This window comes from Trichomycterus rosablanca, chromosome 23 (genome assembly GCF_030014385.1).
Source record: "Trichomycterus rosablanca isolate fTriRos1 chromosome 23, fTriRos1.hap1, whole genome shotgun sequence".
Classification (NCBI taxonomy): domain Eukaryota; kingdom Metazoa; phylum Chordata; class Actinopteri; order Siluriformes; family Trichomycteridae; genus Trichomycterus; species Trichomycterus rosablanca.
Window position 1 is genome coordinate 4,645,678 of NC_086010.1, and position 124,358 is coordinate 4,770,035.

General features: G+C 37.8%; 7 protein-coding genes across 19 annotated transcripts in view; 3 read left to right on the forward strand and 4 right to left on the reverse strand.

The window, feature by feature from the left end:
• Window positions 1-15,264, reverse strand: part of syngap1b (synaptic Ras GTPase activating protein 1b) — an 86,930-nt gene extending 71,666 nt beyond the window's left edge. For all 7 annotated transcript variants that reach the window (XR_010007449.1, XM_062986105.1, XM_062986104.1 and 4 more), the window contains exon 1: window positions 14,859-15,264. Coding sequence is in view for 6 of the 7 variants with exons in the window: in XM_062986105.1 (XP_062842175.1) it covers window positions 14,859-14,880 (22 nt within the window). In the remaining variant the exon portion in view is untranslated. The remainder of the gene's footprint in view (window positions 1-14,858) is intronic.
• Window positions 15,265-20,029: 4,765 nt separating this feature from the next.
• phf1 (PHD finger protein 1) lies at window positions 20,030-34,613 on the reverse strand. The gene is made up of 15 exons (XM_062985591.1): window positions 34,284-34,613; window positions 32,589-32,667; window positions 32,424-32,505; window positions 31,952-32,038; window positions 30,425-30,519; window positions 29,399-29,547; window positions 28,744-28,839; window positions 28,593-28,661; window positions 28,357-28,480; window positions 27,487-27,554; window positions 26,632-26,763; window positions 24,518-24,596; window positions 21,911-22,026; window positions 21,560-21,643; window positions 20,030-21,119 (listed from the first exon to the last, which is right to left on the reverse strand). Exons 2-15 carry the CDS (start codon window positions 32,664-32,666, stop codon window positions 20,861-20,863), a joined length of 1,518 nt encoding a protein of 505 aa, XP_062841661.1. The 5' UTR covers window position 32,667; window positions 34,284-34,613; the 3' UTR covers window positions 20,030-20,860.
• A 4,620-nt stretch (window positions 34,614-39,233) lies between these two features.
• On the forward strand, window positions 39,234-74,949 carry rgl2 (ral guanine nucleotide dissociation stimulator-like 2). Its single transcript, XM_062985183.1, has 21 exons — window positions 39,234-39,330; window positions 41,175-41,323; window positions 43,329-43,418; window positions 57,352-57,399; window positions 57,519-57,599; window positions 58,140-58,306; window positions 58,500-58,553; window positions 60,642-60,832; window positions 62,236-62,351; window positions 63,426-63,641; window positions 63,780-63,883; window positions 64,483-64,567; window positions 66,028-66,084; window positions 66,172-66,258; window positions 66,353-66,385; window positions 66,488-66,609; window positions 66,699-66,788; window positions 70,494-70,587; window positions 71,580-71,807; window positions 71,925-72,039; window positions 73,235-74,949. Exons 2-21 carry the CDS (start codon window positions 41,186-41,188, stop codon window positions 73,414-73,416), a joined length of 2,298 nt encoding a protein of 765 aa, XP_062841253.1. The 5' UTR covers window positions 39,234-39,330; window positions 41,175-41,185; the 3' UTR covers window positions 73,417-74,949.
• A 67-nt stretch (window positions 74,950-75,016) lies between these two features.
• Window positions 75,017-84,122, reverse strand: dnase2 (deoxyribonuclease II, lysosomal). 3 transcript variants are annotated; one of them, XM_062985156.1, is made up of 7 exons: window positions 84,051-84,122; window positions 81,656-81,760; window positions 80,912-81,068; window positions 79,956-80,046; window positions 79,259-79,423; window positions 77,766-77,990; window positions 75,017-77,183 (listed from the first exon to the last, which is right to left on the reverse strand). In XM_062985156.1, the coding sequence occupies exons 2-7, from the start codon at window positions 81,757-81,759 to the stop codon at window positions 76,795-76,797; spliced, it is 1,131 nt and encodes a 376-aa protein (XP_062841226.1). In that variant the 5' UTR covers window position 81,760; window positions 84,051-84,122; the 3' UTR covers window positions 75,017-76,794. The 3 variants fall into 3 exon arrangements, with proteins under 3 accessions (XP_062841226.1, XP_062841227.1, XP_062841225.1); XM_062985157.1 differs by lacking the exon at window positions 84,051-84,122 and adding an exon at window positions 83,290-83,490; XM_062985155.1 differs by lacking the exon at window positions 84,051-84,122 and having other exon boundaries at window positions 81,656-81,870.
• An 8,099-nt stretch (window positions 84,123-92,221) lies between these two features.
• Window positions 92,222-93,583, forward strand: si:dkey-33i11.1 (uncharacterized). Its single transcript, XM_062986015.1, has 3 exons — window positions 92,222-92,298; window positions 92,852-92,985; window positions 93,153-93,583. Exons 1-3 carry the CDS (start codon window positions 92,257-92,259, stop codon window positions 93,250-93,252), a joined length of 276 nt encoding a protein of 91 aa, XP_062842085.1. The 5' UTR covers window positions 92,222-92,256; the 3' UTR covers window positions 93,253-93,583.
• Window positions 93,584-93,969: 386 nt separating this feature from the next.
• LOC134301047 (myelin-associated glycoprotein) lies at window positions 93,970-99,386 on the reverse strand. 2 transcript variants are annotated; one of them, XM_062985584.1, is made up of 5 exons: window positions 99,344-99,386; window positions 95,940-96,024; window positions 95,090-95,479; window positions 94,645-94,732; window positions 93,970-94,560 (listed from the first exon to the last, which is right to left on the reverse strand). In XM_062985584.1, the coding sequence occupies exons 2-5, from the start codon at window positions 95,992-95,994 to the stop codon at window positions 94,506-94,508; spliced, it is 588 nt and encodes a 195-aa protein (XP_062841654.1). In that variant the 5' UTR covers window positions 95,995-96,024; window positions 99,344-99,386; the 3' UTR covers window positions 93,970-94,505. The 2 variants fall into 2 exon arrangements, with proteins under 2 accessions (XP_062841654.1, XP_062841653.1); XM_062985583.1 differs by having other exon boundaries at window positions 94,645-94,735.
• Window positions 96,841-113,645, forward strand: hpn (hepsin). 4 transcript variants are annotated; one of them, XM_062985582.1, is made up of 13 exons: window positions 96,841-97,073; window positions 98,438-98,543; window positions 102,490-102,588; window positions 103,448-103,489; window positions 103,641-103,770; window positions 103,882-103,998; window positions 104,166-104,206; window positions 104,991-105,156; window positions 105,573-105,769; window positions 106,857-106,952; window positions 107,205-107,347; window positions 107,506-107,670; window positions 109,847-113,645. In XM_062985582.1, the coding sequence occupies exons 2-13, from the start codon at window positions 98,525-98,527 to the stop codon at window positions 109,898-109,900; spliced, it is 1,269 nt and encodes a 422-aa protein (XP_062841652.1). In that variant the 5' UTR covers window positions 96,841-97,073; window positions 98,438-98,524; the 3' UTR covers window positions 109,901-113,645. The 4 variants fall into 4 exon arrangements, with proteins under 4 accessions (XP_062841652.1, XP_062841651.1, XP_062841649.1 ...); XM_062985581.1 differs by lacking the exon at window positions 109,847-113,645 and adding an exon at window positions 100,763-100,816 and having other exon boundaries at window positions 107,506-107,945; XM_062985579.1 differs by lacking the exon at window positions 109,847-113,645 and having other exon boundaries at window positions 107,506-107,945.
• Window positions 113,646-124,358: the final 10,713 nt, after the last annotated feature.

The following is a 124,358-nucleotide window of genomic DNA, read 5'->3' on the forward strand; positions in this document are numbered from 1 at the left end:
TAAATGAACTGCAACGTGACATAAATATAACTATGAAACAAGCAACGAGATGCCAGTCCCAGTTTCCCATTTCAGATAACAACACTTGAGCAGCAGGCGAGCAGCAGGTGATCCCCAAAACTAATAAGATACCGCGATCCTCATAGCCAGCAGTCAAGCATGATGGTGCCATGCTTTAAAACTATGTTCCCCAAACTGGGGTATGCATTCCCCAAGGGTACACCAAATGTAACATTATCTCAGTAAATTCTGGGATATAAAATGCATTTAATTGCTCTGTTTTAAAAACATTCCTGCTTATTTACTGCTAAATCTGTGCAACTGTGTAAGAATTTAAATCTGATCAAGTCATTTAGTTTTTCTCCACTGAAAAGCAGGTGCATGGAGAAGTTAACGGCATGGTGTTTTAAAGATGCACCAACAGGACCTCAGATTCGAAAAATGGGGAGCGCAAAAGTTTAGATACACTTGTAATGACAAATATGTCATGGTAGTTTTGAGAATTGAATGACTTGTACAACTGTTCTTTTTCGGAACACTTTTTATACTTAGAAATACAAACTATTTGCTCTTAGAATAGCCTTAATTCTTTGTGCATTTTAGTTTTAAAAAATTGAGGTTTTTATGGTATGGCTGAAACAGCCTAACCACTGGGAGGCACACTTAAAAACCAAGTCTTGTATAGGGACCAGATCTGCTGTCGTAGCCCCTGAAATACATGAGCAGCCGAAGGAAAAAATAAATAAATCAATAAATAAGAATCATACAACATGTAAGTCGGCCTTCAATGTCTGCCAATATAAACCAGCACAGAAGCAAGTGTCCTGCTGTCACCTATCAAATGAACTTTATCTCAGTATCACTAACACTACATCGTGCTGTCTCAGAAAAACACTGAACACTTCAACTAACTGAAGACTTCACCAACCTCAATTCTACAGCATTAAATGTGTCTCATGTTGTCCTAGTTGAGGACAGCGCCATGAAAAGAATTACCGCAACTACTGACACTTTTACATCATCATCTCCAAACCCTTTTACGGTATAATGTTCTGTCAACACGTTTACTACAGCTCATCAAACAGAAACACAGATCAGAAGTTCCTATTTGGTAATAAAGGAGCAGCACAAATTTGTGCACTGTAGGTTTACTATAAGAACATTTTCTCCATACAGGTTTACACTGCGAATCAAATCATAATCTGACTGTGTTGCTGCACCCATTTGTAGTTTTTTTTAATATCTTGACGATTTGTAAAAAAAGATCCACCCCTGCCAGTAAATCCAATAAACACAATGACTTTTAATTTATGCATGATCTTTTAAATTGTATTCTAATTTTTTTTTAATACTATTATTTCATTCATTTATTCACTCTTTTTCTCTAACCACTGGTCAGGGTTGAAGTAGGTCTGGCACAACCACTGGGCACAAGGCAGGAATACACCCTGGACAGAAAGGAAGTTCATCTCAGAGCTAGGAGCAATGTAGAGCAGTCAATCCAACTTTTACATGCATTTAAAAAGATACTGGGACTATAAAGAAATCCAAGCAGACATGGGAAGAACATGCTCAATTTCTAACAGGAAGGGACCAGGTGTCTAGGTGTTCTGAGTCCATACATGAAGAACCCACACTACAGTTTTATGGTGCTAAATAAAATTAGGATTCAGGGTTCAGTATTTAATTGTTGCATTAATTCATGTGAGACCTTATCATGTTTTTAATATTATTTATGATTTGCTGTTTCTTAAAGTGATATACATTAATCTCTCTACAGTATTTTAATAAATCACAACAAAACTTTATTATATGATTTACAATGCAGCTCAGGTAGCTTAGCTGTTAAGGTAGTGGACTAGTAATTGGTTGGCATTTGCTTGGATTGTAAGTGACTTTGGATAAAAGCATCTGTTAAATGCTACAAATATAATCTGCTTTGAGAACTGGTCTATCATGAATGATGCAACAGAAAGTGTTCTTGTTTGCAGACTCATACATATAAAACGTATGCAAGAATAATATCTGTAGAGAAAGCACATTTCCTGAACAAGACCCACTATTGAGTGCCATGCTGTCCACTGAATACTTAGCCAGTATTATCACTTCTGCCTTGGCAACTTCCCATCAACACAAAAAATTAATAAATGACACTGCTGATTCGATCATTCTCAGTGGTTACTAATAAAGAAATACACAACAGATCAGTTCCAGCACTTAGTAAAAAATGGACTAACAGTGCTAAGTATTATTCATTTCTCACACTATAAACACAAGCTAATCACTGAACATTGTTACTATGGTACATCTACAGAAATGAATTTAACTTCCATAAAAAATCCAGTTCAGGGCCAATATTCTACTGTTTCTGATCATTCAAATAAGGTACAAATATATTGGAAAAAAATAATCTAACACAAACATAAACCCAGACACACTCTAAAAGTTTTAAAAAGCTCAGGAGCACAAGATAACAGGGACTGCTTACTGTAGTGCTTTTGTGGTGCTTAAAGAAAAATCCTATCATTTAGAAAGCTGATATGTACAGAAATTACTATCAATGCGTCCTCTGTGCATCTCTCATCAGTAGTTTTGTTGCAGTTTGTGTGGGTTGGAAGGAAAAGAGATGACTTCAAAGCAGGTCTCGCTTAACAATGTTATTAGTGTGCCTGTTGGGGGGAAGGTTGATTATCTACATCACTGCACTCCAAAACCTGGGCTAAAAATACGCATGCAATAGCTCTGCACACCCGGGGCTAATAACATACAACTACGAGAGAATCTGCGGCCACTGTGGAGGCAGAACGTGCAGAGCTTGTTTCCTCTTAACCCCTAAAATAACACATCTCATTACATTATTGATCCAACAGAGCAGAGAAAAAGACTGCAGGTTTTCTCAATGGGTCTAAAATGCGTCTCACAGAGGTTAGTAAACAACATGAGGGAAACAGTGATACAGCGTAAAGCTAACTGAAAGATCTGTGATATGTGACCTCACATCAGGTTTAAAATTGTCATATATGTGTGTGTTGCTTATTTTAAATATATATACATTCTATTACATATCTTACATTTAACAAGTTAGGTCTTGGTCACTGGACCTGTATGGCTGCACTCTGATGCTGCCTGATTAAACACCACTGTTAATGAAAAACAGTTTTTGATCCTGCAGGAAGTGTTGAAGAGTGTGAATGCACTGATGTAAGATTTATGCGGTTACTGATCCACTGTTGTTTATTAAAATGTTTCACTGAAGGCGATTGGCCACACGGCATCGCTGTTGCTGCAGTCTTCACTTCCTAAACTCTGCATACAGGAAATAAGGTGACTGCCCGAGAGATGTCACTTCCGAAACACCCACTCGCTCCCTCTCTCGCTTCCTCTCTTGCTCCTGAACGCCCCCAGCTTATTGCCATGACAACCGAGAAAAGAATAGAATAAAAGTGAGCCCTAAAGAGAGGTGTGATCAAAGCAAGAGAGGATCAACTCAGGAAGGAAAGGATAGAGAAGAGCTGGACAGAGAGAGAAGGAGCAGCTGAGAGAAAGAGAGAGATGGAGAGAGAGAGAGAGGGCGCGACAGAACAAGTAGGAGAGAAATAACGTGAGAGACTAAAAAAAATACTAGAGGACAATCAGGGGATCAAGATCAGAGGATCAAGTAGCAGGGGTTTAAGAGGAAAAGACTGTGACGTAAAGGGGACGATGTGAAGAAGTTTGAAATTCGGTGGAAGGAACTAGACAGGACAGAAGTAAAGAAAGATAGAATAAGTATATTTTATGGGGGAAAAGAGATACCATGACTTGTTCCCATAGCAACCTAGCCTTCCATGAAATACCAGCTTGCTCGCTCTCACCATCGGATTCTTGGCATTTTCTCCAGCATCTCCTTATTCCTATATAGCACTGTGTGTACACTGTGTCAAAGATTTACATACGAAACATGCGAGTGTAGAACAGGCAGGAGAAAAAAAGCCATCATGCTTGGCCCACTCATACCATAGAGCTCAAAAGTGAGGTTCCAAAAGTAAAACCACTTTAGAATTTTCACTGGAAATTATTATTGACTTGATTTAAATCTGACAAGATTTAAGAGCCACTCTAAGATTTGATACTCTCACAACAAGAGCAGCTCCTGTAGAAGCTCTAATTTAATCAGATTTTAACAGGTGATAATGAGAGGCAAACAACTTGAAAATGAAAGTAAATTAATGTCATATAAACAATAAAGGCTATTTATACAAACTCTCTAGTTCTTTGTGGATGTGAAAGCTGTAAGTGGGACAGAAAGAATATTGATGCCTTTGAACTTCGGTGCTGGTGAAAAACTTTTGAGAATTCCTTAAACGGCAAAGATGACAAACAAATGAATCCTTGACCAAATCAAATCTAACCTTTTACTTGAAGCTTAAGTAACCAGAGGCAGACTTTTCTAGATACACATGACTGGAATGGACTTGATGGCATAAATAAATATCATAAAATACAAGAGTCGGCTCAGGACTGATGAAAAAAGGTATGGTACTACCCAGTAATGAAAGATCTTGGCTAAAAACCTACTTTACTTTGCCAAAAAGTAACCAAGTAAGCAAGACAATGATTCAAACTCATCTCAATCAGTCAATCTGCATTGCATTGTAGTGGAATCTACACCAGCTGCTATACAGGAAACAAAGCTAGTTTAGCGACAGTGCTAATGTATGTCCAGTTGTTATGATATAACAAATCTGTCAAAACTGTATAGTTGCACAAACCATAAGTGAGAAATTAAAATGCTTCAATGTGATATAACATTACAGGAGTGGAAAAGAAAGCTAATACACTGTTTTGCAGAAAGTGTTGTAAACAACACACAATGTAACATCGATATAAAAACAAGAAAAATGAACCAACCAGCAAACTCATTGGCAGCCTCCGTTTATGTCTTTCCCATCACCTCTAACCCCTCCACCTTCTACCCATCTGTCTCTCTTCTGCTCCCCATAAAAACTCGCCACTTACTCCCTCCCTTCGTATCTCAATTTCTCTTAAACAAGCTCATTCCTACAGAAGGTAAAATATATGCAGAGTACCAGAAGCTGTTAACAGCATCACAGAATGGGGTTCATAAAGCGACCGTTAAACTCTGTAATGTTGGCTGCTTGCTAGGCTGCATGATGATATCGACCATGTCTGTATCAGCAGAAAACTGAATTAAATCACCGCATTGGTCTCATGAGGCAGATATCTGTTTCGACTTACTAAACCATGTACAGGTTTAGGGTGGATACAATAAACACCTATTTTAAAAAAATGGATACAACCTATAGAACACCTATTTAAAAAATCTGGATTCTGATCAACAGAGTTCCTGGGTCTGACTCATGGGAGAATCTAATATACAAGTTTATAATCTGATTAAAGACACGAACAACCTTCACTATAATTACCTCGGTTTATTACCACCCTTTATAACAGTGCTTTCCTATAACATCCATAAATAGGCATTAAGCAATATTTTGACCCATTACCCCAAAATGCTTATAAAGAATCTTTTCTCTGAGTTTACATGGGACAATATAAAACTCCAACCACACTGCCTAAGTCAGGCCAACCCTCTAAACATACTCAACAAACCAGAATGGCACTTATTAAAATGGTTACTGTTACAGAAGTCACTGATTAAGACTTGATGTGTTAACTGAAGTGGAATAGTAAAAAGTATAGTGATGTTTGCACAATTTTGCAAAATGCTTTTTAACAGCAGGAACCTGAAATTTGGGTTCATTAAAAAACCATAACAAATAAATCTTGAATCAATCCACCAGAAAATGAAATTGTATTTTTATGTAGATATATTGGCTAGTTTTATAAGGAAGTCTTTATTATATGTTGTGACAATCATGTGAAAACATGCTCAGGTCTAAAAAAAAAGTCCCTCACAGCCAGTAGAGATCACAGGTTCTGTAAGTGTTGCATGAAAAGGCTGAGACAAAATCAAGCTGCTTTCAGTGACACCTAAAAGTGTTTAGTTTTCCCCAAACTTCTGCATATAAATGCTGCCTTCTGTACTATGTGAACAACTAACAATGAATTTAGTGCATTATTACCCTTAATGCTATAACAGCTTGCAGTCTTTTAGGATGATTTACAAAAACTATAGTCTGACTGTGGGAATTTGTTACATCAGGAGAAATACTTTTTGTACAAATGTGGTAGAAAACATTGATAATGTTACATGTTTCTGCTCTATTTATATTTAGAAAATATATTTACATACCAGCTGGTGCTTTAGCAGGGCATGGCAGGGCACCATGGAAAGTAGATCACAAACTCAATATATGTCGGGGCAAGTCGTAGCCTAGTGGTTAAGGTACTGGACTAGTAATCAGAAGGTGGCTGGTTCAAGCCCCACCACTACCAGGTTGATGCTGTTGGACCCTTGAGCAAGGCCCTTAACCCTCAATTGCTCAGATTGTATACTGTAACTGTAATGTAAGTCGCTTTGGATAAACGCGTCTGCTAAATGTTGAAAATGTAAATGAAGCCAATAATTTTGGCATGTTTTAGTGAAAATATGACAAAACTCACAGACAGTAACTGAAGGAGAGATTTTAACCCCTGAGCCTGTTAAATTGCAGCACCCACATCACCTGCTGTGCCACCATGCCTCCCTGAAATATCTGGTGTGCCTTTTAATTAAAGTTAGAGTGCAGTCCTCTATGGATTACATTTCACTTTCTTTCACCACGCTTCATTATTTCTCTTACATAGAAATAATCAAAATCATTTGAGATCAGCAGCACCGATTTACAGCACAGCTCTAAAAATCAATCTACACAGTGGTATAAATGCTAGAGCCAAACCTCACTGGTAAACACATCTCTAATGTCTGCTGGAATATGCTGTCATATCACCCAACTGTACAATGCATCCCAACACTTTACTTTTCTACTCATAGACCCCCTTAATCATTACTTCTGCTCTCTTTCCTTCCATCAAAAGCTCTTCCTCTTCTCTCTCTTTCTCTCCACCTTTGCTAGTGTACAGTGCTTTCAGGAGAAAGTGTCAGCAAGCGAGAGACGAGTTCTGAATGAAGTTTGCATATTTGCACTGTGCAGCGTTTCTGTCCAGAATGGAATATTTAGAATACAGCACTGTCATTCCCACAGTATTATCACTCTGCAAACGCATGCATTTATTTACAGAAAATGCTTACTGTGTGTGTGTTTAGTTTTATTGTATTCAAGGTGTGTATGTGCCTGCTTGTGTGCATAGTACCATGTTCTGTGTGTGTGTGTGTGTGTGTGTGTGTGTGTCTTGGGGGGGGGGGGGGGGGGGGGGGGGGGTTTCATAACGCTTTAAAATGATTAAAATTTGCAGTTCTTGCAGACTTTCTGACTGAAAAAAGTAAACATTTTCAGACCAAGCACCTCTCTTGGACAAACACCTCCAAATTACACATCCTCTTAACCCTTTTAATGTTTCAGCTGACCAACTTGAGTTGCATTTTGTAAATATTAAGACATTTTAAACTTGGTGTCTATTACACAAGTCAGGGCTCTATACAGACCACCAGAGTTTATACACACTAAATTCATTAAACCACGTTTAAATGTATCTGTAAGTGTTTTCGTGTTTAAGTTTGTATCATTTTATTGTGTATTCTCTTCATGTCTTCATGTGTGTGCGCTGCATGCTCCGCTGAGAAAACTGGCCGGACGCCATGTCCTTAGAGATAAAGAACAATTATACTGATGATCTGTCCTCAATCCAGAGATAGACTTAGAACTGTGTCATTATATTATTACCTTCAGGCCAAACAGCAGACACACACACACACACACACACACAGACACACACACACATGATTTTTGTATTTAATACAGACGCATACACAGTCAAAATAATGTTTTGAGACTGAACAAACTTTCAGCTGAGAGAAACTATGTTGTCATACATCTGTTAGGACTTTTAAAAAATGCTATAAAAGCACCAATTAAAGCACCAGCTATATTCACTCAACATTAGCAGGTGGAAGTTTCTGCACGTCAGTTTACTTCATGTTGTCAAGAAAGCTAAAATTTGTGTTAAATTGTTTTTTTTTCCATTCATATTAATTTATATTTGAGCTGTTTGATGGAATTGCAACCCTCATATTTCTCTTTGCAATATAATATCTTTGAAAGCTCTGATTATTGGCCAATGCTAACATCGATAATGATACAAACTTCCTTAAAGTAATTAAGCCAATCCACTGCAAGTAAAGCACACAAAATTATTTTAAAACCTTGTGTCCACGGCTGATCAGTATTGTGTCTGTAAATCCCAACACCTTGTAAGATGGGTGGTTATATCCGATATAAGTATTTAATAAAGTGATGAGTAGTTATCTGTATAAATAATCCTGCAATAAACTCTGTGATACAACAATCATAAAAGTGATTACTCATTAAAAACCTTTCTTTAATATGAATAAATATGTTTCTTTTAAATGCTTGCCCACCCTGAAAGGTTACATGACCAGATAAGCAAGCTGTCACTATGATGCCACATTCAGAGACAGTGGCATGTGGAGGCCTGTGTAACGTTTCTATGTCACAGTATGGCTTCCACTACAGAACCAATGATAGAGGAGCAGGTGGCTTACAGCAGTAGCCAGGTCTGTGTTTGGACATCAGTCACCACTCTGCAGTTGGAGGACATCATGCCAAGTGTGTCCTACCATAGGTACACAGCGTGTAAAAGAGAATAAGAGCGAGAGAGAGGGGGAGAGAGAGAGAGAGAGAGAGCACTTGAGGGGGAAAATCTGAATGTGTGTGTGGGGGGGGGGGGGGGGGGGTGTAATGCATTAAATAGTTGCTCTGCTCAGCTCGACAGCAAATCCCATGTAAGGCTGAAAGGTCATGAATCAACATAGTATCAACACATGAACCCATTAAATCCTCACTAATAAAATCATAATAGGATTCACTAAAAATCCAAATGAGCACATAAAATATAATATAATCATAAAAAAAAAAAAAAAAAAAACATAAACTCTTAATAATGTTCATTAAACCCCAAATTAACACATTAACCTAAATTTAAATAAGGTTTGGGTAAAATGGGCCATGGTACTAAATGGTACTTACATTAATGTTCATCATGCACTACATATATTTACACTATACAGCCAAAAATATGAGGTCACCAGATAGTCCGCTTATTGGACATCCCATACCAAAACATAGACAATAATATGGAGTTAAATATTAATATTTCAGTCATTTCTAAATGCAGTAAGCATGTGAGACAATAGCTTTTCTAACAAGCACAAAAACACATCTATGTTATTGAGCCTTTTTAGTCTCCTGGCTGCTGACACAGCAAAAAAATCACATTTTTTTAGCAAAGCTTACTACACACTTGGGTATTTTTGTCAAAATAAAGGTGCCCCTTGGATCTTAACTAGCCACTAAGCGGGTGGTTCAAGATAAAAGAAAAAAGTATGGACAATTATGTCCATGTTGTATCTTGTGGAATTAGCCCACTGGGGCACACAGTAACGCTAAATAAAAGGGTTTCTGGTCGCTATTGGTAAGTCAAGCTTCTCTTTTTTAATCTCATACGATTAATATTAGCATTAAGCATGCAAATGAAGCACAGCCGCTAGCATGCTGATCAATAAGGCAAAGCTAAATAAGAAGTGTTAAATAGTGTTGAATAAAAGTGAATTTAGACCCTGACATTCTCAGAGCCTCTGCTGTAAAATGTTTCAGTCACAGAGAAGCAAAGAATTTGCTGCATCTCTTCACACCCCTGAGCTCAGAGCCTCCACTGTAGCACATTTTCCTCTCAAACCCGGGGCTTCTGCTGTGGCAGCACTCAGCGTTGCTGCAGGAGAATGAACGAGTAATAACCGCTGGTGCCAGATGTAGCAGCATCATGTCATTAGCTCAAATAGAACTCCAAGAGTGAACTTCATAGGACGCAGTATTTGTACACAACAGATCTAACACATTTTTAATACGCATTTTACTGCTGTATTGCTTATCAGCTTTATCAACTCAATTCCAATATTTTGCCTTAAGCCCAGTTATAATTGAATGCTAACCACTAACGCCATAATGACCATGGGTAAATAGAAATTTTACGGATTATGTCCTACGGTCTATAAATGCATTTCTTAAACAACTTTCACACATACAGACTCAGGTGGTGATGTAGTCTAATATGCTAGCCTATCACTGAGTCTCAAGTTTGAATCTCAGTAGTGCTACCAGCCTGTTTGAACGCTCAGCAGATACAACTGGCTGGATTAGGATTCTCCTCCTTTCTGCTGTGACAGCAACTCTGTCAAACAAACAGCAAGGTTGAGAGGTTTACAAGGTCCACAGAAACTCTAAACAATTCTAACCTGTACCAGCTGGCCTTTAAGCTATGCGCCACACATTACCACATATAAATTATTAATGTATTTAATGGCCTATCTTTTAATGTTTGTTTGTTTATTAGGATTTTAACGTCATGTTTTACACTTTGGTTACATTCATGACAGGAACGGTAGTTACTCATTACACAAGATTCATCAGTTCACAAGGTTATATCAAACACAGTCTTGGACAATTTAGTATCTCCAATTTACCTTACTTGCATGTCTTTGGACTGTGGGAGGAAACCGGAGCTCCCGGAGGAAACCCACGGGGTCACGGGGAGAACATGCAAACTCCACACAGAAAGGACCCGGACCGCCCCACCTGGGGATCGAACCCAGGACCTTCTTGCTGTGAGTGCTACCCACTTAGCCACCGTGCCGCCCATCTTTTAATGTTACCTGATCTACATCTACATTAATGCCTGACCTAACAAATGCTATTGTGACAAAAAATGTAAAGCCTTCTCACAGAAGTGGAGGCTGTTAAAGAAACAAAGAGCAGACCAGCTCCATATTATTGGGATGTCCAACAAGCTCATGGTCAGGTGTCTACAAACTCTTGGACATATTATGTAGATAATATTACAGTCTTATGATAATACCTTATATTAAAACTGTGCCAGTGCCAACATAAAAATTCTCTTTGTAATTTATTTAGAGCCAAGATGGTATCATCACCATGTGTTTAAGTTCTGAATGACCTTCTGGTCAAAAGACACTGAAAACTTAAATCAAATGGCTGAGTCAGTTTCTTCTGCCAAGCAATATTAAGTTATGCTTCAGGCTAAACGCTCTCATGTGCAAATCTGAATTGGTTTACTCCTCAGCAGATCATTTCATCTTTTCACATGGTTTTAGTGGTCAAGGTTCTAATAATTAGCATATTAGCTCGGAGGGGAGATTCAGTCCATTGTGTTTCCTTGTTTTCATTTGGTGTTTTCAGTTGTTCATTTTGCGTATTTTGTGTACTGGATTTAGTTTCTTGAAGCAAAGTTTTTTCTCTTATCCTCTCATAATTCTTATTCTTGCTTAGTCTCTTTCATTTTGTCATGAACACCGATCTTAGCAGAAACTTAAGATGTTTTTCTAAAATCAAGTAATTGCTAAGCCTTCTGAGCTGACAGCAGGGTGGCCTTTTCTGGGTAGATTCATCAGTGTTCACGAGTTTCTTCTATTTTGAGATTATTATTGGCTTTGACTGTGGTTTCTTAAAAAGCCTTAAAGTGGATTTGTAACCTTGTTTTCAGGTGTATGTATTTAGCTCTTTATCTAATATTAAGCAACAATAGAAGAGATTTAAAAAAAAGATATTTAAGTATTTACACCACTGTGTATTACACATGACAAGATATTCACCTATTGCTGGTCTTAGAGATACCATCCTCCAGATGACAATACAAAGCTGCATAATTAGCAATGTATTTACTACTGAATACAGAATGAAGAGTAATTCAACAGAATATAAAGTACAATTTTAGCTTTTCCGTCATTCATCCTCTGCTGTGATAGTAATATAGTTTTACAGAATGCACTACCAATAGTAAAATAACTGATGTTATACAACAGAACCACAACAGTACAAGGCCTGCACCAACATCTGTATTTAATATTTTAACAATATTGCTAGAAAACAGCCTTTTTATTAAAGAGACTAAAAGTGCTGATGTAAGTGCATCAATAGCTTTACAAATGGATTGGAGTGCATTCTTTGTCAGATGTACTCTCCTGAGTGGACACTACTTAGCTAATATAAACCACAGAGACAGAAAAGCAAAATTAAGTGTGCTTAAAGTAGAACCTTTACATTTGGCTATTTTCAATAGTGGAAAATGTTTAATAATGCTACAGCTTTATTTAAAAAAGTAATGATTTACCAACAAAATGCAAGCTAGTGACTTCATGGTGTCTGTTTCACTGCCACTCCAGCCCCACATTCACTTTCTCAAAATAGTGTAAAATTTTAATTTACCAACCCTAGCCAGTCTATTCCCTATTTTGTCCATTAAGGGTTGTAATACTGGAGATTTCCAACATGGACAGTCTAGCTTTAACGATTCTTTACTTTGCTACACATGGAATAAAAAGACACCTTAAAAAGCGGGACACTAGTGAATCACTCAACATCTGTAGTACTGTGTTCAGCCTGCATTCTAGATAAGCAGTAGTAAGGTAATGTTTAATCTTATGTACCACAACACATTACTTTGCCTAGACCCCATTTATACTTGCTATTTTCTTGCATCTTGTATCCTGATAATATTTGAACCACATGCCTTTAAACTTAATGGGCTAATGAACCTATATTATCAGGATTAAAATGTGAAAATCAGTGCATAACAATGAACCACCTACTATCTATGTTGTTCCTGGTTTACTACTTTAATTGCTAAAGATGATTGCTATGTTAATAGTAGTAACTTTATCTTGTCTTGTCAAGTTTGGACTCGGTGTTAATAAGATGATGGCTGTGGATGGATTCTGGTTGTACAAAAAACACGTTCATTACACATTCTTCATTATTGTTTGGCAGGCTTGCAGGGACCGGTTAGATCTTGTGTGAGATTTTGGCCAAATGTGTCTTCAAGAGACAGCTGCATCTACCTTAGTTTGATATGTGGCTGCAATGTGTCCAAAATCCCCTAAGGAAATGGCTTTATTTTTATGTTCAAAAACAATCCAGTTTGTGAGACTGCCATGAATTAAAGGTTGCTGGAACAATTGGGTGACACTGTACACAGTCAAGCGAGCTTTTTGTCACCATAGCCAAAACGTCTGTCACACAAGTAAGAAGCCTCTGTTCTTGCTTTTTCTTTGTTCATGTGATCTGCAACAAATTCTATTAAGCCCTAAAGTACTAACGTTTGGAAAAGGGCCTTTTGAATGGCGGCATCTAAACCTGTAGTGATTAAACTCTTGCTTGGCTGTGAAAAGTATTGCTATAGCTTCTAAGTTACAGTAGACCAGTTGTTGTTTTTCTTATTGTATAATGTGTATAATGTGACAATGTGGGTTTTTTTTACTTTGGCAAACTGACCACTGTTAATGTAATTTGTATATGTGCAATCAAACTAGCTCTATTTATATGGGTACAGAGAAGTCCCCTGCTGTAGTCAATCATAAGCACTAATGAGGAATTTAGAGGTCATGCTGTCGAGTTAAAACAACATAAGGTATTTTACACCAAATTAATGATATATGCTACTTTATACATGTAACCTAGCATATTTCCATATAACCCACAGTAAGTGTGTAAAAATGTTTATACAATATGGTATGTGCTCAGATGTTTTATTCACAGAAAAAAACAGTAACATAAATCACAGAACTTTTAAGACTGCTAAATCATGCATGCCTCCTACCTATTTTTCCCTCCAATTTGGCACTGAGAGCTAAACAGCAATCAGAAGGTTGCCTGTTCATGCACTATCACTACCAAGTTGACCCTAAACTTTTTTATTTGAAAGCGTTATTTGTTTATTAGGATTTTCACATCATGTTTTACACACTTTGGTTACATTCATGACAGGAACGGTAGTTACTCGTTACACAAGATTCATCAATTCACTGTCAAAGTTTAATGTCAAACACAGTCATAAACAATTTTGTATCTACAATTCACCTCACTTGCATATTTATTGGACTGTGGGAGGAAACCGGAGCTCCTGGAAGAAAACCCACACAGACACGGAGAGAACATGCAAACTCCACACATGCAAACACCCCACCTGGGGATCAAACCCAGGACCTTCTTGCTGTGAAGCGACAGTGCTACCCACCGAGCCACCGAGCCACCTGGACTAATAATCAGAAGGTTGCCTGTCCATGCACTATGACTGCCAAGTTGACTCTGTTGGGCCCTAAACTTTTTTTGTTTGAAAGCGTTATTTATTTATTAGGATATTAACATCATGTTTTACACACTTTGGTTACATTCATGACAGAAACGGTTATTACTCGTTACACAAGATTCATCAGTTCACTGTCAAAGTTTAATGTCAAACACAGTCATGGACAATTTTGTATCTCCAATTCACCTCACTTGCATATCTTTGGACTGTGGGACTGGACTGATAATCAGAAGGTTGCCTGTTCATGTACTATGCCTGCCAAGTTGAACTTTTTTGTTTAAAAGCGTCTCCTCCTAAATGCCACAAATGTGAATGTAAACGTGCAGAAGTATGTTAGCTCTGGACTTCAACTGTTCATCCTCAACTGCATGTAAAAAAAGTCAGATGTGGAGGTGAGGGGTGAATGTACATACTTTTGAAAAGACAGTATGAGTGTTACAAGGCTAACCCTGGAAAGACTGCGAGTAAAACATGAACCAACATTATTAGATGGTCTCACTGGTGCAGGAGCAAACAGGTAAAGAGGCAAAAAGAAACCAAGATAGACAGAGACAGAACAGAAAGAAAAACAGAGAAGGCGAGATGCAGTGTTATAATGTAGTATGCATACTGCTTACCTTGAAAGGGAACATAGGACATGTTCCATCGGCATGTCAGTTTCTTAGCATGCTAAAAATGATCCCTCAGCACCGAGGAGAAAAATGAACGAATAACCCGCCGCTCATGTTTCACACCGACGCACAGAAATAATTCCGGTGTTCAGAAAGAGAACGTATAAAAATACAGAAATTATATTCCAGTCTCGCAATAAAAAACGCAATCACAAAACTAGTCAGTTAAAATGAGAAGAGCTGAGAAAATAGTATCTCTCATCGATAGTGAAGGCAGAGATAGGGGGCGGAGGACTGACTGTAAACGAGTATCTCTCCGTATTCCACTGTAATTAAACATATATTCGCTACATCTTTCTCCCAGTACTCTCTACCCTCACCGTTACACCGTTATAATGCCGTTATTTTACCATTATTCCCAGTTAAAATGTTACATAGCGAGCTAATACGCTGCCCGAGTGACCGTTAGGATGCTGAAGCGCGAGCTCTCTCTCTCTCTCGCGCTCCCCCGCACGCGCGCACTCCCTCTGTCACACACACACACACACACGCACGCACCTTACGCACGCGCGCACAGAGACGCTCACGCGCCGCTTACGTGTTTCAGTGTTTCACTCATCTTATACATGACCATATATGAGCATACGTTCCCCTCCACAACTACTGGCACTGCTGGTACAGATTAGTAATGAAGGGTTATAAGGTTCTAAGTAACTCACATTTTGGTGAATCAGCTTAATTTTAGTCTGAAAAATTCAGCCTTTAATTCAAGACCCCCTACGCCCCCCCCGGTAACATTTTAACTGGGAATAATGGTAAAATAACGAGATTATAGCGGTGTAACGGCAACAAAAAAATCTGGCGTGCCCCTATTAGATGGGACGGGAATCTGGCATGTTGCAACAAAAATGTCCAGAACTTATAATGTCCATGTATTCTTCAAAGACTGGATTAAAAATAAAGAACTCCTCCAGGCCACCCAAGAAGGATGGGTTCCTGCTGAGTCTGGTTCCTCTCAGGGTTTCTAACTGTAATTTTTAAGGGAGTTTTTCCTGCCACTGACGCCCTCGGCTTGCTCAGCAGAGGTAAAGTTGATGTGAGACAATGTTCATAGTAAGAAGCGTTATATAAATGAGTCTGACTTAACTTGACTGATACACATATCTTGTGTATAATCTACCTCACCATTATTTACTCAGTACCATGTACTAACCAACACTTGTCTCTAGTCTCGTCTTCCTTTACTTATTTTAAGCATGCTCGTATTATTGTAAGTTGTCTACCTGCACTATACTTTACTGTCTTGCACTTTTTGTTCTATGTTGCACCTTGGACCTGGAGGAACGTTGTTTCGTTTCAATATGTACTTGTATATAGCTGAAATGACAATAAACCTCTCTTGACTCTTAACTTGAGTAGCATTTACTACTTTGTTCACCCGTTCTTTGCCGATAAAACAGCATAAGGACAGTTGGGCAGTTGTAGCCTAGTGGTTAAGGTACTGGACTAGTTATCAGAAGGTGGCTGGTTTAAGCCCCACCACTTCCAGGTTGCTGCTGTTGGACCCTTGAGCAAAGCCCTTAGCCCTCGATTACTTAGACTGTTGTGACAGAAAAATGTGAATTTACACAAGAAGTATTAACATATGATCAGATACTACTTAGAAAATGTAGATATGCTAAGGGCATTTTTGCCAGTAGTCATATTCCAAGAATACTGCTACAATGGAATGTTACTGGGTGCGTACATAAGAATGCATCAGTTGCATTGTATGACATCCAAAACCCAGTTCTACCTGATTTAGACCAGTTCCTACACGATCAGCCATAACATTAAAACCACCTCCTTGTTTCTACACTCACTGTCCATTTTATCAGCTTCACTTACCATATGGAAGCACTTTGTGGTTCTACAATTACTGACTGTAATCCATCTATTTCTCTACATGCTTTGTTAGCCCCCTTTCATGCTGTTCTTCAATGGTCAGGACCCCCACAGGACCACGGCTGAAGGTCTAGAAGACGACCAACTCAAACAGCAGCAATAGATGAGCGATCGTCTCTGACTTTACATCTACAAGGTGGACCAACTAGGTAGGAGTGTCTAATAGAGTGGACAGTGAGTGGACACGGTATTTAAAAACTCCAACAGCGCTGCTGTCTGATCTACTCATACCAGCACAACACACACTAACACACCACCACCATGTCAGTGTCACTGCAGTGCTGAGAATCATCCACCACCTAAATAATACCTGCTCTGTGGTGGTCCTGACCATTAAATAATAGGGTGAAAGCAGGCTAAAAAGCTATGTAGAGAAATAGATGGACTACAGTCAGTAATTGTAGAACTACAAAATGCTTCTATATGGTAAGTGGAGCTGATAAAATGGACAGTGAGTGTAGAAACAAGGAGTGGAATCTTCCACTGTCCTAAAGGTCACCAACAAGATATATAAGGATGTTTGTTATTATTATTGTTATCGCATCCACAGAGCCTCTGTGTGAGACTCGGTCAGTGTGATTCTTCTCTGCAGACAAGATTAAAACTTTTCTACTCACAATTCAGTCTGGATTGGTGGTATTTCCATCACACTGTATACTGTCACAGTGCTGTAAGTTGCTTAAGGCATCTGCTAAATGCTGAAAATGTAAAATGTTAATAAGGAAGAATACAGAAATTATGGAGCAGGGAATTCATAAAGTCTAGGCTTGATTACTGCATCCCTGTTTAATCTAAACACCATAATAGAACATTTCAAGCAATCTAAAATACGCTAATATGCCTCAACTGGCAGGACACAAATACATTTAGGAAAAAAATGTGGGAAAAAAATGATTAATATAGAGTCAGAGTCAAAAGTCTGAGAACACTAGTGAGCACTGTCGCCTCACAGGTCCTGGGTTTGATTCCCAGGTGGAGCGGTTCGGGTCCTTTCTGTGTGGAGTTTGCATGTTCTCTCCGTGTCTGTGTGGGTTTCCTCCAGGAGCTCCAGTTCCCTCCCACAGTCCAAAAACATGCAAGTGAGGTGAATTAAAGATACAACATTGTCCATGACTGTGTTTGACATAAAACTACACACAACACCTGGGGATCGAACCCAGGACCTTCTTGCTGTGAGGTGCCAGTGCTACCCACCGAGCCACCCTAGCTTTAACTTCATGTCCATGAAAATGCAAATAATGGCCATCATGGTTCTGACCAACAAGCTCAAGGTCAGGGGTTCACATACTTTAATCATGAAGTGTATGTGTGAGTTTGGTTTGGTTTGAATATTGTTTGGCATAATGTAATGAAATAATTTAACACACACACACACACACACAGTTTCCAGTATCTGAATCAGCAGAGCCAACTCCTGGTGCTTCCTCACACACTCGGAAGCTGAGGCTGTGTGCCATGGTAACCGGAGCCAAGATGGCGCTACAGCAGCCAAGTGTCCAGTTTCCAGCTTATAGGATTTATTAAAATCTGATCAACTCTTTCGCCTCTGCTAAATGTCTTAATTCCGCCCTAATACCGCATTATCGCTGCCTTAGAACTGGCTCAGTGCATCACCGGAAGGTTGAAAAAAGAAAATCCCTTTTGCATTCATTAATAAGTGAAATATGGTGCGGATTGGTTCAGATGCTCATGCATGGTGCCATCTGGTGGCTTTAATCCAGTTTAACAGTCGACGGGCAATGTTTAACAACCAAGTCCAGCAAAACATATGATACAAAACACGGACACTAAAATTGGACACTGTGTGGGTGCCACACGGCATCAGGGTTCGATCCTAAAAGTGTTTTTATTGCAAAATGTTGCCCAATTGTCCCTGAAAATTGGCACAAAAAGCTGAGAACACAGTTTTGGATGTGGTATCTGTGTGTGGATAAGGAGACCTTAGCAGAACAGTAGATATCACACTCTATGTGCTAACCCAGAAAAGGGACGCCACAAGAACACAGGCATATGCTGTCACCAGCAAACGAAAGAAAACTCAGCCAACCAAAAACTCACCCAACAGAGACATCAACAACATGCCCCCAGTGAAATGCACAAAGCATAAAATAAAAGAAAAAGGGGTGAAGAATGAGTTATCATAACACCAGCTACTTAGTCCCCCAGTATGTAATAATTCATGTTTTGAAAAACAGAAAGTAGAAATAAAATATAAAAGAGAAGATTAAAATAATTTCCATTAATTTCTGAACCTGACCGTATTTATTATTTCTGGTGAATAAACAGAATTAAATAGTGTTTATGCTTTTGATTCAGATGCAGCCAAGGTTTTTTATTTTATTTTTGAATTAATTTCTGATTAATTCACAAAGATTTGCAAATATTCCCTTAAGAAATGTAAGATATGGATATGAACAATCAAACGCTTCTTAATCAGATTCTTTTTACAATGTGATGAGAAACAGTTTATTACATTACACAGACCAATACTGTACACACTGTATAAATGTGACTGCTAACTAAAAGTCATAAAGTTCAAACAGTGTTGTCCCTTGACTTTAGATTTAACCCTGAATTGTTTGTTGAAGGTTTCTAATCTAAACACAGCACGGCTTTATACACAGTTCATCATGAGTAAAAGAAAATACAATCATTCGTTTCATTCACTGATAAATTATGTTCTTTCTCAGACTCAAAATATTCAGATTCCAGTTAAAAGGAAATAATTTGTCTCTTATCTGCAAAAATACTGTTTTGTTCCTAAAAGGACCATGCAAAGACATCCTTACATTTATGGACATGTGAATGTTGTAGTTGGACAATGAAGTTATAAAAATGTCATAACAAAATAGAATGATTTGTAAAAACCCAACAATTAAAACATGTCTTATTATTATGAAAATGTAAAATTACATAACACACCAGATCTTCAGATTATTAATTAATAATGAGAGCCCCAGAAACTCTGTTAGATGTGTGCCAACATGGTCTCCATTAATCCATAATGATCCATAATATATTTAATATGAATCTATAATTAAACAAATCATTAATTCATAAAATCAAATAATAAATTTTTTTGTGATCACAGATTTTATATTGAATGTTAAAGAACCCATGACCAATGCTCACAGCCTGCTAAGGTGGATAGTGGTAAAAAGCTGCATACTTCACAGTGTGTCAGAATACGTACACATGAAAGTGGCATTAGCTACATTCTGTAAAAACTTGCTTTATTTGTTTATGTATACACTCACTAGCCACTTTATTAGAAACACCATACCAATACTGATTAACACCCGCTTTCGATTTTAGAATGGGTTTCATTCTTTCTGGCATGGATTTTACAAGATCTTGGAAACATTCTGTTAAGAATACTAGAGAAACACAGAAGTGCCCTCAGAAGTGCTTTGACAGATCTAGTGACTAAAGAGGATATTTAAGTACACTCACATATTGTCATCACTCACATATTGTCATGATTATAAAACCAAATTGAATGAATAAATTGTGGCTGTAAGTAAAGTAAATAATAACAGTGCTATGACGATCTTGTTAGGTCATCGATCAAAAAAAAATGAACGAACAGTATTTTCTGCCTAATTAACAGTATTTCTCTAACATTCTCTTTGTCCCTCATAACATAATGAACCTTACAAACTGGCTGTAACGGCCTCCTAACGGTGAACATTGTTTCTCACTGGAATGATTGCATGAACAACATATAATACCATAAAGAGTTTATATTATATAGATTACAAATTACACCAGTAAGATTGAAGGCCTTCTAGAGGTGTTTCTAACAGTATTCAAAATATAGAAGACGCTGTCAAGGGGAAAAGATCTGAAAGTATAATCTATCATTTCAAAAAGGGAAGTCAAAGTTCAGATCAACCTGGCATCGTATAGTTCATCATTGTCTTCCTCGAGAATCTGCTCTAGCTGAATGTAATATAGGCAGTTTTGTTCTTCGTCCTTTTCTACTTTCAAATGATGTCTACTCACTCACTCAGTCATTCGCTCCTGCTCTCTTCCTACCATGTATATATACTGTCACCTCTCCGTCAGTAAACTTTAACATTTCCCCACTCCACCAAATATTGGACCTTTCCATCTGGAGTGATACGTTTGGCCAGTATCCTCACAGCCTCTCCTCCGCCCCAGCCTCGTGCTGTGTGCTCCTCTAAATCCATTCCGTTGGGGTAGGGTGCAACATCACGCAGGAACAGTGATGGGCACTGCTCAAACTTCTCGACAGGCGAATGATCTGACGACATGGAGCAGGGCAGGCAGGGGGCTGGAAGTCTACAAGGGTCCTCGGCACTATAAAAGGAGGGATGAATTGAAGAAAAGATAAGATTTAAGATTTGATTTTTCACTTAAATTATTGCTGACTATATGATTTGAGTGCAAACAGCTGGCTCCCCAATTTAACTTTCCCTCCCTCAGACACAGCAAATTATGCTTGAGCACCTGACCAAGCCGATGGCACGCCTAAGAACTGAACACAAATCTTCCCAGTGATGAGCTAGCATACTAGACTAATGTGTTTTAAAATTCTATTTTCATTTAAACTTCTATTTCATTTTAGATGACATGTAGATTGAGTAAAATTTGTTTATAATATATTTTACATAGTTTTACATGATAATGTTATGTGTCAAACATCTCAGCTACAGCCTCCACTAACATGTCATTATTATGGTGAGAAATACATCCAGTGAGCTGGTAATGTACTGTAAATCTTCCCACTGTTCACAAACCTGTAGTGATGCAGAGATCGAGGCAGACCCTGAGAACCATTGTATGATGAGTGATACAGGGGAAACATTCTCTTGGGTGGTGATCTGTTAAAATACAGATTATTACCAAACTAGTTAGTTGTTAGTCATTATTAAACCGGGCACATTTTTTAGTTTCTATAATCAAATGATATCATTTGTTGTTGACATGCCTGAAACCTGAAACCAGAGTATTTAACCAATTGTAGATGAGAACTACCAGAGATGAAACATACAGGCAAATAAATGACCATATTATGGACAGTAAGTAAAATAAAACCCAAAAGCAAACGTATATATTTTGATTATGTTGCAAACTGCTGTGATACTAACCCCACTGCTAATTCCTCTTCTGATTTCCGGGAGTTGTAGACGCTTGCCCCGTTTACACATTCATGGCAACATGGCACCAGGTTGATGTGGTTTGCAGGAACTTCTGGTGAACAGGACTGAAGAGAACAGTAAGGAAAAAGAAACACAGAGCCAGAAACATTAATGCTTACTGTAAATGAACTGATCCAGTTTTAATACTAACCTGATCAGGGCCAAGAGTCCAACACCTACCAGAAGCACTGGACTCTGGGAGGGAATACATGGAAACTTGAGCAGACCTCGGGAAAATGAGGTACTTACTCTACCTGCTGCACCGCAGTTACTGATCATATAGTTTTTTTTTATTTTATTTTATTTATTTTATTTTATTGTTTTTAATTTTTACCCCTTTTTCTCCCCTTTTAGCGCATCCAATTGTTCAATTAGCATCGTGCTTCCTCTCTGTCTATGCCGAACCCTGCCCTGACGGAGGTGATTGAAGCTAACCCGTATCCCCTCCGAAACACGAGCAGCAGCCAGATGCATCTTTGCCACCCACACATTGACGAGTTTGGCGCCACCTAGCGTTGCATGCGGAGAGACACACCCTAAGGGCACCCTCTCCCATCTCTGTGTAAGCGCCTCCAATCAGCCGGCAGAGAACGCAATCGCATTCTGACAGAGAGAGACCCACATCCGGTTCTTTGTCCCACCCCCCACATGAGCAACCGGCCAATCGTTGCTCATATAGCCACTCAGCTTCGAACCGGTAAAGCAAGGCTGGATTCGATACCACGCTTCTCAGAATCCAGCCCTGGTTGCAGCGCGTTTCTTTTTACCGCTGCGCCACCTGAGCGGCCTGATCATATAGTTTAAATGATAAGAACGTTCCTGCTTTACAGTTATAAATATATTGTACGTAAGTATGTGGACACCATTTTAAAACCTGCAGCAGGATAGCAAATGCAAGTAGATGCAACAAGACTTTCCACAAAATTTTGCAGTGTGTCTGTAGAAATCTCTTTCAATTCAGTCAAAAAAAAAAGCATTAAATGGTGGGGTCAGACACTGACTGCAATCAATGTTCCAATTCATCCTAAAGGGGTTCAGTGTAGGCTACTGGAGTTCTTCCACAACAAACTTGTCAAACCATGCATTTATTGACCTCACTTTGTGCTTAGGGACACAGATGTGCAGGAACAGGAAAGAGCTATCCCCAAACTATAGCCAAACAATTTGCAAATAGTACAGCTAAAGCACCAGAACTCAAAAATCAGAACGGTTGTCCACATACTTTTGGCCATAAAGTGTACATTGGTATGGCTGGAAGTGACCTAATTACTAGATTGAAATATTAATATCAGATTTGTTTAGGGAACCTATGAAAGTCATTAAAATGAGGTAAGCAAGGGCATATAGTGGGCAAATCTGCTGTTTACTTGGCAGCGGCGTTGGAGCACAGCTTCAGATTTTTAGCACTCATGCAGAATCTAAATGATTTCATTATTCTGTGCTGCATTTCTTTCTGCAAATTCATTTCACAATAGCAGCAGAACACAGCGTCTCTAGTCATCTGTAATCTCACTGAGACATGAATATAGATAAGAACACATCAAAGTCAGAAGCGCTGTAGATACTCTATCACACAGAAAAGATTTTTACTGTACTGAATTATAGCTCCTTCATTTTATTTTCCTTTTTTCTGCCAAGCAGATCTTTCTAGAGTCGCATGAAGACGATGCTACAGACATTACAGCACAAATACTGATCACATGATGCCACATTAAATGCCCAGGCTTTAGCAACACCTGCATTGTCAGTGTGCCAATTCCACACGACTATAATCAACTGCAAAGTGCAACTGATTGCAATCCCAGACTGTGCATCTCAACCAGATCTTCATCTCCCTGTAATGATACACTATATGGCCGAAAGTATTTGACCATGAGCTTGTTGGGCATCCAATTTTAAAAACAAATAGTATTAAGTGAGATTTGTGTCATGCTGATAATTATATAATTCAATAATTTCCCTTGGGATAAATATTCTATCTATCTGTCTGTCTGTCCATCTATATATCTATCTATCTGTCTGTCTGTCTAATTATCCATCCATCCATGTGTTTCAGATATACCATATCCAGGCTTGTGATCAAGGCTTCTCACAAGACTTTATAGTATGTCTGTGGGAATTTGAGCCTATACAGTCAAGAAAGCATTTGTATGGCTGAGCACCGTTGTAGATCAAGAAGGCTTCAACTGGTGTTCCAGTTCATTCCAAAGCTGTTGGTTTTTTAAACCGAGATTTTCTTCTTGCCTTTACAGACCTAAGTTAAAAAAATAGAAGGGGTGTCCCAATACTTTTGTTCACATAGTGTGACAATAAATCTGCCACATAACTATGGAGCACTACTGTATAGCCAATAAATATAAAACATTCCAGAAAGTAACATTTTATCACCAGGAGCAAGTCTATAAAAATAATCCATACACACAGTAACTGGTGAACCTTATGGCCTGACTGGGTCACTTTTAAGTTTAAGAGCAGCTCATTTTTAATGCAGGTGAATGTAGCATCTCCGCCCCTGATTTCAGACAGATCTGTGGTTATAAAGACAGCAGTGCTGACCTGTGTCTCGATGATGCGCCGCTTTGATTTACGAGAGTCCGGCCCCACCGTTCGTCTCTGGCATGGCAGTGACAGCGGGCTGTGAACCAGATGACAGAAGATCATTCAGTCACCTTGATGGGTTTCTTTTCATGGAGCCAGCATGGTAGAAATGAGGCAATAAATATCACTAGAGTTTCCAATGAGCTCATTTTACCTCGGAAACCTGATTTAAAAATGACAGAAACTTACATTTGAATGAAACGGAAATAAAACAAAGGATATAAAGCTGTTTCCTTTCCACACTGCATCAGTTATTACAGACACTACATGACTTAAAGTGTGTGGACACCTGACCATTTCAAAACCACCAGACGTAAATATGGAGTTGCTTTCCTACCCTTTTGCTGCTATAACATTTATTTTAAAGAACATTTAGGATCAATAAGCATCATAAAAAAGCAAGACCAGCCAGACACTAATTCATGTTATTTAATGTCAATTAACATTAATTAATTAATGTTCCAATTTATCCTGAAGGTATTCAGCAGGATTGAGGTCTGAGCTCTGTGCAGGCCACTGAAGTTCCTTTAAACTAGCATTTATGGATCTTGCTTTTGAGCGCAATGTCATGTTGGGTAAGGAAAAGGCCATCCCCAAACTGTTGCTACAAACGTATAAGCATACAACTGATTTTAGCAATGACCAAAACACCTAAATGTCATTGGATGCCAGGGTAAAATTATTAAACAGACCATTATTTAAGAAACAAGTTACCCAACACTCATATCACCCTTGTAAAGAGTAATTGCCCCTTTATTTAATAATTTGTTGTACCACATTTCCCAGCAAAGACTGCAGCTTTTTATACTTTGATACTGATTTATTCACTCTTATTTGCTCGACTGCTTTAAATTAGCTGCTTATTTCAGATCTCCCCACCATAAGCATCTCTGTTTGGTTCTCTTTTGCATACCAATTACATCATAATTGTATTATGCACATAAATAGGTAAATAGGTCTAAATAATAAGGTGAATAGAACTAGGAACCCACGATTCTGGTTTCTAATTTTCTTTTTAACCGAGGCTTCTGTTGTCCTTCAAGTGAAAATGCCATTTGAAATTGTGCATAATGTGTTTGATCATTTTCCAAGAAAGACTGCAGCTGCTCTGCAGACAAATCTCATTTCCTTATTGCTGATACAGTCGAATATTACCTGATGCTTCTGTTATTCTTTTATGACACGGCAGTTCGCGGTTTTAAAATTAACAAGAAATATTTAGCAGATTTAAAGGCCTACAGTGCAACATCTAAGCAGTGTGACATAATAAAGCACAGCAGAAACGCTTGTGAATTTAAAATACAGGTGGGTACCAGCATCTATTAAAAAAGCCAGATCTTTACTAATTTAAAAACAAGCGTTGATTTATTTTTGTTATTTATTCTTTCAGTGCATTTATCCACTTTAAATTAACACATTTAAAAAATACATACTTTATACAGGTTACATAATATTATGTAACATACTAATGCTACTAATAAAAGATGTTTTCAAGCTTATTGCACCTGGTTTCATTTTATAAGACCATCAGCAATCACATGTGTTTAGGGACTAAATTATTAAGCAATACTTAAGTGGAAAAACAAAAAGAGCCACGGCAAACACCGTCAACATTCCATACTGTCCCATCGGTTCAATAATTTGCAAGTCAAAGGTACTGGACTAGTAAGCAGAAGGTTGCTGGTTCAAAGCCCACCACTGCCAGGTTTCCACTGTTGGGCCCTTGAGCAAGGCCCTTAACCCGCTAAATGCAGACCCTTTTGTCCAAAGTGTTCATGGAACCATAAATCATTCCTGGACAGGTGTTCTCAGACTAATAATGAAAAAGTAATCCAGGAACTAGCACTTATAAACTGAAAAAATGATTTGCAGGATGATCTAAAAGCAGCAGGAACAAAAGTTACACAAAAAACTTAATAAGTAATTAACTGCACCACGATATATCTGTTCCTAACCCAGCCCAAAAACATTTTCACTAAGCTACATAAACAAATCAGAACTTTTAGAATAATGTGCTCTGGTAGGTTAGTTGGGTGAATGAGACAGAAGACCATCATGGATATTACACTGACCTTTTACGGTGCGTGATGTTGATGGGCTGTTCAGCAATGAGGGGTGAGGAGTCAGACAACAGTGGAGGAGGAGCCCGAACCTGAAGCCCAAAAAGACACTTTTTCTTCTTGATCTCCTTCCCAGAGACAAACCTTTATAATGAAAAATACTCAGTGAGTATGTAATTACATAGAAATATATATGTACACACAACACACATAAACAAACACACAAACGCACACATGGACACACAGAAACACAGGTACACATACACACAGTGAAAATACTTCTATTCTGCATTTTTCTCAAATTAAATACAGTGATTTTACAAAGATTCAACTTTAAATACACCAATGGTTATGCTGATTATGTTCTGTACCTTTTGTCACAGAGTATGTACAAACCCCTCCTAATTACTGAGTTCAATATTTCAGCCATTACACCCATTGTTATAAATGTATACAAAGCACAGAGCAAAATAAACAAAACAACATGGTTTTAAAACATATCCTGCACAGAGTTCTGACCTTAACTCCCACCTTCAGGATAAACTGGGATGTTGTTTGAAGGACAGGCATTTTGATGCAAGCTTTCATGCAATCAGAGCCTGATTTTATTCCAAAATCTTGGAAAACCTTCTCAGAAGAAGAAATCCTATTTCTTATTTATATATTTCAAATGTTTAGCGTTGCATATTTGATAAACTCTGATCAAATGTTCAGCTGTTCTTATATGTTAGGTTGGGGTTACATAAAGCAATGCATTAATTGCTCATGTGTACTTTAAATCAACACATTGCCGCTGAAGTAGAGCGGTTCATGTTCATGAATGATTATAAGCAGACTTAAAGCAGTGGAATATGAGAAGTATCTCACCTGTCCTTGTTGGAATTTAAAGCATTGAGCAAACTGTTGGAGCGATCTTGCTTCTGCGTATCTGACAGCTAAGAACACAGAGAAAATGTCACATGCATATTAATAACTGTAGGCCATTAAATTCATGCAGTCTGTTACATATTCCAGCAGAATTCGACTGCATTGTGAAAAACATGGATGATCAGGTGATTAAAATATGGCTGTTTCAGTGTACTGTATTTGTTTTTACTTTTACAATATGTTTTAATTGGGATGTCTGTACAGTACAGGAAATACTCCTGAGAATTAAACACATGCTTCTAAAACTACAATCTGATCAAAAAAACATGCATCGAATAAAAATATTATTTTCATACACAGACTAAAACATGTAACTGACTACTTTTGTTTTTGTAATTTATTATACTTTCAGTGCATATATCTCCTTCACATTTATACATTTTGCAGCACAGTGATTTAATTTTAAGCCATTTCTCTGGACAAATCCTGCAGTCACGATTTCAAATCCTCTATAAATTGTCATCGGGATTTAAATCAGTCTTGAGTTACTTAAGCTTAAGGTTCGGCAATGCTGTCCTGTTAAAACGTCCAAATTTAGTTTTTGGCTGATGAGATTAAACTCTCATCTAATATGTCACGGTACATCACTCCCTTTAGGTTTCCTTTAAGGGCATGTAATGCTGTAGTGCCATTTGCACTAAAGAAGAGGCTGCATTTTCTTTTATTATCTATTATAATGATCTCTAATAATTTAGTGTAATAAATATGAAATAGAGAAATCTGGAATAAGAGCAATTACATATTCACAGCATTACAGACATGCTTATACAACATGCTAATCATGGTTATGTAAATATTTGTTTACATTACCGTGCCCAAGAGCAAAGAATCCCAGTTCTCGTTGGCAAAGGCCATTATTTCGTGATCAAAATCAAAGTATTTTCTCTTGCAGCACAGTGACAGATGATAGAGCAACAAATGGGCCAGATCTACCCTGGAAAGATGGAATAAATCATAAAACATCATCACTTATAAAAGACAATTTAAGCCTGGTGCTTTATTAGTTTCACTTATTTGCTTATTAATGAGTAGAAAGTAGATTGTACCATGTCATCGGGAGTCTCTGGATGGTTTCAGGGCCGTTTGTACACACCGAACACTGGAAGTGATAAAACCTGGAGGGAAGATTGGAAAATGATAAGTGTGTAAAATCAGTGGTGCAGTATTTAAGTGTTTTAATGACCCCACTGCACTCACCTGTCTCCATATAACAGAGGTTTAGTCAGGCACTGCGTACAGGCTTCATGAAACCACTGACCACAACCATTACACTGCAACATCTTCAGGTTCCACCTAATGAACAAATCATTCGAAATGAGGATGGGTTAATCAGAAGGATAGAACTAATAATGCAATACTTTGCAATATCTTGCCTTATCTGATAGTGTTAACTTTTTCTATTAATTTTCCATTATTTTTTTTATTAAATATGAATGGATTTAAAAAGCCCTCAACAGTTTAAACATGACAGGTAATTTGTAGACAAATCGTATATAATTGTAAGTGAATGTATAGACGTCTGCTAGATTCTCTGGCAACCACTTAAAGAAAATGTCTGAGGTGTCTGTAGACCCCTAGTGCTTTTACCTGATCTAACAGTTTTAAAAATCAGCCTCACAATTTAGGCCCTCCATTCAGAGCTTCAGATAACGTCTCAGATCAAACACACACAAGCTGGAACTGCTATACAGGCCAGTAGGATGCTGATTGGTCTCATTTTGAGTGCCACCACTGTTTGTTTGTTGTTGTTTTTTTCCAAAAAATTTTATTATTTTACTATTATTATTATTTATTATTATATTAATCTCCAGAAATTTAAATTAACTTTAATTACAGTGAAGGTTTGACTTACTCTCCCGGTCCAGCGCAGTAGCAGTAACACTGTTGCTGGTTAGTCAGATGTTGTGGGTCCCAGTCTAAAGTTGAAAGCTGATAGGGCAGCCCCACCTTCATTAACTGCATGAGCCGAGCAAAGCGACCTCGTTTTAAGGCTCCCCCTCTCTAGGATCAAACCAAAATCATTAAATACATGAAATACCATGCACAGTTATATACGCTAAGCCTAGTGAGATGAGACTATTATAGTGAGGAGTGAGGAGTATCTATTATATTGCTAATTTTAATAGTTCATTTGTGCCAAATACTATAAACTAGTCCAGAATGTTCAATTCTCACCAGAACAGCAAAATGAATTAATATTACCCCAGATCACACTGACTTCCTGTTAAATCATGCACTGACTACAAAGTTTCATTAATAATCTGTAATGGGGCGGATCGCGCCCTGGCCTGAAGTACCAGGTGTAGCCCCGAACCTGCAAGAACCGAAAATGAAGCAGTCTGCAGGATGCTTAACAAGGTAGAACAATACTGTTGCTAAAAAGTCACAATTAACAGAGCAAAGGGAAAATAAAAGCTATAGCCAAAATAGCAGAAAGATTCAAATCCTAGTACTTATAAATTAAATATATTAAATGGATCCAATAAAAGTGTCAAATAAAAGCCACTTTGGAAAAAAGCAACTGCTGAAAGAGTATATGTAAATGTAAAATACCACGTGCATTTAAAGACTGAGGTTGAAGAACAGCCAAAAGAGAATTTGGGTGTTTTTAGAAACAGAGGTCAGATGAATAACATTCTGTAGCTGAATGCAGCAAAATGAAATGATAGACAGATTAAAGAACTGCCAGGCATCACACTCTACCTAAAAAGCAGTGCAGCATAAGTAATTCATGGACATTCACAAAGAGATGCTAAAAGTAGAAATTTGCATCGAAGAACATTCACTGAGAGATAAAATGTGCCATTTTTTACAGCTCGAAAAGAATTTTCTTTCCAGCTTTACCCAGTACCAACTACAATATCTGTCAAAATCCAACCTTGGTGGCGACAGCAAAGACACACTGCCGACAGATCCAGGAGTCGATCTCCACTTCTGGATCGATGGCTGGAGTGTGACACTGTGCATGATAACCTGCAAAGAGAAAATTTATTTAAATGCCTCACAAAATTGGTTTAAATGCTTTTTGTCTGATGAATAATCATCCCAACCCATCCCAAGGGTTTAAAACAGTTTGGCTAGTAAATGTATTAGATTTTCTTTGTAAAAACCTTAAGTCAAGTATTACCCCACGTGGGTACTAGGTTGAGCAATCTTTATAAGCAAACAATTAATAGCAGTAAATTTACGAAAACTGGCTCCTCATTAAATATTTTGCAGGTTAGGACAATTAGCAGATTGTTTTGTGCATATTAATTTTTTGCCTCCCAAAACCAGATTATCTGCTGCCAAGTTGCTGCAAGTGGTCATCAGGTCTCCATTCATCCTGTTGAACTGATTTACCATGTAAGCATAAATTAGGATTGAATTTTATGCTTTCTGATTATTTATGTAAATAAAAACATACAATTATACCTAAATATATATGTATTCAAATGCACTTGTAGCTATGTGATGTCATCTCCTCCTTTCTGCTCATTTTTCTTTTCATTAGCTTTGTCTGTTCCTGTATTAATATATTTCTAGAACTTACATAGATATTTTTATTTATAACAAACTGTCTAATAACTAAAGCACTGGTTTATTAAATGTTATTCTCAGTCATAGTCTTACTGTTATATCTCTGCTGAGATCTGGGTCAAGACCCCTAGTGAGCAAGAAATGTTATGAATCCATTCAATATTGGTACAGCAGGTGAAGTTGAAGTACAAAGTACAAGTAAAAATAGAAGTACAGAGGGCAAGTGAGATTTGCAGAGAGAATCTGATCAAACAGAGTAAATATCTTACAGATACGACAGGAATCAACACTAAAGTCTTTCATTATTAAAAACACTTCATATTTAAAGCTTCACTGTGTAGAAAGAAATATGTAAATCATCTTTTTGCAAAATCCATCAAAACATTTTTGCACATCCAGTATAATCCACTATAATAGTATAATGTTGTTCATGCCAGATTCAAAATGTCACTTTTAAATAATCAATACTAATAATCATGAGTAACTGACAAGCACTACTGTCATCATTGTTATAAACAGAAAAACACACAGACCAGCACATTTCTGCTTAATCAGCTCAATCTCTGTATTAATAGACAACATGTTGAGAATGACAGTTCAGACGTCTCCTTGTCATGACTGGTTGGATGTTGGTGGTCATTTTGTTTTTTAATGTTTACTGAGTCTGGAGCGTCACAAATACCAGATTCATTTGCCTGTTAAAACAAGTTTTAATGTCCATGCACAATTTCAGCACCATTCATAGCCAACTTCTTAAATGACATTTCCTAGAAGCTAAATCTTGTTAAGAAGCTGTGGCTAGATTAACTGTTCTTTATGAGACCAAAACACACAAAAGTTCTCAATGCTCATTTAATAAGAATACTGTATTTACTAGTTTGCTTACCATGGCGGCATTTGAGACAGTTTATGAGTGGCTCTTTAAGAGGTGGACCATCGCAGACACAACACACTTCCTCTCCACTTGGTGAGACTACGAGAGAGAAAGATGCTTAGAATCTGAACTGAATTTAGGATGCAAATCACATTTTCATGTTTTCTAAGTTACACAATGGTAGTATTAAACATTATGTAAATATTATTTCATATTATTCTTCAATTATGCTAATTTACACAAAAAAACAACATTATTCTGAACAGCACTATGTTAAAAATAAAAACTTTTGTAATAAAAATAAAAAATGATCAAGTTTTCATGTTTATTAGGAAATTAACATAAAAGATAAGGTTGTCAGTTATTGGTGCACTTGAAGGCAGGCTTTGTAACAAAGAAACAGGAGGATTAAAAAGCATATGAAAACAGCATTCAGTTGAGTTCAGTTGCCATGAAAAAAATGGGTTCTATTTTTATCACTTACATAAATGAATGTCTTTCTTGAGGACCCAGAACTCTGAATTATCCTCAAACCTGACCAAACAACACTGCTTGATTAGATCTACCTGAGAAACAAAGGGACGTTTTTGTACATTTGCATGTTAGTGTATCTCTAACTACACACAATGAACACGATTATGAAACTCACTCTTTTGATGTTGCCTAAGTATAACAGCCCGTCACTCCATCGTGCTAGAACGTCCTCTCCCTCACTGACCACCCCCATCCTGAGAGCACAGGACACACACAGTTTGAGTTAGAAAAGAACCTATTTTATACACATGTAAAATCTAATGAGAGTCTAAATAAGGCTCTTAGAGCAGGATAACCGAAGCCTACATCACTTCTACGTGTGAGTGGTTGTGTTAGAGTAGGGAAATCCTTAAACTGTTTGAAACAGATTGAAAATAAAAATGTTTCACTCCCTGAGAAGCACAACACACTGCAGATTAATTTTAAATGAATTACTTTCTGATGCCATGAGCTTTTTATATAAACTACATGGCTAAAATTATGGACACCTCTCTTAATTATTAAGTTCAGTATTTTTAGCCACATCTACTGCTTACGTGTGTATTAAATTAATCATATAAAACTTGTCATACGCTTTAAATTTGTGTCCAAAAGTTTTTGTTTCAGCATGACCGGACATAGTTTGACATGTTTGGTTTGGACAAACTTCACTGGCCTGTACAAATCCCTTTTAAGTGCAAAACTTAAAACTTGCATTTCTGTTGTTTTTGTTTGTTTTATTAGGTTAAGAGTTCTGTGTGGTGTATAGAATAAAATGATTGCTGTGCAGTTTATTGCTTATTGTTTTTGTGAGACTGTTGTTCCTGCTGCTTTCATAGTTGGTAGTAATCCACAATCATTATCATGACTAAAATGAATAAAATATAGCCTATGATTGGATACAAAATGCATTTTGGTGTCTTGCCTCTACCATTCAGAAGATTTATCTTTCAAACCTAAACTAGGGGGCTGTGGCCCACTAGAGGTATAAATACCCACTGGATGTATAATATATATATGTTTTTGTAATAAATATTACATAAAGTACTGTGTATTACAATATAATACATAAGTATAATTTCCACCCCAAAAAAAATACGGATACAGAGAGAATCTGATAATTGTTGCTGGCAATGTTTGAACCCAATTCCACAGTTAGTTCTCCAAATGGTGCACCACCCTGCTGCTCTGAATCACAACCCTGAAGCAAAAACATTGCTGTGTAGACAAGTTTTTGAGGATTAAGTGCCTCTGCTTTTGAGGTACCAGACCAGAAGTTCCCTAAACTTCAGTTTAGTACTTTTCTGCTTCAAGTTTACAGGACAAAAGTTGTGCTCCTGCCCCAAGGGCTTTGTGATGTGCAGCCTAAAGGGTTAAATTCAGACTGTGCATGGCGACAGGATACAGTAAGAGCTTTGAATGATCAGCATCATTCAGCAGTGAGCCAGTGTGCACCGAGCTAATCAGCTATGCAGTGCCACACATGATCAAATGCATTCATCCTTATGCAACATCCTATTACAGAGCGTGCACTCAGTTCAGGCCCGTCAGAACGCTTCATTAGTACCGTGCATGCAACGCGAACGCATACACACATGAGAAACTATGATGAAGGAATAAGGTCAGCACTATAACTGGCTCCATTAACACGCAGCGCGTGCGGACGTGCATTAGCGCGTGCATTTGCACTGATCTGATTTCATCTAACCTATGCCTGCAACTCTGGAGGCGCGCGACACGCGATGACGGCATGAACGAGCTCATCAATCAATTAAGCGTGGCAGAAATGCGCGCGCGCGAGAGTGAGAAGGCTAGACAGGGCTCGTGCTACCTGTAAAGTGGTGCTCCTCTGTGTCGGGGTCACTGAGATCTCCTCCGGTGCTGGACATGAACCTCTGTCCTGAGTCCGCGCTCTGCCTCCAGCCCCCCGCACTTGTTCCTCTAGGTGCAATCAATATGAATTTATTCTGATAAGCGGTGAGGTGAGGGCGCGCGACGCGGCGCGAGGCTTCAGTCAGTGAGCGAGCCGCTCTGTCTGTGTCGCCGCTGTTTGTCCTGCCGCGCGCGCTTTCATGTTCCGGTGTCTTTTGGTGTCCGTTTGCCCCCCGCCGGTGCGATCAAACGCGGCTGTCAGCAGAGAGTCGATCCCGCCAGAGACGCCATCACCTCCGCCTCTCTCTCTCTCTCTCTCTCTCTCTCTTTCTCTGGCGCGCGGACTTGTTGTGACGCAGACATAAAACAGGAGCGGGTACAACGGAGTGAGGGGGCGGGAGGAACATCAACACCTTCACATCTGTACTGATGCTCCAGGCTGCACGCGCCTTTAAAGCACAGCTCTGCTCCCTCCTCCACAGTGTGTGTGTGTGTGTGTGTGCGCCCGCACTAATTAGCCAAAGTTACGGACTGTCCTAATTGGTCCACTGGACTTGTGGAAAAGTTTGCAACCACTATATTTCTGAGAGTGCACTGTACAGAATCTGGCACTGTGCTTTTTAGTAGCATCTAACTTTGGGCTCCAGTGGTTGACCATTGCTGGTAACTCCTCTGTGCCCATATAAGATAAGATAAGACTTTATTGATCATAAATTTTCAGCATTTAGCAGACGCCTTTATCCAAAGCGACTTACATTACAGTCACAGTATACAGTCTGAGCAATTGAGGGTTAAGGGCCTTGTTCAAGGACCCAACAGCAGCAACCAGCAGCAGTGGTCAGAGCAGTGGTGGGGCTTGAACCAGCAACCTTCTGATTACTAGTCCAGTACCTTAACCACTAGGCTACGGCTTGCTCAAGGACCCAACAGCAGCAACCAGCAGCAGTGGTGGGGCTTGAACCAGCAACCTTCTGATCACTAGCCTAGTACCTTAACCACTAGGCTACGGCTTGCTCATGGACCCAACGGCAACCAGCAGCAGTGGTGGGGCTTGAACCAGCAGCCTTCTGATTACTAGTCCAGTACCTTACCCACTAGGCTACGGATTGCTCCTCGGGCTACGGCTTGCTCCTGGGGAAATTAACTAAAATTCTTTCTTTGCATATCCCAGCTGGTTTGGAAGCTGGGGTCAGAGCGCAGGGTCAGCCATTGTACACCGCCCCTGGAGCAGACAGGGTTAAGGGCCTTGCTCTAGAGCCCAACAGTGGCTGCATAACAGAGCCAGGATTTGAACTGTCAACCTTTCGATGGATAGCCCAAAGCTCTACCCACTAGGCTACCACTGTCCACTAATATAAATAGGACTAGTTGGACCGCACTCAAAGTGCAACCTCATGCAGAGAGCAAATTTGTTCAGATGGTCAGTTGTAATCTAGAAGCTGTGGTAACACTGGTGTCACTGTCAGTAGTCAAGTTTACTATTAAATGTTTTATCATCACTTTATCCTGGTCATGGTCACGGTGGGTTGACCATGAGTTAAACAGTATAAGCAGCTGTAGTTGTAGCAATAACAAAAGTAGCTATCACAGTAGTAATAGCAGTTTCTTATTTTCATTATTGTTAGTGGTAGTAATAGTAGTAGCAGTTGTAGCAGTTTGTTGTTTTTATTAGTATTATTTATTATTATTATTTGGGACAGTGGAAGACTAGTGTGTAGAGCTTTGGGCTATCAGCTGAAAGGTAAAGAGTTCGAATCCCAACTCTGCCATGCAGCCACTGTTGGGCCCTTGAGCAAGGCCCCTAACGCTCTCTGCTTCAGGGGCACCGTACGATGGCTTACCCTGCGCTCTGACCCCAGCTTCCAAACAAGCTGGTATATACGGAAAAATAATTTTGTTGTATGTACGTCTGTATATGTATATATGACAAATAAAGGCCTTCTATTATTATTATTACTAGTTGTAGTAGTCGTCATGGTAGCAGCAGCAGTAGTAAAAGTAGTTGTAATAGTAGTAGTTGTTGTTGTAAAAACAGTAGTAAAAAGGTGTAGTAGTTAGTAGGTAGTAGTTATATCTGCTGTAGTAATAGTAACAGTATTAGTTGCAGTAGAAGCAGTAGTATCAGCTGTATTAGTATGAGCAACAATATTAGTAATAGTAGCAGTAGTAGTAACAGTAGTAGTAACAGTAGTAAAAGTAGTACTAGTAGTAGCAGTAACGTTGAACGTAAATATATAATTTGCCCCTCAAGCATTTGCATCATATAATTCAGAGCTTTTCATGCTGTTTTCAAAATGGCCTCTGGACAGCAGCATTTCAGTTCCTTATTAGCACACCAGAGGGCAAACACAGAACACTTACTCCAGATTAAAACTGAGAAATCACATTAATGCCATATTGGCACATTTCAGTGTTTCTTTTAACATTCCCTGACTTTCCTTCACTGTTTCCTCTCAGAAAAAAGCAGTTGCAGCTCTGTAAGACAGTTCAGTACATTATCAGACCAGCTAAGTAATAAACAAGGAACAGAGTAAACATTCTGTTGAATTCAGTAACAGAACCTAGAGTGGAAATATCTGCAAATTAACCAGTCGGTCTTTAGTGACGGTCAAAGAGTTAAAAATACTTAATTAAATTTGCAAGACTGAATTTGTTCTGTTCAAATTGGATTTGATGAACGTAAGTAAGGGTGTTAATCTGAAAATAAAATATTGTAAAACAAATGTTACTAGGGTTCTAGTGTTACTATGGCTCATGTTTCAGCATGGCTTTACCCTGAAGTCCAAAATGACTTGGTTTGATGTGTCTGGTGTGTTTGCTGTGGAGTAACTACAGTGACCTGCTCAGACCCCTGGCCTAAAGACAATGATACTGGGTTGTCTGTTTTCATACCAAGAATTTTTCTTTTTGTTTTGTTCCACCCATTAATTATGCTGACGTTTTAATGTATAACCTGCTCAGAGGAATTCACTAATCATCAAGGAGTTGTTTTACAATTCAGGGCTTTGTGAGGACTAAGATGGGAGTATTTGTAGTATACTTAGAAACAACCCAATTAAGGCTGTAGTCAGAAATACATTAACGTCATGGTTTATAATGCATACAGGTTTTCATGATATGTTGTAAAACTGGTCTAGCATTCTGTCATCATTTTTTTTGTACATGTGCATGAACGATTGTACCCTGCACATCACCAGCTCTCACAATTTTCTACAGAACTGCAGTGATCGTAAGAAACCATTCACAAAGTTAAAGAGCTTGTCTTTCAAAGAATGCAGCAGCCTTAAATAGCTTTCCATGGGATTTTACTACACCAAGTGCAGATCTTGCTTACAGTAAAAACCGAGGATTACACTGAGATAATCACTTTACGAGGAATTGCTTACCAGGCAGAACTGTGAGGTAGGAAACTAAAAAATGGAACAAATGCAATCTTTAAAACTATATTTATAAATGAAACTTAAATTGTTTTTTAACTCAGAAAAGTCGGAATACACAGTTTTTGCTGGAACACAGGTGACACAGTATACAGTCAAATAAACTTTACATTGCCAGTGGATTATAAAAAGGACAATATGGGGAAGCAAATACAGGGTTTAATAAGATTGGTATTTAGTCACCTCAATGGCCTACACAGAGCCCTGACATTTGCTCTGGCAATGTTCTGACAATACAATTAAAAACAACAATCTGTGATTAGGTTACTCTCCTGAACCTTTATTTAACTGGAAAAAGTACAACAATGATTTTTAATGCCTTGTTGACCAACCTGATTGTATTTCATTAATAATCTTTTACATTTTTTTTTATTTGATGCCTGCAACACATTAAAAAAAGATTGGAACAGATGCATGATACCAGTTCAGTTTATAGAATATTAAAATTGCACCATTTTTGAACCAATCCACAACAAGCAGGAGAATTGGTAACAGGTGATGGTATCATGATTGGTATCATTGTAATGGGGAATGAGTCTCACTACAGAAAGCGCAGGGCAAATTTTACACACCTGTAAAAATGGAAATGGAGTCCATGTGCCAAAATGTAATCAAGGTAGAACAATACTGTGACTAAAAGCCACTAACAAAAAGGGGACAGTTGCAAATAAATAAGCAGCCTAATTAGTAGACAACCTGCAACAGAGAAAGTGGACATAACAGGGATAGTGCAAAAGAGAACTGGATGTCACAAAAGAATAGGCTGCTCTGGCCTTCTGTGACAAATTAGCCCATGGAAACAACATACAAGGAATCTTGAGAGTTCTCATCAGAACTTGCTGGCTTGGCTATGCATGAGCCGAACCTCTACCCTACCAACTGATGCCTCCTGTGCCAGTGGTTTTACGGGTGGATTCGCTCCCAAAAAAGGGACGTCATCTTTTGTCATATACTGCTTAAATGTGTCACAAGAGTTTTAAAAGTGATAGTTTACGCTTGTGGGTGGCACATTGGCACATTGTGTAGTGCTATTACCTCACAAAAAGAAGGGCCTGGGTTTGATCCTGGCCGGGCGACAAGGGTCCTTTCTGTGTGGAGTTTGCATTTTCTCAAGTGTGAGTGTGTGTGAAGGGGTGTGTGTGCACTGTGACCTTTCCAGGGTGTTTCCTGCCTTTCGCTCGAATGAATCAGACCCATCGCGACCCTGACCAGGATAAATTGGGTGGTAAAACAGAAAGTGAATAAATGAATGAGTGAATGAATGAACAGTTCCCTCTTGTGACCCCTTTGGCAGTTCATAACCGGCTGATTGCCAAGCGTGTTGCTTTAACACAGAGCAGATCGGAAGTGCGCCGTCACCATAGCAGCGTGTGTGCGCGTGCGTGCGCACTCTCGTGTGTGTGTGTGTGTGTGTGTGTGTGTGTGTGTGCAATAGAACGATAAGAGCTGACAGTAGATCAGTTGGAGAGAGATCAGTTGTGTGTGTGTGTGTGTGTGAGAGAGAGAGGTATGGAGCGAGAGATACACCGACTGTAGGATCGGATGGACGCGGAGCCTCAACACTAGCAGGTAGAATATGTATATATTAAATACTATATATTAAAAAACACATTAAGTGTGTATGATTGAGCTTATTGATGAAGTTGTAGGCGCGGTCATGTGCACTACACTCACATCAGGTGTGTTATTATGAGGAAATCATTATAATTCAGGACGCGTCCTGGTCTGCTTTTCTCTTCTTTATATGTCTGTCAGAGATCGATCTGCTATATAAAATACAACACTGAGTATTTATCACCTTCCACTGTGAACTAGACACCCAGTAGACACTTTGATCTTTCTCAGGGGTATTAAATAAATTTGGGGTGTGACCCAGAGTAATTTGGCTACTGCTGAGCACAAGCTGCCAACTCATGCAGAAATAGTTTCAGTTATTAGCAAACATACAGAAATAAACAGGAGGCATTCAGACTCAGCAAGCTCCTGAAAACTGCTCTCCTACAGGCAGTACATGATGTGTAGCAGAGTTGTTCTGGGATTCCAATGCTTTCTGTAACTGGTCTTGTTCTGTGACAAAAAAAAATGATAGCCCCAAGTTTTATTTGAGTTTTTAATGGGTTTTTTTAATATGACCAAATCTGCTGTTCCACAAATATACGAAAAGCAAACTAAATGGTTTATTTGACGATGTTAAAAGTTCTGTAATACCATATGCTTGTGGGCTGTGTATGTCTTTATAATGGCTATGAATGTTCTTTTTCTGTGACAAAATCTTTTACATTTTTTGTGGGCTATAAAGATGACTTTATAGATGTATATTTGTTACATGGATTTCTAATTTAACGTTAATGATTACGATTGACTACTGCTGATGACTTCTCCTTGCTTGTTTAACAGGGCTACATTCTATACACATACATTCTAAGCACAACATTAGGACAACAAATTGTCAGGGAGGTTATTTGAAGTCATTCTAAGCAAAACTTAAAGTCATACTATTGTCTGTACAAACAATTGTCCATATAATGGAACAGTGGTCTCATGTTAAGAGGTAATTTGTCCAGATGGACAGTAACAGGTCTTCCATGAATTAGGAGCTACTGGAACATGGGCTTTACTGTTCACAGAAATGCAAGCTTTACATCACCATGTACATAAGGCTTCTGTTTTTCATTGTTCATCTGATCAGCAACAAACTTCATTTGGCCTTTAAAGAAGTTTTTTAAAAGCTGCATGGCACATAGTGACACTCCTAACTTATGACTTATTTGGAATTAATCAGAAATGGCAATCGCAAGCCAGGCAAGTCAGGTACCCAATCTCACTAATGGTCCTGTAGCTAAATGAAAATGATCTCTGCAGTGACATTCCAATCAATCATGACTTGATTTTTTTGGAATGTGTTTGAGGCAACAGATTTGGTAAATAGCATTTTATTCACAATAAGTTCATTATGTAAAATATTGTTTTTGTACTTGTTTCGATGTATTACAAGGCAAAATGTACAAAGTGCTTTCTGTGTTTGAGTAAGCCAGTCAGTACTTGTGTGGTCTGATGTCATTTCGCTGTGCCATTAAATGCAGTTTAATCAGAATTGCAAATATGAACAGATAATTAAATATATAGTTGCAGTATACTTTGCACTTTTGCAGTGCTTCCATAATGTACTGCTGAGGCCTCTCTTTATTTTTAAATACTCAGAAGAGATTTCTATCAGCACTGTAATCAAAATACCACAGAAAGGAAAACAGGAAAACACAGGGAGGGGTCAGAATTCAAATGTGAGCTGGTGGTCCACTGTAAATCATGTAAACAAATGAGGTACCAGCACCCACAGTGTGACAGTCTCTTCATCAGTGTTATCACACACTATCCACACCACACTAAATAGCGTGTGTGTTTATGCACCACAGCCACTACAGCCATGCTCCACCGGAGTATGAGGACAGCTGGGGTGGAGCTGCCGGAAGTGGGGTCAAAGGATGTTCCTCTTATTGGATATCGGCCTCTACCGGCGGAGACGGAAAGGCAGTTTGTGAAGGAGGCCAGCGCTGGAGAACAGGTGAGACTGCTTTTATCAAGAAGTGTAAAAACATCTAGTCATGGAACTGTGACTGGATCAATAATCTTAAAAATCATCAAAACTGATAAACAGGGCTGTGCACAGACAACTTGGGTCAATTGTAATTCTGAATGCACAGGGGAATTACATAGATCCAAAATGGGACAATGCAAAAAAGAAAAGTGCAATAACACACAAGAGTGAAAGACAGTGGATCAATATGCAATAATTTGTCATTACATTACGGAAGAGTAATGCCCGTTAACTAAATATAAAATTATTATATATATATATATATACAGTGTATCACAAAAGTGAGTACACCCCTCACATTTATGCAGATATTTAAGTATATCTTTTCATGGGACAACACTGACAAAATGACACTTTGACACAATGAAAAGTAGTCTGTGTGCAGCTTATATAACAGTGTAAATTTATTCTTCCCTCAAAATAACTCAATATACAGCCATTAATGTCTAAACCACCGGCAACAAAAGTGAGTACACCCCTTAGTGAAAGTTCCTGAAGTGTCAATATTTTGTGTGGCCACCATTATTTCCCAGAACTGCCTTAACTCTCCTGGGCATGGAGTTTACCAGAGCTTCACAGGTTGCCACTGGAATGCTTTTCCACTCCTCCATGACGACATCACGGAGCTGGCGGATATTCGAGACTTTGCACTCCTCCACCTTCCACTTGAGGATGCCCCAAAGATGTTCGATTGGGTTTAGGTCTGGAGACATGCTTGGCCAGTCCATCACCTTTACCCTCAGCCTCTTCAATAAAGCAGTGGTCGTCTTAGAGGTGTGTTTGGGGTCATTATCATGCTGGAACACTGCCCTGCGACCCAGTTTCCGGAGGGAGGGGATCATGCTCTGCTCAGTATTTCACAGTACATATTGGAGTTCATGTGTCCCTCAATGAAATGTAACTCCCCAACACCTGCTGCACTCATGCAGCCCCAGACCATGGCATTCCCACCACCATGCTTGACTGTAGGCATGACACACTTATCTTTGTACTCCTCACCTGATTGCCGCCACACATGCTTGAGACCATCTGAACCAAACAAATTAATCTTGGTCTCATCAGACCATAGGACATGGTTCCAGTAATCCATGTCCTTTGTTAACATGTCTTCAGCAAACTGTTTGCGGGCTTTCTTGTGTAGAGACTTCAAAAGAGGCTTCCTTCTGGGGTGACAGCCATGCAGACCAATTTGATGTAGTGTGCGGCGTATGGTCTGAGCACTGACAGGCTGACCCCCCACCTTTTCAATCTCTGCAGCAATGCTGACAGCACTCCTGCGCCTATCTTTCAAAGACAGCAGTTGGATGTGACGCTGAGCACGTGCACTCAGCTTCTTTGGACGACCAACGCGAGGTCTGTTCTGAGTGGACCCTGCTCTTTTAAAACGCTGGATGATCTTGGCCACTGTGCTGCAGCTCAGTTTCAGGGTGTTGGCAATCTTCTTGTAGCCTTGGCCATCTTCATGTAGCGCAACAATTCGTCTTTTAAGATCCTCAGAGAGTTCTTTGCCATGAGGTGCCATGTTGGAACTTTCAGTGACCAGTATGAGAGAGTGTGAGAGCTGTACTACTAAATTGAACACACCTGCTCCCTATGCACACCTGAGACCTAGTAACACTAACAAATCACATGACATTTTGGAGGGAAAATGACAAGCAGTGCTCAATTTGGACATTTAGGGGTGTAGTCTCTTAGGGGTGTACTCACTTTTGTTGCCGGTGGTTTAGACATTAATGGCTGTATATTGAGTTATTTTGAGGGAAGAATAAATTTACACTGTTATATAAGCTGCACACAGACTACTTTTCATTGTGTCAAAGTGTCATTTTTTCAATGTTGTCCCATGAAAAGATATACTTAAATATCTGCAGAAATGTGAGGGGTGTACTCACTTTTGTGATACACTGTATATACATGATTTATACAGGCCACATAATGTAATACTAAAGCTGTTTTTTCATGGTGTCAGTAGGTGTCTAGGAGCAGCATTGAAAAAAGAACTGTTCAAGAAGTGGCACCTGATGAGCATTATGAACCCACTTTGTTAATGTGTCAACTTTGTTAATTACGACTTCACGTCAATAATGCACAATATTTTAAATATGATCCAAATTAAGTTCATGAATCAACTCAAGAATGCAAGCATATCTTGCACTGTATGATTTTAAAAAGGCAGTTGTAGCCTAGCCTTAAGGTACTGGACAAGTAAGCAGAAGGTTCCTGGGGTTCAAACCCCACCACTGCCAGGTTGCCACTGATGTACCCTTGAGAAAGGCTCCTAACCCTCAATTGCTTGGACTGTATACTGCAAGTCGCTTTGGATAAAAGCATCTGCTAAATGCTGTAAATGTAAACCATCAAAAGTGTTCTTATAAAAATAGGTCATTGAAATGGTACTTAATTAGCTTCATCATGTATCAGAAACAATTAAGAAAAATTACTTTGTGTTGTGGGTGAATGTACCATGTAATTAAAGTAAATTTAATAAATTAATGCCACCCACATAATGTGACTGAAGCATGTTACTAATTATAATTAAACAGTCGGGTTAGTCAATAGTCAGTATCGAGCATTCGAAGAAAAAATAATACAGGTACAGAATGAATTGAAAGCACAGTACTGTTACTACTGTCTCTTACGAGTGTATGTAAACATTTGAACTGTATCTGTCCTGCTGAAGCTGTGACGCTGGCTCGTGGATTATAAATACAATTCCACCTTTAGTGTGAGAATGGAGCAGCTGTGTTGAATGCAGAGGAAACACTGGATCGTTCCAGCTGAAAAGAAACTGTACTGAGTTACTGTCAGAGGGGTGAAGAGAAAAAAAAACACCCAGCATGAGCAGCCATGTGTGATCACAACAGTAACTTCCTCTCTCTTACTAAATACAGAACACGTTTCTCTATCTCTGTATGAGGTGTTACATTTGATTACAATATCGGAATATCTGCATTTCTCGTAAACTTTCCTGCCTTACTGTGTTCTTCATGAAACTACAGAGGATTGCTTAAGCTACAGTGGAGTCCACACGGCCACAACACTGATTTATTTATTGATTACTTTATTTTACAATTAAATTAAATTCCTTTTGCTACAATTCAATAAAGTGTAGAGTGAATTAGTACAGTTTATAAGTTCCTTTATGGCAAATTCAACAAACCATGCCAGAGGAGAGCCTTCCCCATACCACTGACACAAAGTAAGAAGTATATTATTGATTTTATACACCTGCTAGCAATGGCTGTGGCTAAAGCACTTGAACTCAATATTTAAAAAATGTGTTTAAATGCTTTTGGCCAAATAATTCTACCACACGTATTGTTGTTAAACAATAAAACAACAAATACAAAAACAATTTAACAATACTACAGTTACCATGGCAACAATATTCCTGGGTTTTAATATATTCACACCAATACGTTTAACCTAACAGACAGCATTCAAATTCCCTTCAAATTCTATTCAAATGCATTTGTTTAGTGCTTCTAACAATAGAAAATTCTAACAAAGCAATGAGCAAAAGAGCAAAGAGAGCCAAGCTAAACGCCCAATTCAGCGTGACAACAGGTGTTTTGGTTTAGTCCAACGTCATTGTGCTTTACACCACTGACATGTTGATTTAAAGCTTGTGTGCCTTGTGTTTCTCTGTTATAAAAACATAAACCTCGTCCAATATATTTCTTCTGAGCAGGTCCTGTGCTGACATTGCAGCTAGTAGCAGTTTAAAAAAAACTATTAACAGATGTTTTGTTGCTTTAGACATTTAATGACATGGTAGAGTCCTTTTGTGAGGTTGTGTAGCCTTCTTCCTTAAGGTTGAGCTGTTGTTGCTCCTAGATCAGTCAGTGTTTTTTAGGCATTTTAAAACATTGGGCTATTACAGCAGCCAAAAGCTGATCGACCTCTCAGGTCCCTTACAGTATTAGGATAGGTTTATAAAAAAAATCTATCTAGTGTAGTTACAAAAACTAATAAAAATAAATCAATTCTATTAAGCAGTGATCCATAATGTTACAGGCATTTAACTGGATTAAAATCTAATCATTGCAATAGACAGTGCACGTGTGGCATGTATCAAAAAACAGTACAGGACTAAATGCTTGACCCCTACAGTACAAACATTTGGCAGCTCTGTTATGCTGTGGACAAAGTTGCATGTTTTGGGTGAAATTTAGCTGGTATGTTTTGGGTCCACTTTTTTCTGATTAAAAAAAAGTGTCAGGATGTCAACAGGATGTCAATACCTTAATCCACAGTTCACAAGGGGTCACTGGATGATTTGATTAGAATAAAAATGATGTAAATCATATCAGACAGTGGTTCTTTTGTAAGCAGCATGCTCAGATGACTTAGTCAGGGGTTAAACAGTCACCACACTGAAACTGGATGCTACATCTCAGTAATGAAAGTGCCAGGCTGAATATAAACGCTGTAGCAATGCTTAGCTGCGCGTATGTATAAGTAAAGTCAAACATTTACATACACTAATTTATTAGACTTTTTTATTAATTTACTTAGTTTTTTTATGTTTTACTGTTGGATTTTTCCCAACATGACCAAATTCATGTAAAAACACATGCAGCACACATAATAGTCTAATCATTTTTTGGAAGCCACCAACAAGGTTCTGTCACATCTCTGGTCTCTTTAACCACTTTACATGGCAGAACTGGTAGAGCTGAACCAAAGTCTTGTTGGCTTTCTGGCACAGATTTCACTTTCTAGCACAGTCCACACATTCTTAATAGGCTTCAGGCCACAACTTCTGGACAGCCACTGCAAAAACTTAATTTCAGCCTAATTTAACCATATTAGAACCAGTTCTGGCATGTTTTTGCTGGAACACCCAATTTCATCCAGGTAAACATTTTAAGATTATCTTCTGTTGTCATTTATCTTTTGCAATAACCCAGATTTACTGGCTCATTATATGAACACAGAGAAGTCCCCAGCTGTGGTCAATCATAATCACTAACAAGACATTATGAAGCAAAACACAAACACAAAGCTGAATAACTTTATAGAGTTTTCAACACCACTAAATACATAAACTAAGTTGCTGTATGTATATGTTTGACAGATTAAGGTTCATCTTTAAAGAACTTAAATGTTTTAGGGGTAAAGTAGTTGATCCATCTTAGTCAAAACATCATTAAAATCCAAAGACTAGAAGTGTGTGTATGTAATCTCAGTTCATCGTATTTCTGCCATGCCAGAGCAGTTTTATTCAAAACTAAGTTTTATTCGAAGCTGTTTTTTTTTAAGTGGAAACATCTAGGATTAACAACAGCTCAGCCATGAAGCGTTAAGCTGCTCACACGCCCACAGAATTAACTGCTAAATACACTAACTGCTAAAAGAGTAACACATAAAGACCTGCCGGCAGGTAGAGTGTGTGGGCTACCTCAAGTTGGGCCTAGGTGTAAGTGAGTGTCAATGAAGACGAATGAAGGTGGCATTGTGGCACAGCGGGTAGTGAGGGAGCCACAGATCTCCATGGTGGCTGCCTCGGGAGCACTTTACTCTGATATACTTGATAAATGTTGGTCACCAGGAGGGAAAAAAACTAGGGGGAAAGCTTCAGTGTTACAAATAGCCATTTAGAAAGACAGGAAGAACGAGGGACAGGAAGGCGGAGAGGAAAGAGGGACAGAACAAACGTTAGTTTCATCTGCTTGTAGTGAGTTTATGACCAGAAATATAAAGTGTGTTAGTGACTTTATTCTGATCATATTAATGAAAAATGAAAAAGTAGTTCTAGCATGAGTCACAGTCATATTTAAAAAGTTCCAGGACCTTTTTCCTGTTGTTTTTGCCCCAAGGTTGCCCGAAGCTCTGAGAGAGAGGGGGTGGAGGGAATAGGCACCATGACACAACAGCATATCCTGTTTCCTGTGTTTGTCCACAATTTATTATGCACTTCCTGCAGGCTGAGACAAAAGATGAAAACACAAGCACAAGGCTGGTCTGTTTAGCACTGTGTTTACTTTTAAATGGAACCCAGAAAATGTAAATGTGCCCAGTAATTTGAGAGTCAAAAGTATTCATGTTGTGAACTAGAGGTCCAAATTATCATGGGAATCCAATGAGACGTGTAAATCCTGACCAACAGCTTGTAGCTTGGAACTGATTTGATGGGTAGGGGGCATAAGCTGGCAGGCAAACAGCAAGTGCAGGTGGGTGCAGGATAAAAACTTTTATTATTGCCAATGTTATTATTTGTAGACACTTATTTGCACGTTTACATTTTGCATGTAGACTTTTGGCAGACAGTTTTATTAGTTTTAAGTGACTCACAATTGGCACACGTGTAACTTAAGTAATTCAGGGTTAAGGTCCTTGTTTAATTGCCCAGTAGTGTACGCTTTGGTAATAATGGCTTGCACCCTTAACCAACAAATCTCTAATCTATGAATCACTACCCACATTCATAAACTGTGGCATTAATAACAATTGTTAATATGATGCATGGTGGCACAGCTGGTAGAGTAAATGAGAAGGAATATGTGAGGGATTTTGCAAGTTTCCATTTGTTACTTTATTGAATTTTGTTGGATTTCCTTCCACTTGCATGTGGATGAGTAAGTGTGTGTGTGTGTGTGTGTGTGTGTGTGTGTTGCCCTTTGATGGATTGGCACCCTGTTCAGGATGTATTCCTGCCCTCCATCCAGGGTTTTCCGGTTTCGCAGCACTGGAAACACTGTAACCCTCACCAGTATGAAGCGGCAAGTAAAAATGAATCATATTTTTTGAGGAGCTCAGTCGCTTACATAGTTCCAGTGTCGGTTTCTGAGCTGGTGCCTAATCCCAAAGCTTTTTATGCCCCTGTCAGGTTCTTAGACAGCAAAATTGTTCTTGTTTTCAGGCATAAAACAAGATGTTGTTAAAATTACAGCAGCGGAACGAGTTTTCCCCCACAGTAATATATCACAGTAACACAGTATCATAAAATTCAAGCTATTTCACAAGGGAGTCTGATGTGTTTTCTTTTCTGAGCGGCATAAATTGGGATGAGTTAAAAAACTCTTAAGGGGAAAGTCTGTTTGGCTCTGTGTGTATGTGTTTTTTTATTGCACCCCTGATTAGATAGCATTAATAAAAATGATAGAATTTTTAAACTGAGTTAACTTGAAAGATTATATTTGGCCATGAATTAACATTGCTAAATTGGTCAGTGTATGATTTGGTTGATTATCATTAGTTATGAAGTATTTTTTATATAAATGAAAACTAGCACATCTTTATTTTGTTTTATCAGCTGCAGCATTAATACCACATTAAAATAGCATTAAAATGATTAAACCTTAAATGAGATATGCCCATAATTAGAACAAGAACCTTCAGGAAGAAACAAACACCTGTAAGTGGTCTTTGGGGCTTTTTGACTTCGCTCAGCTTAATATAACTGTAGCAGCCTTTATTGCACATAAACAAATCAAATGCAAAGGCTTTCAGTTTGTGATCCAGTAATGAACTCACACAGCAAAGTCCTCACTGCTGAATGTACTTTTAGGCTGTGTTCATATGGACGTTCTTGGCTTTCTTAAAAATACACTGTTGTGTGTTGCTGGCATGTTTGTAAAAAAAATCTTTTTCTTCCCATCATTAGGAAGATTTTGTCTCAAGCCACTTACTATATAATGATTAGTATTAGATAGTTACACCACTGATGGTTTAAAGTAATTTGCCATGTATTTGTTCAGTACGAGGGTTCTTCAAAAAGTTTCCGCACTTTTTTAAACTCTATTTATTAAGAATTTCAAAAACAAATTACATCACTTTTCTAAATAGTCAATGCATTTTTCACGTCATCATACCAACTATTTAATGCCATCAGCATCATTATCAGCACTGCTTTCACATCATCATCACATAAAAATCTTCTTTCCCTTAAAGCTTCTTTGAGCGTCCAAAAAGGTGGAAATCAGATGACGCTAAATCTGGACTATAAGCGTCTCTCAGACACGACTGATTACTACTCCTCCTCCACCCTCACTGTCTTCAACCAAAATATAAAAATGTGGACACTTTTTGAAGATCCCTCGTATAATGCTTGGAAGCTAACATCTGTACATGAGAACTTAAGAAAACTGGTGGCTGTCCAGTCAGGAGATTTTTTTAGGGGGTCAATCATAATAATCTTGGAAAGTCACACAATATCCCAGTAACTGTAAGAAGTTAAGGTCCAGTATGTAACTTTTTGTGTGTAATACAGTGTAAAGAGCAGGTGTAAGGTAAGACAGGGATGTTAGACAAACCTGGTTTGCAAAAATCTTTCCAGTTTATCTCAAACATGTTCAGTGGGGCACAAAAGTATTCCATACCACGTCTTTATAGACCTCACTTTGTGCACAGGAGCACAGTCATGCTGGAACAGCAAAAGGCCTGTTCCCAAACTGTTCCCAAAAATAAGAAAACCTTTTATTTATTTGGAAAAAAAACAGAACTCAATAATTAGGAGAAATTGCCACAAAGTGTGTTTGTTTATGACAGTAATTACCCATCATTACTGAGGTTGCCAGTGTTTCTGGAGCTGGCTGTACTTTTATATCATTTAGCTTCAACACGCTAAATGAGTTTCACCAGCACTGACTGTACTTACAAAGGCTTTAATGCAAATGAATGTCACATGAGATGAGAGTCACCTCTCTGTGTCAATATGTACTGTGTAACCGGTTCAGTTCTCTGTAAACAGGAAGTTGTTTGTTTGCTTAATAATAATCACTGTTGACCTTGAAGAAAATAATGTGTATTGTGTGCAGACTTCATAAAACAAAAGGTGCTAGAGTGCAGCTGCTAGAGCGAGTGCTGCATCACCAGCTCCTTCATGGTCAGAAACAAGTTTAGCATGTTTTCTGCTTCTGCACAGGGCACCCGGGGTTCCTCCCACCTCCTAAACCCTGTAAATATTAAATTGGCTGGTCTTATCTGCACCATATTGTAAATAAATAACTGTGTGACTGCGTGTTGTCCTGCAGTTAACTGACGTGAACTGACACAGACATACAAAGAAAACTGGTGGGAAAAACACAAACAATCATTATTCTAAAGAACAAAGTTATCCAACACCCATACAACCCTTGTGAAAATGTAACTGGTTACCCATTTAGCCAGTTCAACAAATTTCACTGGTACGCAGCCAGACTTGATCTTTTTATTGTCTATTATTTTATTTATCCCTAATTTTCCTAAAATAATCACATTTGCATTACTGACAACTGAATGTAGATCAGAGGACCACTAGAAGGTGCTTTGTGGCCCATCAGCGTGCAGTCTGTGGCCAAGTGATTAGAAAATCCTGAAATATTTTTATCCATATACCTGTATATTTATTATTAGAAGCAACTTAGAGCAGCCAAATCCACCTAATGGCATAATTTTGGGAGGTGGGGGCAAACCTGAGGACCCAGAGAAACCAACAATAGAAGAGAAACGTCATGCAGACAGTGAACTGAGTCAAAGCACAAATTCAAGAGCCATGCTACTTTATATTTATTTATTTAAATAGCACTCACTAATTTAACCTGGTCAAGGTTCCAGTGGCTTATGAATTTGAAACACTGGACACAAGGCAAGAACTCATCCAGGACCGGGCAGTAATCTGGACAAAGACATTTCTTTATTTATAAATTCAATAACTCACTCACTCACAAAGTAGAAGAGTTAATCCACCTACTGACATATTTGTGGGAAGAAGGAATTTGAAGTACCCAAAGTGAACCCACGCCAAATTAGAAAAAAACAGACATTGACCAGAGGTGAGGACTGCACCCAGTTGATGAGGTCCCTTATTTCTTTATGGGCATGCATACACATACATACACTTACCAACTTACAGCTACAAGGCAACATAGCACAGTCAATCCACTTACTGGCATATTGTTTGGAAAGGGGAAGGACACTAACACCACACCAGGTTACCAGGACCCAATAGTTTCCCTCAGGATAAATAAAGTATCTACAGTGTATCACAAAAGTGAGTACACCCCTCACATTTCTGCAAATATTTAAGTATATCTTTTCATGGGACAACACTGACAAAATGACACTTTGACACAATGAAAAGTAGTCTGTGTGCAGCTTATATAACAGTGTAAATTTATTCTTCCCTCAAAATAACTCAATATACAGCCATTAATGTCTAAACCACCGGCAACAAAAGTGAGTACACCCCTTAGTGAAAGTTCCTGAAGTGTCAATATTTTGTGTGGCCACCATTATTTCCCAGAACTACCTTAACTCTCCTGGGCATGGAGTTTACCAGAGCTTCACAGGTTGCCACTGGAATGCTTTTCCACTCCTCCATGACGACATCACGGAGCTGGCAGATATTCGAGACTTTGCGCTCCTCCACCTTCCGCTTGAGGATGCCCCAAAGATGTTCTATTGGGTTTAGGTCTGGAGACATGCTTGGCCAGTCCATCACCTTTACCCTCAGCCTCTTCAATAAAGCAGTGGTCGTCTTAGAGGTGTGTTTGGGGTCATTATCATGCTGGAACACTGCCCTGCGACCCAGTTTCCGGAGGGAGGGGATCATGCTCTGCTTCAGTATTTCACAGTACATATTAGAGTTCATGTGTCCCTCAATGAAATGTAACTCCCCAACACCTGCTGCACTCATGCAGCCCCAGACCATGGCATTCCCACCACCATGCTTGACTGTAGGCATGACACACTTATCTTTGTACTCCTCACCTGATTGCCGCCACACATGCTTGAGACCATCTGAACCAAACAAATTAATCTTGGTCTCATCAGACCATAGGACATGGTTCCAGTAATCCATGTCCTTTGTTGACATGTCTTCAGCAAACTGTTTGCGGGCTTTCTTGTGTAGAGACTTCAGAAGAGGCTTCCTTCTGGGGTGACAGCCATGCAGACCAATTTGATGTAGTGTGCGGCGTATGGTCTAAGCACTGACAGGCTGACCCCCCACCTTTTCAATCTCTGCAGCAATGCTGACAGCACTCCTGCGCCTATCTTTCAAAGACAGCAGTTGGATGTGACGCTGAGCACGTGCATTCAGCTTCTTTGGACGACCAACGCGAGGTCTGTTCTGAGTGGACCCTGCTCTTTTAAAATGCTGGATGATCTTGGCCACTGTGCTGCAGCTCAGTTTCAGGGTGTTGGCAATCTTCATGTAGCGCAACAATTCGTCTTTTAAGATCCTCAGAGAGTTCTTTGCCATGAGGTGCCATGTTGGAACTTTCAGTGACCAGTATGAGAGAGTGTGAGAGCTGTACTACAAAATTGAACACACCTGCTCCATATGCACACCTGAGACCTAGTAACACTAACAAATCACATGACATTTTGGAGGGAAAATGACAAGCAGTGCTCAATTTGGACATTTAGGGGTGTAGTCTCTTAGGGGTGTACTCACTTTTGTTGCCGGTGGTTTAGACATTAATGGCTGTATATTGAGTTATTTTGAGGGAAGAATAAATTTACACTGTTATATAAGCTGCACACAGACTACTTTTCATTGTGTCAAAGTGTCATTTTGTCAGTGTTGTCCCATGAAAAGATATACTTAAATATCTGCAGAAATGTGAGGGGTGTACTCACTTTTGTGATACACTGTATCTGATCTATCTGTGTGTTGTACCCAGCCTTCTAGCTGAATTACCAAAGAATAGAAGATTAAAACTTCTGTCTATTTAAACACAATCTACCTTTTGTATTTTCCTTCCTGGTTAAGCAGGTTTATCCACTTTGGAGGAGTGAGGGGGGTAATAGAGGGAAGGTAGTGACTGACTGGGGGGTAATAGAGCAAAAGTGAATGAGGGGGTAAATGGATTGAGGGGGGAGACAGATTAAAGGGGTGACTGAGTGAGGGAAATGACAGTGTGTGTGCATAGTAGCTTCAGGCCTGGCATAGGTAAGTGTGTGTGTGTGTGTGTGTATGTATGTGTGTGTGTGTGTGTGTTACGGGTGTTTCTGTGTGACGTGGATCAGTGGGTTGTCCTAGAGACCAGCTCAGGTGTGTTTGTGCAGAGTGTGTATGTGTGTATAAGAGAGAAAGGAAAGACTAGACAAAGAAGTAACTCGAATTAGCAGCAGTCACAAAAGTGGAAGAATAATAATGGAGGCTGATTAAAGCAAAGCTTGGGTGGAGGCCGTCCTTTATTACTGACTGTGTGGATTTTCAGGAAGTTGGCAGACCTTGGCCAGTCTGGGCTTGTTGAGTAAGTTAGCGTTCCCCTTTCTGTTCACTCATTTATTGGTACTGCATTCAGGCAGAACTTTATGGTGCATGTCAGAAACTCGTGCATGTCTCAGTGTTTTTTGCTTTAATATGAATAGATGTTCATTCACAGAGAGTGATTTAAGCAGCACAGTTATTACTCTAGTAAAAACTTACACATGTACATGCACATAAATGATTTACAACCAGACTTACCAACATACCTGAAAAATACTCCTGGCTAACAACCAAGATAGTGGTGGAGTGTTGATGCAGGGGCAGTTTGTTTATGGTGGTTGTTTGGGGGATCTAAGGACAACATATTTACCTATTGGTGTCACAAAGATAAAATATGCCAGTGCACTACTGCTGGGATCCAAAGTTCAAATCCCCAGCAGTGCTATCAGCCAGTCTACATGCAGAAATGATTGGCTCTGTCTGGGAAGGATGGGCGGGTGCAGAGGGGCCATGTGATGGATTGGCGTCCTGTACGATGTGTTACTACATTGCGCCCTGTGATTCTGGGGAAACCAGGCCACCAGGATCCTGACCAGGATAAAGATGTGGCATGTATATCTTTATATACATCAGGCCCCACAGGCCTTAAATTTGGATTATGATTGCAGGAGGAACATATCTCTGTCTATCTCTGTTCAGTTGGTCAGATAAGGTCAGTTGGTCACTGGTCCACAGTGGACAGATAATACATCCTTCAATATTCTCAACAAGAATGGAACTGTATGTGTGAAGTACATGTCAGACCCTTTTAAGCTCCTTTAAATTTAAGGGCAAGCTTATGTGAGCTGTTATGTTCAGGTCTCCCCACAGAGTTTGATAGAGTTTGAGCCACTTGAGATATTTAGTGACTTGCCCTGAAGCCATGCCATGTTTTGTCTGTTGGACTGATGAACTGTCATTCCAGTCTGAGTTTGCATGTGCTTTGAAAGGATGAATAACAGACTTGTAAATGAGATATTTTAATCACATTATGGGTGATTAGGTGTATCTTAATGGGGAAATATTGCAGTTATATCCATTCAGATTCAAATCAGCAACAAAATCAAATATACTAATGTACATGGGGTCTGAATACTTTCTGGATCCACTTTATATGTCGAGGTAAAAAAGAAGAAATAGGAATATAGGATTTTACAATTGCGAATCCATTAGTGGGACATTTGTTAACTTTTACATTTGACTGTGTCACTGATTTGAATCTGAATGGATATAACTGCAATTTCTGCCCATCACGCTACACATAATCAGCTATAATGTGATTAAAATCTCTTATTTACAGGTTTGTTATTCATCCTTTCAGAGCACATGCAAACTCAGACTGGAATGACAGTGCATCAGTCCAACAGACAAAACATTACTGGTGTGGCTTCAGGGCAAATCTCTGAATATCTCAAGTGGCTCAAACTCTATCAAACTCTGTGGAGATCTGTTAATATTTGTTACTGCTTACAAATACACACTTTTTTGTTTATATATATATATAACATGGGGAGTTAAATACACTTTTTTAAAACTTTATTCACATTAATTCTCCTCTGTTTGGGAAATAGTTATTTTCTTTACATGCAAAGTTCTAGCAGCCTTTTTATGTTCAGAATACGAATGTTTCAGCCTTTCCTTTGTGTGTGTGTGTGTGCCAAGTGATGTCATGCTTTTGTGTCTCATGAATAGTTCATGATGGAAAATCAAGGCCGGTGCCCGGAGCATTTTGATAGTAGAGCAGCACATGAGTGCATTTTTGTAGTTCCAACAGGTTTTTTAAAGCCTTTTTGTGCTGCCACTTTTCTGAATTATGCCTCCGCCGGCACCCAACAGCCTTTTATTTGTTTATTTTGTGAATCTGGGAAAATAAAACATTCTGTAACTGTTATTCTATTTTCACAAAGCTCTCTAGGTGAGTGAAGGACATCACAGCACTCTCAAGACTTTTTTTTGTTATAATTTAGATGAAGTCTGTCTGGTTTGGTTTTACTTTGTATATTTATTGAATTGGGTGGCATGGTGACAGCAGGTGGATGCTGGACAGTGATGGGAACCTGGATCCTTACCACTGATAAGTGTCTGTGTTGAGTTTCAGATGTTCTTCCAGCGTCTGGATAGGTTACTTTTGGAAAACCTGATAAACTATTAAACACATGCAGTAGATGGATTGGCAGATGAATAAGCATAGGTGTGCAATAGATTAAAACCCTGTGCATAGCGTTTCTAGGTGGTGCTGAACATTATCAGATTTGCTTTTATTAATTGTATTTAAATATTAAAACACTTGCTTTTAGCACACGGCCTTTAACCACTAGAGCAGCTTGTTTGTTTACATCCCTTCACTTTTTTTGAATGTACAATTGCGCTTTATGTGATTGGTGTAAAAAAAAGTTGACTGATAAATAGTGGAATTATTTAAAAATGATTTTTGAACGGCCTTTAACTAACATCACTGTGGATCTATAATTCTGGTTTGGGAAAAGTAGGCTATTCATTTCTTATTTCTCTGACTTTTATTTATTGCTTTTTAATTTAGAAAATAAATTGTTTGCATATTTATAATCTAGAGAGTTAGCTGTTTTATAGCATCAGTTAGCAGCAGTTCTGTGAAAACAGAACAGTTTTGTTTTTCTTCTCTTTGGCATGTTTGTCATACTGACTAATTTCAAATCATTAAACAAAACACTAAATTATTACTTATTATGACAATATAACTTTAGTTCACATGTGCGTATTGACTTATATTAGCATTAGCATAAATGCTACAGTTTAGTTAGAGATGCACTAGAAGATTTTATTATACAGACAAAATGCAGTTTTGTTCATTGTGTTTTTTCCTCATGACTGTACTTACGATAATTGTAGAGCATTAAAGGTCTTCACGCCCAAACACTGAGCGATTTTCATTACGTGTGTTTGCAACAGAGTGAATAAAGCAATTGTGTAAATGAGAATGCAGCTCTGTGGCTGTGTGACTGTTGTATAATGAAGCTTTTATTGGAGCAATGTGGGAATTGTGAAATGGTGGGATTATGGAACCAGCACATGTTCACTAACATAATATTTAGCGTGTTAAGCAGTTTATTTACAGTGTAGTAAATGTCTAGTTAAATATATAGTAATAACAATAAACACCTTAGATATAGATATTAGATATTAAAGTGGTCAAATTATGTTTGTTTTGTTGATTTTTAAGTGATAATTATAGTTAACCTACAGAAAACTATTATTCCTGCAAATTTTAGTGCACAATTTCTATTTATTTAATACATTTAACATATAAAACATATAAATTACTAAATAAAAAAAAGTGATGTGTTACTAATCATACACACACATATTTATTTACAAGTTATTTGGTTTTCTTACACTTTTAAACAATATATTAGTTAATAGTATGTAATATGCATGGATACGTGTAAATAGACAGAGACAGTCCTCCTGGAGGAGAATTTAGTGGTCAGATAAAACAAAGAATATCTGTTATTTGACCAAAAGGACCAGAGGTGTGTTTGGAGGAGAAGCTGTGAGGCATTTCAACCTTCAGCTTTCTCTGTCAAGCATGGTTTTATGCTCTGAGGCAGTTGTGCTTCTAGGAAAACAGGTACATTGTAAAAGGCTGACAGAAGTAAGTTTAGCTTAACATTCAGTTAGGTGTTTTCAACTGGACAGTGAAAAAACACATCATACCTGGTTCATATCTCTTTGTGCTAATGTTTAAAACATAATTCATTTATGACCCTGTAGAGGCTCTGCATGGTTTATGATTTAGTGCTTATATTTAAACCATCTCTGTTGTGTTTCTTAGGTCGAGGCTTCTCCCATGAAAACCACCTGGTACTGTCCACTCAACCTGGTGAGCTCAGATATTTCCTATTTAAATACTTTTGATTAGTTGTTTTGATGCTTAAGAAAATAAATTGCAGTTGCCATGTTTAAAATAATCATTTGAAACTCTGTCTGTCATGTTCCTAGTCCACTGTGACTGAGAAGGAGGAAGATGGCATCATTTACACTGTGATAGTGAAGCCACAGCATGGTGACCCCTATGCACAGGTATTACCCATGTACCCCCTTCTAATGTCTAAGTTCAGGTTTCTAGTTAGTACAATGGACCATCAGAATTTCTTGTAATGAAGGATGCATTTTAGACATAAGGTCATAAAAATTTTATTTTAATGATAGGAATTTAAATATTATACAAGAGATCTTTAAAAAGTTTCTGCCCTTTTATATTTTGGTTGGAAAGGGTGAGGGTGTGAGGAGTAGTAATTGCTCATGTCTGAGAGACTGAGAGTGATCTGGATTTAGCTCCATCTGATTTCCACGCGCTCAACTATGCGCTCAACGAAAAACATTTTTTGCAGATGGCATTAAAAAGTTGGTACAACGCTGGAAAAATGCATCGGAAGGTGACTGTGTAGAAAAGTGATGTCATTTGTTTTTGAAATTCTTAATAAACAGAGTTTAAAAAAAAATGCAGAAACTACTCAACTACTATATGATGGGGTCAGTGGAAATTAGTTTAAAATGTATTGTTGCAAAAGCTTTTCTTTAAACTTACACACTATACACACTACACACGTTACCTCTCAGTCTCCAGGTCAGCGCTCACAGTGTGTGAAGGCCGGGACGGAGGAGAAGCTTGTCCTTCACCTACTCCAGTCTTTCTCTATGGGGGACTCATCTTTCATCTCCATTTTTCTTTCCACCTTCCGCTCCTTCACCACTACCCAGAGGGTGCTGGACATCCTGATGGACAGGTACACTGCAAATGTATGATGGAATGTGAAAAGTTAGTAATAATGTCATTAAACAGCCATTAGAGAAAAAAAAACAAACAGCCAAACATTAATTATGATTTCACCATGTTTTTTTCCTCCATTATTTTTTTTTAACTTATTATGTATAATATCAGTCATTTCATGTACTTTTGGTTCTTTGCTGTATTTTTAGACTGGCGAATCCACCAGGAGAGAACAACAGTCCCACCCGCCAGGCCTTCAACAAGTAAGTGCATTTACTTCAATAAGCACCAACAGCATCACTTATTCTCATGATATTACTCCGATATTAAAGAATGATATAAAATCTTTATTTAAAAAATAGCTCTTTGGTTAATTTCTTCAAAAATTGACACACAATATATTTAACCAGTCTTCATTTATTAATGAAGATGTAAGGGACATGTACCCTATATGTGTTAATGTGTTGTAGATACACCCATTGCTACTAGGTGTATAAAATATATTATACAGTGCCTTGCAAAAGTATTCAGCCCCCTTGAACTTTTCAACCTTTTGCCACATTTCAGGCTTTAAACATAAAGATATGAAATTGTAATTTTTTGTGAAGAATCAATAACAAGTGCGACACAATTGTGAAGTGGAACGAAATTTATTGGATATTTTAAACTTTTTTTAGAAATAAAAACCTGAAAAGTGGGGCGTGCAATATTATTCAGCCCCTTTACTTTCAGTGCAGCAAACTCACTCCAGAAGTTCAGTGAGGATCTCTGAATGATCCAATGTTGACCTAAATGACTGATGGTGATAAATAGAATCCACCTGTGTGTAATCAAGTCTCCGTATAAATGCACCTGCTCTGTGATAGTCTCAGAGTTCTGTTTAAAGCGCAGAGAGCATCATGAAGACCAAGGAACACACCAGGCAGGTCCAAGATACTGTTGTGGAGAAGTTTAAAGCCGAATTTGGATACAAAAAGATTTCCCAAGCTTTAAACATCTCAAGGAGCACTGTGCAAGCGATCATATTGAAATGAAGGGAGTATCAGACCACTGCAAATCTACCAAGACCCAGCCGTCCCTCTAAACTTTCAGCTCAAACAAGGAGAAGACTGATCAGAGATGCAGCCAAGAGGCCCATGATCACTCTAAATGAACTGCAGAGATCTACAGCTGAGGTGGGAGACTCTGTCCATAGGACAACAATCAGTCGTACACTGCACAAATCTGGCCTTTATGGAAGAGTGGCAAGAAGAAAGCCATTTCTCAAAGATATCTATAAAAAGTCACCTGGGAGACACACCAAGCATGTGGAAGAAGGTGCTCTGGTCAGATGAAACCAAAATCGAACTTTTTGGCCACAACGCAAAACGTTATGTTTGGCATAAAAGCAACACAGCTCATCACCCTGAACACACCATCCCCACTGTCAAACATGGTGGTGGCAGCATCATGGTTTGGGCCTGCTTTTCTTCAGCAGGGACAGGGAAGATGGTTAAAATTGATGGGAAGATGGATGGAGCCAAATACAGGACCATTCTGGAAGAAAACCTGTTGCAGTCTGCAAAAGACCTGAGACTGGGACGGTGATTTATCTTCCAACAAGACAATGATCCAAAACATAAAGCAAAATCTACAATGGAATGGTTCACAAATAAACTTATCCAGGTGTTAAAATGGCCAAGTCAAAGTCCAGACCTGAATCCCATCGAGAATCTGTGGAAAGAGCTGAAAACTGCTGTTCACAAACGCTCTCCATCCAACCTCACTGAGCTCGAACTGTTTTGCAAGCAAGAATGGGCAAAAATTTCAGTATCTCGATGTGCAAAACTAATAGAGACATACCCCAAGCGACTTGCAGCTGTAATCGCAGCAAAAGGTGGCGCTACAAAGTATTAACGCAAGGGGGCTGAATAATATTGCACGCCCCACTTTTCAGTTTTTTATTTCTAAAAAAAGTTTAAAATATCCAATAAATTTCGTTCCACTTCACGATTGTGTCCCGCTTGTTGTTGATTCTTCACAAAAAATTACAATTTCATATCTTTATGTTTAAAGCCTGAAATGTGGCAAAAGGTTGAAAAGTTCAAGGGGGCTGAATACTTTTGCAAGGCACTGTATCTTATAAATAAACTTTGTGGTAAGAGTTTGGTAAAGAAACTTTCCTATTTCAGCATGACTGTGTTCCTTTGTGCCCAAAGCAATCTTTTCATCAGGATGTGGTTTAACAAGTGTGAGAACTCCATTATGATCAAATGTCTACATATTATTGGCCATATATTTTCTAATGGCTCTTTATCTGTGGCTGAAGGATTGGAACACACACTTTTTTACACTATGTGTGTTGTGTTCAGGGCAGTGTGTACTGTGTTTAGTACATGGCTCAGTGAGTACCCAGAGGATTTCCAGTCGCTGGGTGAGCCCTCACGTCTGCTGCGCCTGGCACCCCTGATACCACACCCGGTGGGATCCGAGATCAAAAGTCGGCTGCTAAAGATTGCAGAAGGGCTCAGTGACAAGTGCCTGATTACTGACTCCACTACAGGTCTCTCTCTCACACACAAAAAAAACACACACACACGAACACACACTATGTGCAGGGCCAGGTCAAAAAATGCAAGTATAATTGTAAAGAGTCAGTATTTCAACCCCTGGCAAAAATTATGGAATCACCACTCTTGGAAGATGTTCTGTCAATTGTTTAATTTTGTAGAAAAAAAATAAATCACAGACATGCCACAAAACTATCATTTTTCAAAATGTCAACCTTCTGGCATTAAGAAACAATAAAAAAAAGAAACAAATATAATAGTTGTGGTCAGTCACAATTGCTTTTTTTAGATCAAGTAGAGGAAAAAAATATGGAATCACTCAAATCTGAGGAAAAAATTATGGAATCACTCTGTAATTTGCAGTTTAAAAACAAAACATCTGCAGCAGATTAGATTTGCTAATTATTCTTCAGTTTAAAAAGAGTGCTTACACCTCGGAGAGCTGTTGCACAAAGCAGATTGTCATGAATCATGGTTCCAACACAAGATATGTCAGTTGAAACAAATGAGAGGATTATAAAACTCCTTCAAGAAGATAAATCATTGTGGAATGTCACAAAAGATGTTGGTTGTTCCCAGTAAGCTGTGTTTAAAATCTGGACCAAGTACAAACAAAATGGGAAGGTTGTAAAAGGGAAGCATACTGGTAGACCAAGTAAGACATCAAAGCATCAAGATAGAAAACTTAAAGCAATATGTCTTGAAAACAGAAAATGCACAACAAAACAAATGAGAAACAAGTGGCCAGAAAGTGGAGTCAATGTCTGTGACTGAACTGTAAGAAATCATCTAAAAGAAATGGGATTTACATACAGAAAAGCCAAACAAAAGCCATCATTAACACCTAAAAAGAAAAGAACAAGGTTAAAGTAGGCTAAAGAAAAGCAATCGTGGACTGTGGGTGACTGGATAAAAGTGATCTTCAGTGATGAATCGCGAATCTGCATTGGGCAAGGTGATGATGCTGGAACTTTTGTTTGGTGTCTGTCCAATGAAATTTATGAAGATAACTGCCTAAAGAAAACATGTTAATTTCCACAGTTGTTGATGACATGGGCCTGCATGTCGGGTAAAGGCACAGGGGAGATGACCACAACTATTATATTTGTTTCTTTTTTTATTGTTTCTTAATGCCAGAAGGTTGACATTTTGAAAAATGATAGTTTTGTGGCATGTCTGTGATTTATTTTTTTTCTACAAAATTAAACAATTGAAAGAACATCTTCCAAGAGTGGTGATTCCATAATTTTTGCCAGGGGTTGTAGTACAGTGTTTCATATTAAACCACTATACAAAAACAATACACTCATATTTCTTATTTTTTAATCATTCAGTTAATCTGACTGGAAATTCATTAGATTAAAATTGTAGCTCATCACACTGTTATGTGTTTCAGATTCTTCTGCTACTCCTGTCCAGTCACCTTCTCCTGATCCATCAAAGTTTGACGCTACCAGTATCCTGGGTTTTCCCTCCAGCATCACAGCTGAGCAGCTGACCAAGATCGAGACTGTAAGTGGTCTTTAGTTCCACTGCTGACTCCTGTTCACATGCTGTGAGTCAGAAGATCAGAATCTACACATTACGTGGCTTAAAGTACACTATATGGATATTTCGCTCCAACAATTGCTAACATAAGGCCCATAAGATCCCCTTTGTGCACAAAGCAAGTCTTTAAACACATGAAGAAAAGCTCAGTTTAAAGAAACTCCAGTGGTCTGCACAGAGCCCTGAACTCAGCAACACTGAACAGCTTTGAAATGAATTGGAACATCAATTGAGGCTTTCTTGACCAACATCAGTGCCCAGTCGAACAGTCAAACAAATGCTTTTTTGACTGAATAGACATCAGTTCCTACTGATATACTTCAAAGTCTTGTGAAAAGCGTTCTCAGTAGAGTGACTGTTGTTATAGCTGAAAGATCACATAGAGGCCACTTCAATATAATACCACTGATTTTTGAAATCGGAAGTCCAACAAGCCATGTCGTGTACACATGACCTTGAGCCTCTTGGAGATCTCATTCTACTGTAGAGTTCCTTTACTGCAGTAATTTATATATTCTTTGCCATCAGTTTTTAGTCACTAAACATGAAGATCTGGAGCAGATTAGCCCATGAAAGTCCTGCACATCTGCACACAAATCAGTTTAGCTATCGTGGGCTTAAGTGTTTGCATTACTGGACTGTAGATAAGTCATGATTTGGTCTCTGCACTGCAGTGATGCAGATTATTTGGTTGATGTCATCTGTAGTGTCATTCCGGTGACCACACTGTGTTTCAGAACACTGTATTGCCACCCCCATGTGTGACCCATCCGATACTTACTCAACACACTTACCCCCCAGTATAGTCATGTCCAATTCTCTAATTTTTACTTCCTCTATTGCTAGAGACCCCCAATCTGACCAAGGATAACCGCAGACTAGATTTCAGTCATACTGAATTATTGCTTTGTTAAATCCAAAATGCTGTTGTTAATGTCATTGTTATCACTGCAATGTTAATGCTATAATTCTAATAATGTGTTTTTACAGCCAATCAAATACAAACATTTCAAGTATAACAAATCTCTCATATTTCAGGAGCTGTTTCTGAAGTTGGTTCCCTACCACTGTCTGGGCTCCATGTGGTCCCAGAGAGATAAAAAGGGCAAAGAGGGGGTGTGCTGGTCAGTCAGAGCTACGGTCCGCCAGTTCAATCGTCTCGCCAATGCCGTGACTGCTTCTTGTCTGTGGCAGAGAGAACTGAGGACACAACAGAGATCCAGACTGCTGGAGAAATGGATCAGTGTTGCTGAGGTCCGACGTAATCCTCATTTCTGTTTACAGTTTAGCAATGGATGTTCCAATAATCCAGGCCTTCTGTGTCTGTATTTTATAGCAACTGTTGAATTTGTGTCATTATCAAAACCTATCTGATATTTTGGTGGTGTGTAGGCATGCAGAGCCCGGAAAAACTTCTCGTCTTTATACGCCATTGTGTCAGCACTACAGAGCAACCCAATCCACAGACTGAGGAAGACGTGGCAGGAGACAGACAAGTGAGTATCATCTTCATGATGGTGTTTAATTACACAGTAGATTCTGCTGCAGATTAGGACAGGGGAACTCTTAAACACCTTTATTAAAATGGAGTGGAATTAAAGCTGCATATTTATTTTTAACCTGAATATCTAATATGTAAATATATAAAAAATTATAAATCTCATTTAATTTTGCTCTGTGTTTCAAATAAGGTCATACATTATATGTCTTAGTACATCAAGTGCCCTCATATCTCATGCTTAGGCAGGAAAGAAGTTTTACTACTTATACACGACCAGAAGTAAGTGGCCTTGAGCCTTTTTGACATTCTGTTCCAAAACCAGGCACACTAATATTAATTCCACCAAGGTTCAAAAGATTTATGATGAGAACATGCACTGATGTTGGACATGAAGGCCTTGCTCACTATCAGTGTTTCAAATCATCCCAATGACGTTCAGTGGGGTTGAGGTCAGAGCTCTGTGTGACCACTGACGTTCATCAACACCAAACTGTAGAAGTGTCAAACAAATCTGTGTGGCTAAAACCTCATTCATTGTGTACGTTTATTCTGATTTGATAATTTTGATAAATGTATATTTTAATTTGCCACTAGGGATGCAGTGAAGCGCTATGAGGATCTGGCTGCCATTTTTTCTGAGAAGGATAACTACTCCCAGAGCCGCGAACTGCTCAAAGAAGTGAGTCACATTTCACCATGAAGTTTCTCATTCAGATATTTTACAGCTTTTTGTCTTTGTTTGGTGTTGACGCCTCCACTTTAAGTAAATGCAGTTAAACACCAGTCAGTGCTACAAATGTGTGCTTTTGTCTGAAAGCCTTATAACACACCATTGCTCATTGGATTATAAAATTAACTATATAAAATAAAGCATATGCTTTCAACTTTGTGGTAACAGGTTGGGAAAAGCCTTTTCCTGTTCCAGCAAGGTCCTTAAAGACATGGTTTAATGAGTGTGGTGTGGAGGAACTGAATTGGCCTGGACAAAGCTCATTCAACAGGTTTTTGTCAACTGAATTGCCACAAATTCAACAGAAACAAACTCAACTTTTGTGGAAAGCCTTTACATTAGAGTGGAGGCGGTTATAATCATAAACGGGGTGGGGGACAACTCCAAAACAATGACTATTGCTTTGGAATACTTATACAAAAAGGCTCATGATCAGGCATCCACATAGTTTATAAAGAATATCCCTCACACTTCAACTGCTGATTTTAAGAGGCTAATACTAACCTACACCCTGGGTTTTAATGGGAATGTAATGGGACTTGTTTGGGAATGGGAATGTTTTAGCGTTTTAAGAAAATCAATAGTAAAACTGACCACTGCAGTATGCAAAACTGATGACATAGATCCATACAGTCAGCTATAACTTACAAACAGTTGTTCATGATCAAGAGCAAAACTCTTTAAACATTAAGATCGCTTTAGCCTTCACACCAGCAGTTGCGTTTTGATCGTGTTATTCTATACGTGTCATCGATTTTATTTCCCTTATTTATGATCAGGAAGTTCAGTACTCTAAACAGTTTTAACACAGATGCACCCTGCTGAACTCAGTGTAGGACTGATCACTGCTAACCATCCTGCTCAGACAATAGGGGCTTGTGTGTCGCCTCTATATGAATATTTGCTCTTCCCTAATAAAGGCCGCTTTGTGTGTCAGTCATGCTGACTGTACAGATTGACGTAGCCAACAGAAACTGACCGGTTTGCACATACTGGTCAGTTTCTTTACAGATTCACAGACATTTCAAAGCAGTAAACAACATTAATTAACTCCTGTGAGCACTTTGTGTGAGGACTAGCATTATATTGCTTCTCAAATTCGTTTGATTACTCTTGTGATTACAAGGTGAACTACAGTAGCAGATCATGTTTCCCCTTGTAGCTGTAGGATCATACAATGATTGGCATGCAAAGGCTATTTAGCAAGGGAGTCTGCCATGTTCTCGTTTGTTTCATCTGTCTTATGAGACACTTGCTTGGATCAAATTGTTTAAACTGTTCCCTTGATCTAGCCACTGTTTTCCAGATAGTTCACACCTGTCCGTGGTGTTTTCTGCAGACAGTGAATGAATGAATAAATATAGTATAAATGCCCTTAACATTATTTTATTATTTTTTATGTCCTACAGGAGGGAACTGCAAAATATGCTAATGTAGACACTAAAATCAACAACAGAAGACACACAGTAAGTAATACTGAAACAGAAAAAATGTCAGCTAATGTCAGGTAACGTTCATCAGAGCGTAGTTACAATCCTCTCTTTATCCTGCAGTCCAGTTCTCAGGGCACCGTACCGTACCTGGGCATCTTTCTGACTGACCTCACCATGCTGGACGCTGCAGTGAAAGACAGATTAGAGGTGAGGCACCATCAACATCATCAAACCTGCCAACATTAATATTCAAATCCTAAAAAAATAAAAATAATGAAATAAAACATGTTATTTCTCTCAGAATGGCTACATCAACTTTGACAAGCGGCGACGTGTAAGTTTAAACTCCTCCACCTGCATCGCACTTGTCAGAAATAATTTGTGACCTGTAGCTGTAATTATGTAGCTGAATTCACTTCCTTTCTTCTCCTGACAGGAGTTTGAGGTTCTGGCTAAAATCCGCATCCTCCAGTCCTCGTGCAGGAACAGCATCTTCAGAACGGATGAGTCGTTTGTGCACTGGTACCACAGTGTTCCCACGCTGACTGAGGAGGAGAGGTGAGGGATTACACACACCTTTATTAGATTGTGTATGATGTGTGTATCTGGATATGGAATCTGAACGTGGTGTGTGTTGTGTGTTACAGCTACAGGTTGTCCAATCAGATTGAACCTCAGGCAGAACAGAGTCCAGCGCGTCTGATGCAGCCGACAGTGGTCATCACCGAATGTTCTGAGTAAGATTCACTCACTCACCCCAAATTACTCACTCACTCACCCACCCCAAATCATTCACTCACTCACTTACCCACCCCAAATCATTCAGTCACTCACCCACCCACCCCAAATCATTCAGTCACTCACCCACCCACCCCAAGTTACTCAGTCACTCACTCACCCACCCCAAATCATTCACTCACTCACTCACCCACCCCAAATCATTCAGTCACTCACCCACCCACCCCAAATCATTCAGTCACACACCCACCCACCCCAAGTTACTCAGTCACTCACTCACCCACCACAAATCATTCACTCACTAACTCACCCACCCCAAGTTACTCAGTCACTCACTCACCCACCCCAAATCATTCACTCACTCACCCCAAATCATTCACTCACTCACCCACCCACCCCAAGTTACTCAGTCACTCACTCACCCACCACAAATCATTCACTCACTCACCCACCCCAAGTTACTCAGTCACTCACTCACCCACCCCAAATCATTCACTCACTCACCCACCCCAAATCATTCAGTCACTCACCCACCCACCCCAAGTTACTCAGTCACTCACTCACCCACCCCAAATCATTCAGTCACTCACCCACCCACCCCAAGTTACTCAGTCACTCACTCACCCACCCCAAATCATTCAGTCACTCACCCACCCACCCCAAGTTACTCAGTCACTCACTCACCCACCCCAAATCATTCAGTCACTCACCCACCCACCCCAAGTTACTCAGTCACTCACTCACCCACCCCAAATCATTCAGTCACTCACCCACCCACCCCAAGTTACTCAGTCACTCACTCACCCACCACAAATCATTCACTCACTCACTCACCCACCCCAAGTTACTCAGTCACTCACCCACCCCAAGTTACTCAGTCACTCACTCACCCACCCACCCCAAATCATTCAGTCACTCACCCACCCACCTATCACAACTTACTTACTCAGTCACTACCTCACTAATCACTCACTCACCTCAACTTACACAATTATCCACCCCACTCAGTCTTTCGTTAACCCCCCTCCAGTATTAATTTTGACAGCTAATTTTGATTTAGTTTTAGTCATAGTCTTTTGACTAAAATGTAATTTAGTTTGTCATAATTTAGTCATCTGAATTGTTTTAGTTTTAGTCTAGTTTTAGTCGACTAATTATCATAAGACTTTAGTCGACTAATCTACAGTCGATTCAGTCGACTAAAATACATATTTGTTTGTTTATTAGGATTTTAACGTCATGTTTTTACACATTGGTTACATTCATGACAGGAACGGTAGTTACTCATTACACAAGTTTATATCGAACACAGTCATGGACAAATTTAGTATCTTCAATTCACCTCACTTGCACGTTTTTGGACTGTGGGAGGAAACCGGAGCACCCGGAGGAAACTCACGCAGACACGGGGAGAACATGCAAACTCCACACAGAAAGGACCCGGACCTCCCCACCTGGGGTTCGAACCCAGGACCTTCTTGCTGTGAGGCGACAGCGCTACCCGCCCTAAAATAAATATAAAGGGTGTAAAATGTAAATGCTTTTTCATCAGTTCCCTTAAATTATTTGTCATTATATACACTTACACAAAATGAAACATTTTTAACCAGTTATGGAATATTATTAATGTTTGAATGTGCAATACACACAAAACCAGATTTAACTTATTTCAAACATCTTTATTTAACTGACCTGCTTATTGAGCATAACAATAACAAAATATTAATGACCAGTAAGCCTGCTCTGCCTGAAAAATATATGCATTGTTCATAACAAATTGTATATTACATTCTTTATAAAACTGGGTACCGTAAAAGCAGCTGTGACATTATGTTGCCATTATACTGCCAGCGGTGCCAGATGTTTCAGATCTGTTATGTTTTTACCCTAGATCGCCCCACATGGTTTACACATCGTCTTGTTTTTCACGACGTCAAATGAGAAATGTGTCCATATATCGACTCTCCTCTTTCTCACTGTTGACATAGTGGAGTTAACTTAGTTCCATGAGTAAAGACAGTTCACAGCCTAGTCTGGTCTTCCCGGGTTTAGATCAAACTTGTGCGAGTGTGCTCTTAACGCGGTACTGCAAAAGATTAGTACTGATTGGATGGCTAATCGGCTTGTCCCGCCCCTTCACATACGCTAAAGTAGTTCTGATTGGATCTCTTTCTAACTTGTCCCTACCTTCCACAAAACTAAATCAGTTCTGATTGGATGTCGTCCCTGCCAAACATTTTCGTCTCGTTTTTATTCGTTGACGAAAGTGTCGATTCATTTCGTCATAGTTTTTATCTTTTTTTGTAGTTTTTATTTAGTCATCAGCTGCGTCCGGAATCGCATACTTCCATACTCAATAGTACGCGAAATGAGGACGCGAGAGCGGTTAGTATGTCCGAATACATAGTATACACAAAGAGGTACGCGAGAAGTACCCGGATGACCTACTTATTGGGCAGCCATGTTTGAGTATGCAAGCGATGCACACTTGCGGTCCGTTAATGTATCCCATAATGCAACTGGAGCTGCGTAGGCGTTCGAAGCGTAATAAGAAACAAGAAAGATAGCGGAGTCCTCTGTTTACAAGTGTAAGTAAGATAAATAAAATAAAACATTTTAAAGACGAATTAATAACAAAAACATGATAAATATCCAAAAATTTGGCGAGTGGGGTTTGTAATGAGTCTGTAACCATGGTGATATTACGTCATCACGTCCCACGTCATCACTTGGCGTTGGAAAGATGGCGGATGTAGTGCGTAGCAGTGTCGTGTGCATACTGCATACTTCTGTACTGGAAGTATGTACTTTTTTACCGGCTTCCTCCAATCTAGTACATACTCTCTAAGTATGCGATTCCGGACGCAGCTCTTGTCTCGTTTTCGTCATGAAAAAAAGGTTCGTTGACGAAAACTATGACGAAAATCATTCGTCAACGAAATTAACACTGCCCCCCTCACTTCAACTAAGTACCTCACTGTATTGATGGGCTTAAGATCGCAGACAAGGGCAGAAACACACCCAGAGATGTTACAAAACGTTTATTCGTAATAACAATAGATAAAAGACATGCTAAGAATGCAAGAAAAGATACCCTGACCAAGATATATAAACTACGGTGTGGAACATACTGTACATGGGCACATAACAGGAGCACAGAGAGGCTGGAGTCACACATTCACTCTCTCACTTACTGTTTAGTTACTCATATAATCAATCCCTTAACCACTTACCCTTACACTTACTCAATTACTTAGTCAGTCACCTAATTCCTTCCTTACCTATAAACACGCTCATTTATTCATTGTTAGTCACTTATTTACAAACTCAATCATACATAATACTCACTTACTAATAAAATCACTGACTCCATTAATAAAATAGCCACATATTCACTTATTAGACCCAAAGTACTGAAGTATGGGTCACACCCCTGTGGGTTGCTGAGTGCAATTGTCTCATGTGTTTACTGAGACAGTACTTAATGTGTGCTGCCTAAAAATCATATTTTTGTTTAAATGTGTGTGTGTGTGTGTGTGTGTGGTCTCCAAATGTTTCCTATTATTAGAGCTGTTTGTAGAGGAAGTCCTTGATTTTGTGTTTGTTCAGGATAAATCTGTAAACAGAACATGCTGAAGAGTCGCCATGCTAAGTGCACTTACTGACAAACTGGATCGTGTTGTTTTCTCTCTTTCTGTTTTAAGTTCTTTTATGGATGTGACAAACACTGGCATGGATGCTGATGGAATATTTGATCTCCCTTCACCTGTCAATCATTTGCTGTCCAGGCTCACCAAGGTAAATAAAACCAGAAAGTGAGAACTGAATAATAATACAGGTTTGGTTACAACGGTTACAACCACAATCAATGAGTCTGTGTCTGAAATGAACAGCCAGTTTACCGGGACTGTAACCTATGTTGGTGCCAAAGGTTTGTGGACACCAACCCTAATGACTGAGTTCATCTGATGAATCTGATGAGTTTAGATGTTTTAGTCACACCCATTGCTAACAGGTGTATAAAAGTCAATTACATGCAGTATATTGTATTTTACTGTACCAACAGTTTGGAAAAGGACAGACCCCACAGCTAAGCATTTTTAAATCTACTTCCTTCCCCTAAATAAAAAGTAAATGTAATTTTTGGGGGATAAACAGGGAACTGGCAACCGCTTCAAACAACAACATGGCTGTACAAATGTACACTTGCTTTTAGGACACAGATGCATTAACAAGTGTGCACCATATTAAATCCTGACCTTTTTGTATTATCTTCCCTTTTTTGCATATGTATGAGGAAGTGAAGTACACTTTGCTGGTTGCCAAGCATAAGACATGTTCACTTTCAAGCTCATTCATCAGTTTTATTTTTGCACAAACTTTGACCTGTTTTTTCCTGTTACTTGGTATAAATAATTTAGTACAACTTGCTCTTAGTTGGGTTTTTTTCTAGTGACTTGTTTCTGCTTCACTCTCAGCAACACCCGGCATATGCAATCATGTCTGTGTACACGCCCGGCCGGTCAATAGCACTGCTGAGATTCGATCCGGATCTTGGCGGTGATTGGCTTGCATAATTGACCACTGTGTATTTTAACTCTATTATGTGTAAATAATCCATGCAAGTTATTCATGTGGTAGTTGTTAAAAATATACAGAAGAGCAATATTTTGTGACGTTGCTCTTCTGTCTTGTTATTTTCTCTTTGCCTCCATGGAGCACCTTTAAGTTCTTGTAAATGATGTCAGTAAGTATAATTATCGTTACCCCTTTGTTACCATGATTTTCAGCATATGAAATCCCCCTCCGTTTCCTGTCTGGATGTTGAGTCGTCCCCACCAACCACTGATCCCAACCCTTCTGCACTGAGCATACCCGTTAACGTCGTCAAATCTCATCGCCGCTCTGTCTCGTGTGGCAATGCTCCACCCAAACACAAACCAGGGGCGGGGCCAGACATGCGGATAGTCAAGATACGGATGGGCTTACAGGATGGGAACTTGTATCGAAGCATTCTGGTAATGTAATAACAAAGACATGCATTCACACAATGCATCTTTCTGAATTAAGACTTAAAGAAACACTGCAGCATTTGAATTATTTTTGTTTTTAATAATTTAAAAATCTCCTCTTAGGTTACCAGTAATGACAAAAGTCCAACTGTAATCAGCTCTGCACTAGAAAAACACAACCAAGATCCTCGAGAGGCTTCCAAATATGAGCTCATCCAACTGCTTCCTGAAGGAAAAGGTACAAACACACCTATTCCTCTTCCTTTCACATCATTCCTGCTTTATTTCCATTAGCTGAAAGTGCTAACATAATAAAATAGTGGTTACAAGCTTTCATGAACTTATTCATTACTTATCATAAGCTGACGTTTACTTGACACATTCACTATATGGCCAAAAGTATGTGGACATACCTGACAATGAGACATTGTTAGACGTACCATTTTATTAAAAAGTCCCCCACTTCACTTTTAGAAGGATTTTACAGTGTGTCTGTGAGAATTTGTGTCAGAAGAGCATTTTGTCAAAAGAACATTTGGATGTTGGATGAGAACACTTGGCTTAAAATCAGCATTCTTTAAATAACCCCAAATATGTTAAGTTAGGGTGAGGTCAGGTTCCCGCTCATGCCACTGGAGTTCCTCCACACCAAACTGATCAAAACAGGTCTTTATAAACCTCTCTTGGGCACAGGGATGCTGACACATACCTTTCCCAGATTGTTTTTTAAATAAGCAATGTATAGAATATGTGCACCTGTTAGCAGTTGGTGTGGCTGAAACAACTAACCTCAGCAATAAGGAGGCCAAATCATCACTGCCTAGTGTAAATAATGGGCTGCTGTTAGAGCAGAAATATTCACACAGGTCTGATCTGATTTTAGCGTTTGTGTACTTTAAGGATTTACAGCAATGTCCACTAGAGGGCGAAACATTGCCAAAACATTTCTCTTGCAGGTTCACACAGACTGGGTCAAAAACACATTACCATACTAAATAATATCTTCAAATACACCATAATGCTTTTACATGTGTTTATCTGTGTAGTATTTAGTTAACATTTATTTCAAGTCAACTATTCTAGCAGGCACATAGAACTTTATTTTCTCATGAGCTTCAGGTTCAATTGCACACTGTGACTTTCCTTGACCTAAAACAGTAGTACTTAAAGAGGCTTCTTGATGGCTTTGTACATGTCAGGTTTAATTTAAACACTGTAATGTTTTAGAAATTAACATAAAAATGAACTATTAAGAGTAACAAGTATCTAGCCAATAACAATAAAATGTATGATTATAATTTGCAGTGTTATTATCCTGAAGTTGATTTACTGTTATGTAAACCATTACACATTATATTTATTCACAAGCAATGAAGCCTCTCTTGTCTTAATAACCCTTATTAAAATTGATTTTCTATCTGTTTTACTGACAGAGTTGACAATACCTGCTACAGGAAATGTCTTTTACGCCATGAGCTCAGCGAGCGTCGACTTCCTGTTAAGGAGACGAGGGGGAAACACACCAGTTGGTTCACCATCACTAAACAATGAAAGCAGTGCCACTTTTCCACGAATCAAGGCCAAAGGCCGGAGACTGGTCCGAACTCTCTTTTAACACTCAGACAACACAAATCTGAAGAACCTGTCTATAAGTTCCACAGCCTAACAGAGGTTCCATTCTACTTTTCGCTTGAATATGAAAAATAAAAATGCTCATGCTGCCTTCAAGTCCTTCTTTGGAAGTACAAAGTCATCAGTACAATGTGATGTGTTGGTTAAAAACAAACTGAAACTGTAGACTCAGCATACAAAATTACTGTTTAAAAGTGTCGGCAACATCCATATGAGTGGTCACCACAATCTTTTATACCCAGTAAAAAGTCATTCTGAGCAGTATTTGTGCTTGTTTTCATGTGCTTTGATCCCAAAATCATGGTATTTCCAACAGGACTTGAAGGAAGCATGAATGAGAAGCTAAATATTCAGCATGTTTTGGAATCGTTGCATTAATTTTGTTAAGTTACTAAATTCAGCTGAGAACGATGCCTAATTTTTAATGTTATAACTTGTTCAGGACTTCTGTCTACCTCAGATACCTTTAGCTTCAGCTAATTTTAAAAAACACTGAATCATCAGTAATAAGCAACTATCAAACCACAACCAAATGACTTGTAGCACTTTAGGGTACTTACCCAAATTAAAATGCTCCTAAACATTTTCATTTTTAACCATCATATATAGGCTGTGTTTAAAATGGTATACTGGATACTACCATCCAGTACCATATAGTACACAAAATATGAGCACTAGAAGAACACACAGCAATTTTTATGTGCAAAATGCTTACTGCTGAATGCTGTTAAATGTGTTATTTCACTATTGGTGCCGTTGTTTACGTCATTTTAGCCAAACAAATTAAAAACAATTTGTAATAAAGACTACGAGTAACATAAAGACAGATGCAGCTTCTGGCTAATTTGCCTAGCATACATTAGTCCTTGATTGTCAAAAAATAAATTTTTAACTCTGGTTTTATGTTGAACTGTTTTAGATTAAAAAAAAATCATGATCAGATTGCAGTCATGATTTAATCTGACCTTGATTTAATTTATCCAATGTTAAAAAAATTTACAGTAGATCTCTGAGTTTGGGGGCACTTTAATCGTGGGACAGTTCCCACAATGCATCATTATGATAACCGACTTGTATGACAAAAACTCACTGCCAGTCTTTCTAACCAAGTATGCAAGCAGACAAATGCACATTTTTACTAGTTTGACAAAACTGTGATTCTGCTGGACATTTTATATAAAATGTTCAAATATAAATATCGACTAACACTGTCCAATCTTAATTGCAGAGAGTGATTACAGCCCTGTCCACATAAACGCAGATATTTTTTAAAAACATATGGGTTTTTCCTGAATTTGACCTCTCATGGACATAAAAACGGCATCTGAGGTTTCATAAAAACCTTGTCTTGCATGTGAAGCTGCTAATCTTGTAATGAGATTTGTGTCTGGAAAATGACATTAGAAAAGTCTATAAACACAAGCACAGTCACGTCCAGTTTTTCTAAAATCTGTAACAACACAGAAAGAGTTAAAACCACAACTCTTACTGTAGTGAGACAGTTTAATGCTGCTCTCTTTTGCAGAGATTTGAATTAATGTCACTGGATTACACTGTTCAACACAAAGTGACAAACACAAACATAAACACAGAGTCATTTAATCAGAACCACTCAATCCCAAATTACATTCCAAAAAAAAGAACCACACTTTAAAAAGTTGCAGACCACATTTGGGACACAACCGAAGTCTCTTTTGCTTGTTTACATTTTACCTCAGAGATCATCACAGCATTCTGAGGGGGGAAGTCTTCCAAATGCACCCGGAATTTAATCAGGTTCAATGTTTTACAAGTTTTATTATCGTAATCAGACTGAAGAGTAGAAGTTTGCTTTTGACCTAAAGCAAGGATCTTAAATTATTGTATTATTTTTGCGATAATATCAATTATATTATATTTATTTTATTCATGCTTTTATTTGTCAAAATGAGTTGGTTTTGCCCCCTGGAATGACTGACACCTCTGACCTAAAGGACGAAGCAGATCAATCAGAATGTTTTTATGTGGATAAACAGTTTTGAAAATGAAAGTGTGTTTGTGTGGACAGGGTCGGTTGGTAGCTGATGCTGTGTAGGTTGCACAGAGCAGAACACTCACTGAAAATGCAACACTAAGAACTGTATAATAATGTATGTAAAACTATTCACCCAGAATGCACTTGTACAGTACAGATATGGTTCCAGCTTTAAAATCTGGCTCTTCTGTTCTGATGAAGCTTGTATATTTTACATTTGCTCGTACTGCTCTTGAAGTCGAACACAAACTGAAGCGGTTCATCTGAGGAGCCACGCTCATGTTTGTAGGAACATTATCAGTGTTTGTGTTGAAGTGCCTTGTGTTACTGGGTGCTGTCGCTTCTCTGCGAGTGTAACCGCGTGTGTACTGCCGTGTCGCTGAGGATAAGCTAATGTTGTAAATTCACTTCTGTATAGAGAAAGCTAGATACTGTATATGCACTGTACACCGTTTATTCTTGTATGCAATAAATTTACGTTTTGATACATGTCGACTCTGTGTGATTTGGGTCTGATTTGTTAATTAAATTGAAAACATGATACACATGACACAACCTTCCTTCCATCAATCATACAGTCTTATGCAAATTTGGATTCTTCTGGTCAAATGAGAAAATTGTTGAGTTATTAAGTGAAAATAAGTGAACACATCCTCTACAGCAGTGGTTCTATGTGGGAATCATTTTTACAATAAGAAAAAACTTCACATTTTAATGCACAAAAAGGTTAATGCCACATCTAATCATTTGTTTAATTTTTCCCAGTATACAAGGGTTCTTCAAAAAGTTTCTGCACTTTTTTAAACTCTTCATTACAAATTTCAAAAACAAATGACATCACTTTTCTACAGTCACCTCTCGATGCATTTTTCCCAGCGTCGTACTAACTTTTTAATGCCATCAGCAAAAAATGTTGCCACTGATGCAACGTTGCTTTCACATCATCACATTAAAATCTTCTTCCCCTTAAAGCTTCTTTGAGCATCCAAAAAGGTGGAAATCAGATGCTGCTAAATCCAGACTATAAGCGTCTCTTAGTCTCTCAGACACGATAGATTACTACTCCTCCCACCCTTACCGTCTCCAACCAAAATATAAAAGTGCGAAAACTTTTTGAACATCCCTCATATTAATATAAGTTAAACAGATCTAGTTTACTATGTTTTTACAGAGCCATATACAAATGCCATATTTACTTTTGTCTAATGTAAACAATGTCATTTCTACTCAGGACCTGCAACACCAGTGTATCAGACTAAAACATCCTCAGTCACTATAAACGTACGTTCTAACCAGCTGTTGGAATGTAACTCTAGTTCCTTGTCTGCTTCCACTCAGTCAGAGCTCTCAGAGGTAAAACCTCGCTGCCTCACAATCCTCCTCCTTCTCTGTACAGGATTCACACAGCTGTGCTGCCGCCCGGTACGCCTTCCACACCACTGCATCACTCTGACACACGGTCCCACCTCCCCGCATCTCCTCCGCCTCGTTCCTGTTAATGTCCCCCACGCAGACCCAATCCCCACCCTTCAAACCACCTCCACCTGCGCTCACAGCCCACTTCGAGTGATCCTCAGTGGCTTTAAAGGTGATCTGCTTCCCCAGAGAGATCAGGTCCACGTTCAAAACTTTCCAGTCGGAGGAGCAGTCAGAGGGCAAGATGCCAGTCGATCGACGCCAGAACTGCACCAGCAGGTCGGATTGCAGAGCCGGTGCCACCCATGAGTGGTACAGGTCTGGGCAGGATGGCACAAAGAAGCAGGCATTACAACGGCAGAAGCAGGACTCTGCTTACAACAATAATTATTTAATTGAATCATTTGATTGTTTATGCAATCAAAGTCCATTTTTGGACATTTGGACAGAACTCTCAAATTAGAACTAGGTTTTATGGTCAAAAGTATGTGGACATCCCTTCAAATTTTTAAGTCTAATTGTTACAGTCAGACCTGTAGCTAGCAGACCTGCATGCATACACTATTTTCCCCTATTCGGCTTCAGTGTTTTGGAAAGGCGTTATTGCAAGTGTGCTTATGAGAGTTTGTGCCAATTTATTAAAAATGTGGGGAGGAAAGTTTAGCTTTCAATGTTCAACAACATTCTAAATCATCTCAAACATGTTTAATGGGAATGAGGTCCGGGCTCTGTGCAGTCCAATAAAGTTCTGATGTTTTAAAGTGTAAAGATGTGGAGAAGTTGATTTATTTTAGAACTTACAACTGATTCCTTCTCAGACATAAATAAACTGATTTAAAAAAAACAATTTAAAAAAAATTTCTGGCAAACATGGTGGTAATATTTTCCTCTCAATATCTTACCATTCTGAAAAGTGGCTCCTTTAGCAAAGCTGATGAACTCTTTCCCAGCCAGTGAGAGGAGAGAGATGCTGCGGTTAGGTGTGGAGTAAGAATCATGTGTAATGCTGGAGTTTTTTCCTCCACGATGGAGTTTACAGAGATTAACCATGCTGGGCACAGAGGAAGCCAATGAATCAGGAATGACACAGTCATAAATGTGCGGCTGGTTTATTTTCAGCTGCTCACCTGTGGAACACATATTAGATTTAATAAAGAATGTTTGCACCAATGAGAGAACCCTGCTGGTTAGATAAAAAACATTTTAAACTAAAATGACTAAAACTGGATGTAATTTTTAGATGTTAATTGTTTTAACCTGCAGTAAATTAATTTATACCTTGCATAGAGCATTTTATTGAAATATTTACTATCCAATTTACCATTTACTAATCTGTCACTGTCCCATTTAACCAATCCTGCTTTAGAATCCAAGATTATGGCCAAACAAATGCAAAAGCAGAGAACATTACTTGTTTTAAACATCATTTGTTTGTACAATGTAACAAGCCATTTCATTTCTGCTTTGTGCTCTCACTTTAAATAGAAAGTTAAATCTGCTGCAAACCTGAATTGTGTGTGTGTGTGTGTGTGTGTGTGTGTGTGTCTCCAGGTGCTGTGACACATCTGTATAACATTTTAAATTCCAGGATCAATGCTGAGAGATCAAATCCTGTCAATTCTCCACCCCGGCACCACAGGAATGTGCAATTTAAAAGTGCCATCCACATAATGATGCTCACCTGACAACAAAGCCATAACCTACAATAATAAAAAAAAATGTCACAGTCTCTATGGTTACGGTGCCAGTTAGACGGATAATTCTCATAGTAACCATGGCAACTCTGCCTGATTTACTCTTAAAATGATCAATGGAGATTTCACAACATGTCATTTTATGGGTCGCTAACCACAAACAAACAAAGCAATGAGAAAATGGCAGGCAGATTCACACATGGCACAGCAGAGCAGGGTGAAGGTGCCAGCAACCATTTATGCACATTTTAATGTGCACAAATAGCAATTTATTAAAAAAAATAAAAGATTTTTAATGCTTAGCTGAACTTATGATTTGTACCAATATAAAAAAAACAATTAAGGTGGACTGAATCACATTTTTACCCTGATTACATTGTGAGTTTGTGTTCCAGAGGCTTTCTGATTGTTTGTGCTGGTCGGTTCTCCATTATTGACATCATGTGCCAAATCACTGTGCCAGTAATTGAAAGCTTCAGAATGTCAGTTGTGATTTGACCTGATCTTTCAGCCACACCCATGGCCCATTCAGTTAAAAGAGCACTTGTGATGTTAGTCAGTCATGCTGGATGAAACGCTGGACCTGGCTTCACTTAAGTTTGTTGAAAATCACATGAACAATGTGGAAGCAGAAGTACTGATTTAATTCCTGCACTGCAGCTTCTAAGCCAATAAAGATCTTCTACCATCTAAAACCTTACCAATGGTTTCAAAGCGCTCCAGAGGGTAAGTGACACAGATGAAGTTCTGGCCGTTGTTAAACCCTGTGCTGGGGTAAGAAAAGCTGCCTTCATCTTTGGTAGGTGGGAAATGAGGAGTGCTGTGGACCAACCAGAAGCCCTGCTTACTGTCAAACAGAACGACTCCTGAAACAAAGGAGAGATGGGAAATTAAAAAGAGAGAAGTTAAAGTTACTGTCGTTTTTTACGTCGTTAAAGGGACATTAAGCATCTGGACATATTTTTGTTTGGAAGAAGCAACAACCTCTGCTACCAGTTGTTCAGTGGGATCCAAACTGAAACAGGCAGACATTATTAGGCGTCAATGGCTGATTGGTATGGTGGTTTTTCAAAAAGACAACAATATCATTTTTCATGAACAGCATCCTGGACATCCCCTCCCAATCTAGTCATTTCCAATTCCCTGTTGTGTATTGAAATCCTCTGCCATACTGGCTTTCGGATGGCAGCAGACTGTCACTAGATGCTACATGTAGAATTAAATATAGAGCAGGTTTTTTTTTTTTATCTTGATTAAACCATAAAAAAAGATATGGGTATCAAGTTTAATATACATGCTTTTTAGTGCTGCCCATTTAATACGTTTGGTTTTTGTTTACCAATAAACTTGTACCCATTACATTTTTAGAATGTGTATGGAAACTCCACCAGTGATCACCTTTGGTGTGTCCTCCACTTCTGTTAGCATCATCAAGATGGTTTTCTGTTGGTGGCTGATCGTTGTACAGGATGTATCCCAGCTCATCACCCTGCAACACAGAATCTTTTATTTAAGTCATTATTTACTGTGCTGTGAAAAACCATTCATCCCTCGTCCCACACTGACGAGGAAAGCCTGATCTAGGCAGTAAGGATGTAGTTTTATATCTGTGCCCTTCTTTATAATAGATTAAACTGATCTCTGAGGTATGTTTAGTTTCTTTGATGGGTCTTGTTTTCCTCTGTAGGTTTATGCTTTAGGATGATTTGATTACTTGTTTTTGACTTTTTTAATTTTGACAAACAGCTTCTAGCAAACTAACAGACTTTACAAAAAAGACAGGCAATATGCTCATGTGAAATAACTTAATACAGCCAATCCATACATTTCTTACAAACGTGCAAGAAAATAAATTTAGGGACAGTTTTTTAAATAATTTTTTTTATCTTTATATTAAAGCTACAAATAAATGTTTAGTAAACTGCTAAAAGGATCTGGAGTTTAGATTTGAGACACTTCAAGACATTATACATAAATAGTCAAATTATTTTAAGGAACTGTACTAAACAGATCAAACTTTTTTAACACTGATACAAACACGTCAGGGGTGAAGCTTCCTCATTTTCATTTTGCAATGGGACTTGGGTGCAACAGCACTCCTCTTGTAACCAAAACTTTTAACTTCCTTTTATGGTTTAGGAGATGAAAATGAGACAATTATTTTAATCTGCTGCAGCTGCAAAATCCAGAATGCAAAGCAAGCAAAAATGCTTCAGCCTAAACCAACACGCTTTAATAAATATTTCAGCTCTGTCGAGCAGAAAAGAAACTCCAGCAAATATAGAAACACAAAACTGAAACCAATTACACCTGCTACATTGTGATTCTAAATGTGCATTAGAGTTCGAGCTTACATGATAAAGAGGCCCAACACTTCTCCCCAGAGCTCCTGTGATGTCTCCCACCAGTCCACTACCATCCACCCATCCCTGGCTTCCTTCTTTCAGCAGCAAGTATTTCTCTCCCCCGGGCGGGGGTTCTTCATGACGTGGGAGTTTGTAAAGATAGAACCTAAAAATGAGATTAACAAAATATATTTTAGTTTTAATGACTGATACTGTTGATGTCACAGCACCATGGATCTAGGTTTAAAGCTCTGGTCACTGTTTTGAGGAGTTTGGCAAGTCTTATTGTCTGTGTGGGTTTAGTCCCATATTTTAAAATATATGAATTGGAGGACTGGCTAGTCTAAATTGCCCCTAAGTGTGAATGAATAAAGGTACATCTGATTTTTTTTCATTCACTCTGGCTCCACTTGCCACAACACTCGGGCTAGGAAGGGTCACAGACCAGAACACATCTGCCCTGACATAAGTAAAGCCACTGACCACTGACCACACCGACTAGCAGCGAATTCTTACAGACCTACCACATGGACCAAGCAGTAACAGTTGCTGTTGCAGTGCCAATGAGGTTCCAAAGGCATTGTTAACCCCATAAACATTTTACCTACCTATTCAAGTAATAACACAAATATGAGTATTTTAGACCTTATTATTCCTAATGTGAGTAAATATGTATATATAGATATAATATAATATTTATATATAGAAATAATAATGACTTTAAATGTAACTATATTGTTTAACAGAACCCACCAGTCTACTGCGTTTCCTTCATCATCATAACAAGTGATTGAAGCGTTTGAGGAATTGGCGCCCTCTGCTGGATAAAACAGGACCAACAGCACTAACAACATCATGCTGAGAAAATGAAAGCAAAACAACATTAATCAAACATCGTATTTAGCTAAACGATACAAGCTAAACAAGATTCTTTACATTTCTAAGCTTTAAACTATGTTGCGTCAACAACTCTCGTTCAGTCACTGAGAGAGAGAGAGAGAGAGAGAGAGAGAGAGAGAGAGAGAGAGAGTATAGTGAGTGTATGTTACAGAATACACCATGATAAAATGCAACACTCAAAATCTTACACAAACTTACCTGAATGTCTTGAGTTTACCAAATTATTCCGGCTTAAATTCCAGTTTTTAACAGTAAGCAGTGCAGTGACAGTGTAGAACATCTGACCTGAACATTCACTGAAAGTCATTAACACTTCCACTTCCTTATTTCATCTGTTATTAGAATCACAAACTTCCTAACTTCTCACTGTTCATGTTATAACATGCAGGGTGTAACCTGGGTGAAATTCACAACAGGTTACAACACAAAAGGTTCTTCTCAATAATATCTTTACTCCAACTCCAGAGTAAACTTACAACACAACAGGTTCTTCTCAATAATATCTTTAGTCCAACTCCAGAGTAAACTTACAACACAACAGGTTCTTCTCAATAATATCTTTAGTCCAACTCCAGAGTAAACTTACAACACAACAGGTTCTTCTCAATAATATCTTTAGTCCAACTCCAGAGTAAACTTACAACACAACAGGTTCTTCTCAATAATATATTTACTCCAACTCCAGAGTACATTTACAACACAACAGGCTAAAATACCATCTCCCCTCAAAACCAGTGACAGTGAACAGTTTATTTATTTATTAGGATTTATTAACGTCATGTTTTACACACTTTGGTTACATTCATGACAGAAACAGTATTTACACGTTACACAAGATTCATCAGTTCACAAGTTTAATATCAAACACAGTCATGGACAATTTTGTATCTCCAGTTAACCTCACTTGCACATCTTTGGACTGTGGGAGGAAACCGGAGCCCCCAGAGGAAACTCACGCAGACACGGGAAGAACATGCAAACTCTACACAGAAAGGACCCGGACCGCTCCACCTGGGAATCAAACCCAGGACCTTCTTGCTGTGAGACAACAGTGCTACCCAACGAGCCACTGTGCCGCCCCTGACAGTGAACAGACAAACCCAATCAAACCTGTTAAATCAAATCCTACAATGATTTCATTTTTTGAACTAAAAATTACATTACCATTTTAATTTAATAATACATCTTATTATTAAATTATACCAATTATGATGCCAATACATTATAACGTTTTTAACACAAAATTGATGCCTGACCTAGACATTTTTCACCTAAACATTTATAAGTGTTTTCATCCCATAACCAGATCTAGAAATAGGCAAACTAGGCCAATGTAAACATTATTGCTTAAATAATAAGCATACAGCATGACATTTAGTTAATTTTTTATTTGTACTTTTTACAGTAAGCTCTCAAATGGTTTTAGAGTAGTGGCGTATTTCTTTTGTGACAGACTTTAATACAAGGGTGATTGGTTTACATCTTACTTGATTGTGTGGGCGGCACGGTGGCTAAGTGGGTAGCACTGTCGCCTCACAGCAAGAAGGTCCTGGGTTCGATCCCCAGGTGGGGTGGTCTGGGTCCTTTCTGTGTGGAGTTTGCATGCTCTCCCCGTGCCTGCGTGGGTTTACTCTGGGTGCTCCGGTGGCCTCCCACAGTCCAAAGACATGCAAGTGATGTGAATTGGAGACACAAAATTGTCCATGACTGTGTTCAATATAACTTTGTGAACTGATGAACCTTGTGTAATGAGTAACTACCGTTCCTGTCATGAATGTAACCAAAAGTGTAAAACATGACGTTAAAATCCTAATAAACAAACAAACTTGACTGTGTCACCTGTGTTCCAGCAGCTTTAATTAATGGCAGAGCTGTTTTGGTGCTTCTTGGATCATATCTACCCGTGTCCAGACCACTGTTCCATGTACTTTTTAAGGCTTTTTCCCCACATAGACTAGGTCTTAACAGCACTGAGAAGTCACCAGCTGTACTCCAAATATACACAGTGTGTACTATTTAGTACTAATAATTCAATCACAGAAGAGAGACAGCTGCATTAATGATTAAAACTTTAAATCTACCACATTCATGTTCATTTCTAGTATCTGTAAACTTTTGACTTCAAATGTATTTTCTTTTGAAGGTAAAATAAAATGTATTTGTATTGAGACACATGAACATGTATATTTACTTTAGATCTCTTTAACCAGCGTGTAATTCAGGATTAAGAACTAAAGTGTAAACTTACCTGTACTAATAAATAACATGTCTGATTAACAGCACTGAATTACTGATGGTCCAAATCTCAAAATCAGATCAGTACACTCACAACTTTCATTGTAAACAAACAAACAGACTGGCTGGTGTTTTCTTCTTCTGATTTTGTACTCACACTAAATGTTACTGTGTGATTTTGGTGCCTCACTTGTTTTAAAACGGAACTACAATTTTCCTCTGATTAAACTGATGTTGTACAGGCTGAACTTCAGATCAACCGTTTACACTGGACATGTACTGTACAGTGGGGCCAAAAAGTATTTAGTCAGCCACTGATAACTGTACAAGTTCTCCTACTTAGAAAGATGAGAGAGGTCTGTAATTTTCATCATAGGTACACTTCAACTATGAGAGACAAAATGAGAAAAAAAAATCCAGGAAATCACATTGTAGGATTTTTAAAGAATGTATTCGTAAATTATGGTGGAAAATAAGTATTTGGTCAATAACAAAAGTTCAACTCAATACTTTGTAACATAACCTTTGTTGGCAATGACAGAGGTCAAACGTTTCCTTTAAGTCTTCACCAGGTTTGCAGACACTGTAGCTGGTATTTTGGCCCATTCCTCCATGCAGATCTCCTCTAGAGCAGTGATGTTTTGGGGCTGTCGCTGGGCAACATGGACTTTCAACTCCCTTCACAAATTTTCTATGGGGTTGAGGTCTGGAGACCTGCTAGGCCACTCCAGGACCTTGAAATGCTTTTTACGGAGCCACTCCTTCGTTGCCCGAGCGGTGTGTTTGGGATCGTTGTCATGCTGGAAGACCCAGCCACGTTCCATCTTCAATGCTCTCACTGATGGAAGGAGGTTTTGGCTTAAAATCTCACGATACATGGCCCCGTTCATTCTTCCCTTAACACGGATCAGTCGTCCTGTCCCCTTTGCAGAAAAACAGCCCCAAAGCATGATGTTTCCACCCCCATGCTTCACAGTAGGTATGGTGTTCTTGGGTTTTTCTTCTTTCTCCAAACACGATTTATTTCCACCATAATTTACGAATAAATTCTTTAAAAATCCTACAATGTGATTTCCTGGATTTTTTTTTCTCATTTTGTCTCTCATAGTTGAAGTGTACCTATGATGAAAATTACAGACCTCTCTCATCTTTCTAAGTAGGAGAACTTGCACAATCAGTGGCTGACTAAATACTTTTTGACCCCACTGTATAACATATGGCCAAAAGTTTGTGGACAGTTTGAATCGGAATGGTGATTGTTAGGCAGGCTTTATATCATGACCTCACAAATGCGTTTTGACTCTACAATATTGCCCATAGTTTTGGAATAGGAGTTCAATGTCAGGCACCCATATACAGTACTTCTGGCAGTATGTGTATGTCATGGCAGTTTAGGAATTTTAAAGATTACTAAAATGGTTTTCTGTGACTACATGAATAACACATTGACTGAATTCTTTGTTAGTGAGTATGTTTCACAATGCTGTTGACCACTCTGTTTATGTGAATATGGCTAGGAAGCTTTGTACAGATTACAAAAAGCAGACCATTTGTAAGCAATTTTAGATTTAAAGATCATGTAAACAAACACTTTATCCATATTCTGCAGCAAAACATTTCCACACAATCATTAATGTTTGTGGTTTAAGATTAATGATAATTATATTCTACAGGGCTGACTGTAATTAATTAAATAAAATGGTTTACCAGTAACATTTAGTTTATTGGTGGTTCATTGAGCGTTGCTTGTTCAAAAGATTATAATGGGTGTAGAACCACTTTGGTTACCATGGCCTCTTGTTTTACTGGGGTATAAATATGAGGTGTCCCATGCTGGTGTAGTATAATGAAAACCTAGTAAAGCAAAGAGGATACAATTGATCTTGAGTTTAAAAAGGCAACACATCTGAAAATGATCATTTATGTTAGGGTAATAGTGAGACACTTTAAAACTGGAGCTGAATTTGTGTTTATGCACACAATTATACACACAAACTCATTACAGTTGTAGCATTTTTACTAGTGGTTTTAATATTTTTGTTGCTGACTGTATCTGGAATATTCTGGATTAGTTTAAAGAGCCAAAGCATCATCTGGACAGGAGTTGTAGTCTGTGGTGTAAACAGAGTGGCTGTAGATGTCAGCGGCTTGGCACTGCAGCCCTGTGCACACAGGGGAGGGTCAAGTTTCACCTAAGACAGAGCCAGGACTCTGGAGCAGCTGAAGGGACACTGTAAAAGACAGAGACGGAAGAATGGACAGCCTCTCACCTCGTTTTTACTTGCACCTCCTCTCTCTGGATCACCATATATTTTTATAACATCCTTAAATGCTGGTCATTAGCATCTGATGGGCATGGATTGTGTGTGCTAAACTGACTGAGGAACATCAGGTATCGTTATTAATAATGTTTGCTTGCTGGTGTTTAATAGGTATTTAATAAATGCAACTGACAGAATGTACTATATAGGTGTGAAGAATAAAGATGTGGGCACCTGCTACTGTCCTGACTGTTATCTTTATTTCTCTACAAGGTAATTCTGGTTTAACTGTATATATCACAATCTGTATAATGCATGGTTCAGAATGAACAAACCCCATTTAACTTGCACTGTTCTTAAGTGTAAAGTTACCCAGGTGCCCTTGCATGTCTCAGGTTATTTTTAAACTTTAACCCAAATTGGTTTCACTGGCTTTTAAAACAAGAATCTCTACCCTCTTTATTTTTAGCATCGTTTGGAAGCAGATGGACCATCACTTTTTCACGCAATAACATCTGCACATGGACAGGTACCACAGTAACCCTGCCATGCCGCTATGACTACCCAGCACCATTCAATGCCATACGGGTGATGTGGTTTCACATGACAACTGATAGCAAACGAGATTTTGCCTACCATACAGATGCCAACCTTATTAACCCGTCCTACAGAGACAGGATCAAGTACATGGGTGGCTACAAGAGGTGCAGTCTGCAGATCACAGGCATCAAGCTGAGCGATGCTGGTCAGTATCACTTTAGGTTTGAAACAGACCATCAGCAGGGCAGGTGGACATCAGCTGATTTTGTTAATCTTTCAGTAACAGGTATGGAAGATTTTCCAGATCATTTAAATTTTCTAGGCTTAGTTCTGATAAATATACCTGTACTTTTACAAATCTTATTTCTGGAACAGTTGGGACATTTGTTAAAGTGCAATGAAGGCAAGAATCTGAATTGTTTCTTCTTTAGATCCTTTATTTAACTGATAGAAGAAATGTCATTGTGTTTTCTAAATATAAATAAGATTTGAATTTGATGCCTATGAGTTATCCATGCCAAAAACAAATATTGGGATTTTAGAAAGATGTATGCAGCCATCAAGACTTTTTCGTGGTCCACTGTTTTTTCAGCAGGACAATGCCAGGCCTCACCTTGCATGTGCTACACTAGCATGGGTTCACAAAAGTGCTTGACTGGCTTGTACTAAAGTAAATTAAAATACATTTGAAAGCAAAAACGTTGAAGATGATTCTCTTCCAGTGTTTGCAGTTTTTTTTAGTCTGACATTTTGCCACATAAGCTCTTTGCATGACCACCAGTTTTAATACAAACTGATCTTGCAAAATAGTCCCGCAAAATTAATAAAAAATAAAGAATTAAGTGGAAATAGAATTAATAAAAGCTTTAGTATCTGCTTGTTTTTACTGTTAAATGATTTTTTCCAGTATTTAAATATATCCGGTTAACAGTTAATGCCTACTCAGTTAAGAGTAAAGTTGTTTATTAATGCTGTAAGTAAACAGGCAATATTTTTCTGTCCCACCAAAAGCTTTTCTGTAACTACATGCCCTGTTTATTCTTTATTCATCTACTCCCAGATCTCCAGGTCCATGTGCATCCACCACGAATCAACAACATGTTTGCGTCAGGAGAGACAGTGTTTCTCAGCTGTGTAGCTCGCGGCTGTGCAGCTCCAGACAAGACTTTTGCCCTCTATCAGAATGGGGTGAACTTGGGCTACTCAGACAAAGTCTCAACCATCTATAACTTCAACCATCAGCATGCTGGGAGCTACTACTGTAGACCTGTACCACCTCAAAATGTACAATCATCTAGCATCACACTGGCTGTGGGATGTGAGTTTATAAACCTGCTACTTACATCAGCACCTACTTAAATACTTCACCTTACTTACTTTCCTATTCTACAATTCTACCTACCTTTCTTCCATTTACAGTATTACACTAATCATCCTCCTATTAAGCTACCTAACCACCCACCCACCAATCTAACTACAATTCTACCTACCCACCTACCACTTAGCTACCTACATATCGTACCTATCCTGTCTAGGTAATCACTTACCCATGTGTACTTTCTTTATGTAAATGCAAATCTGGCACCCAAATATACTCCATTTTTTCCAGATGCTCCACGTTACACCCTGGTGCAGGTGACTCCTCAGGGTCCCATGAGAGAAGGTGACTCAGTAACTCTGACCTGCAGCAGTGAAGGTGCTCCAGCTGTGGAGAGCTTTGCCTGGTTTAAGGAGGGTGAAAGTGGCAGTGTACCAGACAGCTTTAAACCTGAGCTTCGGCTGTGGACTCTGGACTACCGTGACCATGGAGAGTACTTCTGCGTGGCTCGTAATTCCCTTGGAACCGACCATTCCCGACCAGTGCTAGTCAATGTTACCTGTAAGTAAATAGTGCTGGTGCAATGTTCTGATAACTTTATGTATGCGTGTCTCATTGCATTAAGAAAACTGTAGCAGTTTGCTGGTGAAATTTTTAGAAAGACGCTTTCATCATTTAAAATGAGACCCCAAGTGCGGCACTGAGCTTGTGAATGAAAAAAGCTGAATTTCATCCACTATGCAAGAGTGAAGCTTGACCCGGGAGTGCAGAGTGTGGAGACACAGCGTGAAGACGTAGCATGAAGACGTAGCGTGAAGACATAGCGTGAACACACAGCACTCTGCATTAACACCAGCAGTGTTAATGATCTCACAGACACTAATTAAATAATTGTAACAAGAGAGTCTAAATGTTTAATAAAACGAAGCCCAGCGTGGCTTAATGCACTTAAACAGTAACTTAAGAACACCAAACAACAACCCTGGTCACGACTGGTTATTTTTCTAGAAATCTTTATTTGAAGCAGAGAGCTTTCTATAAGTTATAGGAATGCTTGTATCGTTCGATACAACCGTCTACCTTACCAGCTTTGTCTCAGTTGACAATGACTCAGCACTGTGTTACTCACCTGAAATAGTGCTGAGATCAGGTGTTGTGAACTGAGACTAATGGCCGTGGTGGCTCATGGGATGTGTAGTTTTTTGTTTTTTTATTTTTACTGTGGGGTATTGCTCTGCATTTTCTATTGAAATCGATTACCCAGTTACAGAAATATTTTACTAAACAATGCTACAGGGGTAATTAAACAAAGAGCCACAGATGTGGAGACCTGACCATGAGCGTGTTGTTTAAAGTGTATCTGAGAGACTCTCTCCCCATTTAGTAAAAAAAAACCTCATTTGTGAGGTCAGGCACTGATGTTGAATGAGAAGTTCTGACTTCCAATCGACATTAGAATTCGCCCCAAAGGTGTTCAGATGAATTGATGTCAGGGTTCTGTACAGACTAGTAAGATTTTTCTAGATTTTTTTTAATGAAGTTGACTTTGAGCACGGGGGTAACAAGAAGTGATTCCTTCCTTCATTTTACTGCAGCTTGCTGAGCTGTTGTCTGTCTAAAAGAGGTCATACGTTCTTACGAAATATCTTTATTTCTGGCAGGACATCATGCACACTGGCTTAGTTTTTAACGTCACAAGGCAAAGGTTCAAATATACAAATTTAGAACTTACACGGGAAGCTTAAACTGACTGAACAAACTGATATCATGCGCTGTGTATCACTCTACAGTGCCTTAAATAAAGTGTGCATTGAAAAAGTGTTATTTTGAAAAAGTACTCATATCCATTTTAATTGACTACCTTCAATCTCATATATTATTAACTTACCTATGAAAGACATATAAGGATTAGTTGTATTTAATTAATTGGATAAGAATTAATAGCCTCTCTTTATCAGGTATTAGTATGCATGTATTAGTATGATGTAGATGCCTGGCTGATTGCACTGGTTTTGTCTCACTTTTCTTACTTAGACTCTCCAAAGAACACAAAGGTCCTGATCAGTGCCAAAGGCGACATCATGGAAGGCCACACAGTAAATCTTACTTGCATCAGCAATGCTAATCCACCAGTGGAGAAATACGCCTGGTACAAGGTCAGCGGAGGTCAACCATTGGCCAAAGGTTCATTCCCGAACCTCACTTTTTACAGTGTGCGCTCACACTATAGCGGACAGTATTACTGCATAGTGTGGAATGTGTTGGGCACCGGAACGTCTTCCTCTGTCACCTTGTCTGTACTCTGTAAGTGCTCCCTTCTCGTACTTTAAGTCCAACTGGACTTAAACTACAGTAATGTTTTGCAGAAACACTCATGCATGATATATAAAAAAATCCTAAAAAGCTTAAATTGTTGTTTAATTTGATTTGAAAGGGGTACAAAGCCATTTCTGAGGCTCTATAACTCCACAATAATGGGGAAAGATTTCAGGATAAAGGATGGGGGAAATGACTAGGATAAAGATCAGATCAAATTGTATAATTAATTCATCAAGAAATATACAAAGAAACTACAAACATTTTGCAGCTGTATTATACAATGCAGTGTTGAACTCAAGTGCGAATGTTATGCTCATCTAATCTGATCAGGTTTCTCAGTGTGAAGCTTTGTCTCCTCACGGCTTTCATTAGTCCTTGAAAAATCAATCAATCAAGCTCTAACTCCCTCTCACTGTTACTTTTCTTTTCATGACTTTTAAACTCTTTCTTTACCTTTTATTTATTCATGTCCTATAGATGCCCCTAAAAACACCTCAATTTTGGCACATCCATCCACCGTGATTGAGACAGGAAGCTCTTTGACCCTGACCTGCAGTAGTCAGGCAAACCCAGCAGTGGATAACTACACCTGGCACCGGATCAATGCCGCTGATACCTGGGAAATGCGATCCGGGCAGAGCTATACCATCGCTGATGTCAGTGCTGGAGCCAGTGGTCAGTACTACTGCGAGGCCCGCAACCGCTATGGTGTGCACAGCTCTCCAGTCCTTACTGTCCGGGTCCGAGGTTAGTGGCTTTTACAAGTACAGGTCCTCATCTTCACGGGAAATGTCTATGTGTGTGTCTTTGTTTGATATGTACTTAAAATAGTGGTAATTAGGACAAACTACTGTATAATCAATTAGACATAGTTACTTGAGTAGAATGTGTTTACATAGACATTCTTGGATCCATCAATAACACAGTGAATATCATTTTATTCTACTTGGTCTCATTGTGAAAACAATAGACAATTACTTTCTGGACATGGCACCACAACTTACTCACACCAAGAGGTAAATAGGGTGAACAGGGTAGCATGGTGGTACAGCAGGTAAAATGATGACCTGGGTTTCCTTTCCTTGTACCTTCCAAAAACCTACAGGAGCGACTGACTACTCTAAACTGCCCCCAGGTGTATGTGTGGTGTGTGTGTGTGTGTGTGTGTGTGTGTGTGTGTGTGTGTGTGTGTGTGTGTGTTACCCTGCAATGGAAAAGCACCAGGTTTTAACCCAGTCTTTATTCAGTGTTTATGGGTGGGGCTGGACCCACCATGGGCCTAAGTGTTAAACTGTCATGGGCAAAGGGTCAACAGGACTGGATTTGAGAAATGTGGCGTTCTTGCAGCACAATGTGGGTTTTGTAATCAGGTGGTGTGTGTGTGACTTCCTTAACTATCATGAAGTAACGAAAGATGTTCTATGTTTGACAGGTCGGCTGAAGGTCATTGCTCTTGCGTCTGCGGTGGGTGTTTCGGTTGGACTCATAACACTGACTGTAGCCATCATGATTAGGTGATGTAGATGCTATTGTTTTACCTGATCTGTCTGTGCTTGCACTGAGACTAACATCCATTTTTTTCTGCAGTAAGAACATGCACCGAGTGGACACTGATATGCTGAATATAGATAAACAGGTCATCATTTTCATATGATTTATGATTTATGATTTATTGTTTTTAGTAATATAATACTGATCTTAGACTTCTATTTTGAATTTGTTTACCTCTATAGCTGGGATCTCCTATGGAAGTGGACACACTGTTTTTTGAATCACCCCAAATGAAATTTCAACCCCAGAACACTAAGATGGATGATATTCCAGTGAGTTACTAAAAAGCTTATTTACAACTATGACTAGCATTTAATAATTAATAAGAAAAAATATATTATATGGCCAAAAGTATGTGGATACCCCTTCAGGTAACTGAGTTAAGGTGTTCGAGCCACATCCATTCCTAACAGGTCTATAGAATCAGAGACATAAAGTAAATAAAATGCTTTTCTTAACACCTTTCAGATAAATGTTGTTTGTAGGGCAGACCTCGTTTTCCAACATTAACGCCTGACTCTTTTGACAGAAAGGACACAAACTCCCATAAAAAGTCCAAAAAGTCTTCGCAAAGGAGTGCTGGCTGTTGAAGCCAAGAAGACGGCCAATATTTAACAATATTGACCACATTCTTAAAAGTGATGTAAAAGAAGCTCATATTCAGATATCCACATACATTTGGCCATGTAAGGCACCATGATAACGAATGTGTATAATGCTATCCTAATCACCCTGTTATTAGCAATCATTGGGTGTCTTCATAACAAATTAACTAGAATTAAGGTTCTACTCAATTAATGATTACGTGCTTCTTGTTTGGTGTAGGAAGAACCAGAAGAGACACATGATATTGCTCATCCTTCCATTGTGCCCCTTAAAGAAGCTGTGGAAAACAGTAAGAAAGATGTCAGCAATGGGAAACCTAAATTTGTTACTGTGCATTATTCTCGTACAGCCAGGTCAGTCTCTTATGTTTCATCATTCTGATATAAACTGTGCTGTTTACAGACCAGCTAGTACGTGGACTTATTTAGCATCTAACCATGTAGCTGTTTATTACTGTTCATCTGTGATGATCCACATTAAGGGTTCTGAACTGATTCATTCATTCATTATTTTCTTTCAGTTGGGACCAAGCGCAAGTCACCAATGTACCACAGGATGGTGCAAAGAGAAGTAAAGAAGGACTCAGTGTTGTTTATTCTGAGCTGGCCAAACAGCAGTAATGAATGAAGCCAAATTCTTTCAACACATGTTAAATTATTTTGAGGAGTACACCACATGTCCAGATGTCTTAGGTACAGTGTTAGTAAAGACATACAACTTAACACCGGTGTAGATTTATATTCAACATTAAAAGCTCAATTTAGTTTGTTTTTATATTATATTGTTTGCTGTGTTGTAATTAAAATCATGGATCGTACATGATCTGCCCCTTTAGAGCACAGATGAAATTTGTCTGACATCCTTCAGTATAAATGTAGAAATCTGATATATACATGTCCATCTCCATCACTAAAACCAGATGTACTTATGACCAAGACTATTATAGTAAATTTTGATGGACTGAATCATTAATATTCCTTCTGTGAATAAAACTGTTGTGCTAACATCATAATATTGTGTAAATTTATGTTATATTTTTTGTTATGAGTGATATTATTTTGTATTTTCTCTCATACGCAGACATTAGTTTAGATAGATAGTTTTCACTTATTGGCTGTAAAAATTTAAAACAAAATGTATAACATACAGAGTTGAATTATATTAGTCATTAGATATGAATAGATTACAATTAGTGCTGTTATGCATATAGTTTCTTAATAAAAAAAAAAACAAATGGCCAATTAATTTAACATTTTACAATATTAATTAAATAAAAAAAGCAAAGAAACATATTTAAACAATTGGCTTGTCATTGATTTTGTTACAATAAAATCTGCTATTTTTCTAAAAAAATGTTTTTTATTTAAAAAATACATTTAGGGTAAATATACCACTGCACTTCAGTTCAGGTAAAAATTAAAAAAACAATTTACATCAAACATTTACATTTATTCATAGAACATTTTACATTGTGTTACGTTAAAGGTAAAACCAACTGGGCTGGAAACTGTCCCTTGTGTAACAGGAACACAGTATAGTGTGACCATTTTTATTACAGATTCATGTAGCTACACTAGTCTTATATCGAGTATTATACTTAAGAAGGAAACTTTTTTGGGGTTAGATGAAACTTATGAGCATGTTCAGTTTGTTTCAACTGTTCCATAATATTTATTCGTATTGTACAATTCTGCAGCTTTAATAAATAACAAAACTCTGTTCATTTACTAAATAACAATTAAACCAGACCTTTTTTAAACCAAACATTTGGATCAAAGTATTGATCCAACACGCAATAATTCTGAAACAGAAGTATCCAAAGATCCTGTGGTTTCGTGTGGTGTACGACGATCTGTCCAATACCAGGCAGATATCAGAGGTGGGTTTCATCATTCAGAACTGCCTGATGTGATTTTGAGATGCAATATCTAAGAGAAAGAAATATGTTAGTGTGTATAATCATGTAAACAAGAGGATAATGTAGGAAAGTCTATAGAAAATGCATTTCTCACCTTTTGACACAGACAGCAATGATGCAGAGAACTATCAGCAAGAAAATGATTCCACCTACTATAGCAGCAATGTAATGAAAATTGCTTTCTGCTAAAACACAAACACATGTTAGGCAAGGCAAGGCAAGGCAAGGCAAGGCAATTGTATACAATTTTCTAGTACAAAATGTGGTAGTGTAACTATTAGTTAGTCTGAGCAGATGTGGAGGACCACGCTACTCTAGAAGAGATAGTAGGAGTCACTGTTGCAGCAGCAAGGGGTTCCTGGGTGTTCAGGAAATCTGATGTCTTTAATTTCACTTCAGGGATTAATAAAGTATTGCATTATCTTTTATCTTTAGAGTTTTTATATGTTCCTTATTCCTTATTTTTGAGAATCAGTGTCAGACAAATGGCTTTCTCCATCTACTTTAGATCAATATATTTCATGTTTTATCAAAAATACCTGTAACTTGTAGCATAACTCCTTTCTGGCCGGGCAGCTTTCTCACAGGGTGGTCAGTGATGAAGCGAAACACATAGACACCACTGTCCGTCATCCTCAGGTTATCTATTCTGAGAGAGCAGTTTTTAGAGCCAAGTGTTCCCAGGTACTGGACCCTGCCTTGGTACCCTAACTCAGGAAAAATGCTTGCACTGTGGTAAATGTAGTCAGGAGTGATGCACAAGCTGTGGTTCAGACACCACATCTCAGACAGCACATGACGGTTGCCAGACTCGTCCGGGAAATCGTAGGTGCAGGGTAGTGTCACAGTGGAACCACGGGGGGCAAAGATTGGATTAGTGGGAACATGGACAACCCAGTCACCGGCAGTGACACGTTCCTGTATTAATGCTACATAGGGAGACAGAAGAAGAAGATAAAGATGCCATTAATTGAGGTGTTGCTGTTCTTAGAAATATTTCTTTAAAGGACCCAACATAAAGTTTGATGAGTTGAAGATTAGGACTGGGTGCACCAACAGTCTTTATTTTAAATAGTTTTTATTTAAAAAACAAGATTATTCTGTACTATGCAGATTTGTTATGTTGACAGTCTAACCCAAACTGATAGGCCTCACAAAGAGATATTCTTTGTAATTGAAAACTGCTAATACGCACATTTATGCACAGTTTAAATACTTAGACACCAAAAGTAACAGACATTTTTACTTAACTATGTTTAAGATAATTCTGAGACAGTAAAATATATAGTTATGAGCACTTAAAGGTTCTGTATTTGCATATTAAGGGGTTGTCCTCAAAATTTTATAGACTACAGTACAAATGTAAACTTAAATCATGAATCTTCTTACCTGTAAGGATAAGAAATGCCCATATCCATCTTATCTCAATGTGACTTAACTCCATTATGTCTCCCTTGAGACTGGCTCTTGAAATCTAAATAGAAAGATTGTTTTTTTTAAATGTGGGATGTGCCATTTTACTTCTTCTTTTCCTCTGTGCATGTTGTGGTTGTTAGAAGAAACTACCATTGTTTTTGGTTTGTTTTTTTTTGCTCTGTGACTCATAGTGCAACTATGTTAACCACGTGAATGTCTATTTTAACTTTGTGGGCTCTGTTAAAGAACCTTTTATGTAGTTAATCCTTAAAAAAAACTGCCCTAGAAGCCACAAGTATAGAGCCTGGCAGTGAGTTTCAAGTTTCAAAAACAGTTTTTTTTTTTTTTTCAGATTATGTAGCTGATTGCCACAACATACTCTTATTTCAAAATCCAAAAGAGGGAGTGAAAAGAGGGACACTTAATACAATCATGCATGAGTGTAAAGGGGCCCTCCTGCCATTACATGCAACAAAGCTAGCTATTTAAGAACAGCATTCCACAATTACTGATTGTAGGATTTGTATTGTTTTATTATAGCAAAATATTCTGGTAATATAAAGGGAACCACTACTAACCACTACTACAAATAAATTTCCATAATTGCTTTATTTGAATCTTGAATCTTGAAATATTGGCTATTTTATACTAGCCTACTTTGAGTTTAAGTATGTAGCTGTATGCGTAGCCATGGCGATTAACGGTCTGTGCGGCTAACGTCCCAAACTGTATACTACACTACTAGATAGTGTGCCAAAATAGGTCGCATAGGCTGCTATCTTGACAGAATTTTAAGCACCCTAAAGTGTGGTTTGAGACAGAGCCTAAAATACCTACAGCCCCCTTAAAACACACCTGGCCCCCGGGGACGCCTTTTACTGACCGGAAAGAGCAGGTTTCGAAACGGTCAGAGAAAAAAAAAAAGTGGAGAGAGCGAAAGAAGCAACTTATGTCCTGCTTGCTTGAGGGGAAAAAGCTTATTTTGACGTTCAAACAAAATCTTTGGGAATCAGGGGAACCTAAATGTAGGTGCTGAGAAAAACCGAGATTTAACATTTCCTTTCCTTTCTTGGTTGAATTCATGAGGACACCTGCTGTGAGGAACAGGTGAGACATTCATCCTAAATACAAAGAAAACAAGCCACCATAATAACTCAATTAACAATTATAAAACACTAGCTGCTATTTTGGTTAATATATTTAATCTGTAATAAGACGTACATGTTTTGTGAATAGTGATTTAACTACTATTAGCCAGTTTCTTTAGAAATACATTTGTTGACCTTGTACTGTAACACTAATTAAATATTCGACTAATCGATTTATTCGTCTTTTAAACTGATCTGGATTATTTGATAACCACAATTATTGCCATGGATTGGTTGCTGTTGTTTCCGTTTTAATACACTATCCATGCATTGACAAACACCAAATCACTGCTGTAATTCTTTATATTATGGTCTATCTGTTGGTTGTGTAATAATAATGAGTGTCATGTTGGTATTGGTGCTCATACTGGCCTAAAATGCTGGATTATTAAAATGGTTGTGTCATATTTTGTTATATCCATGTATGCATGCTTTTAATTCGTGTGATACTGTAAATATAAGCCAGTTTGTGCATGTAAACACAACAAAGTTATCTCACAACACACCACTATTACTTTCTGGACATAAAAGTCACTAAGTAAAGTTGACCTGGTCTGTATCAGATTAGTGCCTGTATTAGACAATACTAAAACTCTGATAAAGGAGGCCTGGGACATCCTTAATGTCTGTTTTTTAAAGGTTATATTTGCCAATATACTGTGTTTATTTAAAATTATTACTGACATAGACAAAGAAAAGCTGTTAAGCTAGCTTAATTGTGGACAATGGCATATTGATTTCTTAATTGTAATTGACTTCTAGATATTGGCTAATTTTTATTGTATCAAGTGCCATGTAATATGACGGTATGTCATTGATGTTGCCCTTTGTAAACATGGTGCCACTTTTAAAATGTAAAAATTGTCAGGCTTATATTATTATGTATTTACAGAGTAACTTAACTTTAAATGCCATATTTTAATCTGGTGTGCAATGGTTAAGGTACTAAACTGGTAATCAGTAGCTCACTAGTTCAAGCTCCACCACTGCCAGCCTTGAGCATTTTAGGGCAACCCTAATGCTCAATTGCTTGGTTTGTATACAGTCACAACTGAAAGTCACTTTGTCTGCTAAATGCCTTTAATACAAATTTCTCAAAACATCTCGCTCTTTTCCCCAACTTAGGAAGTAGTATTTTTATTTTATTTAAAGCTTCTTGTACATATCACCCATCCCCAGTGCTAAGAAACATCAAAAACATTTGGCCCACTGACTTGAGCTGTCCAGAACTGGCTTTGCCCTTTGGTTTATTTAACTTGCTTAACCCATTTTTGTCCATTAGCTGCTGAACTTACATACACTATCATTATAAATTATTTACAGGGGATTCGAATAACGGGGCAGTAAGGAGAGATTTAGGAGGGACCACGTTCTCCACTTTTCACTTTTCTCTGTTTATTAAGAAGAAGGATGACAGAGAAGAAGATTGGTGAGTTTCTAAACACAAACATCACTCTGGACTCTTCTCTCTTTTCGGACAGCAGACAGCAGACACGGCTGTTAAACATTAACAGTGCTGGACTTTTAAATGGAATAGACCTGTTTTGTTTAGACTCTTGTTATAACTAATTATTAATATTGTAAAAAAGCCAAAGGTTGCTGGTCTATGTGACAACATAATATTGATCTCTGAATCTATGAATGACCAATGCTTTTATAACATTAGCCAGCCTCAGTCTTACAGTACATTTGCTTGATTTCTTACCTCATGTGAACCAAATTGCTGTTTACTAGTAGCTAGTCATCATTCCTGATACGCATTTACCATCGGCTGATAATAATTATTTTCAAATCAGATAGTATTCAAAGCAGTTACAGGGAAGCTACAGGAAGCTACAGGAAGCCCTTGTCAGCACCTGGATAAATTGTCTGTGACTTCCTGGATGACTTGTTACTGAGCCCCTAAAGATTTTTTTATATAAAAAAATAATATTACTACTGTGGTTCAGTAGAGTCCTAGAGATTTAGCTGATTTAGAGTTCTTGTGGGGTAACTGGCCATAAAATGTTAAGAACCCCCGAGTTAGGATTTAAACTTGCACTTACGTACTATTCCAGGTTTACTTAGTACAACTCAAGCTAGTTGCAAGCTCACAATGACCTTTTCCTGTAGCCTGCGGTTATGTTTGTTTTAATAATAAACTTCCATTGTGACCAAGACTCGATACAATAACAATAAAATGCTAAAAGTTTCAGTATGTGAGAACTAAACCATGCTGGAAAGACTCACCTTAAAAATGGCTGCGCTGAATCAAAAAACAAGTAAAATAGATCTCTGCCTCAGGTGGACTAAAAAGGTGGGTCTGTAGCATTTGCTATAGTGTCTGCTGAGCACAGCACACTGTAGCTGAGTACCGCCTTAAAACACATCAACATCTAGCCTTCTCCGTTATTACTGGTGTGTAGCGGAGAGTATAGTAATTGAGGGTTTTAGTACAGCAGACTGTTAGCATGGTTTGTAATTATAAGCCAGAAATGGAGCATGTACACTACAGCCAAAAGATATGGACACATGCTGAATATATATTTTTTAATTGGTTACTATGGACCTCCCATCATCTGTGGCTATGATGGTCAGTGCTGCTTTAAAATGTGTCTGGTTCTGACTACAAATTATTTATTTTGTATTTATATTGTATGTACTGAATATTTTAAATAATTTTACTGTTACTGCCAAACCCTGCCTTTGTATTCCTAGATTTTAAATGGAAAAGCTTGTAACATGAATCAGCTTCTGTTTTCCACGTGTATGTCTGACAAGACTGGGTGAATTTAACTTTTCCACATCATAATAGTAATGGTTTTACTGGAACCGAGCTTTAGCTGCACCTATGACTCACATCTATGACTCATTTCAGACTCACTTCCCCCCCATTCACACTCAGTACCATCTACACAGACTTAACACCTTAAAGTCCATGTTAGGTTCCTAAATGCTTGATCTTCACTAAGTTAGGTGTGAAGCGAGCAATGACGGGGCAGTACACCATGCCAGAATGTTACTTCAGGACGCCTAGTCATCCATACAATCCCACCACTACACAAAAGTATCACTTGTTCACTGGTCAAATAGGTCAGATCTGGTGCTGCTTGGCTATTGGTTACAGCAGGACCAGCCTATGAAACTGAGTGTTTTATAACACATTGTTACAGAGTTAATAACTTGGTAACTCTTGGTAAAATATCTGACCTCATTGTCCACATTTCCAAAATACTGGTTACCATGCATTTTTTATGTACTGACGTCAGTAACTGTAAGCTTCCTGCACATTCTGTTCTGAAATCATAGCATTAACTTGGAGTTGTTTCTCAGCCTTTACATTTATAACAGCCTCCACTTTTTGGAAGGCTTTTCAGAGGGCTGTGTGCTTTATTTGAGTTCCTTCACATCAGTTTTTGCTGCTCTGTGTTTTTGGGGTTATTAAATACTGTTCAGACCTACTGGCCTCTTTATTAGGAACTAATGAGTGCTTGTAAGTACCAGATAGATTACATAAAGTGCTCTGTGAGTGTAAATAAAGAGTTACACCAGTAGAAGAACATGTTGGGCTCCACTCTTGTCAGCCAAAAACAGTGAACATAAGTATTTTGCTGCAACATTCAGATGGTCTGACTCTGAATATGAAAATATTATGTTCTTGTCTGACAGGTGGAAAACATAATATGGTCTTTGCAAGTCTTATGATACATATTCAAGCCAAATGTAAGTGACTATTTAACATTAAATCTAATATTTTAGTTCAGGCTTTCAGACAGGTGTGGTGCATGATACAGTGAAGCACTTCACATTCTGCTTTGCTCTGTGAAGTACAAAAATGCCGAGCATTCCTGTGATTTGGATCAAAATTCAAGTGCAAGCCTCAAAAACCTCAGTGACTTTGAAAGATGGTTTATTATGAGGAACTAGTTGGCAGGAGCTTTAGGTGTTATGCTGTAAAGGGAGGGTGAAGTTTGATTCTATTGTCCCATCAGAGGAAGACTCACTAAAAATCAGTACAAGTTACTTTGATTGATAACCACATATGATAAAACATTTCTATCCTCTCATTGTTCTGTTCATCACATTATTTGTAGCAAAATGTAAAGAAGATAAGGATTGTGCTTTTTGGCAACAAACACTTAAGAGTTGCTGTAAAAAACTGGATAGTTAACTGGTTTTAATGGTTTTTTCTCCATGGCTTTTGCCATGCCATGCCTATCTTAGTTCCCTGACCTTATCATGACATTTTTATCCTTTGTTTCCACAAGTGACAATAATTGGTATTATTGTTATTTCTCTAAAGAAAAAAACAAATCAAGAAAAAAAGTTTTCTATTTCTCCTACAGCTGTCAGCCGAGTCAGAGTAGGCTTTACATAAGCTCTTTATGAGGGCTTCTGCATAGGACATAGTCATTACAAGCTAATGGGAACAAACGCTGGCAGACAGGTTAATCATACTGCAGGTAAATCATCCCATAACAGGCAATCTGTCTCTTTGTTACTCCCTAAAACTCCCTTATTTATTAATCATAAGGGACCCCAATAGGACTCCCCAGTGATTAATAATACTTATGTGGTAATGGCATGGTAGTGTGTGTTATAGAAACAATAAAACAGTGGTTTTTAATGGAGAAGATTTTCACCAAATCATTAATATGGACTTCTTGCCATTTTAGGACTTTTTCATTTCATCATCTTAGGTGGTTTATTTCCTTATAGAACATTTACTTTGACACTTCACATGTTCACAAGTTTTTTTTACAGTAATGAACTAGAACAAAAATAATTTGGGTTGGGAGCAGAATTGTGGTGGGGTTGCAAAACTCCTGTCCTTACAATGCGGTCACTGGCCAAAAAAGGCTGGCCATCTGTAGGCATGACTGAGTTCTCATGGTCCACTGTATACATAAATTTGGCCGTATAATGTCAAAATAAAAGTGTTGTTGGTTAGTTATAAATGTATACTATGTATACAAATGTTGCCGCACATGGTTCTTTACATAATGTACCACCCCATGGCCAGATCTGGCAAATCCTATCCAGGGACAGTCTGACACTTACCATCTGCTGTGTGTGTTTTAGAGAGAGAACGAGTGGCAATAGAATATGGCACCAGATATTAAATCTCTAGTTTACTTTGTGACCGTGAAAGTGCTGACTTTGGACTATTGATCTCATTCATGTTGTGTCTCTTTCTGCAGTAGCTGTCTCATCATGCTCGGTCTTCTGCTGAATCTGGATTTCAGCACTAATTTATTTCTCCTTGTTAGCACCATCTAACTTCTCCCTCGCTTTTCATAGTTTTATAAACCCTTTATTACAATAAAATTTCAGTTTCCTCTGTTTCTGTTTGCATCATTATTACTTTTGAACTTACTGAGGTTTCTCTCTGACAGGAGCAGGGATGGCCTTATGTAGCCCATGGCGAGCGACTGTTGCTGTGGGCTTGACTGCACTTGTATTGGGGGGACTGGGAGCTGCCATCTGGGCCTTGGGTGAGATTTGCTGCTGTTTTGTTTAGGAGATGTAGGCATTTAGGCTAGCCCAAGACTGTTATGAAAGACCACATTTAACCGGATCATGCCAGTTTATAAAAAAGATAAGCCATTAGAGCCTGTTAAGAGCCATGTGTGTCCTTAGATTTTCTTAAGTGTATGCAAATTAGGCATGATGCAGTCCAGCAACAAATTCCAGTAATTGGCTCTGGTAGATGCAATCATGTACCAGTCGTATAGTGAAACTGACACTCAGACTGAGTTGCAGAAGTCAGTTGCGTTGGCTAGAGACGTTAACCAAAAGAACTGAGCAGTTCTATGGAAGAAGGCCTTTAAAAAAAAGGATGTGTGTGCCCCCAGATAATTTGCCCAATGTCCCATGTGACCTAAAAAAATACTTTTCAGCTTTAAAAAGATGGTTTAGGTACAAGGGATGACAAGGGATGGATGGAAGAAATGCATGGTGCAAAGAACTGTACTGTCAAAGTAAAACTGGAGCAGAATAGGCCCAAAGTCCTTAACCCCACAGTTTCACAAAAATTTTGGACAAATGTTATGATTTTTAAATTAGTCATTTATGTCAAAATTCAATGTGGAAATGCAGCTATCAGACTTTAAAACATGCCATGCTTTATGTTTCATTTTCTTCCAATATGTTAAATCCAGCAAATAAGCCATAACTGTTCATTTAAACTTGCAGATGTGTGATCTGTAGAGAATTTACAAAACATGGAATTTAATCAGTGTCTAATTTTTGCAGGCTTAAATGGATATGATAGTTTATTGAGGTATCATAGTAATGTAGCATGTTCTAAAAGCACAACTGTGAGTTTAAACTGTAATTGTGTTTGTGTTTCAGCAGTGTACTTAAATGCCGCAGAAGATACAGGTTTATATGATGGTAAGTATTCAGAGAACAAATGAACTTTACAGTACATAAACACAGTATCCCAGGATTCCTAACATCATGGTCCTGAATAAGATGTGTGATGCTAGTCATAATACCCAAAATTCACAATACACAACTACACTAACATCGTCGCATCTTACAGTGCAGGTGAGCGTGGCAGATCAGAGACTGCGGGTGTTTGACTCTGCCCAGCGGCGGTGGAGACACGTCTGCTCCTCCGGTGTGAATCAACTGCTTGCCTCTATCAGCTGTGAGGAGATGGGCTTTGTCAGGTAAGGTTTAAGAGATGGATTAAGCAGAACAAAACAAGATAGACAAAAAAAATAATGCTATAAAAAGACGAGTGAGAGAGTGAAGGATTCATGTATTAACATTATCTTTAGGGCGATAAATTTCTCCGTCACCTGCGCTCCTGAGAGCAGCAGTGCTCACGAGTTCTTCTGTGTCAAAGAAAATGAGTTAACCTTCGGCAAAAAGATCAGCACCGTCCTCTACCCATGGTAAGAATATTTACATGAACTCAAGTGCCAGAGCGTTTTGTTATGTAAATGTAAATAGAATTAAAAAGGAATAAAAACAAACATGATTTAACATGACAGGATGTGAAGTGTCATGCTTGGTTGAATTCATCCTGATTTATGCTAATTGTCTTCTGTCTTTGTTTCAGTCAATGTGAAAAAGGACAGATTGTTCAAGTTCTGTGTCAAGGTAAGATTAAAAATGTTGCAACTCCATTCCTGTGTAGTGTATGGCTTTAGTCAATCCTGAAGAAGTCATCACTACACCATAACCTCTCTACAGGTTATACCCTCTACAGTGAGAACTCAGAAGGGTCCAGTTTGTAGGGGTCATTCAGCTGAAATGCACATTAACATCATTCATTTAAAACCGGTGTTTACACAGTCACCGATACTGGTAAATCAGATTAGTCTTACTTGAATGTATTGATACATTTTCCACACACTTGTGATCACGTCAGAATGAACTACAGCCTACAAATAGACACAAAGTCACATTAAGTCCACTGGCTGGTTCCTGGCAAGTCTGGTCTAAGAGGAACCAGACAGAGGAACTTATGTGTGCAAAATGTCAAGAGGTTTGAAGACGTTTTGAAACCACTGTATGTGGAGTTGTTATAAAGCTTTATGCAGCTTTATACAGCTCTATACAGGGACTGTTTAAAATGTGCATGCTTTGTTACCTATAGGTTTTGTCTAAAGAAATGCAAATCTAATCAACATGTAGCAAAATCCCTTTTTTATACAAATTACAAACATTGATTAATGTAAATGTAAATATTCTGAACGTTGTAGTAGGAATGTTGGATATTATTACAATTTTAACATATTTATTTTATATTGCACTTGTAAGTGGAACATGCTACAAGGGTCATACATACTTTTTTACATGGCCCCTTATTCAGGTAAAACTGTAAGTGTAAGTTTCTGTACATTTTAAGCAAACTGCTATGCTCTCTTTTGCTATCTTGTAGATTGTGGTCGTCGAATGCTCCCTGAGGAACGGATTGTCGGTGGCGTGGATGCACGGCAGGGTTTGTGGCCATGGCAGGTCAGTCTGCAGTATGATGGAGTTCATCAGTGTGGAGGATCCATCATATCAGACCGATGGATTGTCAGTGCTGCACACTGCTTTCCTGAGTGAGTGATACACACATACTATGTTTAAATATGTTTTGCGTTTTAACCATGGCTGACTTTTTTAGGCAGAATATTGTTAGACATCTTGGCTGGTCTTACGAAACTAATCCGTGATTTAAAGCAGTGAACTATCTAGCTTGTGATAATGTACATACAGTAAAGTACAGGATTGCTGCACAGTAGCCAAGAGCAGTGTTAGGAAACATAATCAATAACTGAATTGGTTAACAGATGTCCTGTTGTTAGCCAGTCCTAGTTTGAGACAGATCAAAGATGTATTGCACCATGGGTAAAATTTCACCAGGGCATTTGCTAGTAGAACAAATGAAAAGCCATTTAGCTAAAGAGTTTTGTCAGTTTATGGGTGACAAACTTCTTAAATGTTCTCTCTGTGTGTGTATTATGTGTATTATTAGGAGATATCGTCATGTGTCTAGGTGGAGGGTGTTGATGGGCTCCATCTACAACACACCCATCCATAAGAATGTGGTGATCGCTGAGGTGAATACGGTCGTCTATCACAGTAGTTACCTTCCCTTTGTTGATGCTAACATTGACGACAACAGCCGTGACATCGCTGTCCTGTCCCTGACGAAACCCCTGCAGTTTTCTGGTAACTGTTACTTAATCTGAAAATAAACCACATTTAACATTAAAACTAATATGTGGGATATGATTAATTTAAAAATTAAGTTTTTTTTTTAATAATCATATTTATAGGATTCAGTATTTGACCATTTTTTTCATATCAAGTTCTCTAATGATCATTCAAACAGTATGACCAGAAACATAAAAGAATAATGTAAAATAGAAAAAAATCTGGTTCTTGCTTAATAATGATTGTGTAAGATTAATACAGCACAAGTTCCTACTAAAATATTTCCTGATTCCAGATGATAACAGAGGCACATTTACCGTTGCTTGGTAATAAGTAGTTTCTTCTAAGTGAAGTTAACAGGAATTTCTCTCCTGATGTTTATTCTAAGTAAATGTGATAGTAAAGTAATTTGTTCCTTAAGACCCCAGGTTGCCACAGTGAATAACAGAACACTGGGGTCATTTTTAGCAGCTCTCAGACCTAAACAAAACACAGTACAATCAGAAGAGGAAGAAGGAGGATTTCTCTTTTACTGTCTTGTAACAAACTGTCTTGTTTTTCCTAGTACAGTCTGATCACTGTGATTCTGAATAAAACTCACTAATACATATCAAATTTTACTGTCATATTTTATTTAAAAAAAATAGATTTTAGAAAATAAATTGATGTAGTTTTTAGAGTAAAACATGTCGTAGTCACACATGTAGCTTTAATGCAAGCAGCATTTTGGGTTTGTGATTTGTGATTCAAATGTGTATTTACTCAAGGGCAGGTCAGCACCAAAGCACAAAACACTAATGTCAGACTTCTGTGCTGTTTGGAATTTAGTCTCTTTTTAGAACACAGATCTGTCTGTAGCAGCAGGTGTTTCTTAGCTTTCCAGTGATAAAACAGTCCAGTCTTAAATCATCTTATCAGAGAAATTAATTAACACAAGATCTGATTGGCACAAGTAAAAGTTTTGGACCCACTCCATCAACTGTGCCACTGTGCTGCCCCCTGTTGAATTGACCTTACCTTTTGTAATTGACCTTACAAGCAAAGCAAGTCATTTTTTCTTTGTCTTTTTTCTTCTTTCAACCTTAATCCTAATGTGGTAAAGACTACATCCAGCCCGTGTGTTTACCCACCTATGGTCAACGGCTGATTGATGGCCAGATAGGAACAGTGACTGGCTGGGGTAATGTGGAGTACTACGGTGAGTGACTGTTGAGTTTTGTTCATCTTTACATTTCAGCTGTTGGAAAATAAATATTGGTCACATTGGCTGCATTCAGTGGCAATTTTTGTGTATAATTATATAATATATTAAAAGATATATTAAAAGATATATTGTCGCCAGACGTTAGGGCTGTGATGTAAGAACAATCAGTTCTGCCTGCATTATCATTAATCAAGAAATAAACAAAATATATGTTACATATGCTTTTTTACAATCTCTCATTCTTAGGAATGCAAGCGAATGTTCTGCAGGAGGCCCACATTCCCATCATTAGTGACGCTGTCTGTAATGCCCCTGATTATTATGACAATCAGGTCACAACTACTATGTTCTGTGCCGGCTATGAGAAAGGGGGAACTGATTCCTGCCAGGTATCATTATAATTTAGCATTGTTTGGACACTAGATGGAACCCTTTATTTCAGATTGCATTAGGACTGAGCATCCCAGACATCATCACACCTTAATTCTCTGACTAAACTTGATGCATTTATTTGTGTTTCTTTATTTTGTTATTGTGTATGTATCAGGGTGACAGTGGTGGTCCGTTTGTGGCAGCAGACTGTCTGTCTAAGACAAGTCGCTACAGGTTGCTTGGCGTGGTGAGCTGGGGCACAGGCTGCGCCATGGCAAAGAAACCTGGCGTCTACACCAGAGTGTCTCGCTTCCTGCCCTGGATATCCAGTGCCATGAGGGTAAGCAGAGCAACAATTTATTTTCAGTATCTTCAGTATCAGCAAGAAGGTTTGATTCCCAGGTGGAGCGGTCCGGGTCCTTTCTGTGTGGAGTTTGCATGTTCTCCTCGTGTCTGTGTGGGTTTCCTCCGTAAGCTCCGGTTTCTTCCCACAGTCCAAAGATGTGCAAGTGAGGTGAACTGGAGATACAAAATTGTCCCTGACTGTGTGACATTAAGACTTGAACTGATGAATCTTGTGTAACCAGTAACTACCTGTCCTGTCATGAATGTAACCAAACAGTGTAAAACATGACATTAAAATCCTAATAAATAAATTAATAATCAGTATCTATTGCAAAATAAATGTAAAAAAGATCCAGAATTGGCCAGTAACACAATACAAGTACACTAAATGGCCAAAGGTATTTGGACACCCCTTGAAAATAATAACTTTAGCTATTTCAGCAACACTAGTTGCTGACAGATGTATAAAATCAATCCTATGCTTCCAACTTTGTGGTAAGAATTTGAAAAACACACCTTCCTGTTTAACCACGACTGCATTATATGAATAAAGCGAGGTCCAGTATGAATTTGTTGGATGATTTGGTGTAGACGAAACTCCAGGGGCATGCACAAAGCCCTGACCTCAACCCAACTAAACCCTTTTGGGATTAACTAGATTGTCAATTACTAACAATACTTTCAGAACTTACAAATGTGCTTTTGTCTGATTATCCACAAATTCTCCCAGACACACTCCAAAATTTGTGAAAAGCCAGAAGAGTCAAGGCTGTTATAGCCGTAACAGAATTGACTTCATATTAATGCCAAATGTTTTGGAATGGGATGTCCAACAGGCTCAAGATCAGGTGTCCACATACTTTTGGCTGTATAGTGTGTCATTATCAGGGCTGTTTAACACTCACCTAAAACTGTCGACCAGTTTCAGATTTCACACATGTTCCACTTTGACATGTTAAAGTATTTAATACAGTAAATGTGTGTGATGTTGAATGGCATAAAACAAATGCTTCACATGAACTCAGGACACAAATTGTCTGAAGGCACACCACCATCACGCCTTCACAAGCAAGTGCTGCAAACGTTTTGCATGAGCTGTATGCAGAACGGCTGCCTGGTTACTGCCTGGACGTCAGCATTAGATCATTATTTGCTATCACCTGGTACTCAGCCCTAGTACCGGGTATTGTAAAGAAAATAGAAAAAAAAGTATCAGTGCCACCTGAATAATAATAATAGTAATAGGAGCACAGTGGCACCGCTGGTAGAGTGGGTGCTGAAAAACATGCTGAAGGTGGAGTGGCTGATTTAAATTGGCCCTAAATGAATGAGTGAATGTATGTGTGAGTGTAGGGTGCCATATGATAAATTGGTACCCAGTTTAGGGTTTATTCCTATCCTGCCCTTAGTGTTTCCGGGTGGCACTAGACCCATTGCACCCTCTGCCTGTAAAAGGCAAACATTAAAAATCAATTAGTGAAAATTATGTTAATACTGCTAAAACTACTTATCTGACTACTACTAATATCATTATTATTATTTTTATTATTAGGCGGGTAGTGCAGCTCTCTACCGCTGGGGTCCAGGGATCGAATACCCAGCATTGTTTGTACACACCGGTTAATAATAATAATAATAATAATAATATTACTATTAGTAATAATAGTAATAAAATTAATAATACAAACCAATAACTATAACAATAAAATAATAAAAATAACTGTTATTATTAGGATACCTCTAAATGTAACTGCCATCACATACAATTTGCATTATTATAATTAATTTTGTTTTTGCTTGTTTATCATCATGGTTATTATTATTATTTTTGTTTTTAGTATTAACAACAAAATGTTGAAACAGTGGAACTTAAAGAAACAAGTGCACATAAACTAAACTTTGCAAAGCATTCATGGAAATCAGGCATTATATACACACAGTCAGCACTGACGTGAATAACCAGACGCGAGTGCACCTGATGACGAGGGGCACAGAGCTGCTGGGTGGAGCCTGAGCTAAACATACACTACCCACATGCCCAGCTTTCCTGCTTTGTTATTCATGTATTAAAATGATCATGTGCATAACAGCAAAGGCTGTTCAACTAAAATATGGCAGCAATTTAAATGTTACACATCATTCTGACCTGATTTTATTCTGTGTGTTTCCAGACATATGAGAATTCCCCAGGAGTCCATAAAATGGCTCGTGCTACAACAGCGTAACCACCTGACACTTGGAACAGAGATCAGATCTGTACCAGACGTCATGAGGTCTCCAGTATGTACGCGGTCCATCACTGGGTGGCCTTTAGTACCACCTTCTGTTGGCTTGCCATGGCTTAGACTAATGCAGACGAACGGTAATTTAAAACGATCACCACTAAACAGATTAGGCTAAACCAGTGGCTAAAGCTCAGCAGTTATACACTTACATTTATTAAAAATATGGCAAACACACTGCCACGCCTAAATGGAGGGTTTAGAAAAGAAATCTAAAGCTTATGAGGCCAACTTACATTTCAAGTATTTCGTACTTTGAATTTAAACATTTTGAATGACATTTTTAGAGGAGAAGGCTGTTTTGTTTACACCAGGCAAATATTGTAATGGATAATGAAACACTTTAGTATGTCGTTATTAATAAATCCGTCCAGTCACTTTTATTAAGCTGAAAACACAACATTAGTCCTGAAATTATTCAAATTTGTACACAATGGATTTGAAAAATGCTTTTCAACCAAGCGTACTTGTAAATTTAACAGATTATGAACACTGGACTAATGAAAGCTATAATGAACTGTTAAATCTGTTTGGTTTCTTAATTATAGAAAGCTCTATTACGTCTAGACTGGAAGAAGGCCAATAAAATGACTTGCCATGATTAGTGTATGAAAACCACTATAACAGTAGATAGGTGACAAATTAAAAGAGAGAGAATATTGGATGCTTTGATGAACCTTGGCAGGTTTTTATGAATCTCTGGAAATGTACTAAGAGAACAGAACACCATTTTCCAAAAATACATTCCTTTAATTCTGAATTTCTTACCATTTTTGGCTAGTGATCCAATTTTTAGGCTTTAAATTGTCTCATATTCCAAGGTCTTAGCTCAAGGTCTTTTAGTTTTTTTAAATCATCATGACAAACTGCTTATATCAAAGTGATAAACTGTCCTCTTATATAAATGAATGTGGACACTGCAATCACATAAGGACCAAAAAGCTTTTGAATTTGTCATAATTAAACCCAAACTCACCTGGTTTGTCTACCAGTAGTGAGAAAAATTACAGTGGACATGATCTGTTTGTTGAGACGCATTTTACATGTTAGATACTATCATGACTATAACAGTTTGATGATAAATTATGAAATAAATAGTTTTTTTTTCTGAACCCAAAATTAGGAACCTTAAAACATCAGCTTAACAGGCAGCGACATTGGCAACATTGGCAGTGGTAGTGGCGATTGAACCAACAACATTCTCATTACTAATTCACTGCCTTAACTGCTGAGCTACCACTGCCAGACCATGCCAACATGGGTAATTGTATTATGCACTACATGTGTCTTGAAGAATCTACACTCATTATGTTTCTCCACTTTTTCTGTTAGGTTTTTTTTTTATTTGTCACCCATCTGTTTATTAGTAAAATAATACAAGCCAAGTTGAACTAAACATTTCTGTGGTTTTTCTACTTAAACCTTTTCAATAGTGTACACAGAATGTATGCTTGTTCTCTCCGGACCTAAAATCATTGCCAGAGTGGTTCTATTTAGAATGTATTTTCTTGGTTAATGGGTGTGGAGGAACTGAGTAATATAAACCAAAGACTGCTTTGCAGTAGTATTGACGTGACAGTCAGTATTTTTGCATATTAATGTGTTTATTGTAAATATGAAATGCTAACTTACTATGTGACACAATGTTTAATTGTTATTAAGCTGTATTTTTGTGATCATGTTCTGAGTTGTTGTGCTGTAATTTAGATGTTCTCATAACACTTTATTTGAAAGGAAACTTTGTTTTTGTTATTTAATATAGTGAACATATCTAACTGAGAATACACACATAATGTGGTTGTACTTATAATTATAAACAAAAAAGTGTATAGATGAGCATTAACAAAGAACTGTGATGATAATAATGATGATGATAATAATAATAATAGGAGAAATAATTATTTAGTCAATATTTAGTCTTTATTTTCTCATGGTTACCCTTTAACATTGTATCACAGTATAAGAACGGTTTGTAGGACAGCAGCCCCATATCATGATGCTCCCGCCTCCATACTTCACTGTGGGTTTAGAGTTCCTGGAATCACACATGCAAACCTTTATTTCTCCAAATATAACAGGCTGAATTATTGAATTATCTATTATAGTTGTATATGAACTATGTGTTTCTTTTCAGTAACTGTTTGTGTAGGGTATAGAATGGAGATCACTGAAGTTCAGCTCAGAGTGATTTTTTTTTTTTTTAGCTTTTTTTAATCCTCTTTAATTTTGGTTTAAGACTTGGTTGTGTAGTTCTCCTATCCAGAAACAGTTTGAGGTTTTAATGAACTCTCTGAGATCTTCTTAATCTCACCTTCTAAATCCTCCTGACCAATGACTTATTTTATAAGAAATGTTATTGTACTTGTATACATTCACTGATCAGTTTTTTAGGAACATCTATCTGAAATGTGCATTATTGTCCATTTTATGAGCTACATCTATCATATAGATGCACTGTTTGGGTATACAATTACTAGATGTCATCTGTTGCCCTGTACTTTTTTCACCCCTCTCTATGTGAACCATCAATGGATTTTTCTGACCAGATATTATTTGGTAGATGGATCATTTTTAGCACCGCAGTGACACTAACAGTGTAATAATATGTTTATGTCTGTTGTAGTTGTATTAGTGCATCAGATGCAGCAATGCTTTGGGATTTTGAAATGCCTCACTGTCAGTTCTGGGATGAGAATAAAGCTTTAACCAGAAATATGAATCCAACAGCATAATGTGATCAGAAAGTGTTCAATAAAAGACTAGAAATAGATCAATTGTGTATGAAAAATGTAAACAGCACCAGTCTGTAACTGTACACCTTCAAGGTGTGCTAACAGGGTATGTTCCTAGGAAGTAAGTCAACATTACAAAATTAACCAATAAAACTGCTGCACCTGATTTTATTCATCATTACCACGTTAGTATCATTGCGTTGCTGAGAATGGTCCACCACCCAAGAAGTATACAGTTAGTCATGGTCTTTTATTGGGTCCCTTTCAAAATTAATGGGGTGGAGGAGGTTATCAAGGTATATAGAGCAGCAAATGAGCTACATTTGGTTATTGTATTTTTACAAAGTGCATCTTTATGATGCTGTAGGTGTAGCTCATGAAGACGGGTGTTCCTAATTAAGTTAGTTGTTTGTATATTGTAATATGTTGACTGAATGTTTTAAATATATCTTTGTTTATGTTTATAAATACCTAATTTTTATATTTATAGGTACAAAGCTAAAATACATTGTGTTCAATACTTGTCCCGTTTCAAATGTAGTGTTACTGATGTTTTTCTGTAACATTCTACACGTGATAGTATAAAACAAAAAACCTGCTAATGCTAATATATGTAGCTAAATGAAATGAAGTTTTGTTTATTTAAGCTCTAGGATGTAAAAGGTCCCTGAGTTCTCATGTGCAGTCTTTATTTTTTTTTTGTTAGAATTTCAGATTACTGAGATCTGTTTCCAATTGTAAAGGATTATATATCAGATGAAATGTTTCTCCATATGCACTTTTATTTTCTTAATGTTTATAAAACTGCAGTAATGAATGTGAATGTATGTACATGAAAGAAATGTAACCTGTTGACCTCTTGATTAGAATAATGTATGTTTTATGTATCTTTTTTATGTAAATCTTGCATACATGGATGTCGGGCATTGAAATAAAATCTTAATTTGAAATAATAATTATAAGTAATGTATGTGTACATTTTAAAATGTAAATTTAAAGATGCAGATTATATTATATTATACATATTATACTAGAGCACACTCTGTGTAGAGCCCACCTGCCTTCACTTCCAAGTTGAGGTTATAACAGCCTCCACTCGTTTGGAAACACTTTTCATAAGATTACATACATAAAAACAAAGGAAATACAAAGGAAAATACATTATGTAAATAAGCTAAAGTTGATCTATTTACTTGAAGTATAATAAATAAGAAAGGTGGTGGAACACCTGAGAGGTCCAAATTACCATGAATTAATAAATAATCAATTCACGTCCATAGCTAAATTGTTAAATTGCACCAATTCTGGTTTTGAAATGTTCTTTACCTTGGTTATAAAGAATTAAAACAGAGGTTAAAATAAATTTGACCAATTGGTTATGTGGGGGATTCCTTAGGGTTTTATAAACAGATTTATTTACCACTTTTCAGGCTTTAACACACATTTTGAGTTGACTAGCAACACCACAGAAGTGTGTAACTTAGCTGGATTGTGTGTTGAATGCTAGCATGGGTCAGTCCAAATGTGGATGCAAATGTGCCCTTTTTCTGACGTAAATCAAGTCTCGGCCCTGAGCTGCCTGTAAAAACAAGAATCCTTCGTCACCACTGAATTATCTGATTTCCTCTTTATAGCTTAAAATAGAAACTGACAAAAATCTATTTATTGCAGTATTTCTCGTTTAATTCGTACGTGCTCAGATCTGTGCCCTGATTATATTGTTCAAATAACACCAGGAAAAAAAGTACTGGATAAAATGAGAATACTTCAATGGAACCTGCGACTAATCACCTGGAAATGTATTTTAGTGGTAATATGTGATTGTTCAGATCCTGTTTCCAATTCTGTCACCTTTTCTGACACACAGACTGACCATGACTGCTTACTGATTGAAAAATCAGGGGACTTGATTTGCCATTAAGAAGCTTTTGGTTCGTTGGTTGGATCTCTGACCATTAACAGAATTTACAGTTTAACTGAACCAGAGCTTCCATGAGTTCTTTTCTCCTGCAGTGCTTGTGTATGAATGAAATGATTGCAGTGAAACTAGTCATATTTACATGGGCCCACCAGCTCAGTCATCATAAGCTCAGTCAATCATAATAGCTAATAGGGAATTAAGAGGTCATTCTACAAAGAGGGAATGGGGCGCAGACTAAAAGGGTGTCATGTAGTATGGCAATGTCAAAATATACTCTTTACAGAGAAACAATCCATCGCAATCACTCATTATCAATCACTCAAAAGTAAGTCCTGCCTTGTGCCAAGTAATATCAGAAGGCACCATGACCCTGACTAGGATGAAGATATTATTTAAAAAGTCATTAATACATGTATAACAAATGTATTTATTATTCATGTTGTGTGGTCATTTATGTATGTAAAAAAATAATTGAATGTTTGTGTTAAAATATGCAACAGATGTAAAAACTATGTCTATAAAATAAACACATTTATATAAACATGATATCATGATGAAAATAATTAAATGAGCCATCTAATAATTGGAAGCTACAGTATGAATCTGAATTTGTTCATTACTGAACCCGACTGTAGTAAAGGTCACTAAAGTCAACTCTAAATATTTTATTTATGATCAAACATTATTAATTGCGCAGCACCTTTGTAGCAGCTCCAATAGAAGGGATTCCCCTCATTATTAAAATTAAAGCATTGGCAGGCCCAGCACCTTTACTAAAGCTGGCTGAAAAATATTTGCCCTCTGTTCGCAATAAATGTAAATTGGGCAGTTCCTGATGTTTTGGAAGTAAAATGTCTTGTACACGCATGGATATCGTGAATGGGGAAACACGGAAAAGATGCGCCAACACACAAAAGCAAGTTTTAAACAACACCCACGACTCACTCCTACCATCCTTTAAAGACTGAAAAGAGGTATGTGCCTGTCTAACCTGTTCGGGAAAGTTTTCTTAGAGGCCTAACTTGCAAATGAGAGGTGTAGTTTTAGTTTGCTTGATGCATTACCAGCTCAGCTGCAGTAAGTAAGAGTTAGTGTAGACGAAGTTAAGCGTTGTGTACCTGGACTGAGGCTCCGGGAGCCTTTTTATTACCTTTTTGGATAAGTTATTGTACTCATCCTTTCCTCAGCTTGCTGGTGACAACAGAAGGATGTTAACTTCAAAAGAAATGGGGATCAGTCTGCTATGGCTTTTTGTCTCAGTGCTGCAGGTTACCTCAGCAATAGGTATGTTTATACATTTCTACATTATTTTTGGGTAGACTTATGAAATTTGTACATAATTTGACTAAACTCTTTTAGGGATCTTCTAAGGAAGTTGGGTTTTGGCCAACCCATCCTCTGATAGTATCCTCTGATACTGTGGAGAAATAGAAAGGAAAACGGCATGTAACTAAACTGAACAGGTTTCTGGACTGAATGAACAGGTTATTAATAGGCTGCTGATTGTACAGTAGCTAAAAATGTGCTTGCTTTGAGTACTAAGTGCTGATTACGTTTGTTAATGATGTTAAACGTTGTAGCATCACACTTGAACCTCCTGAAACAATCTGTAAAACATTCACAAAGATCTAGAATAAGAGGCCACCAAATAATTATTCTAAACTAACAATACAAGCAAGTTGTGTTGGTGACCAGATTCAATTCAACTAATTCAAGCTCAAGCTAAGATATCTCATATATCAGATACCAGATTTAATACTGATGGATTTAAACATTGAAGTACTGGGTCTCCCATTACATGTTGATTTAAATCATAATTTAATATTAATTAGGTTCTAAAGTAGTGGTCCATCATGGAGCAAATCCCACCGTAAATCATCTGACATCTTAGCCTTCATTAGCCTGTGATACGAAACAAGTCATTGTTAACTTGGTACTTATTGCATTTCAATACTTACTTTTTTTTATTTTTTACCAAAACTATCCAAGCTAAAGAACAAAGCTAATAAATCAGTGATAGATACACAAAATAACCACATTTATAAAATAAAACCCTTTTTTTCCTTTAATAGATATTTTCTGTTTTAGAATTCCAAAATTCATGATCTAAAAAGGGTGTGTACTGGTAAAGGTTTTGTTTAGGCCAGTGAACATTAGAATAGTCAAAAACAGGGTTGGTAAGGGTTGCTAATTTGTCATCGTACAAACCTTACCTTAGTCCTACAGACGTCTGGTATTTTACATTAGATTTTTTTTTTTTACAACTTGCTACATATTAAGACTTTAAGACTTAATACTTGTAGCATCTTCTGAAAAATTTTACAATATTTTTCCAAGAAACAATAAAAATAAAACTAGATAATACTGATTAAAATATTTAAGGTTTAGATAAAGGTGTAACTCAGTAATTATTTAAATTTCTGAACAATAATGAATTTGAGTTTTCACCATGTGTGACACTTTTGGTTAAGGTCTTGGTTAGACAAGTGAATGTTTATGAATGCAGTATCATAAATCATCATAATTATGGTATATAAAATGTGTAACACAGCAAATGTGTGAAATACTCATTAAATCTTAAAAGGAAGTGTCTATCAGTCTATTTTGTGTTCAACAGTTTTTAAAATTAGGTGTGTACTACTAAAAGTTATATTTAGGTCAGTGAACATAAAATAGTCTAAAGATAGCCTGCTAATAAATGTGTACAACTTCAGTTGAAGCACCTATCACAGCCTTTTGAGCAAATTTAATACTGTGTACTTGTTGTAAGATTAAAGACATTAAAGCATTTAAACATTGTAGCTTGATAATCTTTGTCAAAACAATGCTTAAACCAGGTCAAACAACAATGTCAATAAACCGATAATAACAACATGTAAATAATGATAACATTTTAGAGGAAAATGTAATATTAAATTCCTCACAGTTTCATTCATCAGGTGTTTTAGGTTTTTAGATTCATGTTTACTGACACATTATGATTAATCAAACAATCAAAGTAGGTGTCTGGAAACACACAGAATTTTTTGGAGCCTTCAGAAAAATCCTGTGTACTTAAAACACTCTTAAAACAATAAAATTCATTATAATTTCATTAACATCAGTAAAAGAAAGTTGATACCTTTTTTGTTATTGCTTTTTGCTCAGCTCTCTCTTACGTCCTTGTATGTCATTTTAACCCAATATTAATAATAACCTTTAGAGTTCACTTCAAATTAGTCTGGTACACATTGTATTAACAGACCAGTGCTAACAGTGTGATGATAATATGCAAAAACCATAAAACCATAAAACCTCAAGCCATAATCCAAACAAAACAATTCCTTACTTCAGTGCCCTGAAGGGTGTATGTTGGTAAAGGTTTGGTTTTAGTTAGTAAATATTAAAATGGACTGAGCTGCTGATTTGTCACTATGGAGATGCGACCATTTTCATCATATCTCAGATCTTGTGAAGTTTTTAGTATTATTATATTAATGATTAAGTTTTAGAATAAGTGTGAGTAATATTGTCTTAGACTTCACTGTTTAGAACAGGGTGTGTACTGCTGAAAGTTTTGTTTAGGCCGAAGAACATTAGAATAGTCAAAAAGTTGTCCATTTCTTAGTCAAATCAGCAAAAGGGATTGACACAATGTTCCTTTATCTTACAATTTTTTTTTCTGTTTCTCCCTTAAGAATTGAACTACACCGTAATTCCACAGAATACCACCGTCAATGTCGGCAAATCAACCACCTTTCGCTGCGCTTCCCCAACAGCCAACCAAGCTGACAAAATGACCTTTCAGATCCGCCGCCCTGAACAAAACTACACTCTGACCTGCCCTGGGAACCAACTCAGATATCCATCAATGGTTCGAAATCTTACTGTTCCTCTCTCAAACACACCTTAATATTCGAGTCCAAATACATAGCAAGTGATTGTACCTATTATAAATCACTGTCATGATGAAGAGTCTTTTTAAATGTAAATAGAATGTGAAGTTAATGCTTTTACACCTCTGTGTTTTTCTTCCAGTCACTGTATGGACGATGTGATGAGACCAATTCCGTTGTCACTGCTACATGGGACGTTTCTAACATTGGAGGGGATTTTAATGGCACCATGTTGTACTGTCAAGCCCCCTTGCTGAATGCAACAACTGCATACCTTTTTGTTGAGGGTATGTTATTTAAACAAACTGTCCACAAAACTCATTTAGAATTTAGTATGCACTAAATAAACAAGGAAGTAGGAAGTAACCCTAAAAACAGTGGTCAGTTACGTCTATTTTACTAAATAACACTAAACACTACTTCTTCTTTTAGTTACATCTACTATTATAAAGCCACATTAACTTAAAATAAATAAAAATGAATAATATTAAAAACATACAAATGTGCTACTAACTAAACCATATATTAATTAAGGCTATATTAAATAGAGAAACTCTGAACATGATTTTAGCACTTTTTGTGGCTCTTTTAAAATGTATTAAGCTACAAATTAAGTATTAAGTTTTTTTTTAAGTAGTAAAAACTACGCATCAAGTATCTTTTTACTTTCTTTACAAAGTGGTGTATTATATTGCATTTGCGTCACTTTCACCTTCAAACAAACTAGGTGCAAACTAGGACCTGCAAACCAGTACATTTTTAACACACCCTTTGGAAAAGTCAGTATTGTCATCTCAAAAGCTGTCCTAAAACTTAGTGTCTTTAAATAATGTTTTCTAATGAAACTACTAAGCAGGGTTGTGAGGTTACCATAATGTTGACTTATTAATAATAATAATTAGAAATATTAAAAAAAAATTGTATGATTTTAAGGCAACTTTGCTATTTATACATTTAAAATTATTACTTTTATTATTATTATTATGAACTATTTTTAATATTAAGGAAATGTTATAAAAGCAATAAGCCACGAGAGGCCGTGCATTACTGTGATTTTAGCACGGGGATGACGTTTTTGGCACGACGCGAAGCGGAGTGCCTAAAACTTCTTTCCCCGTGCTAAAATCATAACAGTAATGCACGGCCTCGAGTGGCTTATTGCTTTTATAAAACGGCGGTCAACATAATACAACAATGTTTAATTCATAAATGTATTTATTGTGTATAAACTTACAATAAAGCATTCTTCCGCGACGCAAAATAGTTCGATTAAAAGTGTTGCTAGGCAACATGAGGGCGAAAATAACATTAATTTTTTCTATTCAGTGGCGTATTAATATGGAATGATGTGAGGTGGTCATAGGTGTGAGTTTATCGGGGATTTTACAACGGCTTCGAACGCGGCTCAGCCAATCAGATTTTAGGACCGGAACTATCCGTTTTATAAAAAGTGTTAATTTACATCAAAAATCATTTTGCAATTAGACTACATGCCATAGTCAATGATGGCCAAATTTTGATGAAACTATAGGTTTCAACATTGGCCATGGCACAGTCGATGCCAACTGTTCTTTATTTCTTTTTCCTTGTCCCTCTGTACCCTTCACTGTCCGTTTCACTGTATGTTTTGTCTTTTTCGTCTAGGAACTGGTAAGTACTACGCCATGCTGTTTGGCTGTGTCATGGGTGGCTTTTTCGGAATTCTGATTGTATTTGGTGCTACCTACTTCATCCTGAAGAGATCAGAAAAATGCCAGGAGTGTTTCAGTAAGTGCTTTTCCTCCATCATTTTATTTGCTGCTATAACAGTCACCACTCTTATAAGAAAGCTTTCCACAAGATTTTGAAGTGTGTCTGGGGAAATTTGTGCCCATTTAGTCAAGTGAGCATTTCTCAGGCACTGCTGTTGGACTAGAAGGTTTTATTCATAAGTGCAGACTACTGGAGTTCCTCCACACCAAACCATGTCTTTATTGTGGCACAAGGCTACACTAGACCTTCCCCACACTGTTGCCATGTAGCTGGAAGTTTTAAGTTTTGACTTTGTAATATTGCAGTTAAAATAACGAGAGGGTTAAATGAATCCTGCACAGCAATTTGTTAATTTTAACACTGGGATCAGTGTACAGGAACAAACACACATGACAGGGCTAGATCATTTCTGTCATACTTACCAGATTACGCTCCTGGTATTTTTATATACTTAAGCAATATCCAGATGCTTGATTCGCTCTATCTAGATAGTTGTTCTGATTTAACAATAGTTAAACAGATATTTACATTGTTTTAGTTTGTTTAGTTTGTTTAGAGCCTGTGTGCTTACTGTACAAACTGTCCACTGGGCTTATTTGGACTTTACTTTTTTAAATGATGTATTATATATGTATGGTTAGGACATATAGAATATTGGACCTGTTGTTTTGTAACACTGACTAAAAAATTGTTTTGTTTTTAATTTTAGAGGGCAAACCAGAAGACGAGGATCCGACTATTACAGTTACAAAAGACTACTAAACTGCACATGGTTATCTGGTTATTTAAGACATGATTTAAGCTCATGTTTGCACTCAAACGATTTACAAGGGAAAACACAGGTCACATTTAGGGATGTTTGGAGAATATACAACTGCAATAAGTTTAAGGGCTAAATAACTGTCTGAAAAACTTGTTGTCTCCATCCCAGTAAAGCTAATGTATTCTGTACATCTTTTGTTAGAATTAGATTAAACTTACTTATTACAAATTCTATGTATATACAATATAATTATCTATGCAAACAGCTGTTTATATCATAACTCAAACAAAGTGATTAATTTGTTAAGATGATTCAAGAGTAAAGTTCCGTAAGTTTTTGCACACTAAGGAAATCATACATTTGCACTAATTTTTCCAGACCAGCACTCAATGTCATATAGAAGTAATATTTATATAATATATTAATATATTAATATTTATTGAATTTGTATTTATAGTATAAATAATTATGTTACAAATGAAGTCAGTAGAGAAAATATATATCATGTGTTGCATGTGCGCCAGTATAAAATATACATTCATGGCATAAAATAACAATTATGGCATTTATGAACATTTATGTTCAGTAGAATTTGTCCTATCCATTAATTCTGATTGATGTCACATTATTAAGCAATATTTGAATGTAGATCAGATTAATGTGTGTATGAATGGGTGGGGTGTACAGTAACATCTAATATTACAAAATGCTCCTCTGCAAGATGATCTGACAATAAACCTTTCAAACTTTAAATACCCCAGAAAACAGGTAAAACCTGTTAAAAATGTGCCTGGTAAAAATACATGTTGCTTTTTGATAAGTCAACAGGCAAAAGTAAAACTGTACATTTTAAACACATTTTATACTGTAAAATTACATCCTGGCCATCTTTGGTTTCTGCTTTTTTTAAAACTCTGATTCGGCTAGTTGAAAAAACTGATTAACTTAATTTGCTGATAAATCTTATTGTCATCGACTCTACAAGCTCCACTAGAACTACTGTTACAGATTTTGGTTTGAAAAAAGTTAAAATTTTCCCACATTTGACTGCCTAACATTGATGATACTAATGCAGCCTCAACATTAGTAGCATCATTAAGAAGTGCTGTGATAATATTGCATACAATCCAATATACAGTCAATATTGTCCTGCTCACATTAAATCAGACCTAAAAAATAGAAGACTGAGAAGACCAACACCATGATTTCACTTGCAGTCAAAAGCAAGTTCCATACAGAAGCTGTAGATAATTATTTAAGCTTTTATGTAAATAGGTAGTCGGGACTTTCCTGTGAATGTTAACAAGCTGTCCTTTTGTTTATTTATGTCTAATTTTACTATGCAGACTTGTTTCAGTCAGAGTTTAGTTACAAACATTAAGCCCACTCCATATTAACATGATCAGGTGAAGGAATGTTGGTAAAACTAGGCATTAATGCACTACAATACGTAAAGCAGTATGTTATGAATGATAGGACTGAAATATATGCACCATTAATTACTAGTAAATAAATGCTCTGTTTTTATGCACTTTTCACCTTTTCTTAAGCTCTTGATCTCTGAAAATGCCACTTTAAATATTTTGTGAACATGTTATAGCTTAAGTGGCATTACAATTAAATCATGTAGCACTTTATTATTTCTAAATCTATTTACAGTCAAAATATACAGGTTACTAACTTTATTAAACACAAGTTTTGTCAGATGATTTCTGTGCTATGTTTACTTTTACTGTACATGAAATATGTGAAAAGATGTGCTATGTTTGTAGAAACTCAATAAAAGTGATAGTTAATGTTTGCCTGGTTTCACACATCCTCCTTTGCTAAGTAATAAGTTCAGCCTGAGAAAAAAAAAAAAAGAACTGAACTTGTTATTCCAAAACCATGGAGATTGGCATACAGTTTACAGGCTGTCAGAGAGTTAACTTAACTAGTTACACAACCTAAGCAGTAATAACTGCAACCAAACTCTTTTATAATATAATTTTAGTTTTTATATCATTTTGGAAGAATTTCCGTCCATTCTTATTTGCAGAGCTGCTTTAAATCAGACGTTTGTTTACATATTTGTCACACAAATTGGTTTCATGTACTCATTCAAAATGTAATATTGACAGAATAACTTGAGATAATGCAAAGCACTTTTCCTTTTTTTTAATGGCCATTTCATTAATTGAAGGGAAAACATTTTTATTTAACATGTTCTTGTTGTGTAATTCTATGTTTGCTTTATGTCATATTGGACCATGTGTCAACTAATCAGCCCACAGAACATGATACGGCTTGGGGGTAAGGTGTTTTGGCAAATGTGAGACATGTATTACGTTTCTCTGAGTCAGCACTGGTTTTTGCTTTTCATCTCTAGCATGGATACCATTTTTACCCAGTCTCTTTCTGATCAAGAAATTATTAGAAAAAATTAGTTGTTTAAATTTTTGTGATATTAAGTCAGACTCTTGATGTTTTTTCTTGGACAGCCAGTCACTTTCTTTGTTTAGATATAATAGTTTACACTCTGGTTTGCTAAAGTCCCAGAAAGTTAAAATAGTTTACCTCTACTTGTTGAGATCTTTTAGCCAAATTCAAAATGCTGGAGATGTTCTATTTAAGTGATGTTGAGAATCAACAGCGGTGGCAATAATTTAGTCATTGTTTATTATATGCCTTTATTATATGAAATGACTTTAAAAATGCTATTTATGTTAATAATGGCTGTCATTTTCTTCGACATCAGAATGGGGCAAATACCTTTCAAATGAAATTGTAAATAGTTTAACATAGCCATATCATAGCCATAATATAATCACAGCTACCTCATTAATACTACGCTGCAGAAACTATTCTCCTCATAATGTTTTGTTATTATGTATATTATCACCTGTTGGAAGTGAAGCATCTGTGACATTTCCGGGGCTTAAACAAGCATCTGTTCACATGACACCAGTGTAGCTCCAAGGATTTGTAAATGATCTCCTGGAGCACAACGTTCTACCTAAGGTTATCTCCCTTATACACATGTCCTGCTACAAAACCTACAGTGGCATAAGGGTGATAGAGGTAGGATCTTCTAACAGAGATACAGTATTATTCTCTGTAGGTATTTTGTATTAATCAGTTCTGTTAAAGTGATTCAGGATAAAGGAATTTTGTAATCCACTGCTGTGATCTGTTCTCTAGTCTCTTTTAGACAGTATGTGCTCTCCCAGAGCTCCAGTAAATCATCTGTTTCACGTCTCATGTTTTATTCGACCACAGCTCGGTAGGAAAGGTTTTTAGATCTTTTTGAATTTAGTTTTATGCTTTATTATACTGCTGCCTGTTTTGCTTAAAAATCTAACTGTTTCAGAGGAAAGAA

Coding starts and splice junctions, on each gene's coding strand:
- dnase2 (XM_062985155.1), bottom strand. CDS start 81,786: ATGTTGTTTTGCTTTCATTTTCTCAGCATGATGTTGTTAGTGCTGTTG. Junction 79,424..79,955: donor AAGTGGAGGACACACCAAAG/GTGATCACTGGT, acceptor CCTTTGTTTCAG/GAGTCGTTCTGTTTGACAGT. Junction 77,991..79,258: donor GGAGCGCTTTGAAACCATTG/GTAAGGTTTTAG, acceptor TGTGTTCCACAG/GTGAGCAGCTGAAAATAAAC.
- hpn (XM_062985579.1), top strand. Junction 102,589..103,447: donor AGCTGCCATCTGGGCCTTGG/GTGAGATTTGCT, acceptor TTTGTGTTTCAG/CAGTGTACTTAAATGCCGCA. Junction 106,953..107,204: donor GGGTAATGTGGAGTACTACG/GTGAGTGACTGT, acceptor TCTCATTCTTAG/GAATGCAAGCGAATGTTCTG.
- rgl2 (XM_062985183.1), top strand. CDS start 41,186: ATGCTCCACCGGAGTATGAGGACAGCTGGGGTGGAGCTGCCGGAAGTG. Junction 58,307..58,499: donor CTGGACATCCTGATGGACAG/GTACACTGCAAA, acceptor CTGTATTTTTAG/ACTGGCGAATCCACCAGGAG. Junction 66,259..66,352: donor CAGTGAAAGACAGATTAGAG/GTGAGGCACCAT, acceptor TATTTCTCTCAG/AATGGCTACATCAACTTTGA.
- si:dkey-33i11.1 (XM_062986015.1), top strand. CDS start 92,257: ATGAAATTTCAACCCCAGAACACTAAGATGGATGATATTCCA. Junction 92,299..92,851: donor CTAAGATGGATGATATTCCA/GTGAGTTACTAA, acceptor TGTTTGGTGTAG/GAAGAACCAGAAGAGACACA. Junction 92,986..93,152: donor CATTATTCTCGTACAGCCAG/GTCAGTCTCTTA, acceptor ATTTTCTTTCAG/TTGGGACCAAGCGCAAGTCA.
- LOC134301047 (XM_062985583.1), bottom strand. CDS start 95,994: ATGGAGTTAAGTCACATTGAGATAAGATGGATATGGGCATTTCTTATC. Junction 94,736..95,089: donor AGTTATGCTACAAGTTACAG/GTATTTTTGATA, acceptor TTTGTGTTTTAG/CAGAAAGCAATTTTCATTAC. Junction 94,561..94,644: donor ATTGCTGTCTGTGTCAAAAG/GTGAGAAATGCA, acceptor TCTTTCTCTTAG/ATATTGCATCTCAAAATCAC.
- phf1 (XM_062985591.1), bottom strand. CDS start 32,666: ATGGGGGTGGTCAGTGAGGGAGAGGACGTTCTAGCACGATGGAGTGAC. Junction 32,039..32,423: donor CAAGAAAGACATTCATTTAT/GTAAGTGATAAA, acceptor TCTCTCTCGTAG/TCTCACCAAGTGGAGAGGAA. Junction 24,597..26,631: donor AACATCACGCACCGTAAAAG/GTCAGTGTAATA, acceptor TCTGGTTCACAG/CCCGCTGTCACTGCCATGCC.